At 46.1% G+C, this 144,179-nt stretch overlaps 4 protein-coding genes across 4 annotated transcripts in view; all 4 read right to left on the bottom strand.

The window, feature by feature from the left end:
• Positions 1-26,485: 26,485 nt before the first annotated feature.
• On the bottom strand, positions 26,486-112,335 carry LOC142585839 (uncharacterized). Its single transcript, XM_075696874.1, has 51 exons — positions 112,245-112,335; positions 111,559-111,693; positions 110,510-110,742; positions 109,273-109,382; positions 108,891-109,002; positions 108,236-108,373; positions 107,590-107,703; positions 106,256-106,376; positions 105,246-105,308; positions 105,142-105,174; positions 105,029-105,061; positions 103,681-103,872; positions 101,212-101,411; positions 101,035-101,144; positions 99,891-100,008; positions 95,618-95,758; positions 94,178-94,288; positions 93,801-93,936; positions 92,607-92,639; positions 92,510-92,545; positions 90,743-90,883; positions 90,092-90,449; positions 88,823-89,168; positions 88,328-88,456; positions 86,379-86,508; positions 79,138-79,170; positions 78,479-78,595; positions 77,621-77,758; positions 76,841-77,070; positions 76,208-76,308; positions 75,896-76,001; positions 59,582-59,743; positions 58,370-58,483; positions 56,755-56,893; positions 55,389-55,430; positions 54,291-54,344; positions 53,476-53,604; positions 51,723-51,955; positions 51,341-51,423; positions 51,147-51,255; positions 49,468-49,629; positions 44,269-44,379; positions 43,618-43,741; positions 40,549-40,596; positions 40,347-40,475; positions 39,157-39,383; positions 36,909-37,006; positions 36,471-36,579; positions 35,497-35,646; positions 27,584-27,697; positions 26,486-26,726 (listed from the first exon to the last, which is right to left on the bottom strand). The coding sequence occupies exons 4-51, from the start codon at positions 109,377-109,379 to the stop codon at positions 26,556-26,558; spliced, it is 6,135 nt and encodes a 2,044-aa protein (XP_075552989.1). The 5' UTR covers positions 109,380-109,382; positions 110,510-110,742; positions 111,559-111,693; positions 112,245-112,335; the 3' UTR covers positions 26,486-26,555.
• On the bottom strand, positions 109,932-120,182 carry LOC142586372 (uncharacterized). The gene is made up of 12 exons (XM_075697622.1): positions 119,924-120,182; positions 118,552-118,745; positions 117,924-118,036; positions 116,701-116,818; positions 115,083-115,241; positions 114,430-114,543; positions 113,707-113,833; positions 112,643-112,687; positions 112,245-112,286; positions 111,559-111,693; positions 110,510-110,742; positions 109,932-109,937 (listed from the first exon to the last, which is right to left on the bottom strand). The coding sequence occupies exons 1-12, from the start codon at positions 120,180-120,182 to the stop codon at positions 109,932-109,934; spliced, it is 1,545 nt and encodes a 514-aa protein (XP_075553737.1).
• Positions 120,183-120,986: 804 nt separating this feature from the next.
• Positions 120,987-136,062, bottom strand: LOC142584450 (uncharacterized). The gene is made up of 13 exons (XM_075694594.1): positions 135,857-136,062; positions 134,653-134,668; positions 134,299-134,420; positions 132,379-132,435; positions 130,971-131,108; positions 127,978-128,204; positions 126,204-126,316; positions 125,465-125,579; positions 124,372-124,524; positions 122,595-122,714; positions 122,078-122,195; positions 121,935-121,973; positions 120,987-121,105 (listed from the first exon to the last, which is right to left on the bottom strand). The coding sequence occupies exons 1-13, from the start codon at positions 135,891-135,893 to the stop codon at positions 121,026-121,028; spliced, it is 1,335 nt and encodes a 444-aa protein (XP_075550709.1). The 5' UTR covers positions 135,894-136,062; the 3' UTR covers positions 120,987-121,025.
• Positions 136,063-143,049: 6,987 nt separating this feature from the next.
• LOC142585838 (uncharacterized) overlaps positions 143,050-144,179 on the bottom strand; it is a 71,857-nt gene continuing 70,727 nt past the window's right edge. The window contains exons 57-59 of the mRNA XM_075696873.1: positions 143,878-143,991; positions 143,214-143,352; positions 143,050-143,155 (exon numbers count right to left, since the gene is read on the bottom strand). Coding sequence (XP_075552988.1) covers positions 143,136-143,155; positions 143,214-143,352; positions 143,878-143,991 — 273 coding nt within the window. The 3' untranslated portion in view covers positions 143,050-143,135. The remainder of the gene's footprint in view (positions 143,156-143,213; positions 143,353-143,877; positions 143,992-144,179) is intronic.

Here is a 144,179-nt window from a genome sequence, read left to right as displayed (position 1 = left end):
TGGTTCTTCACATAAATCACTCCCCACGCATGCGCGGATGCCGATTTACCCGATAAATAAACGAAAAGGCACAAATTAATTTTTCTCGAAAAAATGAAAAAACGGTAAGCCTATAGCCCAGGAAAATATCGTCTCAGCCACGTAAAATAATTTCCCTCGAAAGCGCTGGTTCTTCACATAAATCATTACCCACGCATGCGCTGATGCCGATTTAGCCGATAATTAAACGAAAAGGCACAGATTAATTTTCTCGAAAAAATGAAAAACGGTAAACCTATAGCCCAGGAAAATATCGTTTCACCCACGCAAAATAAGTTCCCTCGAAAGAGCTGGTTCTTCACATACATCACTCCCCACGCATGCGCTGATGCCGATTTACCGAATAAATAAACGAAAAGCCACAGATTAATTTTTCTCGAAAAAATGAAAAAACGGTAAGCCTATAGCCCAGGAAAATATCGTTTCAGCCACGCAAAATAAATTCCCTCGAAAGAGCTGGTTCTTCAAATAAATCACTCCCCACGCATGCGCTGATGCCAATTTACCCGATAAATAAACGAAAAGGCACAGATTACTTTTTCTCGAAAAAATGAAAAAACGGTAAGCCTATAGCCCATGAAAATAGCTTCTCAGCCACGTAAAATAATTTCCCTCGAAAGCGCTGGTTCGTCACATATATCACTCCGCACGCATGCGCTGATGCCGATTTACCCAAAAAATAAACGAAAAGCCACAGATTAATTTTTCTCAAAAAATGAAAAAACGGTAAGCCTATAGCCCAGGAAAATATCGTTTCAGCCACGCAAAATAAATTCCCTCGAAAGAGCTGGTTCTTCACATAAATCACTCCCCACGCACGCGCTGATGCCGATTTACCCGATAAATAAACGAAAAGGCACAAATTAATTTTTCTCGAAAAAATGAAAAAACGGTAAGCCTATAGCCCATGAAAATAGCTTCTCAGCCATGTAAAATAATTTCCCTCGAAAGAGCTGGTTCTTCACATACATCACTCCCCACGCATGCGCTGATGCCGATTTACCCAATAAATAAACGAAAAGCCACAGATCAATTTTCTGGAAAAAAATGAAAAAACGGTAAACCTATAGGCCAGGAAAATATCGTTTCAGCCACGCAAAATAAATTCCCTCGAAAGTGCTGGTTCTTCACATAAATCGCTCCCCACGCATGCGCTGATGCCGATTTACCCGATAAGTAAACGAAAAGGCACAGATTAATTTTTCTCGAAAAAATGAAAAAACGGTAAGCCTATAGCCCAGGAAAATATCGTTTCAGCCAAGCAAAATAAATTCCCTCGAAAGAGCTGGTTCTTCACATAAATCACTCCCCACGCATGCGCTGATGCCGATTTACCCGATAAATAAACGAAAAGGCACAAATTAATTTTTCTCGAAAAAATGAAAAAACGGTAAGCCTATAGCCCAGGAAAATATCGTCTCAGCCACGTAAAATAATTTCCCTCGAAAGCGCTGGTTCTTCACATAAATCGCTCCCCATGCATGCGTTGATGCCGATTTACCCAATAAATAAACGAAAAGCCACATATCAATTTTCTCGAAAAAATGAAAAAAACGGTAAGCCTATAGCCTAGGAAAATATCGCTTCAGCCCCGCAAAATAAATTCCCTCGAAAGAGCTGGTTCTTCACATAAATCGCTCCCCACGCATGCGCTGATGCCGATTTACCCGATAAATAAACAAAAAGGCACAAATTAATTTTTCTCTAAAAAATGAAAAAACGGTAAGCCTATAGCCAAGGAAAATATCGTTTGAGCCACGCAAAATAAATTCCCTCGAAAGAGCTGGTTCTTCACATACATCACTACCCACGCATGCGTTGATGCCGATTTACCCAATAAATAAACGAAAAGCCACAGATCAATTTTCTGGAAAAAAATGAAAAAACGGTAAGCCTATAGGCCAGGAAAATATCGTTTCAGCCACGCGAAATAAATTCCCTCGAAAGCGCTGGTTCTTCACATAAATCGCTCCCCACGCATGCGCTGATGCCGATTTACCCGATAAATAAACGAAAAGGCACAAATTTATTTTTCTCGAAAAAATGAAAAAACGGTAAGCCTATAGCCCAGGAAAATATCGTCTCAGCCACGTAAAATAATTTCCCTCGAAAGCGCTGGTTCTTCACATAAATCGCTCCCCACGCATGCGTTGATGCCGATTTACCCAATAAATAAACGAAAAGCCACATATCTATTTTCTCGAAAAAATGAAAAAACGGTAAGCCTATAGCCCAGGAAAATATCGTTTCAGCCCCGCAAAATAAATTCCCTCGAAAGAGCTGGTTCTTCACATAAATCGCTCCCCACGCATGCGCTGATGCCGATTTACCCGATAAATAAACAAAAAGGCACAAATTAATTTTTCTCTAAAAAAATGAAAAAACGGTAAGCCTATAGCCAAGGAAAATATCGTTTGAGCCACGCAAAATAAATTCCCTCGAAAGAGCTGGTTCTTCACATACATCACTACCCACGCATGCGTTGATGCCGATTTACCCAATAAATAAACGAAAAGCCACAGATCAATTTTCTCGGAAAAAATGAAAAAACGGTAAGCCTATAGCCCAGGAAAATATCGTTTCAGCCCCGCAAAATAAATTCCCTCGAAAGCGCTGGTTCTTCACATAAATCGCTCCCCACGCATGCGCTGATGCCGATTTACCCGATAAATAAACAAAAAGGCAAAATAATTTTTCTCGAAAAAATGAAAAAACGGTAAGCCTATAGCCCAGGAAAATTTCGTTTCAGCCACGCAAAATAAGTTCCCTCGAAAGAGCTGGTTCTTCACATACATCACTCCCCACGCATGCGCTGATGCCGATTTACCCAATAAATAAACGAAAAGCCACAGATCAATTTTCTGGAAAAAAATGAAAAAACGGTAAGCCTATAGGCCAGGAAAATATCGTTTCAGCCACGCGAAATAAATTCCCTCGAAAGCGCTGGTTCTTCACATAAATCGCTCCCCACGCATGCGCTGATGCCGATTTACCCGATAAATAAACGAAAAGGCACAAATTTATTTTTCTCGAAAAAATGAAAAAACGGTAAGCCTATATAGCCCATGAAAATATCGTCTCAGCCACGTAAAAAAAATTCCCTCGAAAGCGCTGGTTCTTCACATACATCACTCCCCACGCATGCGCTGATGCCGATTTACTCAATAAATAAACGAAAAGCCACAGATCAATTTTCTCGAAAAAATGAAAAAACGGTAAGCCTATAGCCCAGGAAAATATCGTTTCAGCCCCGCAAGATAAATTCCCTCGAAAGCGCTCGTTCTTCACATAAATCGCTCCCCACGCATGCGCTGATGCCGATTTACCCGATAAGTTAACGAAAAGGCACAAATTTATTTTTCTCGAGAAAATGAAAAAACGGTAAGCCTATAGCCCAGGAAAATATCGTTTCAGCCACGAAAAATAAATTCCCTCGAAAGAGCTGGTTCTTCACATAAACCACTCCCCACGCATGCGTTGATGCCGATTTACCCAATAAATAAACGAAAAGCCACAGATCAATTTTCTCGAAAAATGAAAAAACGGTAAGCCTATAGCCCAGGAAAATATCGTCTCAGCCACGTAAAATAATTTCCCTCGAAAGCGCTGGTTCTTCACATAAATCGCTCCCCACGCATGCGCTGATGCCGAATTACCCGATAAATGAACGAAAAGGCATAGATTAATTTTTCTCGAAAAAATGAAAAAACGGTAAGCCCATGAAAATACCTTCTCAGCCACGTAAAATAATTTCCCTCGAAAGCGCTGGTTCTTCACATAAATCGCTCCCCACGCATGCGCTGATGCCGATTTACCCGATAAATAAACGAAAAGGCACAGATTAATTTTTCTCGAAAAAATGAAAAAACGGTAAGCCTATAGCCCAGGAAAATATCGTTTCAGCCCCGCAAAATAAATTCCCTCGAAAGCGCTGGTTCTTCACATAAATCGCTCCCCACGCATGCGCTGATGCCGATTTACCCGATAAATAAACAAAAAGGCAAAAATTAATTTTTCTCGAAAAAATGAAAAAACGGTAAGCCTATAGCCCGGGAAAATATCGTTTCAGCCACGCAAAATAAGTTCCCTCGAAAGAGCTGGTTCTTCACATACATCACTCCCCACGCATGCGCTGATGCCGATTTACCCAATAAATAAACGAAAAGCCACAGATCAATTTTCTGGAAAAAAAATGAAAAAACGGTAAGCCTATAGCCCAGGAAAATATCGTTTCAGCCACGCAAAATAAATTCCCTCGAAAGCGCTGGTTCTTCACATAAATCGCTCCCCACGCATGCGCTGATGCCGATTTACCCGATAAGTAAACGAAAAGGCACAGATTAATTTTTCTCGAAAAAATGAAAAACGGTAAGCCTATAGCCCATGAAAATAGCTACTCAGACACGTAAAATAATTTCCCTCGAAAGTGCTGGTTCGTCACATATATCACTCCGCACGCATGCGCTGATGCCGATTTACCCGATAAATAAACGAAAAGACACAAATTAATTTTTCTCGAAAAAATGAAAAAACGGTAAGCCTATAGCCCAGGAAAATATCGTCTCAGCCTCGTAAAATAATTTGCCTCGAAAGCGCTGGTTCTTCAGATAAATCGCTCCCCACGCATGCGTTGATGCTGAATTACCCGATAAATAAACGAAAAGGCACAGATTAATTTTTCTCGAAAAAATGGAAAAAACGGTAAGCCTATAGCCCAGGAAAATATCGTTTCAACCCCGCAAAATAAATTTCCTCGAAAGCGCTCGTTCTTCACATAAATCGCTCCCCACGCATGCGCTGATGCCGATTTACCCGATAAATAAACGAAAAGGCACAAGTTTATTTTTCTCGAAAAAATGAAAAAACGGTAAGCCTATAGCCCAGGAAAATATCGTTTCAGCCAGGAAAAATAAATCCCCTCGAAAGAGCTGGTTCTTCACATAAATCACTCCCCACGCATGCGTTGATGCCGATTTACCCAATAAAGAAACGAAAAGCCACAGATCAATTTTCTCGAAAAATGAAAATACGGTAAGCCTATAGCCCAGGAAAATATCGTTTCAGCCGCGCAAAATAAATTCCCTCGAAAGAGCTGGTTCTTCATATAAATCACTCCCCACGCATGCGTTGATGCCGATTTACCCAATAAATAAACGAAAAGGCACAGATTAATTTTCTCGAAAAAATGAAAAACGGTAAGCCTATAGCCCAGAATACATCGTTTCAGCCACGCAAAATAAATTGCCTCAAAAGAGCTAGTTCTTCACATAAATCACTCCCCACGCATGCGCTGATGCCGATTTACCCGATAAATAAACGAAAAGACACAGATTAATTTTTCTCGAAAAATGAAAAAACGGTAAGCCTATAGCCCATGAAAATAGCTTCTCAGCCACATAAAATAATTTCCCTCGAAAGCGCTGGTTCGTCACATATATCACTCCGCACGCATGCGCTGATGCCGATTTACCCAATAAATAAACGAAAAGCCACAGATTAATTTTTCTCGAAAAAATGAAAAAACGGTAAGCCTATAGCCCAGGAAAATATCGTTTCAGCCACGCGAAATAAATTCCCTCGAAAGAGCTGGTTCTTCACATAAATCACTCCCTACGCATGCGCTGATGCCGATTTACCCGATAAATAAACGAAAAGACACAAATTAATTTTTCTCGAAAAAATGAAAAAACGGTAAGCCTATAGCCCATGAAAATAGCTTCTCAGCCACGTAAAATAATTTCCCTCCAAAGCGCTGGTTCGTCACATATATCACTCCGCACGCATGCGCTGATGCCGATTTACCCAATAAATAAACAAAAAGCCACAGATTAATTTTTCTCGAAAAAATGAAAAAACGGTAAGCCTATAGCCCAGGAAAATATCGTTTCAACCCCGCAAAATAAATTTCCTCGAAAGCGCTCGTTCTTCACATAAATCGCTCCCCACGCATGCGCTGATGCCGATTTACGCGATAAATAAACGAAAAGGCACAAATTTATTTTTCTCGAAAAAATGAAAAAACAGTAAGCCTGTAGCCCATGAAAATATTGTTTCAGCCCCGCAAAATAAATTCCCTCGAAAGCGCTGGTTCTTCACATAAATCGCTCCCCACGCATGCGCTGATGCCGATTTACCCGATAAATAAACAAAAAGGCAAAATAATTTTTCTCGGAAAAATGAAAAAACGGTAAGCCTATAGCCCAGGAAAATTTCGTTTCAGCCACGCAAAATAAGTTCCCTCGAAAGAGCTGGTTCTTCACATACATCACTCCCCACGCATGCGCTGATGCCGATTTACCCAATAAATAAACGAAAAGCCACAGATCAATTTTCTGGAAAAAAATGAAAAAACGGTAAGCCTATAGGCCAGGAAAATATCGTTTCAGCCACGCGAAATAAATTCCCTCGAAAGCGCTGGTTCTTCACATAAATCGCTCCCCACGCATGCGCTGATGCCGATTTACCCGATAAATAAACGAAAAGGCACAAATTTATTTTTCTCGAAAAAATGAAAAAACGGTAAGCCTATAGCCCATGAAAATATCGTCTCAGCCACGTAAAAAAAATTCCCTCGAAAGCGCTGGTTCTTCACATACATCACTCCCCACGCATGCGCTGATGCCGATTTACTCAATAAATAAACGAAAAGCCACAGATCAATTTTCTCGAAAGAATGAAAAAACGGTAAGCCTATAGCCCAGGAAAATATCGTTTCAGCCCCGCAAGATAAATTCCCTCGAAAGCGCTCGTTCTTCACATAAATCGCTCCCCACGCATGCGCTGATGCCGATTTACCCGATAAGTTAACGAAAAGGCACAAATTTATTTTTCTCGAGAAAATGAAAAAACGGTAAGCCTATAGCCCAGGAAAATATCGTTTCAGCCACGAAAAATAAATTCCCTCGAAAGAGCTGGTTCTTCACATAAACCACTCCCCACGCATGCGTTGATGCCGATTTACCCAATAAATAAACGAAAAGCCACAGATCAATTTTCTCGAAAAATGAAAAAACGATAAGCCTATAGCCCAGGAAAATATCGTCTCAGCCACGCAAAATAAATTCCCTCGAAATAGCTGGTTCTTCACATAAATCACTCCCCAAGCATGCGTTGATGCCGATTTACCCAATAAATAAACGAAAAGCCACATATCAATTTTCTCGAAAAAATGAAAAAACGGTAAGCCTATAGCCCAGGAAAATATCGTCTCAGCCACGTAAAATAATTTCCCTCGAAAGCGCTGGTTCTTCACATAAATAGCTCCCCACGCATGCGCTGATGCCGAATTACCCGATAAATGAACGAAAAGGCATAGATTAATTTTTCTCGAAAAAATGAAAAAACGGTAAGCCCATGAAAATACCTTCTCAGCCACGTAAAATAATTTCCCTCGAAAGCGCTGGTTCGTCACATATATCACTCCGCACGCATGCGCTGATGCCGATTTACCCAATAAATAAACGAAAAGCCACAGATTAATTTTTCTCGAAAAAATGAAAAAACGGTAAGCCTATAGCCCAGGAAAATATCGTTTCAGCCCCGCAAAATAAATTCCCTCGAAAGCGCTGGTTCTTCACATAAATCGCTCCCCACGCATGCGCTGATGCCGATTTACCCGATAAATAAACAAAAAGGCAAAAATTAATTTTTCTCGAAAAAATGAAAAAACGGTAAGCCTATAGCCCAGGAAAATATCGTTTCAGCCACGCAAAATAAGTTCCCTCGAAAGAGCTTGTTCTTCACATACATCACTCCCCACGCATGCGCTGATGCCGATTTACCCAATAAATAAACGAAAAGCGACAGATCAATTTTCTGGAAAAAAATGAAAAAACGGTAAGCCTATAGCCCAGGAAAATATCGTTTCAGCCCAGCAAAATAAATTCCCTCGAAAGCGCTGGTTCTTCACATAAATCGCTCCCCACGCATACGCTGATGCCGATTTACCCGATAAGTAAACGAAAAGGCACAGATTAATTTTTCTCGAAAAAATGAAAAAACGGTAAGCCTATAGCCCAGGAAAATATCGTTTCAGCCACGCAAAATAAATTCCCTCGAAAGAGCTGGTTCTTCACATAAATCACTCCCCACGCATGCGCTGATGCCGATTTACCCGATAAATAAACGAAAAGGCACAAATTTATTTTTCTCGAAAAAATGAAAAAACGGTAAGCCTATAGCCCAGAAAAATATCGTCTCAGTCACGTAAAATAATTTCCCTCGAAAGCGCTGGTTCTTCACATAAATCGCTCCCCACGCATGCGCTGATGCCGATTTACCCGATAAATAAACGAAAAGGCACAGATTAATTTTTCTCGAAAAAATTAAAAAACGGTAAGCCTATAGCCCATGAAAATAGCTTCTCAGCCACATAAAATAATTTCCCTCGAAAGCGCTGGTTCGTCACATATATCACTCCGCACGCATGCGCTGATGCCGATTTACCCAATAAATAAACGAAAAGCCACAGATTAATTTTTCTCGAAAAAATGAAAAAACGGTAAGCCTATATAGCCCAGGAAAATATCGTTTCAGCCACGCAAAATAAGTTCCCTCGAAAGAGCTGCTTCTTCACATAAATCACTCCCTACGCATGCGCTGATGCCGATTTACCCAATAAATAAACGAAAAGCCACAGATTAATTTTTCTCGAAAAAATGAAAAAACGGTAAGCCTATAGCCCAGGAAAATATCGTTTCAGCCCCGCAAAATAAATTCCCTCGAAAGCGCTGGTTCTTCACATAAATCGCTCCCCACGCATGCGCTGATGCCGATTTACCCGATAAATAAACAAAAAGGCAAAAATTAATTTTTCTCGAAAAAATGAAAAAACGGTAAGCCTATATCCCAGGAAAATATCGTTTCAGCCACGCAAAATAAGTTCCCTCGAAAGAGCTGGTTCTTCACATACATCACTCCCCACGCATGCGCTGATGCCGATTTACCCAATAAATAAACGAAAAGCCACAGATCAATTTTCAGGAAAAAAATGAAAAAACGGTAAGCCTATAGCCCAGGAAAATATCGTTTCAGCCACGCAAAATAAATTCCCTCGAAAGCGCTGGTTCTTCACATAAATCGCTCCCCACGAATGCGCTGATGCCGATTTACCCGATAAATAAACGAAAAGGCACAAATTAATTTTTCTCGAAAAAATGAAAAAAACGGTAAGCCTATAGCCCAGGAAGATATCGTCTCAGCCACGTAAAATAATTTCCCTCGAAAGCGCTGGTTCTTCACATCAATCGCTCCCCACGCATGCGCTGATGCCCAATTACCCGATAAATAAACTAAAAGGCACAGATTAATTTTTCTCGAAAAAATGAAAAAACGGTAAGCCTATAGCCCATGAAAATAGCTTCTCTGTCACGTAAAATAATTTCCCTCGAAAGCGCTGGTTCGTCACATATATCACTCCGCACGCATGCGCTGATGCCGATTTACCCAATAAATAAACGAAAAGCCACAGATTAATTTTTCTCGAATAAATGAAATAACGGTAAGCCTATAGCCCAGGAAAATATCGTTTCAGCCCCGCAAAATAAATTCCCTCGAAAGCGCTGGTTCTTCACATAAATCCCTCCCCACGCATGCGCTGATGCCGATTTACCCGATAAATAAACAAAAAGGCAAAAATTAATTTTTCTCGAAAAAATGAAAAAACGGTAAGCCTATAGCCCGGGAAAATATCGTTTCAGCCACGCAAAATAAGTTCCCTAGAAAGAGCTGGTTCTTCACATACATCACTCCCCACGCATGCGCTGATGCCGATTTACCCAATAAATAAACGAAAAGCCACAGATCAATTTTCTGGAAAAAAAATGAAAAAACGGTAAGCCTATAGCCCAGGAAAATATCGTTTCAGCCACGCAAAATAAATTCCCTCGAAAGCGCTGGTTCTTCACATAAATCGCTCCCCACGCATGCGCTGATGCCGATTTACCCGATAAGTAAACGAAAAGGCACAGATTAATTTTTCTCGAAAAAATGAAAAACGGTAAGCCTATAGCCCATGAAAATAGCTACTCAGACACGTAAAATAATTTCCCTCGAAAGTGCTGGTTCGTCACATATATCACTCCGCACGCATGCGCTGATGCCGATTTACCCAATAAATAAACGAAAAGCCACAGATTAATTTTTCTCGAAAAAATGAAAAAACGGTAAGCCTATAGCCCAGGAAAATATCGTTTCAGCCACGCGAAATAAATTCCCTCGAAAGAGCTGGTTCTTCACATAAATCACTCCCTACGCATGCGCTGATGCCGATTTACCCGATAAATAAACGAAAAGACACAAATTAATTTTTCTCGAAAAAATGAAAAAACGGTAAGCCTATAGCCCAGGAAAATATCGTCTCAGCCACGTAAAATAATTTCCCTCGAAAGCGCTGGTTCTTCAGATAAATCGCTCCCCACGCATGCGTTGATGCTGAATTACCCGATAAATAAACGAAAAGGCACAGATTAATTTTTCTCGAAAAAATGAAAAAACGTTAAGCCTATAGCCCAGGAAAATATCGTTTCAACCCCGCAAAATAAATTTCCTCGAAAGCGCTCGTTCTTCACATAAATCGCTCCCCACGCATGCGCTGATGCCGATTTACCCGATAAATAAACGAAAAGGCACAAATTTATTTTTATCGAAAAAATGAAAAAACGGTAAGCCTATAGCCCAGGAAAATATCGTTTCAGCCGCGCAAAATAAATTCCCTCGAAAGAGCTGGTTCTTCATATAAATCACTCCCCACGAATGCGTTGATGCCGATTTACCCAATAAATAAACGAAAAGCCACAGATCAATTTTCTCGAAAAAATGAAAAAACGGTAAGCCTATAGCCCAGGAAAATATCGTTTCAGCCCCGCAAAATAAATTCCCTCGAAAGCGCTGGTTCTTCACATAAATCGCTCCCCACGCATGCGCTGATGCCGATTTACCCAATAAATAAACGAAAAGCCACATATCAATTTTCTCGAAAAAATGAAAAAACGGTAAGCCTATAGCCCAGGAAAATATCGTCTCAGCCACGTAAAATAATTTCCCTCGAAAGCGCTGGTTCTTCACATAAATCGCTCCCCACGCATGCGCTGATGCCGAATTACCCGATAAATGAACGAAAAGGCATAGATTAATTTTTCTCGAAAAAATGAAAAAACGGTAAGCCCATGAAAATACCTTCTCAGCCACGTAAAATAATTTCCCTCGAAAGCGCTGGTTCGTCACATATATCACTCCGCACGCATGCGCTGATGCCGATTTACCCAATAAATAAACGAAAAGCCACAGATTAATTTTTCTCGAAAAAATGAAAAAACGGTAAGCCTATAGCCCAGGAAAATATCGTTTCAGCCCCGCAAAATAAATTCCCTCGAAAGCGCTGGTTCTTCACATAAATCGCTCCCCACGCATGCGCTGATGCCGATTTACCCGATAAATAAACAAAAAGGCAAAAATTAATTTTTCTCGAAAAAATGAAAAAACGGTAAGCCTATAGCCCAGGAAAATATCGTTTCAGCCACGCAAAATAAGTTCCCTCGAAAGAGCTTGTTCTTCACATACATCACTCCCCACGCATGCGCTGATGCCGATTTACCCAATAAATAAACGAAAAGCGACAGATCAATTTTCTGGAAAAAAATGAAAAAACGGTAAGCCTATAGCCCAGGAAAATATCGTTTCAGCCCAGCAAAATAAATTCCCTCGAAAGCGCTGGTTCTTCACATAAATCGCTCCCCACGCATACGCTGATGCCGATTTACCCGATAAGTAAACGAAAAGGCACAGATTAATTTTTCTCGAAAAAATGAAAAAACGGTAAGCCTATAGCCCAGGAAAATATCGTTTCAGCCACGCAAAATAAATTCCCTCGAAAGAGCTGGTTCTTCACATAAATCACTCCCCACGCATGCGCTGATGCCGATTTACCCGATAAATAAACGAAAAGGCACAAATTTATTTTTCTCGAAAAAATGAAAAAACGGTAAGCCTATAGCCCAGAAAAATATCGTCTCAGTCACGTAAAATAATTTCCCTCGAAAGCGCTGGTTCTTCACATAAATCGCTCCCCACGCATGCGCTGATGCCGATTTACCCGATAAATAAACGAAAAGGCACAGATTAATTTTTCTCGAAAAAATTAAAAAACGGTAAGCCTATAGCCCATGAAAATAGCTTCTCAGCCACATAAAATAATTTCCCTCGAAAGCGCTGGTTCGTCACATATATCACTCCGCACGCATGCGCTGATGCCGATTTACCCAATAAATAAACGAAAAGCCACAGATTAATTTTTCTCGAAAAAATGAAAAAACGGTAAGCCTATATAGCCCAGGAAAATATCGTTTCAGCCACGCAAAATAAGTTCCCTCGAAAGAGCTGCTTCTTCACATAAATCACTCCCTACGCATGCGCTGATGCCGATTTACCCAATAAATAAACGAAAAGCCACAGATTAATTTTTCTCGAAAAAATGAAAAAACGGTAAGCCTATAGCCCAGGAAAATATCGTTTCAGCCCCGCAAAATAAATTCCCTCGAAAGCGCTGGTTCTTCACATAAATCGCTCCCCACGCATGCGCTGATGCCGATTTACCCGATAAATAAACAAAAAGGCAAAAATTAATTTTTCTCGAAAAAATGAAAAAACGGTAAGCCTATATCCCAGGAAAATATCGTTTCAGCCACGCAAAATAAGTTCCCTCGAAAGAGCTGGTTCTTCACATACATCACTCCCCACGCATGCGCTGATGCCGATTTACCCAATAAATAAACGAAAAGCCACAGATCAATTTTCAGGAAAAAAATGAAAAAACGGTAAGCCTATAGCCCAGGAAAATATCGTTTCAGCCACGCAAAATAAATTCCCTCGAAAGCGCTGGTTCTTCACATAAATCGCTCCCCACGAATGCGCTGATGCCGATTTACCCGATAAATAAACGAAAAGGCACAAATTAATTTTTCTCGAAAAAATGAAAAAAACGGTAAGCCTATAGCCCAGGAAGATATCGTCTCAGCCACGTAAAATAATTTCCCTCGAAAGCGCTGGTTCTTCACATCAATCGCTCCCCACGCATGCGCTGATGCCCAATTACCCGATAAATAAACTAAAAGGCACAGATTAATTTTTCTCGAAAAAATGAAAAAACGGTAAGCCTATAGCCCATGAAAATAGCTTCTCTGTCACGTAAAATAATTTCCCTCGAAAGCGCTGGTTCGTCACATATATCACTCCGCACGCATGCGCTGATGCCGATTTACCCAATAAATAAACGAAAAGCCACAGATTAATTTTTCTCGAATAAATGAAATAACGGTAAGCCTATAGCACAGGAAAATATCGTTTCAGCCCCGCAAAATAAATTCCCTCGAAAGCGCTGGTTCTTCACATAAATCCCTCCCCACGCATGCGCTGATGCCGATTTACCCGATAAATAAACAAAAAGGCAAAAATTAATTTTTCTCGAAAAAATGAAAAAACGGTAAGCCTATAGCCCGGGAAAATATCGTTTCAGCCACGCAAAATAAGTTCCCTAGAAAGAGCTGGTTCTTCACATACATCACTCCCCACGCATGCGCTGATGCCGATTTACCCAATAAATAAACGAAAAGCCACAGATCAATTTTCTGGAAAAAAAATGAAAAAACGGTAAGCCTATAGCCCAGGAAAATATCGTTTCAGCCACGCAAAATAAATTCCCTCGAAAGCGCTGGTTCTTCACATAAATCGCTCCCCACGCATGCGCTGATGCCGATTTACCCGATAAGTAAACGAAAAGGCACAGATTAATTTTTCTCGAAAAAATGAAAAACGGTAAGCCTATAGCCCATGAAAATAGCTACTCAGACACGTAAAATAATTTCCCTCGAAAGTGCTGGTTCGTCACATATATCACTCCGCATGCATGCGCTGATGCCGATTTACCCAATAAATAAACGAAAAGCCACAGATTAATTTTTCTCGAAAAAATGAAAAAACGGTAAGCCTATAGCCCAGGAAAATATCGTTTCAGCCACGCGAAATAAATTCCCTCGAAAGAGCTGGTTCTTCACATAAATCACTCCCTACGCATGCGCTGATGCCGATTTACCCGATAAATAAACGAAAAGACACAAATTAATTTTTCTCGAAAAAATGAAAAAACGGTAAGCCTATAGCCCAGGAAAATATCGTCTCAGCCACGTAAAATAATTTCCCTCGAAAGCGCTGGTTCTTCAGATAAATCGCTCCCCACGCATGCGTTGATGCTGAATTACCCGATAAATAAACGAAAAGGCACAGATTAATTTTTCTCGAAAAAATGAAAAAACGTTAAGCCTATAGCCCAGGAAAATATCGTTTCAACCCCGCAAAATAAATTTCCTCGAAAGCGCTCGTTCTTCACATAAATCGCTCCCCACGCATGCGCTGATGCCGATTTACCCGATAAATAAACGAAAAGGCACAAATTTATTTTTATCGAAAAAATGAAAAAACGGTAAGCCTATAGCCCAGGAAAATATCGTTTCAGCCGCGCAAAATAAATTCCCTCGAAAGAGCTGGTTCTTCATATAAATCACTCCCCACGAATGCGTTGATGCCGATTTACCCAATAAATAAACGAAAAGCCACAGATCAATTTTCTCGAAAAAATGAAAAAACGGTAAGCCTATAGCCCAGGAAAATATCGTTTCAGCCCCGCAAAATAAATTCCCTCGAAAGCGCTGGTTCTTCACATAAATCGCTCCCCACGCATGCGCTGATGCCGATTTACCCAATAAATAAACGAAAAGGCACAGATTAATTTTCTCGAAAAAATGAAAAACGGTAAGCCTATAGCCCAGAATATATCGTTTCAGCCACGCAAAATAAATTCCCTCAAAAGAGCTAGTTCTTCACATAAATCACTCCCCACGCATGCGCTGATGCCGATTTACCCAATAAATAAACGAAAAGCCACAGATCAATTTTCTGGGAAAAAATGTAAATACGGAAAGCCTATAGCCCAGGAAAATATCGTTTCAGCCCCGCAAAATAAATTCCCTTGAAAGCGCTGGTTCTTCACATAAATCGCCCCCCACGGATGCGCTGATGCCGATTTGCCCGATAAGTAAACGAAAAGGCACAGATTAATTTTCTCGAAAAAATGAAAAAACTGTAAGCCTATAGCCCATGATAATATCATTTCAGCCACGCAAAATAAATTCCCTCGAAAGAGCTGGTTCTTCACATAAATCACTCCCCACGCATGCGTTGATGCTGATTTACCCAATAAATAAAGGAAAAGCCGCAGATCAATTTTCTCGAAAAAATGAAAAAACGGCAAGCCCAGGAGAATATCGTTTCAGCGCCGCAAAATAAATTCCCTCGAAAGCGCTGGTTCCTCACATATATCACTCCGCACGCATGCGCTGATGCCGATTTACCCAATAAATAAACGAAAAGCCACAGATTAATTTTTCTCGAAAAAATGAGAAAACGGTAAGCTTATAGCCCAGGAAAATATCGTTTCAGCCACGTAAAATAATTTCCCTCGAAAGCGCTGGTTCTTCACATAAATCGCTCCCCACGCATGCGTTGATGCCGATTTACCCGATAAATAAACGAAAAGGCACAGATTAATTTTCTCGAAAAAAATGAAAAAACGGTAAGCCTGTAGCCCATGAAAATATTGTTTCAGCCACGTAAAATAAATTCCCTCGAAAGAGCTGGTTCTTCACATAAATCACTCCCCACGCATCCGTTGATGCCGATTTACCCAATAAATAGACGAAAAGCCACAGATCAATTTTCTCGGAAAAAATGAAAAAACGGCAAGCCTATAGCCCATGAAAATATCGTCTCAGCCACGTAAAATAATTTCCCTCGAAAGCTCTGGTTCTTCACATATATCATTACCCACGCATGCGCTGATGCCGATTTAGCCGATAATTAAACGAAAAGGCACAGATTAATTTTCTCGAAAAAATGAAAAACGGTAAGCCTATAGCCCAGAAAATATCGTTTCAGCCACTCAAAACAAATTCCCTCTAAAGAGCTGGTTCTTCACATAAATCGCTCCCCACGCATGCGCTGATGCCGATTTACCCGATAAGTAAACGAAAAGGCACAGATTAATTTTTCCCGAAAAAATGAAAAAACGGTAAGCCTATAGCCCATGAAAATAGCTTCTCAGCCACGTGAAATAATTTCTCTCGAAAGCGCTGGTTCTTCACATAAATCGCTCCCCACGCATGCGCTGATGCCGATTTACCCGATAAATAAACGAAAAGGCACAAATTAATTTTTCTCGAAAAAATGAAAAAACGGTAAGCCTATAGCCCATGAAAATAGATTCTCAGCCACGTAAAATAATTTCCCTCGAAAGCGCTGGTTCGTCACATATATCACTCCGCACGCATGCGCTGATGCCGATTTACCCAATAAATAAACGAAAAGCCACAGATTAATTTTTCTCGAAAAAATGAAAAAACGGTATGCCTATAGCCCAGGAAAATATCGTTTCAGCCACGCAAAATAAATTCCCTCGAAAGGGCTGGTTCTTGACATAAATCACTCCCCACGCATGCGCTGATGCCGATTTACCCGATAAATAAACGAAAAGGCACAAATTAATTTTTCTCGAAAAAATGAAAAAACGGTAAGCCTATAGCCCATGAAAATAGCTTCTCAGCCACGTAAAATAATTTCCCTCGAAAGCGCTGGTTCTTCACATAAATCGCTCCCCACGCATGTGCTGATGCCGATTTACCCGATAAGTAAACGAAAAGGCACAGATTAATTTTTCTCGAAAAAATGAAAAAACGGTAAGCCTATAGCCCATGGAAATAGCTTCTCAGCCACGTAAAATAATTTCCCTCGAAAGCGCTGGTTCGTCACATATATCACTCCGCACGCATGTGCTGATGCCGATTTAGCCAATAAATAAACGAAAAGCCACAGATTAATTTTTCTCGAAAAAATGAAAAAACGGCAAGCCTTATAGCCCAGGAAAATATCGTTTCAGCCCCGCAAAATAAATTTCCTCGAAAGCGCTCGTTCTTCACATAAATCGCTCCCCACGCATGCGCTGATGCCGATTTACCCGATAAATAAACGAAAAGGCACAAATTTATTTTTCTCGAAAAAATGAAAAAACGGTAAGCCTATAGCCCAGGAAAATATCGTTTCAGCCACGTAAAATAAATTCCCTCGAAAGCGCTGGTTCTTCACATAAATCGCTCCCCACGCATGCGCTGATGCCGATTTACCCGATAAATAAACGAAAAGGCACAAATTAATTTTTCTCGAAAAAATGAAAAGACGGAAAGCCTATAGGCCAGGAAAATATCGTTTCAACCACGCAAAATAAGTTCCCTCGAAAGCGCTGGTTCTTCACATAAATCACTCCCCACGCATGCGTTGATGCTGATTTACCCAATAAATAAACGAAAAGCCACAGATCAATTTTCTCGAAAAAATGAGAAACGGTAAGCTTATAGCCCAGGAAAATATCGTTTCAGCCACGCAAAATAAATTCCCTCGAAAGCGTTGGCTCTTCACATACATCACTCCCCACGCATGCGTTGATGCCGATTTACCCGATACATAAACGATATGCCACAGATTAATTTTCCCGAAGAAATTGGCAAAGCAGGCATGACATGGCTGTTCCGACATTTTACTGGGTTATAGGCTTACCTTATTTTTGGAAACGACAATGTTCACAATCCATTCGTTCATCGCGCGAATATGCGGAAATGTTTCCAATAGGATGGAGATTGATGTGTCACAAACCCGCATTTTGCAAGGAAGTCAGTGGATACCTGCGGCTACCTGCAAGGTGTTTATTCTGGCACACACCCCGTGGCCTAGGTTTTCTGCTGGGTAAGGCAGCAATCAGCACAGACCTAGTGGCCCAATATAGTAGACGAATATGGTTACCAGATTAAAGAGGTTAGCCACTTACTGCGATGTGGGCGAAGTTAAAGAATGCTGCTCGCAATTAATAGGCACAGTTAGCGTTCGGGCTGAGTTCAGTTTGGTTATAACATGTGTTGGAATGTCGCTAAGTAAATAAATAATACCGAATTTTAGTAATCTATTTCGTTCGGTAGCGAATATATAAATGAGATAGTGATGTTTGCGGTCGCGAATAATAAGCTCTTCTGACGTAATAGTTTTGCAGAAACCAGCAAGGTGAAGAGAAGAAATTAGGTAAGAGAAAATCAGACATCCACCCAATCGTAGCCACTGCTACAAAGGAAACCCATACGGGTTCCTTGAAAGAAAAGCCTTGCAGTTGGAAAAAATTCATCCTGGTTTGGGCCTCGAACCCGGGACCACCGCCTTTCTCGGGTAGCCGCTCTACCATCTGAACTAACCAGGCGGCTAGCAGACGGCCTGGCGAAGTCTAATTTGTCAACAACTCGAAGCAAAGGCAAGAGTCTGACGTAATAGTTCTACGGAAACACGCAAGGTGGAGAGAAGTAATTAAGGGAAAATAAGACATCCACGCAATCATAGCGACAAAGGAAACCCATACTGGTTCCTCGAAAGCAAAGCCTCACAGTGGGAAAAAAATTCATCCTGGTCCGGGACTCGAATCCCGGACCACCGCCTTTCAGCGGCACACGCTCTGCCATCTGAGCTAACTAGGTGGCTAGCAAACGGCAGGGCGAAGTCGAATTTGTCAACAACTCGAAGCAAAGGCAAGAGTCTGGCTTAATAGTTCTACGGAAACACGCAAGGTGGAGAGAAGTAATTAAGAGAAAATAAGACATCCACGCAATCATAGCGACAAAGGAAACCCATACTGGTTCCTCGAAAGCAAAGCCTCACAGTTGGAAAAAAAATCGCCCTGGTGCGGGACTCGAACCCGGGACCACCGCCTTTCAGCGTCAGTTGCTCTGCCATCTGAGCTAATCAGGCGGCTGCAGACGGCAGGGCGAAGTCGAATTTTTCAACTCAAAGCAATAGCAAGAGCTGGACGTAATAGTTCTACGGAAACCCGCAAGGTGGAGAGAAGTAATTAAGGAAAAATCTGACATCCATACAATCGTAGCAATTGCTACAAAGGAAAGCCATAATGGTTCCTCGAAAGCAAAGCCTCACACTTGAAGAAAAATTCGTCCTGGTACGGGACTCGAACCTGGGAACACGGCCTGCAGTGAGGCTTTTCTTTCGAGGAACCCGTATGGGTTTCCTTTATAGCAGTTGCTACGATTGGGTGGATGCCTGATTTTCCGTTAATTAAAGTCTTCTATGGTACAACTGGTGTGTTGATATGCGCGGCCCTGTATGAACAATGGCCATGTTCTCGGCCTCTATCGTGTCCCTATTACATTGTGTACGCTTCTTGAAATATTTTAGAATAACTCGACGCAGCCACTTTTCCACACGTGCACGTTTTATTAATTATCGTTATTATTCTACCTTAGAATCGGCACGGGCACCGGCATCTCGTAAAGACTGGCTTACACACAACTAGCCGTTATCATTATGTACTCCCGTTTGTTCATTTTCGCCTTGAAATTTGGGTCCAGTCACTTTGGAGTTGCTGGGTTGCAGAACGCATTAGTTCGAGGGTATGCAGCTCGTTGAGATAACCGTTCTGCTAACCGTTACGTTGAGATAACCGTTACGGGGACTGTGAGGAAGAAGTTCACACGCTGCTCCTTGTCGAACGAACTTGCCATGGGAACGGTATATCCAGGACGTAGATGGTCCAACTGTAAGTTGAAATATGACCTTAGGTACCAGCGTTTTTCGGAACCGACGGATTTATTGATAGCCCACCAAGCGTGAAGTTTTGGCAACATGTTGTACATTTGTAGGCCTTAAAATTGCTGGCGAACACCAGTTTGAGTTCGATAAATAATACATAGTATGGCGTAGTGAGCTCTCTCAAACGCGACTTTCCCGCTTTGGGGGACAAACGTACTGCCTAGCTACGCCTCTTTGAACGCCGTGCGCGAGGCTAGATTTAGCTTCGATTGCATCATGCGCGGCGCAACAACAGCGCTATCTGCGCATGCGACACATGCACAATCGAACAGTGGCTTCTTTCCTTTATACACTACAGCAAAGCTTGTGTAGAACGGTTGCAAAGACAGAAGTGATAATGCTACAACACGTTTTCCTTACATCGGTTTCCGCAAGGGAGCCCTTTTGAGCCTTTCTAAAGCCGTTTCACGCAAAATTACAAGTAGTTCCATGCGATTCGTTACCTACAAGTCTGGCCGAGACCGAACTTTTTGCTATCAACGCTACTTTTCAGTCCGTTAACTGCGACAGACGTGGCGTTTTTCAATTTGAGTGTATAGCGTTCGAATGTGTACTTGGTACCCGAAGTAAAAAGAAAGAAAGAAAGAAAGAAAGAAAGAAAGAAAGAAAGAAAGAGAGAGAGAGAAAGAAAGAAAGAAAGAAAGCTGTTCCGGTTTGGCGAACTAGTTTACAGAGGCGGTATCGTTAAAAAATCTCGAAGACAATGTCCTCCTTAGTGCTTCTGTAGACTTAAGCCTGGCTTCTTGTGCAGAAGGCGACAGTGACAGTGGCAAGAACTTTATTAGAGTGTCCTGAGGAACTTGATTGGGGGAAACCGAAGGCGCCCCAATCAAGTTGGTGGCTCCGCCCATGACGGGACAGGGAGGTGGTGACTCTCCGCGACGTCGCAGGCCCTCTGGACGGCCTGTAGTTGGTTCGTGAAATCTTAGCTCGTCAGCAAGGCGTCCCACTTGGACTTGTATTGAAGGTCGGAGCCCGCGTTGTACGGGCACAGCCAGAGCATGTGGTCGAAGGAGCAGCATGCGTGATCGCATTTGGAGCACGACTGCGGGAAGCTCGGGTCTATCCATCTAAGCCCTCTGGGGGTGAGGTAGGACCTGGTCTGTAAGAGCCTGAAAGTAACGGCCTGAGCCCTGTTCAGTTTCGGGCTGGGGGGAGAGAATTTGCTCCTGCTGTGTCTGTAATGCGACGTAATTCTGTGAAAGGTGGTCAGATGATCTTTGATGGGGTAATCCTGTGGGAGAGCCGGACCATTAGCTCGGGCGCGGTTTGTGAATTCACGCGCCAGGCAGTCGGCCCGCTCGTTAGGATTGCAACCCGCTTGTTTAGTTGCATCGTTCATGTGGGCCGGGAACCACGCTATGGTATGACCTCCAGTTTCTTCTCTCGTAGTAATACGAAAGGTAATGTTGACGACGCCGGCTGCGTGTTTAGAAACTAGAGCGGACGCGAAAGCCCTGACCGCCGTGCGCGAGTCGGAGAAAATGGTTGTCGCGCCTTTTACTAGCTTGAAGAGCCAAGGCTATCGCGGTTTCCTCCGCCTCGTTCGTGTGTTTAGTGTAGATTGAGTGCAATGATACCTCGTACATCCCGCGTCCTATTGTCGAATATGGATCTTTTCGGAAGGAACATTGCGTCCTGTGTGGAGTCCCTTTCTAAAACCTATTAGATTATGCCTAAATAGTTCGTGTTTTTCTACGTGTTTGACGATTTGATTGTGTACTGCATGCCCGTCCACTTTGCAAATGCACAATGTTAGAGAGATGGGACGCAGGTTATTTATGTGCGGAGGTTTCCCCGGTTTGGGGATGTCCACCACCTTGGCGGTGCGCCATTCCGACGGGACCTGCCCCGAGCTCCACACCTCGTTTATCTCTGCCGTTAGGATTTCGATGGCCTTGTCGTCCAGGTTCCGGAGGAGCTTGTTGGTGACCCCGTCTGGCCCCGGGGCCGATCTTCCATTTAAGTTGAAGAGTGCGTGTGTGATTTCTGAAACTGTAAAAGGTTCGTCTAATTCTGGCCTGTCTAGTCCCGTGTAACCCGCTCTCGCGTTTATGCCTTGCGACTCTCCTTCCTTGACGGGTAGGTAAGTTCGCAACAGGTCGTTGACAATTACTTTGTGAGGCCCGAGGTGACCTGCTTATGTATGAGCCTATCGACGGCGAGATTTAACGCATTCCTGAACTGTTTGTCGTTGAGGAGGCTTTTAAGCAGCTTCCACTTACCATCTCTTCTCATGCGACCGTTCGTCTCATTGCACGTCTCGTCCCACTGTTGCAGGGCCAATTGTCTGGAATACCACTCTATTTTCTTGTTTAGTGACGTTAGTTTTGCTCGTAGTCGGCGATTTGATTTCTTTATTTTAAGCCGCATCCCCATTCCGTGTTCGGAGCGTTGCCCCGCAATTAAGAGGGGCGCGTTTCTGGCTGCTCTGATTGCGGAACGGAATAGTGCATTAAAGTCTCTGTTCCTATCTGCAGGCGAACTGTAGAAGTTAAGAATAAAGACATTCGCGCTGCTCGATCTACTGGGCACGAGCTCGATCAGTTGTGCTTCTAGTCCGCTCCGATATTTTGGAGCGGTGTGCTCCACAAAGGAGACGCTCTTTTTAACTAAGGCGGCGATGCCTCTCCCCGTTTCGCCTTTGTACGCTACTGCGCGATACCCCGACAGAGTGATCTCCTTCTACGCGAGCGTCTCCTGCAGTAAGATGACTGGTGGCTTGTCTGTCACCGATCTGACGAGCTGGCCTAACGGAGCCTTGCGCCTCTGGAAGCTAGCGCAGTTCCACTGCCAAATTTTAACGGTATTGTTATTTGTGATCGCCATCTTGTTTACTGTGAATTTTTTAGAAACCTTTGGCACCCCGTCGAGATTTGATCGGTTGGGAGCGGTTCAATATGTGTTGTTTGTCTACTTTTGGGCTGAGCCCTAGGTATTTCTATAGTAGCGTTACCCTCAACTCTATGGCGGAGAGCATTTCCATAATCCTACTCAGGGTCTTTTCCAATTTACCCTCGTTTTTGACGGGGGAAGCCGAGGCGGCGGACGGAGTCTCGTTGACCTCGGTTATGTTGCCCTCTTCTTCCTCCTCCGTGTTGCTAAAAGGTTCCGAGTTGAGCGCCTTGCGTTTCGACTGCCCGGCTAACGGACCTGGGTTACTGTTGCTAAGCTCGCGCCGGTTTACGAGTTTTCCTTTCATGCTGTTAAAGGATTCCTTAAGCTCTGCAAGCTCGCTTTTAAGTTCCCTATTTTCCGCTTCGAGCGCTTGGATACGGGGATCGATCCTATGTTCTGGCTGTGCCTCACCTTTCGTTTCTTTGCTTGATCTGGAGGAGCGTTCGCCTTGCCTCGGTTTCGGTTCTCTCCTTCTCGAGCGTGAGCGCCCTCTGGATTGAGAAAGGGTACTCAGTATGGACCCGCTCCGCGCAGCTGACGAGATGTCGCCAATTGCGCGCGTTACGTCAGACTCTTCATCCAGTTGTGCCTTCCTTGCTCTTGGTCGGCGCCTTCGGCGTCGGCGTCGTACGATGTATGGTATTTGATATCACTTTTTGCACGTTCGGTCCCCGGTGACGTGGGGCCCGCCGCACGCCTCGCACTTGGGGGTGCATTGATGTTCTTCTTCGTCATCCGATTTTGCCTTTCCGCAACCGCGGCATTTACTTCTCTCTTCCTCGCTGCTGATGCAAACGTCTGCACGGTGGCCTACGTGGCCGCAAGCATTGCAAACGTCGACTTGGCGTCGGTATAGAGAACATGGCAGCAAGGCCGTGCCGCAGATCACGTGGCTGGGCACACGCATGCCCCTGAATAAAATCGCGACTACGTGCGAGTCCTTGATTCGTCTGGCTTCTAGTGCCGTGGGATTTCTTTCGTTCACAGTCATGTTTCTAAGCGTCTCTTCGCCGTGACAGGGGTCGATGTGCCTTATTACGCCTTTGCACGTATCTTCGGGGGCGGCGATGTACGCCGAGACTCCGTAGGCGCCGTACTTAGTATGGATTTTATTTAGTCTCGCATAGGCCCTCGCATTAGAGGCGTGCGGAGTGGAGATGATTAAAATATTCTGTAACTTGTTTGGCCACACGGTGTCTTCCTTCACTTGATGCTCAGGCATGCAGCGCCGCCGCCATGGCCAGGGCTTGAGCGAGCAGTACTACGTCGGCTCTTGATACGTCGAGGCCTCCATTGGGGGCGCACAATAATCTTGATCTGTTCCTTCGGCAGCTTCGGAAGTCGCAAATTGTCGTTACTTGCGACAACAAACTTTTAGCCGGTCCCTTGGCAGTGCAGTAGCCAGCCGGCTTGTTCACGGTGCCACGTTGGCCATCTCGTGATGGCGGCCTCTTCGTCTCCTGCTTTTTACGGTTGCTGAGTGCGGTGATCCACCCAGCATCGTTGAGATCTTCCTGGGTTACGTCCATACCTTCCACAGTTACGACTTCGGGCATGGCTCCGCTTTAGATGAACGCACGTGTCGTCGCTTCAGTCGCGCACAGAAACGGGAAAATGCAAGCGTGGGGCTGCCTGTACAGGCAGCCCTGCCTGCACTGCCGCGCCGAGAGCAGGCTGTGTCCGTTAGAGCAAGCTCCCTCGTCGGCGTAATCGTAGAGCAAAAGCCTCAGAATATGACGAAAAGTCCACCCACCGATAAAACTCTGGTGTCGGCGGAATTCTTGAAACTTGGCGGTTCCGATAAGGCATATATATCCAGGGTTCTTCTTGGAAAGACGCACAAAAACATTTAAGAACGCGGGAGCAGACGTGGATACGATGATGATGATGATGATGCCCTTGATGACGTCCGCACTGCTCGGCACCTCTTTTTCACAAAAGGCGACGAAAAAAAAAAGTGCAAATGTACAGAAGGCCGTCTGTAAATTTGTACTGGTTTCTGTGCGGCCTTTTCATTTATACTTTTATTAGAACAAGACACAGACGCGCGCTCGTACCGTGCGGGCATCTGTGGCCTAATCTAACATGCGTGTCTTCCACTGTTCCTTCTAATTTCAGTTTGCTCAAATGATTGGTCTTTCGAAGGACATGTACGACCTAACGGAGTGTCGACTGGACTGGTACCGCCTCTTGACCAGTTGCATATATCGTTCATCATCATCATCATCATCATCATCATCATCATCATCATCATCATCATCATCATCATCATCATCATCATCATCATCATCATCATCAGCCTGGTTATGCCCAGTGTAGGGCAAAGGCCTCTCCCATACTTCTCCAACTACCCCGGTCATGTGCAAACTGTGGCCATCTTGTCCCTGCAAACTTCTTAATCTCATCCACCCACCTAACTTTCTGCCGCCCTCTTCTACGCTTCCCTTCCCTTGCAATCCATCCGGTAACTCTTAATGACCATCGGTTATCTTCCCTCCTCATTACGTGTCCTGCCCACGCCCCCAATTTCTTTTTCTTGATTTCAACTAAGATATCATTAACTCGCGTTTGTTCCCTCACCCAATCTGCTCTTTTCTTATCCCTTAACGTTACACCTATCATTCTTCTTTCCATAGCTCGTTGCGTCGTCCTCAATTTAACTAGAACCCTTTTCGTAAGCCTCCAGGTTTCTGCCCCGTACGTGAGTACTGGTAAGACACAGCTGTTATAAACTTTTCTCTTGAGGGATAATGGCAACCTGCTGTTCATGATCTGTGAATGCCTGCCAAACGCACCCCAGCCCATTCTTATTCTTCTGATTATTTCAGTCTCATGATCCGGATCCGCAGTCACTACCTGTCCTAAGTAGATGTATTCCCTTACCACTTCCAGTGTCTCACTACCTATTGTAAACTGCTGTTCCCTTGCGAGACTGTTAAACATTACTTTTGTTTACTGCAGATTAATTTTTAGACCCACCCTCCTGCGTTGCCTCTCCAGGTCAGTGAGCCTGCATTGCAGTTGGTCCCCTGAGTTACTAAGCAAGGCAATATCATCAGCGAATCGCAAGTTACTAAGGTATTCTCCATTAACTCTTATCCCAAATTCTTCCCAATCCACGTCTCTGAATACCTCCTGTAAACACGCTGTGAATAGCATCGGAGAGATCGTATCTCCCTGCCTGACGCCTTTGTTTATTGGGATTTTGTGCACATATCGTTGCCACTCCTTGAAGTGAACAGTGCTTGTAGTTTGTCTTGCAAGGTGTACGTGTGATGTGTTGGTTAGTGCTTGTACAGTTATCGCCTACAGTATTAGACGATACAATGAATATCACGTAGGAAAAAAAAATGTCTGTGGCCTAATGGTACAGCGCATCGGGCTATGGCGCTAAGGGTCATGGTTCTAATCCGCGGCCTTCTGACACTTCCGCTTAATGCGGAGTCTTTTGTTGTATACTTTCCGCTTACATTTTAATTAAAGCGAGTTTAATTTTCTTTACGCTTTGTCGGATTCGTTGTCTATTCGCTTCGCGTGGTCTAGTACTTCAGTTGACAATATTAATGCCGCGCAATATGCTGTCAAGATCGACCCTTACATGCATTTCATTAAACTACCTCTAGAGTCTGCCACTTTATTCTGCCTTTTCACGAAGAACAAAAGGCGTAACTATCCCATATTATATGAGACTGCTTTAAAATACAAACTCCAATGACTGCGCACTACAAATCGTGTTGCACGCAATGCAACTGGCATGACTTGTTGGCCAGCGCGGAAGAAACGGACACGCACACATTAATTGGTAACACTTCTGCAAGGCAGCGCCTTTATTATTATTTACATTTTCTTTTTGGTGCTGCGTTTTCTTTTTTCATCAGTTACGGCTGAAGCGAAGAGAGTTCGTGCATTGCTGTCCTTTCCAGGAGGGAGCGAAGCGTTTTGAGGCGCGCGAAGTTCCGAGTGTCGTTGCAGCTGCTCGCTGCAGTGTCCATGTCAGCGCCGAACACCGCCACGCAGCCGCGCTGATAGCGGCTCAAGAACGTGTCCGTCTGTGGTAAGTGAGAAAAAGGTGCATTTGTGTTGTACCGTTCACATTTCGGATATAAAAAAAAACTAAGCAAAAAGAAACCGTTACGCGCACGTTTGCACAGTCTTCACGCGCACAACCAGCATCGTCATTCTCACAGCGTTACTATATATTAGTTGACTGACTTTAGCGAGCGAGGGCAACGAAGGGGCCACGATATACGTCAAGTTGTTCCATCATGCAGAACGCTGCCGCTGGTAATCATCATAGTCGTTGAGTCACAGAGGCGAGGCCTTTCGTGGAGCGTACGTAAATGTTGACATATGGGACTTGTTGGAATTCCATGCACTTGCTCGTTGGTGATAAATGTGAATGCGGCTTAGCAGTTTCTGACGGGTGGGTGCACGTTGAGTATATTTAAATAGAAATCGATGAGGAACGAAGTAGTGACACCAATTCCAGTTTTAATCTTTAAAAGTGACAAGGAGGATCACGGATTGCATCCTCGACCTCTTGAAGGAGGAGCGATTATTTTTTTCTCCATGCAGAGCACATCGCCGCAGGAACACCTCCGTGTTCTACGCTGTCACTTTGGTAAATAATAAAAACAGCGAGGCCGTTGCTAGATCCTCACCTAAACATGGCCTACTGGTCCGTGTTTCTCAGCTGACTTAAGGCCCTTGAAGGCACAAAAATTATATGGCTCCTCAGTGAACCATGACAATGCACAGCTCTGCACAATCAATGTGCCTGATGATACGATCATGTTCCGGGATCATTACGGGAAACAAAGGCTGCAATAACTCCGGGCAAGCTTAGCTGATCTTAAAAACGTACTTTCTGTCCCTTTGTGTAAAATAGCCACAGCCAAAAGCTTGCCTTCATGCGGAGGCTCCGTTCATCTTCAAATGCGAGCATGTGGGACTTGTTGTATGTGTAGGAGGTCATGGAGGACACCTCGACCAAGCGAGCAGATTCTTCTGGAGGACAAGCCTGTAGAAGAAAAAGGTACAGATTATGACTGCAGTTATATTTTTGGTCGATGTTTTAAAGTACTAAATACTGTAACATTTCAGACAAGTATGAATAAACCCATGTGTTCACCTAGCCCATGGCTTTCGAGACCCGAGACATACCAATAGAGTCTGTAGTGTCGACAAGTGGATGTGGGATGCAGCGAGGAAGGCGTTTACACCACGTCAAAGTGAAGCCGTAGACATGGTAAAAGTGCAGTATACATAAATGTGCTTGAATGTAATATAAACGTTAGCTGACGTCTTAACGTGTGAAAGCTACAGTTGACGTGAGAAGGACGCCGTCCGCAGTGAATGGTTCTGTTGTGATGTAAAGTAACGATTACTTTGGGTCTTATTGCTTCCTTTTCCTCCAAAGCTCACGACCTGCCGATCTCGGCGATTAAGTTGGCGGAGCGCCGCTCCGACCCCTGACGAAACGAAAAAAGAAAGAACTTTACTGGCATCTAAATAGAAGCAGACTGACCTTCTCGCATTCTGCCCCCGATCAGAATGTGGCCGTTGACGTCAGATTTCTAACGTGTGTTGCGTTTCGCCTGCGACACGTGGTTTTGCCGGCGCGACTGCGGCGGGGCGGCAGACATTTTGGCCCGATCGTCGTCGCCGCAACACTCATCGCCAGGTGTTTCCAGGCGCGACTGCGGCGATGCGACCGCCTAGGGATCATCCTCGCATTCCAGTCATTGTGCCCGAAACAGGCGATGCCAAAGCAGGGATCTCATTCCAGTTATTGGGCCCGAAACAGGCGATGCCAAAGCAGGGATCTCGTTCCAGTCATTGTGCCCGAAACAGGCGATGCCAAAGCAGGGATCTCATTCCAGTTATTGGGCCCGAAACAGGCGATGCCAAAGCAGGGATCTCGTTCCAGTCATTGTGCCCGAAACAGGCGATGCCAAAGCAGGGACCATCCTCTCATTACAGTCATTGTGTCCGACCGGCAGCGCCACGACAGGGTGCTACGAGATCGTGCTCGACATGGTGCTACGGCATCGCTACGACAGTGTGCGTCACCATTAGCCCATTGTACATTCACGTGCTCGTCTTTTGAGGGGTTCCTTCTTGCCCTCAACTGCGAGAGTATAAAAACAGCTGCCCCCGGACGCCAAAAGGAGGGCTCCGATTTCTTCTGTTGAGTGATGTGCTCTCCCGTCTCTCTACTTCGGTCAAACCTGACCACCAACTCTTTGCGATGTTAAAATAAACAAGTTGTTTCGTTGTTACCAGTCGACTCATGCTTTGCCGGGACCTTCGGATGCTTCCAGTTGTACCCCAGGCCGCCAGGCCAACGCTACCCTTGGGGCTTGCGACCCAGGTACAACCACGGGCGTCAGCGCCGAGTTCCCAACAGATCGTACCAGCAGTCCGATCCAAACATCTGGTTGGCAGCGGTGAGATCGCCTCCGACTTCAAACAACTGTCTGCCAGCGGTGAGATCGCGACAACGGAGGCCAGCAGCGAAGAGATGCAGTTGACTGTATGCTGAGCAGCTCAACGACGATCCGGGAGCAGTGCAACGAGCCCTGTGTGACGACTGGTTGCCTGCAGCGGAACGACTGCGCGGAATTCCTGCCTGCGAGGTTTGGTGAGTGCGGGACTTTCTTCTTCTGAGCTTTGCCAGGCTTTTGTTAGTGTTAGAAACAGAGCTGGTAATTGTGGTTGTCGTTGCTGCCGGGTTAGTTTGCGGCAAGACAATAATAAGCAGTAGAGAAAGCAGCATTCAGAGCAGCCATGGATTTGAAGTCGTTGCGCAAACCGAAATTGTTGGAGCTTGCAAGAGAGTTGGGTCTGGATGTCTCAGACAAACTAAGAAAACCTGAACTGCTAAAGGCTATTCTTGAGTTAGAGGCTGAGGATGACGAGCTGTCGGAATGCCTTGAGACTATTGAGGAGAGGTCAAAAAGACAGGAGCGCGAACTTAAAGAGCAAAAAGAAAAAGAAGAGCGTGAACGTAAAGAACAGAAAGAAAAAGAAGAGCGTGAACGTAAAGAACAGAAAGAAAAAGAAGAGCGTGAACGTAAAGAACAGAAAGAGCGAGAGCAACAAGAGAAAAAAGAAGAGCGCGAACACGCTTTGGAAATGAAGCGTCTCGAGGTAGAGATGGAACGCGCTCGTAATGGAAGTCAGGCACACGGTGCAGGAGAACGCGTATTGTTCAATATGACGGACCTGATGCGGCCGTTTAAGCTTGGAGAGGACATTGGTTTGTTCCTGGTTAACTTTGAGCGAACGTGCGAGAAGCAGGGGTTCTCTCGGGAAACGTGGCCACAGCGCTTGCTCACTTTGTTACCCGGCGAGGCGGCCGACGTAGTCGCTCGCTTGGATAGAGAGGAGGCAGAGGATTTCGACACAGTGAAATCGAGTCTTCTAAAAAAGTACCGGCTGTCTGCGGAGGCGTTCCGTCGGAAGTTTCGGGAAAATGAGAAAGGCAGAAGTGAGTCATATACAGAGTTTGCGTATAGGCTTATGTCGAACATGCAGGAGTGGCTCAAAGAAGAGAAAGCGTTTGGTGACCACGATAAAGTTCTGCAGTGCTTCGGGCTAGAACAGTTTTATAGTCGGTTACCGGAGAACGTGCGATACTGGGTCTTGGATAGGCCAGACGTTTGTACGGTGGCTAAAGCCGCTGAGCTAGCCGAGGAGTTTGTGACGCGTCGGGCTCGCGGAGCTAAGGACGGTCAAAAGGGTGAATTTGGCTCGAAGTTTGAGAGGCCAAAGTTCACACCCATGAGATTAAAGGGGGACACGCGTAGTGCGGATGCGAGCGAAAGCAGTCCGACCAGACGTAAAGAGACGGCGGCAGCCAAACGCAGAAAGCGGTTCGAGATGAGGCGAGCGCGCTTGTGTTATACGTGCCAGAAGCCGGGTCACTTTTCGGCGCAGTGTCCAGAAACAACACCAAAAGTTGTGTTTTTTTCAATAGGCAGCACTGACGAGAACATGAAGCTTCTCGAGCCTTACATGCGAGACCTCCTCGTGAACGGGAAAGAGTACCGAGTGCTTCGCGATTCCGCAGCTACGATGGATGTAGTTCACCCATCTTACGTAGAACCCCATATGTTCACGGGCGAGTGCGCGTGGATTAAGCAAGCCGTGGAAGCTCATAGCGTGTGTCTGCCAGTAGCAAAAGTGCTTATTGAAGGACCTTTCGGAGCGCTTGAGACAGAGGCGGCAGTGTCATCTATGCTGCCACCCCAGTACCCGTACCTATTTTCAAACAGGTCCGATCACCTCCTGCGCGAGAAGGGGCTTTTGTTTGGTGAAGCTAGTGTTCAGGCCTTAACCAGATCGAAGGTTCGGGAGCTCGCTGCAAAGGCGGTAGTTGCGGGGCCGACGTTATCAAACAACGAAAAAGGGTCAGAGGCGCAGCAAGCTGATATTCCGAGCACGCCCGAACTGAATAAACTTGAGTCTGTAACGTTAAAGGTGCCAGATACTGGAGAGGAAATGCCCGACACGGGAAAGTTAGAAGAGCTATCTACTGATTTGCTCATCGCGCCTACGTCAGACGGACTTGATAGGTTGCTAAAAGTCAGCCGGACGGCTTTGATAGCCGAGCAAAAAAAGGATGGCAGCCTGGAAAACGTGCGCTGCAATGTCAAAGAAGGTATCGCCAGGAAAACTGCGCGTTTTGTGGAAAGAGGTGGAGTCCTGTACCGGAAGTATCTAGACCGAAGAGGAGTGGAGTTCGATCAGCTGGTCGTGCCTCAATGCTATCGTCAGGATTTGTTGCGCTTGTCACACGGGGGTTCGTGGTCCGGACACCTAGGAGTTAAGAAAACTAAGGACCGTCTCTTGCAAGAGTACTATTGGCCAGGGTGTTTTCGGGACGCAGACCATTTCGTGAGGACATGTGACACTTGTCAGCGGGTGGGCAAACCAGGGGACAAATCGAGGGCGCCGTTGAAATTGGTACCTATCATTACGGAGCCTTTTAGACGGCTCGTTATTGATACAGTGGGACCTCTGCCGGTAACAGCCACGGGGTACAGACACATTTTGACTGTGATCTGCCCAGCGACAAAGTTCCCTGAAGCAGTGCCGCATAAAGAACTCAGCTCAGTTGAGATAGTCAATGCACTACTGTCCATATTTGCGCGAGTTGGTTTTCCTGCAGAAATTCAATCAGATCAGGGCACAGTGTTTACTAGCGCTTTGACGACAACTTTTCTCGAAAGGTGTGGGGTAAAGCTGTTACACAGCTCAGTGTACCACCCACAGTCGAATTCCGTTGAGAAGCTCCACTCCGTCATGAAGCGCGTGTTGAGAGCCTTGTGTTTTGAACATCAAACTGACTGGGAGCTGTGTCTGCCTCGGGTGATGTTTGCGTTAAGAACCGCGCCGCATGCAGCTACGGGGTTTTCGCCAGCTGAACTGGTGTACGGTCGCTCGCTTCGATCTCCGCTTCGCATGCTTCGAGAATCGTGGGAAGGTAGGGGCGACGACCCAGTCGTGGTGGAGTACGTGCTTAAGCTCCTCGAACGCTTAAGAAGGGCACAGGAGTTGTCAGGTGAAGCAATGACAAAGGCCCAGCAGAGGGCCAAGGTTTATTATGATCGGACAGCCAGGGCCCGTCGTTTTGAGGTTGGCGATGAGGTCATGATATTGCGCACATCGCTAAACAACAAACTAGACGTGCAGTGGGAGGGCCCAGCACGAATTGTTCAGAAACTGTCGGACGTTAACTACGTGGTAAGTCTGCCAGGAAAGCGGAAAGCACAGCAAGTTTACCACTGTAATCTGCTCAAACCTTATAGACAAAGGGAAGCAGTGGTGTGCATGATGGTAAACGTTCCTGAAGAGCTTCCGGTCGAGCTTCCAGGACTAGGCTCAGTGACGAACAGGGAAGACACCGGTCAAGTCATTAGTGACCTTATCAGTAAAGCACCGCTGTCGCCCGAGCAGAAAACCGAACTACACCAGCTATTACAAGAGTTTCAAGGTCTGTTCTCTGAGAGGCCTGGTAGGACTTCTGTACTTACTCATGATATAGAACTTACCTCCACAGAGCCAGTACGATCCAAGGCGTATCGGGTGTCACCCCGCCAGAGCGATATTATGGAGGCTGAGGTAAAGAAAATGCTACAGCTCGGTGTTATTGAGGCAGGTGAGAGTGATTATACCTCCCCTTTGATTTTAGTTGAGGTACCGGGCAAGGAACCTCGTCCTTGCGTCGACTACCGCAGGCTTAATTCCATCACTAAGGATCAAATTTATCCGATCCCTAACATCGAGGAGCGCCTTGAGAAAGTTAGTAGCGCTCAGTTTATTTCCACCCTAGATCTTGTCAGGGGTTATTGGCAGGTTCCACTTACAGAAGAGGCTAGTAGGTATGCGGCGTTCATTTCACCAATGGGAACATTCCGTCCTAAAGTGTTGAGTTTTGGTTTGAAGAACGCGCCATACTGTTTTTCAAGCCTCATGGATAAAGTGTTGCGGGGACAGCAAGAATTCGCTTTACCGTATCTAGACGACGTAGCGATATTCTCCGCATCCTGGTCTGAGCATATGACACACTTGCGGGCAGTGCTAACCCGCCTGCGCGAAGCGGGCTTGACAGTAAAGGCTCCTAAGTGCCAGTTAGCACAGGCCGAGGTTGTCTACCTCGGTCACGTGATTGGTCAGGGTCGTCGCCGCCCCTCTGAAATAAAAGTGGCCGCTGTGCGAGACTTTCCGCAACCGCGCACCAAGACCGATATTCGGTCGTTCTTAGGTGTCGCCGGCTACTATCAGAGGTACATCCCTAGGTACTCTGATATCGCGGCTCCCCTGACGGATGCTCTAAGAAAAACAGAGCCTCAAACAGTCGTCTGGGACGAGACAAAGGAAAGAGCTTTTAGCGCCCTAAAGAGTGCCCTAACAAGCCAGCCTGTGCTACGATCGCCAGACTATACAAAAGGGTTCATTGTTCAGTGCGATGCTAGTGAGCGAGGCATGGGCGTTGTACTGTGCCAACGGGAAAATGGAGAAGTAGAACACCCCGTCCTGTATGCTAGTCGTAAGCTGACCAGTCGTGAGCAGGCGTATAGCGCCACCGAGAAAGAGTGTGCGTGTCTCGTGTGGGCCGTTCAGAAATTGTCATGCTATCTAGCCGGCTCGAGGTTTATCATTGAGACGGATCACTGCCCTCTCCAATGGCTGCAGACCATCTCTCCCAAAAATGGCCGCCTCCTGCGCTGGAGCCTCGCTTTACAACAATATTCCTTTGAGGTGCGTTACAAAAAGGGGAGTCTCAACGGTAACGCCGATGGCTTAAGTCGAAGCCCCTAACGTAGGAATCAGCCTCAAAATTGTTTGTTACTGATGTTTTTCTTCCTGAGGCAGGATTTTTTTTTAACATATTGCTTTTGTTTAGTGTTTCAAAGTGATGATATGCTTTCTAGTGCAATTTTTCAATTTGTGGACGCGTTCTGAGTGATGCTAGACTACTGTAAGGAACTAGGCAGTGGTATAAAAAGGGGAAAGAGCCTGGCAGGGCTTAGTGAGGGTTGTGCCGTGCTTGCTGACTGAGCGGTTGAGTTTCAGCGTAGTTCTAACGCTTGCCGGGAACGAGAACAAAAATGTGAACTCTCCCGAAGTCACTTTGCAGTGTCCCGTGCGAACCTGAACGAGAGAACGAGGCCTTCTCTGTGCGCTGCGCTCAAGAAACGTCAAGGGACGCCCGACTTCGGTTATGAGCATCATCGAGCGACATCCCTCCGGACAGCGGATGCAGTCCCCTGTCCATCGGGATCTCCTTCCCCCGGCGGGGCGGTCTGTTGCGTTTCGCCTGCGACACGTGGTTTTGCCGGCGCGACTGCGGCGGGGCGGCAGACATTTTGGCCCGATCGTCGTCGCCGCAACACTCATCGCCAGGTGTTTCCAGGCGCGACTGCGGCGATGCGACCGCCTAGGGATCATCCTCGCATTCCAGTCATTGTGCCCGAAACAGGCGATGCCAAAGCAGGGATCTCATTCCAGTTATTGGGCCCGAAACAGGCGATGCCAAAGCAGGGATCTCGTTCCAGTCATTGTGACCGAAACAGGCGATGCCAAAGCAGGGATCTCATTCCAGTTATTGGGCCCGAAACAGGCGATGCCAAAGCAGGGATCTCGTTCCAGTCATTGTGCCCGAAACAGGCGATGCCAAAGCAGGGACCATCCTCTCATTACAGTCATTGTGTCCGACCGGCAGCGCCACGACAGGGTGCTACGAGATCGTGCTCGACATGGTGCTACGGCATCGCTACGACAGTGTGCGTCACCATTAGCCCATTGTACATTCACGTGCTCGTCTTTTGAGGGGTTCCTTCTTGCCCTCAACTGCGAGAGTATAAAAACAGCTGCCCCCGGACGCCAAAAGGAGGGCTCCGATTTCTTCTGTTGAGTGATGTGCTCTCCCGTCTCTCTACTTCGGTCAAACCTGACCACCAACTCTTTGCGATGTTAAAATAAACAAGTTGTTTCGTTGTTACCAGTCGACTCATGCTTTGCCGGGACCTTCGGATGCTTCCAGTTGTACCCCAGGCCGCCAGGCCAACGCTACCCTTGGGGCTTGCGACCCAGGTACAACCACGGGCGTCAGCGCCGAGTTCCCAACAGATCGTACCAGCAGTCCGATCCAAACACGTGTGACTCTTCTCAGCAACCATAGCTGCTCAACCGCTCTAGCATATCACACAAATGGTTCGCGTGATTTGTGGTGCAGGCTTACTGTATCACGCAGGAAACCTTGAAGATTAAGGGGTGCAAGAGTATACGCGCAGCGGTGGACGCGCATACCTCGCCGAAGGTGGTCTCGGCCATGCGCCGGCAGCTCTCTCCGGCACCGTGCAGTCCCTGGTGCAGCCGGTACCGATACACAGCCAGCGTCGTCGAGAAGCACACGCCGTCCTTGGCACCCAGGGTGTCGGACAGCTCCAAGAGGCGGCTCTGGGAGACGCGTTTAAGGAATGGCGCATCAAGGCCTACATTTCGACAGCTCACCGTTTATCACAAGATTTCATTGGTTGAATTCCTCAGCCGTAATTCTGCTCTGAGCACTGACTATTTCTCTTTCTCTGAAATTCAACAACTCTCATTAAGAACAGCTCAGGGCCCGCCTAGTGAAAGTATATAGTTGTGAATTTCATAAATGAAAAGGTGAATCGGAGTTGGGTTCCAGCTAAAGCTCTTGCTTAACCACAAACTCAATTACCATTCTGTTCATCATGTATCTATAAAATGTCGTTCCTTGTTTCCAAGGCAATTTGTGTCACGGTTGTGTACATTGAAAACATAGCAGCTATGTTCGTGTGAACAAGCTGCTGTATTCTCATTAACAAAGCCTAAGGGAAACACACATCTAAATTGCGTAAACTGCGGCTCTTAAGACATTTGCGAATAAGTGGACTTCAATTTAACTCTTCCGCATTGTTCTACAAGTATGTCTTTTATTTTAGGGCACCGTATGAATATTAAAAGCTCATGCATAATAACGTATTTCTGCATATATAATGCAACATTCTTGCATGCTGTGGGGTGAAACCCCCACATCATGTAGTAACTTCCATAAGCTATCTGTAGTGTGGGTACACTGCATGTTTCGAGGCTAAGGTGTTCCAAATACGGAATCACTAATTTTTTAGTCGACAAACGCTGTTCACAGAATAAATTTACTACAGAGCTTGTCCTGAAAGTAGCCCAATTCGCCTTTTATTAAGACTCCGTAAACAAGCTCGAGCGTCACTGTGCCATGACTAAGTCTAGCCCCTCACCATCGAAAGCTTCAGCGCCACGTCCGTTGTCGCGGTCATTGTGCCATGAAGCTTGCAGTCTTTGGACTCACTCGGCACTTCATTCGTGAGGACCAGAAAGTCGGGGTATCTGACCACCAGAAACATTAAAAAAAGTGCAATAATTATATGTGCAGTGTGTCTATCACTGGAAGATTAATGAGGATTTCGCTGAACAGTTTAAGTGCAGAGTTAACGAACGTTGGCGAGAGATCCACATTTTGAGAGAAATCGTAATCTTCCTCACTGCGTAATCTAGGTTATACTATAAACCAGTTTAATCGACACGGACAATAATACATAGCGTCTTACTGCACCGGAAATGAAGTATTAATTAGTTGCCAATGATTTTCTTGTTTACTTAACTAGATGACTAACAGCGTGTATACAGCAACAGAAAATGAATAATGCCATGCTTACTTTCCAAGTTCCTTGAGCCGGCCCTCATGCTCAAATGCGGAGACGAGCAAAATGAGAATCGGTTTGGGATTTCGTTCGCTAAACTCATCGGAGAGCTCCTGCAAGACAAAGAAAGGTCACCTTGTTGAATAGTTAGCGCAACCTTTAGCTAAGCGTAATATACACGTAAACAAAACACCGTTAAATATCGCCTTGCAACCCCCCTCCACTGCACATGAGCTTCAGCGCAAGCGCATTAAGAAAAAAACGAATAAAAAAACAGATTGCAGACGTGCTTCCAACTGAGAAACGTTGCCTCGCAATAGTTGCGTTAAGCAAAAACGCTTCGATCTTGGCTGTTCCTCTTCAATGAAACCACACCGGAAGTTTATCTGTGTTAGCCAATTAAACCCAATAAAAATGTATGCCTATTAACCTGCTTCAATAAAGAAATGAACATAATCGCTAGATAATCATAAAGCTATAAAGTGTTAAGGAAATAGTTTCACATCAGCGATGTTCGCGTCAGGTAGCCAGACTGGCTGCGCATTTTACTGAAGATATTTTGACAGTATCAAAAAGTGTTTGATTGCAACTTCTCCCGGCTTTAAAGAAAGAGCCAAAGGCAAAATTAAACACCCCCTCACTGTGCCCGGCGGAGGAAGTACACCGAGATAGGAGGAGGAGGAAGTAAACTTTATTGCTCTAGAAAGAGCAATTCAGCGGTCAGGCCGGTTGTCTTCCTCTTCTATTGGTTGATGACGATCTCCGGCCTGCATGGTTGGCGCCCCTATTCCAGGGCACCACTGAGCGTGGCTGCTCGTCGGGCATGATCCACCAGCCTCCGTTGGAGGCTAGGGTCGCCGCTGGAGAGCACGCTCTCCCACTGCTCCGCACTCGGATTTTGTGTTTTGTGGAATGCCTTATTCGTATTTCACTCCCATGTGATGTGATGAGGTGTGGGTATTGCGCCACACCACGGGCATGTGTCCCTGTATTGACTTGGGAACATTTTGCATAGTATATGTAAATTTGGGAAAGTTCCTGTCTGCAGCTTTCGCCAGTGAACTGCCTGTTGTTGAGTTAGTGCATTGTGGGGCGGGGGATATCTGATCCTCGTCCCTCTATGGTAATTTAGTATGTCAGAGTAAGTTGGGATCACTGTCATGAAATCCTCAGGATCTCTGTTTAGGTCCGCTCGGTTTGTATGCTCGCGAGCGATCCTATCAACCCTTTGGTTGCTCTCAATCTCAGTGTGCTCTGGTACCTGAGAAGCGCGAAGAGAGAAGCGCCACACAACCAAACAACTGAGTGCTACAGGCGAAATTAAAGGAAATATAATGGGAAGAGACAATGGTAAAAGAATGAATAAAAGAAATGGCGAACACGTTCTACATATAGGAAACTCCGAACAAAAAAGTGGCAGAGTATGTCATCTGAATCTACAGCCGAGCGAAACGAATTATAAGCAAATAAATGTTCACAAAATTGCAAGGAAGTTGGGCTTACACTTATTCTTTATTATCGCGAGGAAGACTTGCGAATAAGAGTATGTAGCAAATGGTATGGACATGTATGTAAATGGTATGGACATGTTTGTAAATCTAGGGAATTTAGGATTTGCTTTTTTATTGTTTACATTATTTCTTCATTATTATTTATTCTTTATTTTTAGTGGCGGAGTCTGTAGGGTCGTAGACAGTTTCTGTCACAAGTTACCAAACATCAGTGCCACCAATTAACTTACACTGGTGCGTCGCTACAAGGCTTGATTTCCAATCACATCCTGTGCAAGAAAAGTTCGGCACATATTTCATGCCGAAAGATCACCTGACCTTGCGTCACAGAGAACACGCTCCGGAGAAGGGAGAAGAAATTCGCCGCCTCAGTTGTGGGAGGGGGAGGGGGGGAGATTGCTGCGATGCATCGCTACTTTACGCAGAGAATCCTTCTTTCTTTCTCTCTCTCTCTCTCTTTCTTTCTTTTCGCATACGGACGACCCTCGGAAATCAGCAGTGGCTTACACAGGGACACGTACGGATTTTCCGGGTGGCCTGTGATGAAATTCACGAAAATTGGCAACACTGTACAGCTCCGAGTACGCGTGCAGCACCTCAGTACATGATCGGGGCCACAACTCAAATACAATACGGCGCCGCTGAGCCCACTTCACACGACTGTACCGAGGGAGAGGATGAAGTAACTGCTAAGAGCTGATTCCTGAGCTTCCACGTGAAAGCGCACTAATCACCGACGTCAGTAAACCTACTTGGAGAAATTTGACGAGACCATTCACGGGCTGCGTCCTCGCCGTTTCTTTCACCGCCAGTCCACAAAGGCCTTCGCTGGAGAGCCAGTTTGTGATGAACGAAATTATTTTCGCCCTCGCCGCTGGGCTGTCCACGAGATTGTCCAGTACTTTGCTAGCATCGATGGATACTACAAAGCACGTCCAGTTGAGCTTCGCATCCAGCAGCCGACCTTGTAGGTTCGCTTCTGAAATATATACATAAAAAATAAACACTCAGTAAAAGGACCCTTGTTATCACACTGTTGTAAGAGACGTGCAAGCTACTTCGCGCGTAAACGAAGTAGGCGGACGAGCGCCGTGAAAGCTCGCCCACTCTCCGGGAATATAACTAGTCAGCGTAGATAAAATGCCCCTCCTCATTCCCCCTCTATAACTTCAGTATTTATCTTTCCTTGCGTGAAGGAATTGACCGATATCAAGTGTAACGCCGATATACGAGTCCGCAGGTTTACATCCCAAACTTGGGCTGCTACGAATACTTGAGTGCTAATAAAATGCTTTACCTAACAGTGTATACCACTCTATGCATAGTAAACTTTCGGTCGCAGAATATGCTGCTTTTCACTTCGTTATTATTTTTACTTTTCACTCAATACCTGCCGATTTCACTATATTGATATTGTTGAGGTTTTTCCCATTAAAAAATACGTATCTATCGACTGTTGGAAGCATAATTTAGGCATCTGAAATCAAATTTTTAAGAACGTGTGGAGCATCAAGTTTAGTTAGTAACTAACTCTGCTGCTCAATACTGCGGCTTCCCTTTGATTGTCTTTCTTGCCCACCAAACTTAGCGGACCGTCTCAGTGCACAAAACAGGAATCCATCCAAAGCCCTGTTCGTGAACGAAGAAAGGGCCCACTCGTCGTGGTGGCTTAGTGGCCATGTTGTTGAGCTGCTAAACACGAGGTCATGGGTTCGAATTCCGGCCGCGGCGGCCGCATTTCGAGGGGGGCGAAATAAAAAACGTTCAAGTACTGTGAATTGGGTGCACGTTAAAGAACCCCATGTGGCCAAATTAATCCGGAGTGCCCCAATACGGTGTGCCTCATAATCAGGTCGTGGTTTCGGCGCGTAATACCCCAGATTGTATAAAAGAGGAGGGGACCCGCACAGTTGTACGCCCTCTATGAAAGTGGGCCTCTCACTGTAGCTACTGGTCTTGATGATGTTGTTGTAGAGATACTCCACTTCGCCGTCCACGAAGATGTCACACTGTGAGAACGGAAAGTCGACACTGGCGCGGTGAGTCGACGAAGGGACGCAAATGAGTCTGCCTGCATCGACCGAATAGGAAAGCGGTCTCAGGGTTGCGCCGCCGCTGTGCGAGGCACGGGAGTGGCACGTTACCTCGGTGCGACGTTCCAGGCTCCGCTGCTCGCGAACGGTTCCTTTTTCCTGGAGAATCAAATCCGAGTCGTTCACGCAAATGACAGATGAGAAACGGTAGGAGTAGAGTTGAAATAAACTAGAAAAACTATTTACCTGTACTACCCATCGCCCGCCTCCTCCCCTCTCTGTTCGAATACATACGAAACTCGGGAGTACTGTCAGTAGGCAACAGCTCAACGTATTTGAAGAAAACTATTTCTAAATAAACTTGATATTCCAGTAACTCTGACAACATTTATCTATGCTTCAAAGCTTCAAAAATATTCAAAAAATCAAAATTCCAGAAGTTGAATTGCAATATTTGGGACATAATAAATAAATAAATAAATAAATAAATAAATAAATAAATAAATAATTGAATAAATAAATAAATAGAAGCTCTGCAAAGTGTTTTATAGAGCGCATTGAGCAGTTAAGATTAACGTCTTACATCGAAGCCCACGGGCACATGAGCTGTGAAAACGTACATTCGTAAAATACCTATCGATGGAAGAGTTCGCATCTATATCTGGGAGTACTCCACAAATCTACAGGCAATGACAACCAACGAGTTTCATTGCGATAACGAATACAGGGACTTCTGAGATGCGATCGCGCCATCGGCGCTGCCCACATCGCGCTGTCCTGATATCGACGGCGCATGCGTGGCTCGCGCTTGGAGGGTTACATGGCCTCCAGAGACGCACAGTGCGTTCGGCTGCAAAACAACGACGCAGCCGAGTGGACGACACACAGCGGCCACACTGCGCTCAATCGGCTTTGCCGGAGGAGCCACGGCAGCGTTCGAGTTTCCGCTAGTGGCACGAGCGTTGTGCGCACCGCGTGCTGCATACGGGGCGGAACGGAGAGTAAGCACCTGGGGCCGCTATTTTGTAGCGATGCCTTTTGCCTTATTCTAAGCTATTCTGATCATCCACCACACACGGCCGCCTGATCCCGTTGATAATGTGGGCAGACCGTCGCTCTGACCACTGGCCAAACGCGAAAAGCCTGAAAAGGCATAGAATCGGAAAAGGCACCGCTACAAAATACCGGCCCTGGATAAACACTTTCATTGGGCGCAGAAAAATTTGGAGGACGTTTTTAAGCTTCATCTTTAGGTGTGGAACGCGACAGCATTCAAAGATCCCCGATTGCTTCTCACGCTTCCGGGCAACATCAGCTTATACGTAACCGTAACGTTTACCGGGAAACGCTGGCGTCGAAATCTTTGCACGAAGGCGAGCTTTCTGGTAGAAACGCGGCCACTTGCGTAGGGCGATCTTCTGTTATCTTTTCGCACTATTTATATTTCCGTCTGAGAATATTTAACATAAAAGGTATGCGCTGTCGCTGTTCTGTTTCACGGCATTTGTTGATGGGCTGCCATTCTCAAAATTCCGAGGAATAACTTTGTAAAGAACGTAAGACAAGGTATCAGGAACTTTAGTGATAGAAGAACAACTTTAGTGCCGTATAGAATACGCGTGGTTCGGGAAGATTCTCTCGGCAGCGGACGCAGGCGCCGACACCGGATTTTCTGCGACATGGGGCCCTTAACGCTCTCGCATTGAAAACGCCGGCGATTTTTCGTCGGTCTCAACTCGCGCACCATCGAGGTGCGACGCCCGTACGCCACTAGAGGCGTTCATTATGGCGCCAGCGTTGCGAGAGAGCTGCGGTGTAAAATATTTTACACCCGTGAAAGTGAATAAGGTTGCAAACGTGTCTGTAAACTCACACCTTTACGCCCTTTTTGGCTTTAATGCTGTATTGTTAGAACACTGCACGAGCAGCTGGAGAGCAAAGCTGGACCTTGCTGTAGCTTTCCATTGTTCGCCTTCGGGCGAAACTGCCATATCTTATTTTTCGGAAAGACAGCTTTTCTTCTTCAACTGCGCAATCTTCTTTCTGAGTTACCCGCATGGGTTTCCTTTGCAACTTCGCGCTACTTCCATGTGAAGGCCAACTTTCCCTTTGATAAGTATTTCACTGCCTTGCGCGGTTCCTCCGAACTCATTTCATAACTAAACCAACAACACACCGAGTCTCAACATGGTGGACACCTTAGAATACGCGGTCATGCGTTATTAGAATGAATATGAAAAAGGTAGTCTTGTGGGACTGTTAGCATATGAGTATACATACGGAATGGTCGCGACTCATGGTGCCACTCTAGTATATCAAATAATGTTGCAACGAAGCGTATTCAGATTTAGTGCAACGAGAACGCATATGCTGAGCAAAATATGAATGTCAACGATCGCGGCTTAAACATGAACGTCTGGCTTCCTAAGCAACGTAGTCGGCTCAATTAAACAGCTTCTTGTGTTAATTGTTCATTATGGTCGGAGAGATGAAAGATCACATTTTTGGTCCAGTTTTATGATTAATGAAGCATAGGTAAAAAGTTAGCTATCCGAAAACTATTCGAATTATCGAATAGTGACCATTTGATTCGTTACTCGAAAGTTTCAAATAATCATACAAGCCAAAAAGTAAAGCATCAGTTTTAAAGCTATAAAACTCCGCAACAATAGCAGCTACCGCAATTCTGTAAACTTCGCATATTGCGGCGCCCAATGCATACAAAAACGATTATTGCACACCGCTAATTTGCGACTCAATGACTCAACAGGGCATCCATTTTACATAAACGGATACATTAGACTTGTCCGCTTTGGGCGCTCTAATTGATATAATTTGCGGAAATTTGGTACGTTTTTAATGCGGAGTTATGTGTAAACTTGGTGTTTCAATTTGCTCTCAGTCACAGACTTTCGATAACCTCTGACAAAACTTAGAGGTTCTGAACTGGAAGCCTGCTTACAACAGTGAGTAAAATCGTGTATGTTAACATTTACACGTAATACATCCTGTTAAAACCGGCTGAGAAAGTGCATAGTGAAAGCACGTTTATACGTTTTGAAATCAAAATCGAAAAAAAATGGAGTTGGTCCCGAGATAAAGCTTCCGAAGAAGCTATTGCGGACTGCGCGCTTATTCGGGATTTCAACGCAAATGCACAGCCGCGCACAATCCTTTTACCGAGCACGTTGTCAAGCGCTCCCAAGCGCGAGAAGGGCTGTCGGCATGTTCCTCGCGGGTCCTCGTAATCAGCGTTGAAGGCTGCTACGCAGCCTAGCGGTGTGTAAGACATGTAGGACCGGGCCTGCAACATGCGCAAGACATAATATAACGGGTGTTTCAGCAACTTATTAAAGGGTCACGCTAGACAGTTGAAGGAAAACCCGCCCTGGTTTGGGGATTAAATCCGGGACCAAAGCCTTTCCGGAGCGGTCGTTCTGCCAACATGAGCATACCAGTAGGCCAGCAAACTACAGTATTGTCGATTAATTTGGCCTCGCTCTGCGATCTGCTGGCCTCCTGGTTAGCTCAGATGGCAGAGCGATTCTCCCAGAACGGCATTAAGGCGTTAGTCCCGGGTTCGTTTCCCGAACTAGGGCGAATTTTTCTACAACTGCGAAGCAATCTTTATGAGAACCCCGCATGCGTTTCCTTCGTGGCTTTGATCTACGGTCGGGTGAATGACAAATTTCCCTTTCAAGCTACAAATTATTTGCTAGTATTCTTAAACACATTTTAATTAATTAGGCAGGAAAGAGGTATATATTAATAGATGAATTTAGGGCCTAAATGTCGCAAAACGCCTCGCTGCACAGCGCTGGCAATGCTCACCTTTGTCTCGAGGCTGTACTCATTCTCGTAGGTCAGCACGTCGCTGTGTTTCCTCGAAAGCACGGCGGACGACACAGTATCGTACTCGACGTTTCCCTCCCAACTGCACACCTGAAAGTGGGACACTTCCGTGGCAAGATCATATTGTCACGCGCACGTTGTTTTACACATTTGGCCGGTGATTGATCTCACCGAACTGTCACTGCTGTCATGTTTATCACACCCAGGCAAGGTGAGCGTGTCGTACCGGAACACTCTTGAGCGTTGTCATTTTGATAGCTATAGCACCGCCGGCGATAGTATTGCAGGGCGCAGTAGATTGCTTAAGTACGATGACGATGGATGTACAAATAGCGGGCAGAATCGAGCAGTGCGATTCGATTCTGTACAATCGCAGACCGTGCTCGCCATTACCGTCATCCCACGTGGGTTACCCTGAATCCGGGGTACAAGCCCGCCTCTGTCCTTTCCATTCATTTTTTCGGCTACAGCTTTCGTCTGAGCACCGTCACTATGGCCACCGTGCGCTGGTATGGGGGCGTTACTATGGATGGATGGATGGATGCTATGAGCGTCCCCTTTCGAACGGGGTGGTGGGTTGCGCCACCAAGCTCTTGCTATTAGATTGCCTAATGTCCTACATATGCTAAAGAAGAAAAAGAAAGAAAAGGAACAAAAAGCCCACGATGAATTACCATAACCAAACTTTCTGAAGCCTTATCGTGAACTTTGTTTTTTTACGCCTCCATTGTTTGTCGTTTCGCTACTTTACTTCCACCAATCTTCCAATCGCCTCTTACCGATTTCTACTGCGGATGTGTTTACTTTCCCCTGCTCTCGCTGAACTGAAGGTCTTCAAGGAGACCAGAGGTGCCTAAATCGACCGCTGGGCAGATGTCTCCACATTCTAATAAAACAAGCTCCGTCGTTTCCCTAGCTTTGCCGCAGCAAGCACATGTTCTTTCTTGTTGTATCTCGATTTATAAGTGCGTGTTCTAAGGCATCCTGATCTCGCTTCGAAAAGTAAGGAGCTTCTCTTTTAGTTATCATAAATTGTTTCTTTCCTGATTTCGTTTCTTCGTCTTAAGTAGTTACTCATAGCAGGTTTCTTTTACATTGCCGCCACCCATGAGGTTATCTCAGCCTCTCTGATTTACCACTTGACGTTCTTTGTCGCGATGTCGCTTACCATACAGGTCGTATACTTGCTGGTAAGCTTCCTCGTTCTTTTCCTCCACTGTGAATCAATGTTTTTCCTGTACAGATACCTGAACACTCTCCCAGCCCATTTACTTTCTTCCATATTCCTCAGCCGTTCTTCATACTCAATTTTAATCTGAGCTTCCCTCACTCCAAAACTTGTCCAGCCCATATCACCCTGCAAAGCTTCATTTGTAGTCTCCCCGTGAGCGCCCAATGCGAGGAGACCCACTGACCTTTGGTTCCCATCGAGTCCTGATTGTACTCCTGATTTCAAGCAAACAACCGCATTTCGAAAAGTAAGTCCTGGAACCATTGCACCTTTCCACATACTCCGGAGCCTCTCGTACCTATTGTATCCCCATAGCACTCTGTGTTTCATGATAGCCGCATTTCTCTTCCTCTTTACTGTTATTCTTTTTTCCTGTGTTTCCATATATCTGTTGCGTTCATTTATCGTATACCAAGGCATTTATATACTTTCACGCGAAGTATTTCCTGGCCCTGTATTGACACTGTCTGTCCCCTGCTTTCATTGAATACCATATTATTTTTCAACGCTAAATTTCAGACCTCATTCCCGCTTTCCTGTCTACAGATATCAGCCAGACGTTGCAAATAACTTTGCTTGTTAGCTAGCAACACAATGTCGTCCGCATAAAATAAACCTGGAAGCTGCTGCTCTACTACTGTACCCGCCTGTTTGTACGATAGATCAAACCCAGCATTAATTCCCTCTAGCGCCCTTTCCATCCTCAACATGTACATCATAAACAGCAGTGGGGATAAAGGGCATCCCTGCCTCAGTTCTTTGTTGATATGAACGTTGTCCTTGCTCCTCATCCCTTCCCATTTAAAGCAAACGGTATTTTCTAGGTAAATCTCTTTCAAAAGCTATATACAATCGTCACCTAAGCCTTTTCCTTCTAGGATATCCCACAAAATGTTGCGGTCTACGTTGTCATGCGCTCCTGTAATGTCTAAAAAGGACACATATAATGGTTTCCTTTCTACTCTGCATATTTCAATACACTGAGTAAGGACAAATAAGTTATCATCCAGACGCCTACCTATTCTGAAGCCATTCTGAAGTTCTCCCAAAATGTTATTATTCTCGGTCTATGCTTGAAGCTTTAATTTGATTGCCTGCATTGCTAGCCTGTATGTTCCCGATGTAATGGTGAACGGTCTACACGAGTGAATTCTATCTTTCTCCCCCTTTATAAATTAAATTCATTCTACTTTGACGCCAACTGTCTGGTATTCGCCTATCTTATGAGGTTTTTTCCACTGTTTTCACCATAGATTCCTTACTTCTTGGTCCCAGTTCATTAATCAGCCTAACGGGAACCTCGTATAGCCCCGTGGCTGTGCGCTTAGGAAGTTTCTCTTCGGCTTTCTTCCAGTTGAAATTTTTCAGCTCCAGCTCCTTTTCCATCTGGTTCTCTACTAGTCCTTGTCGCCGCGCGCCACCTACCAGGCGAGTTGTGCACATTGTGTATGCCGTGCGCGCCGCGCGTATACGTGTCGGAGGCGCGAGAGCGACAGCTGCTGCCGGCACTTCGCAGTTTTAGGGAATAGAAAACGTCGCTAGCATTTTTCAGCATAGCGTAATCGTATTACTGTCGCCGTGCCAACTTTATGCGCACTACCCGATTTGCGCAGCGCATGATAAAATTGCGCTGCGTGGATTAGTTAGCCAATGACATGGTTCTACCACATCATGACTGTCCTGCTATACGCTTAAATAGCCTAGTAAGTGCTTCACACAGAGCATGCTTGTGCGAGTTCACGACCTGTACGCGGATGACCGTGTTCGCAACTACTGAAAGCCAGTAGACACTGCATTTCATCTTTCCCACACATGTTTCGAAATTGCACGAGGCACATCAGTAGCAAGGCTGGGCAATTAGTCGATAAACATTTAGCGTAATCTATTTGCGCTCCATTTGGAATTGCTATATTTTAAAGCGTTGGTTGAGTCACTATAGAAAAGTGAGGCAAGCTTATCTATGAACTTATTTTGCGTGAAATTGTGTGTACGATTTATAACCGACAGAAATTATATGCTCGCGGGAATGTACCCGCAAATACATGGCATCGACGTGCGCTGACAGGAATAGGACATGTACCACGCTTTCACATAGCACTGAACGCAGGCACACTCGCTCTCCGATTTATTTGCGACCATGGTTTGCAAGCACACAAATAGTCGCATTAGCGCGATAATGTTTCATGCCACCGCATGAAACAGTTAGTTTACGCAATTACTGACAGCTTGGTGATTTTAAAAAGACAGCTCGTGTGGTTTGACGTCGAAATTTACAGCACAACGTCAAAAATATGCGTTGGAGCTGAAGCTGACAGCTGTGCCCGACATCTATATAATCCATCTGCGCAGTCAATAATCGTTGCTTTAAAAATGATTTTTGGCGTTTTCCTACGCTTGTCGCAATAGTATGCGTCGAGGGCTCAAGAACAATGATCAATGAATGGTTTTTTTCTTCACAAAAGCAGCGATGACAGCAGGAAAACTTCAGCCAGGAATTCAAGAGAGAAGTGAAAGAAAACCGCTATCGCTCGGCCATTTCTGCATGCGAAGTAGCACGTTCGTCACGTGACGGCAATTTTGTCTAAGGAAGCCTATGCCACAAGTAGTAGTCGAAAGGCTTCGAGTACTCCAATAAGTGAGGAAAGTCGGCACCATATAAACTAAGCGCAAACGAAAAAGAAAAGGTAATCGGGAATAGAACGAGAAAATGCGTGCCAAGTTGCCCAGTTCTCTAATCTAACAAGAATACTTTACTATTCTGCAGTGAGTGCCAAAAGTATCAAACGACCATTGAGCGTTATTCGTGTTATCTCGCGCGCTTCGTATGCACAAATTTACAAAGTTGGGACGTAAACTCGCGCTTTCCACTATATATACAGCAGAAGCCAAGCGGAATTCGCAAATGCGCGGTTAACGTGCTGAGGTTAGATATTTAGCTGTACAATGTACTTCCGAGCTTTATTTTGTCCGTTATCAACCAGCTGCTGTGAGAATCGTATGAGCAGAGGGTGCGAGTGGCAAAAAAAAAAAAGTAGAAAGAAAGAAGTCTGATGCCACCTGTAATAAAAGAAAAAAGAACACACTTGAATAGGAAGCGCCCGGCAGCTTCAAAATTCAAATTCACGTGCCCACCCTCGCTCCGATTATAAATCAGACCGTAGCGGGTGAGTATGGGTTACGTTTGACCACCTGAAGTTCTTCAGCGTGCACACCCGAACGAAATGCGGCCGCCGAGGCTGGGATCCAACCCGCGACCTCAGCAGCCACAGGACTACCGCGGCGGGTATACTCGGCATCTTCCAAAATGGCGTTGCGTAGAAACTACGCGAGGGTAGAAAAGCCCAGCGCGCATGGGCGGACGAGGTCTGGCGATCACAGCGGACAGCACGGCGCAGTGTATATGTATGAAACACAGAGAACAGTGTGTCTGGAACGCAAAAGACTCGACGAAGCAAGTAAAATCAGCAGACAGAGCCATAAAACACACACACACACACACACACACACACACACACACACACACACACACACACACACACACACACACACACACACACACAGCAAGAGTGGGAACGCGATGAAGCGGCAGCAGGTATGACTCCTGAGCAGTAAAGGGCGCAACGGATTGTGGAATACGCGCAAGACAGAACAGCTGGTCATTCCCAACATAACTGATGTTCACGTTAACAGCTAAAGGTTTTCACAGACCCGAGGAATTTCCTTTAAGACGTAGCGTTGTGCTCTCCAGCCATGACTGTGCTATGCCTGTAGTTTTCCGTAGTTGCTATATACCTCACCTTAAAAAAAAAAAAAAGAACGCCAGTCGATACGTAACCCCTGTGTCGTCAGCTTTCCGTTGTCAAATCTTCTACGCGGCTCGTACAGCGCTGCACTCCTAGCCATTGCGCGCCGTCATTGCACGCAGCTCCGGTAATTTAGTCGCGTACCTGCGCGTAGTTGACTCGCTCCTCGTCGATGCAGCTGTCGTCCAGGTCCGACTGCCTTGGAGGGAGAGAGAACTTGAGCACCGCCAGATTAGCTGCCACGCACACGCCGGCTAGGTGGCGGTGAATGCGCACCAACTGGTTGGTCAGCTCCGCTATCTGCCTCTGCACGGTGGGCCCGAAAAGAATCAAAATGTGCGGAGCAGCACTGTAACTTCATTCGGATAGCGTTTAGAACAGCGTTTATTATCCAGTTATTTGAGTTTTTGGCTGCATGAAGGTGTAAAGAACCGCACTTGATAAAGCAACTGTCTATCAACTTAGGAGGTTCTTTCTTTTTTGAATTTGAAAGCTCACGGCCTTCTCTAAGAAAGGCACACATGATGCATATAATGATCATCCTGTGTAATGGAAACTTAATCAGCATCTTCATTTGAACGTGAGAAGCAAAGAAATAAAGACAGAACGCATTTGTAATTGACTAGGTTAGCTACAAGTCTGCCACATTGTTATGGGAAGTTAACCCGAATTGCAGAGACTTATATGTGCACATTCCTTCCGTTTGTTAGTTTTTGAAAACGGACATACGCGAGGCTCTTGGTGAAAGCTGGGAGGAAGTACCCTCTATGGCAAACTTGACCGCGATAAGTCTGTATCACGCATGTCCAGGCGCATGCAGAATTTTCCAGAATATTTTGGTCACAGTCAAGCCACGTTCCCCACAGTTTGAAGCCGAAAAATGAACAATTTTATTGCTTGTATGTAAGGTTTATGCAGCGTTGATATCAGGTAGAGCTGCTTGGCGTGAATACGAAGATTCTTTCTTTGCACCTACGGTGACATTTCTGTTTCTCTTCTTCAGAACTCGCGCACACAACACACGCGACCAAGCCCGACCATATCGTAACATCGTCACCTTCTCGAGTCGCTCCCGAAGCCGGAACTCAAGAAGAACATAGCCGCACAGAGCACGCATCTTACACGCTGCGTTTTCCAGCTGCTCATCACAGCAAAACACCCGCGTTATTTCAACTTACTTCGCACAAATGTGCGCCCGTTAACACATGCATCCTTCTCGTCCAACTCCACCAAGAAGCTAAGCGAGAATGCAGCTGACCGTGCGTTAGAAAGCCTCATCTGTCAATGGGTTATAGCCAAACAAAAGTATACCCTTCCGTTGCCATGCAAGCTTGTTCCGCCGATACATCTGAGAAATTCTGAATTATATGTCATGATTAAGCGCCAATTAAGCCCGAACGTTTGTCAACTCAGCACACGGTGACAGCGCTATAAGCTAAAACACATTTCTATATGAAATGTTTCCAAATCCTGGGCAATATATTTTTCTTCGAGAACTCTTTTGTAACCGCAGGTTCAGCAGACGAAAAATAATGCGCACCGCCATGTAAAGGCATGTACTATCATATGAACTACTATCAAGTCATGTGATCGCGAGCGCTCAGGACGCTCGTATGACGTCACGTCATGCCTTCGTTTTCCCTCTGAACGAATGAAAACTAAGTGGCTGTTTGGCTGCACAAGGCGTAGGAATTGTCTGTAACGCGCTATTAAATATAATATTTCTCGCGAATAAACTAGCAGATATAATTCTCTCTCTATTGCCATGAATCCACAAGATGTCGATTAGACGACCATAAATGTAAAAAAGAAAATTAGCTTGCCAAGAAGATGGAGCTGTCGATCATCCTCATGCGGCTTGACGGAAAGGTGACTCGGCACGGCTTGGAAGGACCGATGTGGTGGGTAATAAACACGATTACGTCCACGTGTCTGCAGATAAGATAAACATTGCAAGCTAACTTTTGTTTCCGTTACCCGGCGCCCTAAACACGTAATAAAAAAATCGAACACTTACGGCGCAAACCGATTTAGGATAGGTTGATCGTCGGTGCGGGGCATTCCCAAGACGACCAGCGGTCTTACAGTGCTCATATTATTCTGAAATTAGCAAGGTTTACATCTACGTGTTAATGCAAAGTACACAGCCCTAACAATATCGTACTTTTGCTGGAGAAAAAGAAATAAGCGAATAACACTTAAATAAGGGTGGAATCGTGCGACATTGCAGAATCACGATGTAAATTACTGTGAATCACAGTTCAAGATAGTCTTCGAGCCGCAAGTCTTGCGCAGGTTTTGTTCGTATACAGTAACGGTATCCACGCGCGAGCCTAACTCTAATGAGATTCCCCGCTTCCTTCGAAGCAGGAAATGATAATCGAAAGTGGCTGGCGCACCAGTGCCCGGATGGACGCCTCGGCGCGTTGAAGGGCGCTGAAGTTGAGTGGCAGGAAAGCGACGCCGTGCAGCGCATAGTCGCGACACCACGAAGCCACCGAACGGGCGAAGCGGCCCGGGTAGAGGTGGTCTTTCGCCCACGGAACCGTGAAGCCCACGTCGTCGAACGCGCCCGCCAGACGAGAACTCACGTCGCGCTTGCTCAGCTCCACGAAGTCGCGAAACGAGGCGCCTGCAGCACGGCGACCGTTTAACACCAGCGAGTACTCGCCGGAACACGAGGGAAAGAAGAAAGAAAGGGGGGTCAAGGAGAAGACAACAAGTTTTACTTTTAATAAAAAGAAAGAAAGAAAGCCCCCTGTTCACGGAAAATGGAAGGAAAGCGTTGATGTCAAGTTGGGATTGTGGAGTTGACAGAAACGGATGAGGCTTTGACGGGAGACCCCTAGAGATAAGGTTCGGTCTTTTCACTAACACGATGACTTCGACACCCGCCAGTCGAATGTGAATTAGCAAGGACTTCTCGCAAGGCCACAGTATACGGGTTTGATAAATTTCCATTTTTTTTTTGTATTTCGGCGTAACCACCAAAATGTTTGAAGTCGCAAAGTAATCAGTTGAGTGATTTTATAAGAGAAATCCTAATATTTACAGGTCGAGGAGGACAATCGAGTGAACTGGTTCGACATTCATTTAGCTTGCACCACTAAAGGAACGTATGTGCACACTAGAGAGAAGTGCACGGACGGGCGCTGGACCTGCGTGCCTCTCTCTCTATCTCGTGTACTTAAACTAACAGTGAAAGTTTCGTTCAAAGCATTCATTCATACCTGCCGCGTAATCCTGACTTGTCTGCTAAACCCAAGCTTTATTGTATAAGTTGTGAAAAGGAGATATCATTGTCAATAGATGTCAATGTTTAGACACGCGTGCCTTTCTCATGGCCCATACAAAAAGAATGAAAGTATTTATTTTTGCCGAGGCGGAAGAAAAAGCGCAGTAATGTGAATGGGTGGCGACCCGCCTTTTTTCTTTTTTATATCCTGTTGTTCACTGTTTTCCGGCCTAAGTATGAGCAGCTCTCCCGACATCGAGCTTCAGTACGAGCCCGTCTGTTCACACTATGCTGCGGCGGTTTTTTCATTGCCACCCCCGCAGAGACAACCCTTCAGCAGGGCGGTCCGACAGGCTGGCGCAGCGCATTCAGCAGGATCCATTCATTTTTGGCCAATAGTGATAGCACGCGAAAGTTGACGCTCCTCTTCGTGCTTACCAGGCCCGTCTGTTTGTACTATCCTTTTGCTGACATCTGCGCAGCTGGCTCCCTTGCATTAACATCACGAAAAGCTTAGTTTAGTTTATTTTTAGAAATTATTTGTGCTTGCAAGCGAACAATAACAAAAAAGTGTTGCAGGATAACTTTTCACTGTTGTACTTGCGGTGGATCCGCTTTCTGATGCCATGTTTCTTCATAGAATTTCAAGCAGAAATTGCAGAAGTACAGCGTTCGAGACTGCAAACCGTTGATGGATCTCGGAGACCAGTGAATGCGTCGGTGGAGTCGACGCTTGACGGCCACTGCATCGAAATTCATCCGCTTCCGTTGCTTCAGCCAATCAAGCCACACTCCTTAGGGATTGCCTCCGCGGGAATGGTGAACAGATAGGGCTTCTGCAGTCCCTTGTATGACTCACGAGTGCCCACTTTCTATTTTTCCAAGATTATTAACTCTGGTAATGCACTTTCACGTACCATCCCTGGGCATGACGTGGTCTGTGGTCCTGTCGTAAAAGACATGCTGGTATACCGTGAGGCTGCAAGCTCGTTGCGGAAGCTGAATAGGGCTCGGAGGCTTCTCAGACAAGATGCAGATCAAAAATCCTGAGCAATGTAGAGATCACATGAGAAATTTCACAATAAAATACGCACAGTTTATTAATCACATACAAAGTGGACAATAAACAACAAAAGTAACGATATCTTAACATATTACCTATTGAGAACACTCGCACGTAATACTCAATAACGTATTATGCTTTGTTAGTTTCATCGGAAAACTGTCACACTTCTTGTGCAATATTGAGCAAAATTTGGTATTGGGGAATGCTCTTTAACGTTTAACTTGCCGGACATGTCTCGCTCTATTAGTGGCGAAAGATATTGTGCGGAATTATCCGCAAGTCCGCTGCTATAAATGAAGTATGGGTAAATTAAAGCATCCCCTGCTGTACTTGGCGAATGGCTTGGTACCGTTAAATCAATAGGAATGTTTGAAGCATATGAATTGGACGTCATTTTTGTGTGTGTGCGTGCGTGTGAGCGTGGGCACACACACACACGCACACACACACACAGTGCAGATATTCGTTCACCCAGCTTAGCAGCACGCAAAGAATCGCTGCTCTACCCATCAGTCGCCCCTTCCTCCAAGCACCACAAATATGTGCCGTTTCAGGCCGCAACCACGCGCACACAAGCAACGTACACACGTTTTCATAAGTTCTGCAAGAGGTGCAATATTTACTGCTCGTGCTTCCTGAGCAACCGTCGAATTGCCTATATCTCACCGCCATGCAGAGGAGCCTGTCCCATGCGTCCTTCGCGGTGCGGATGTGTCGAACCTGGGCGAGAGATGTACCGTGACACAATGTAGCTGGGTTTAAGGAATGCGTGACAGCCGAAGCGGCTACTTGGCTTCATCTAACATATTTCCTGCAGTATTAATGGGAAACCAAGCTCTAGGACAAATACGTCAGTTCTTAAAAGCGCCATGCACGCTCAGAAGTTCTTAGCAATTCTTAGCAGTTCGGCCACCTGTTAAAAGCGGTTATCGGTGCTTTAGGTGCGCTGAAGATTGACGCAGTGAGTACGGTCAGCGTCGGTTCCCGGCCTGATTTTACGGCCAGAGGCTTAAAAAGGCCAAACAGTGTGAGCCAGCAGAAAATGACAACTTTGACAAAACAAATAATTTATGGGGGAAGGCAATGCGTGAAGTAGGCTTTAAACGTAGCTATACATTTTTAGTCTATCATTTTCTTCAAGCAGCGTGGCGCCTAAGGGAAATTTTCTTCAAGAGACGCAATTCTCAAAGCATGGTCACAAAAACTAGCGGACGTGCAGGTACGCCAAGAACCAATCGCGCGATAGCCGAGTGGTTTGGTGCTCGCAGGTATGGTTTTGTGACACTGGGCATGAGCTCGCTGGTTTCGGTTACAGCGTAAGTCTTAGGTCTTTCACGCGTACGTAAATGATTAGTTTACCGACAGTCCCGCATTTAATTACGTCACTGTATGTGCCCCCCGGAAATTTTGAAGGGAAAAACTATAATTGAATTCTGGGGTTGTACATGTCACACCCACGATCTGATTATGATGCCCGCCGTAGTGGGGTGACTCCGGAATAATTTTGACCATCTGGGATTCCTTAACTTGCACCCAATGCACGGTACACGGGCGTTTTTGCACTTCGCGCCCATCTGAATCCTGGCCACGGGATCCAGTCCCGTGGCCGGGATTCGATCAGGCGACCTCGCACTTTGCAGCGCAATCACGCCGGGTCGAATGCCACCACGGCTTGTCGAATGGCAAAACTAAACGAAATGTTCAGAATTTTCGCATATGACTTATCTTGCCGACAATATGGCAACGGGACAAATGTATGTATACCTTCCGGTGACAGCTTTGCAGTAGTGACCTTGTGTTCTTTATCTGAAACAAAGCAATACTAAATCAATATCAGGTTTAATGGCGAGTTATATGAATTGGCATGTTTTTTGCCGCAAGTTAAAACACACACAAAAGTAAAACACATACAAGACAACACGGGCGGCACTTCTAACTGATTTATTTTGGGCGACGACTCAGGAATATATATACACATACGTGCATGCGCAGGCTGTTCACGAACCTACGTTATCCAGCGGTCAGACAATTTCGTTTCCGATTTGTAGAGCAAAATAGATGTATCGGTAATGTAACTTGAACCTTTCTTTTTTAAATAATAAGCTTCCATTAGCTCACGTGCTGTTTGATTTCTGCTTGTGCCAAGAATTTTAATCTCAGAAAAACGTGGTTGGCACATGCAGACCTTGCAGTGCGCTGGCAAATGTGCCACGCCATCTTTCATTAGATTTTGTTCGCGTTCCCTGGCTTGTTCATTTATGCAGCGTCCAGACTGTCCTATGTAGGACTTGCCGTGCTCAAAGGCAGTTTCGTACACCGCCCCCGTGGCGCATTTCCCGTAGGACGCGCCATGTTTCTTGCCACAGCCTAGCAAACCGGTCTCCTCGCGGGTGGTTCTCGAATAGAGTCGAAACAGTTTGACGGGGGCAGAAACGGCAATGGGTACGCCGTACCAGCCTGCCACCTTTGAGGTTATGGGAGACCTTATGAACATAAGGAATCACTGCAGGTCTTACATGGGGCGTCCCACGGCAAATGCGCCACGGGGGTGGTGTACGAAATTTCCCTTGAGTGCGGCAACTTCTACACAGGACCGTTTGGGCGCTGCATAAATGAACGAGCCATGGAACACGAACTAAATCTAATGAAAGATGGCGCGGCACATTTGCCAGCGCACTGCAAGGCCTGCATGTGCAAAGCACGTTTTTCTGAGATTAAAATTCATGGCAGAAGCAGAAATCAAACAGCACGTCAGCTAATGGAAGCCTATTATATACCCCGGTTGTCTTCTATGTGTCTCCCTTTTGTGTGTGTTTTAACTTGCGGCAAAAACATGTCTTTTAGCAAGCACCAACTAGGCCAACAAGCAGTTCTGTTGCAACATATCTATATGAATAGCAAGCAGCAGTCGAGCGGCTGGAATTACAGGTACAAGAAGGTCGTCATATGGCTAATACATGTGATTGTCTGTACAGAATAAAGAATGGCCATAGGAATCTGGGTTAAAATATACAATATTCAAATAGTATTGCACGACGCAATTTAGAGTAAATGGGCGACTGCTGCATTAAACGGTCCTATAACTATTTTGTGCGCGTGACGTACGAACAACGGCACTGTATGGGCTGACCGTGTAACGCCGAAGCCAACTCGACCAGTCGGGAGCTGGAATGCTTCAAGGAAACACACGCGTTGCGACCTGCATCGTACTCCACGTGGAACGCAGCCACGCAGGCTTTGGCTCCGAGTAGGTCCACGATATGCCGGGCCTGCGCGGGAGCAGGTAAAATACGATTAATTTTCACACCTGTTTGCCGCACTGTCAAGGACGAGATTGAGCTGGAAGCGACGTCGTAACATATATGAGTGAGATGTCGCTTAACAACGAGCAAAAATTATGGGGTTTTACGTGTCGAAACCATTTTCTGATTATGAGGCATGCCGTAGTGGAGGACTCCGGAAATTTCGACCACCTGGGGTTCTTTAACGTGCACCTAAATGTAAGTACACGAGTGTTTTCGCATTTCGCCCCCATCGAAATGCGGCCGCCGTGGCCGGGATGCGATCCCACGACCTCGTGCTCAGCAGACAAACAACATTGCTACTGAACAACCACGGCGGGTCACTTAACAACAGCGCCTCTCTAAAGTATGCTACATTGCTATCACATACAGCGCGACGATGAGTAACCGACGCCTCCGTCGAAAATTATTGTGAAGCCAGGAGATTTTTGTGAAGCCAGGAGTCAGGAGACATGGATTTTCTGGGTCCGCGCGTGAACACCACAGGTACAGTCATCGCCAGCCTGCTTTTTAAGTGGCAGGACAAAAGCATCTTCTAGCCCATTCCATCCAATACCTGTGAATTTCCTTATCTAATCGGTTTGTCTAATACTCCGCCGTAATGGATTATGCTTCCTCTCTCTTAGCGCTCATTCTATTACTCAGTTTGACCACTGGTTATCTGTTCGACGCATTATATGACTTAAAGAGCTCCCCTGACCTCAACTATATAGAGTCCCAGGTACCTGCGTTTTCGCTATTATCCATACTTCCGTTTAGATCATCATCATCATCATCATCATCATCATCATCCTGGTTACGCCCACTGCAGGGCAAAGGCCTCTCCCAAACTTCTCCAACAACCCCGGTCATGTACTAATTGTGGCCATGCCGTCCCTGCAAACTTCTTAATCTCATCCGCCCACCTAACTTTCTGCCGCCCCCTGCTACGCTTCCCTTCCCTTGGAATCCAGTCCGTAACCCTTAATGACCATCGGTTATCTTTCCTCCTCATTACATGTCCTGCCCATGCCCATTTCTTTTTCTTGATTTCAACTAAGATGTCATTAACTCGTGTTTGTTCCCTCACCCAATCTGCTCTTTTCTTATCCCTTAACGTTACACCTATCATTCTTCTTTCCATAGCTCGATGCGTCGTCCTCAATTTGAGTCGAACCCTTTTCGTAAGCCTCCAGGTTTCTGCCCCGTAGGTGAGTACTGGTAAGACACAGCTATTATATACTTTTCTCTTGAGGGATAATGGCAACCTGCTGTTCATGATCCGAGAATGCCTGCCAAACGAACCCCAGCCCATTCTTATTCTTCTGATTATTTCTGTCTCATGATCCGGATTCGCCGTCACTACCTGCCCTGAGTAGATGTATTCCCTTACGACTTCCAGTGCCTCGCTGCCTATTGTAAGATACATGCCGTTTAGATACAAGGTAACAAATAGTTTCGCACCTTAAGGTGGAGGGATTCTTCGCTTTCAAATGTATAAGCGTAGCCGTCGTCTTGCTTTAGAACGGCCATAGTGTCTGCGTTGTACGTCGCTGTCGCTTCCCCTTCAAGACAGGTCTGCAAGAAAACCGGCGGATACGAATAGTAGAATACATCCATTACTCTTTAAAAAACCGAGAAGCTTCACATGAGAACGAATTGTTTCGATGTTCCAAGCCATGTTCCACGTGTTCGTTGCGCTGTTTGTTGCTCTCGTCGCGGCTTTTAGTGGTTATCAGTATTGCAACTATCTCACATCTGCGCGAGCGTTCATTTTAGGCCTTGATGTGATTTTTCCATCATTGTCAGATGTACACGAGGCATGCAGCACGTTCTGGAGTTGTCGTGATGATCGACAAATGATCCGGAACCTATGACGACGCCCTGTACGCGAGAGGGCGATTGCCGACAGCACTATTCATCCCGACGACCCATCACACCTGCTGATCAGTATCTCTACTGCGCTGCGACTTCATTTGCGGGCAAAACTACACCTTTTGCCGCTAAGGTTCTTCGTTCCTGACTGTGCTTGTGCGCGCCTGTATTAACCCTTCGGACACACAGAACGAGCCGACTGCATCACGTAACGCATCTTATGACGTCGTAGCCGTCACACCAGAAACTTGACCACTTGCGACGTAACAACCACCTGGTAGTGCGCGAGAGCGTCTCGTGCAGAAGTGAAACGACAACAACACTAATAACGTGCAAAAGCCAATGAGAGCGAGAAAAAAAACATCACTGAGAACACATGGCAATACCTACTTTATCCCTAATTTATATTTACCGTGCCAAAACCACAATCTGATTATGAGGCATGCCGTAGCATGCCTCGTAATTTTGACTGCCTGGGGTCGTTTAACGTGCGCTCAATGCATGGAACACGGTATTTCTGCATTTCTTCCCCATTGAAATGCTGCTACCGGGATTTGATCCCGCAACCTCGTGCTTAGCAATGTAACACCAAAGTCACTAAGCAACCAAGACGGGTGGTTAGAAGAGCCTAACGTCCTTAAACGGGCATTCGGCATTGACGAAAGACGTCGCCTCGTGCAGAAGCGATGTGAGTAGATTAATGCGTGCCTCGACTGGCGCAGGTGCCACCTGTGAGAACAGCTGTAGTGAGCTCGCTTCACAGAGGCTCTGTCAACACAGGCTTCACAAAGGTTTGCGAACCTGGTCGTAGGAGACCCAGCTCTCGCCAATGCACGTGCTGTTAGCCACGCTGGAGATGGGTTCACTGAGAAGAAAGCGAAGCACGGCCATGCTGACGGAGACGCAGAAGCGCTTCGTTCTGACGGCGCCCGTGACACCAGAGGGCAGCAGGTCAGCCCGTTCCTGCAATTATAGCCCGCTTTTAGAAGACAAAATCTTTGCTAGGTTCAGATCAATTTGGAGTACATGAGACATAGGTATCTGGCCATTTTCATCTCGTAAGTTAGACAATTTGTGGCCTTCTAGTGCACCTAAGGCAAAGAAAAAGGCGTCAAAACGAAGATTGGAAAGAAAAAGACTAACGAGCTTAGCGAATAGCTATGTACAAAGCAGTAGCGATGCGTAATTAGCAAGAAAAGTCCGTAATGAAACCCAGACGTGCTCGTTCAAGTTATGCGTGCACCCCGAAAAGGAACTGTAGCTTTACTCAACGAAAAATGTAGCCCGATTCCGAAGATAATGCATTCCAAAAAGACAGAAAGTAATGTAGGTGAAGATAAGGTAAACGGCAAAAAAAATAAAGCAGTTTAGCCCATGCAAGATCGCACTAAAGCAGGGTAAGGTGGCGTGGATGAAGTTAAAGTGACTCAACAGCAGTTTGACATCGAAGAAAGGAAGTTTTCTGGGGAAGTCTCTTATCCTTCCCGAATAAAAAATAAACATGGGAACAACAAGCTACATGCTACAATAATGCGCCTCGGAAAGCCTCGTCTTCAATGTCAACCGCTGTTTATCTGCCTTTTTTACAGCATACATGCGGATGGAAGCTCTGAGAAATGTTTCGATGCAAGGCGATCGCGCGAAGGTGCTGATTAGCAATGACATTATTCGCCTAAAATATTAAATGAACACAACAAGAAAATTCAGATCGATTCATTCACTCACTGCTTCATTGACAGAAGCTAATGTTCTAAAGCAGAACCTCGGTTATAACACGCAGTAGTCTGAGGAGGACAAATAATTTTGACCTCCTAGGATTCTTTATGTGTGCCTAAATTTAAGTGCACAAATGGTCTCGCAAATGGTTCAGCTATTAAGTGAATGTAGAAAGAAGCTTCAAATTTCTAGGCAATAAATTTATGACATCGCTAGTGCGCAGGCGCATGATTACAATAAAAAAGAGAAAAATATTTTTGTGACTTTTCGTTAAGACCCCGCAATTCGTGGTCGCAGTAATCTGCGGCTGAGCTTTCTCTCTGTACGACGATAAAAGGCCCAGAACCAATAGAGTCACGCGCACCTGCAAGAACCAGCAGGTTCGCGGTAGCCAACGGTAGACAGCGATATGTATGACGTCACAGCCTGGAGTAAATCTAATAAACAGACCCCTGCGAGCTCGTGCAGAACTGTATCATAACGACATGTAGTGCAGCAGCGCTTGTGGTCACCTGACGACAGCACCCGCGCAGAGCCCTTGCTAGTTCTAAATTACTCACGGGCTCGACCACTAACATTCTCCGATGATTTTCGCTATCGATTTAATTTCTGGGCCAGCCGCCGCAGCATACCAAGTAAGGCTCAGCCGTGGCCGAGTTACATCGGTGCGGTTTTGTCGGCGTTGCCGATATACAGGGTGTCCCAGATAAATTTAGCCAGAGTTTAAAAATATGCGAATGTCACGTAGTGTTTGGATCGGACTGCTGGTACGATCTGTTGGGAACTCGGCGCTGACGCCCGTGGTTGTACCTGGGTCGCAAGCCCCAAGGGTAGCGTTGGCCTGGCGGCCTGGGGTACAACTGGAAGCATCCGAAGGTCCCGGCAAAGCAAGAGTCGACTGGTAACAACGAAACAACTTGTTTATTTTAACATCGCAAAGAGTTGGCGGTCAGGTTTGACCGAAGTAGAGAGACGGGAGAGCACTTCACTCAACAGAAGAAATCGGAGCCCTCTCTTTTGCGTCCGGGGGCTGCTGTTTTTATACTCTCGCAGTTGAGGGCAAGAAGGAACCCCTCAAAAGACGAGCACGTGAATGTACAATGGGCTAATGGTGACGCACACTGTCGTAGCGATGCCGTAGCACCATGACGAGCACGATCTCGTAGCACCCTGTCGAGCACGATCTCGTAGCACCCTGTTGTAGCGCTGCCGGTCGGGCACAATGACTGTAATGAGAGGATGGTCCCTGCTTTGGCATCGCCTGTTTCGGGCACAATGACTGGAATGAGAGGATGGTCCCTGCTTTGGCATCGCCTGTTTCGGGCACAATGACTGGAATGAGAGGATGGTCCCTGCTTTGGCATCGCCTGTTTCGGGCACAATGACTGGAATGCGAGGATGATCCCTATGCGGTCGCATCGCCGCAGTCGCGCTTGGAAACACCTGGCGATGAGCGTTGCGGCGACGACGATCGGGCCAAAAATGTCTGCCGCCCCGCCGCAGTCGCGCCGGCAAAACCACGTGTCGCAGGCGAATCGCAACAGACCGCCCCGCCGGGGGAAGGAGATCCCGATGGACAGGGGACTGCATCCGCTGTCCGGAGGGATGTCGCTCGATGATGCACATAACCGAAGTCGGGCGTCCCTCGACGTTTCTTGAGCGCAGCGCACAGAGAAGGCCTCGTTCTCTCGTTCAGGTTCGCACGGGACACTGCAAAGTGACTTCGGGAGAGTTCACATTTTTGTTCTCGTTCCCGGCAAGCGTTAGAACTACGCTGAAACTCAACCGCTCAGTCAGCAAGCACGGCACAACCCTCACTAAGCCCTGCCAGGCTCTTTCCCCTTTTTATACCACTGCCTAGTTCCTTACAGTAGTCTAGCATCACTCAGAACGCGTCCACAAATTGAAAAATTGCACCAGAAAGCATATCATCACTTTGAAACACTAAACAAAAGCAATATGTTAAAAAAAATCCTGCCTCAGGAAGAAAAACATCAGTAACCAACAATTTTGAGGCTGATTCCTACGTTAGGGGCTTCGACTTAAGCCATCGGCGTTACCGTTGAGACTCCCCTTTTTGTAACGCACCTCAAAGGAATATTGTTGTAAAGCGAGGCTCCAGCGCAGGAGGCGGCCATTTTTGGGAGAGATGGTCTGCAGCCATTGGAGAGGGCAGTGATCCGTCTCAATGATAAACCTCGAGCCGGCTAGATAGCATGACAATTTCTGAACGGCCCACACGAGACACGCACACTCTTTCTCGGTGGCGCTATACGCCTGCTCACGACTGGTCAGCTTACGACTAGCATACAGGACGGGGTGTTCTACTTCTCCATTTTCCCGTTGGCACAGTACAACGCCCATGCCTCGCTCACTAGCATCGCACTGAACAATGAACCCTTTTGTATAGTCTGGCGATCGTAGCACAGGCTGGCTTGTTAGGGCACTCTTTAGGGCGCTAAAAGCTCTTTCCTTTGTCTCGTCCCAGACGACTGTTTGAGGCTCTGTCTTTCTTAGAGCATCCGTCAGGGGAGCCGCGATATCAGAGTACCTAGGGATGTACCTCTGATAGTAGCCGGCGACACCCAAGAACGACCGAATATCGGTCTTGGTGCGCGGTTGCGGAAAGTCTCGCAAAGCGGCCACTTTTATTTCAGAGGGGCGGCGACGACCCTGACCAATCACGTGACCGAGGTAGACAACCTCGGCCTGTGCTAACTGGCACTTAGGAGCCTTGACTGTCAAGCCCGCTTCGCGCAGGCGGGTTAGCACTGCCCGCAAGTGTGTCATATGCTCAGACCAGGATGCGGAGAATATCGCTACGTCGTCTAGATACGGTAAAGCGAATTCTTGCTGTCCCCGCAACACTTTATCCATGAGGCTTGAAAAACAGTATGGCGCGTTCTTCAAACCAAAACTCAACACTTTAGGACGGAATGTTCCCATTGGTGAAATGAACGCCGCATACCTACTAGCCTCTTCTGTAAGTGGAACCTGCCAATAACCCCTGACAAGATCTAGGGTGGAAATAAACTGAGCGCTACTAACTTTCTCAAGGCGCTCCTCGATGTTAGGGATCGGATAAATTTGATCCTTAGTGATGGAATTAAGCCTGCGGTAGTCGACGCAAGGACGAGGTTCCTTGCCCGGTACCTCAACTAAAATCAAAGGGGAGGTATAATCACTCTCACCTGCCTCAATAACACCGAGCTGTAGCATTTTCTTTACCTCAGCCTCCATAATATCGCTCTGGCGGGGTGACACCCGATACGCCTTGGATCGTACTGGCTCTGTGGAGGTAAGTTCTATATCATGAGTAAGTACAGAAGTCCTACCAGGCCTCTCAGAGAACAGACCTTGAAACTCTTGTAATAGCTGGTGTAGTTCGGTTTTCTGCTCGGGCGACAGCGGTGCTTTACTGATAAGGTCACTAATGACTTGACCGGTGTCTTCCCTGTTCGTCACTGAGCCTAGTCCCGGAAGCTCGACCGGAAGCTCTTCAGGAACGTTTACCATCATGCACACCACTGCTTCCCTTTGTCTATAAGGTTTGAGCAGATTACAGTGGTAAACTTGCTGTGCTTTCCGCTTTCCTGGCAGACTTACCACGTAGTTAACGTCCGACAGTTTCTGAACAATTCGTGCTGGGCCCTCCCACTGCACGTCTAGTTTGTTGTTTAGCGATGTGCGCAATATCATGACCTCATCGCCAACCTCAAAACGACGGGCCCTGGCTGTCCGATCATAATAAACCTTGGCCCTCTGCTGGGCCTTTGTCATTGCTTCACCTGACAACTCCTGTGCCCTTCTTAAGCGTTCGAGGAGCTTAAGCACGTACTCCACCACGACTGGGTCGTCGCCCCTACCTTCCCACGATTCTCGAAGCATGCGAAGCGGAGATCGAAGCGAGCGACCGTACACCAGTTCAGCTGGCGAAAACCCCGTAGCCGCATGCGGCGCGGTTCTTAACGCAAACATCACCCCAGGCAAACACAGCTCCCAGTCAGTTCGATGTTCAAAACACAACGCTCTCAACACGCGCTTCATGACGGAGTGGAGCTTCTCAACGGAATTCGACTGTGGGTGGTACACTGAGCTGTGTAGCAGCTTTACCCCACACCTTTCGAGAAAAGTTGTCGTCAAAGCGCTAGTAAACACTGTGCCCTGATCTGATTGAATTTCTGCAGGAAAACCAACTCGCGCAAATATGGACAGTAGTGCATTAACTATCTCAACTGAGCTGAGTTCTTTAAGCGGCACTGCTTCAGGGAACTTTGTCGCTGGGCAGATCACAGTCAAAATGTGTCTGTACCCCGTGGCTGTTACCGGCAGAGGTCCCACAGTATCAATAACGAGCCGTCTAAAAGGCTCCGTAATGATAGGTACCAATTTCAACGGCGCCCTCGATTTGTCCCCTGGTTTGCCCACCCGCTGACAAGTGTCACATGTCCTCACGAAATGGTCTGCGTCCCGAAAACACCCTGGCCAATAGTACTCTTGCAAGAGACGGTCCTTAGTTTTCTTAACTCCTAGGTGTCCGGACCACGAACCCCCGTGTGACAAGCGCAACAGATCCTGACGATAGCATTGAGGCACGACCAGCTGATCGAACTCCACTCCTCTGCGGTCTAGATACTTCCGGTACAGGACTCCCCCTCTTTCCACAAAACGCGCAGTTTTCCTGGCGATACCTTCTTTGACATTGCAGCGCACGTTTTCCAGGCTGCCATCCTTTTTTTGCTCGGCTATCAAAGCCGACCGGCTGACTTTTAGCAACCTATCAAGTCCGTCTGACGTAGGCGCGATGAGCAAATCTGTAGATAGCTCTTCTAACTTTCCCGTGTCGGGCGGTTCCTCTCCAGTATCTGGCGCCTTCAACGCTACAGACTCAATTTTATTCAGTTCGGGCGTGCTCTGAATATCAGCTTGCTGCGCCTCTGACCCTTTTTCGTTGTTTGATAACGTGGGCCCCGCAACTACCGCCTTTGCAGCGAGCTCCCGAACCTTCGATCTGGTTAAGGCCTGAACACTAGCTTCACCAAACAAAAGCCCCTTCTCGCGCAGGAGGTGATCGGACCTGTTTGAAAATAGGTACGGGTACTGGGGTGGCAGCATAGATGACACTGCCGCCTCTGTCTCAAGCGCTCCGAAAGGTCCTTCAATAAGCACCTTTGCTACTGGCAGACACACGCTATGAGCTTCCACGGCTTGCTTGATCCACGCGCACTCGCCCGTGAACATATGGGGTTCTACGTAAGATGGGTGAACTACATCCATCGTAGCTGCGGAATCGCGAAGCACTCGGCACTCTTTCCCGTTCACGAGGAGGTCTCGCATGTAAGGCTCGAGAAGCTTCATGTTCTCGTCAGTGCTGCCTATTGAAAAAAACACAACTTTTGGTGTTGTTTCCGGACACTGCGCCGAAAAGTGACCCGGCTTCTGGCACGTATAACAAACGCCCGCTCGCCTCATCTCGAACCGCTTTCTGCGTTCGGCTTCGGCTGCCGCCGTCTCCTTAGGTTCGGTCGCACTGCTTCCACTCGCATCCGCACTACGCGTGTTCCCCTTTGCTCTCATGGGTGTGAACTTCGGCCTCTCGAACTTCGAGCCAAATTCACCCTTTTGACCATCCTTAGCTCCGCGAGCCCGACGCGTCACAAACTCCTCGGTGTTGCGTTTCGCCTGCGACACGTGGTTTTGCCGGCGCGACTGCGGCGGGGCGGCAAACATTTTGGCCCGATCGTCGTCGCCGCAACACTCATCGCCAGGTGTTTCCAGGCGCGACTGCGGCGATGCGACCGCCTAGGGATCATCCTCGCATTCCAGTCATTGTGCCCGAAACAGGCGATGCCAAAGCAGGGATCTCATTCCAGTCATTGTGCCCGAAACAGGCGATGCCAAAGCAGGGACCATCCTCTCATTACAGTCATTGTGTCCGACCGGCAGCGCCACGACAGGGTGCTACGAGATCGTGCTCGACATGGTGCTACGGCATCGCTACGACAGTGTGCGTCACCATTAGCCCATTGTACATTCACGTGCTCGTCTTTTGAGGGGTTCCTTCTTGCCCTCAACTGCGAGAGTATAAAAACAGCTGCCCCCGGACGCCAAAAGGAGGGGCTCCGATTTCTTCTGTTGAGTGAAGTGCTCTCCCGTCTCTCTACTTCGGTCAAACCTGACCACCTACTCTTTGCGATGTTAAAATAAACAAGTTGTTTCGTTGTTACCAGTCGACTCATGCTTTGCCGGGACCTTCGGATGCTTCCAGTTGTACCCCAGGCCGCCAGGCCAACGCTACCTTTGGGGCTTGCGACCCAGGTACAACCACGGGCGTCAGCGCCGAGTTCCCAACAGATCGTACCAGCAGTCCGATCCAAACATCTGGTTGGCAGCGGTGAGATCGCCTACGACTTCAAACAACTGTCTGCCAGCGGTGAGATCGCGACAACGGAGGCCAGCAGCGAAGAGATGCAGTTGACTGTATGCTGAGCAGCTCAACGACGATCCGGGAGCAGTGCAACGAGCCCTGTGTGACGACTGGTTGCCTGCAGCGGAACGACTGCGCGGAATTCCTGCCTGCGAGGTTTGGTGAGTGCGGGACTTTCTTCTTCTGAGCTTTGCCAGGCTTTTTGTTAGTGTCAGAAACAGAGCTGGTAATTGTGGTTGTCGTTGCTGCCGGGTTAGTTGCGGCAAGACAATAGTAAGCAGTAGAGAAAGCAGCATTCAGAGCAGCCATGGATTTGAAGTCGTTGCGCAAACCGAAATTGTTGGAGCTTGCAAGAGAGTTGGGTCTGGAAGTCTCGGACAAACTCAGAAAACCTGAACTGCTAAAGGCTATTCTTGAGTTAGAGGCTGAGGATGACGAGCTGTCGGAATGCCTTGAGACTATTGAGGAGAGGTCAAAAAGACATGAGCGCGAACTTAAAGAGCAAAAAGAGAAACATGAGCGCGAACTTAAAGAGCAAAAAGAGAAACAGGAGCGCGAACTTAAAGAGCAGAAAGAAAAAGAAGAGCGCGAACACGCTTTGGAAATGAAGCGTCTCGAGGTAGAGATGGAACGCGCTCGTAATGGAAGTCAGGCACACGGTGCAGGAGAACGAGTATTGTTCAAAATGACTGACCTGATGCGGCCGTTTAAGCTTGGAGAGGACATTGGTTTGTTCCTGGTTAACTTTGAGCGAACGTGCGAGAAGCAGGGGTTCTCTCGGGAAACGTGGCCACAGCGCTTGCTCACTTTGTTACCCGGCGAGGCGGCCGACGTAGTCGCTCGCTTGGATAGAGAGGAGGCTGAGGATTTCGACACAGTGAAATCGAGTCTTCTAAAAAAGTACCGGCTGTCTGCGGAGGCGTTCCGTCGGAAGTTTCGGGAAAATGAGAAAGGCAGAAGTGAGTCATATACAGAGTTTGCGTATAGGCTTATGTCGAACATGCAGGAGTGGCTCAAAGAAGAGAAAGCGTTTGGTGACCACGATAAAGTTCTGCAGTGTTTCGGGCTAGAACAGTTTTATAGTCGGTTACCGGAGAACGTGCGATACTGGGTCTTGGATAGGCCAGACGTTTGTACGGTGGCTAAAGCCGCTGAGCTAGCCGAGGAGTTTGTGACGCGTCGGGCTCGCGGAGCTAAGGACGGTCAAAAGGGTGAATTTGGCTCGAAGTTTGAGAGGCCGAAGTTCACACCCATGAGAGCAAAGGGGAACACGCGTAGTGCGGATGCGAGTGGAAGCAGTGCGACCGAACCTAAGGAGACGGCGGCAGCCGAAGCCGAACGCAGAAAGCGGTTCGAGATGAGGCAAGCGCGCGTTTGTTATACGTGCCAGAAGCCGGGTCACTTTTCGGCGCAGTGTCCGGAAACAACACCAAAAGTTGTGTTTTTTTCAATAGGCAGCACGGACGAGAACATGAAGCTTCTCGAGCCTTACATGCGAGACCTCCTCGTGAACGGGAAAGAGTGCCGAGTGCTTCGCGATTCCGCAGCTACGATGGATGTAGTTCACCCGTCTTACGTAGAACCCCATATGTTCACGGGCGAGTGCGCGTGGATCAAGCAAGCCGTGGAAGCTCATAGCGTGTGTCTGCCAGTAGCAAAGGTGCTTATTGAAGGACCTTTCGGAGCGCTTGAGACAGAGGCGGCAGTGTCATCTATGCTGCCACCCCAGTACCCGTACCTATTTTCAAACAGGTCCGATCACCTCCTGCGCGAGAAGGGGCTTTTGTTTGGTGAAGCTAGTGTTCAGGCCTTAACCAGATCGAAGGTTCGGGAGCTCGCTGCAAAGGCGGTAGTTGCGGGGCCGACGTTATCAAACAACGAAAAAGGGTCAGAGGCGCAGCAAGCTGATATTCCGAGCACGCCCGAACTGAATAAACTTGAGTCTGTAACGTTAAAGGCGCCAGATACTGGAGAGGAAATGCCCGACACGGGAAAGTTAGAAGAGCTATCTACTGATTTGCTCATCGCGCCTACGTCAGACGGACTTGATAGGTTGCTAAAAGTCAGCCGGTCGGCTTTGATAGCCGAGCAAAAAAAGGATGGCAGCCTGGAAAACGTGCGCTGCAATGTCAAAGAAGGTATCGCCAGGAAAACTGCGCGTTTTGTGGAAAGAGGTGGAGTCCTGTACCGGAAGTATCTAGACCGAAGAGGAGTGGAGTTCGATCAGCTGGTCGTGCCTCAATGCTATCGTCAGGATCTGTTGCGCTTGTCACACGGGGGTTCGTGGTCCGGACACCTAGGAGTTAAGAAAACTAAGGACCGTCTCTTGCAAGAGTACTATTGGCCAGGGTGTTTTCGGGACGCAGACCATTTCGTGAGGACATGTGACACTTGTCAGCGGGTGGGCAAACCAGGGGACAAATCGAGGGCGCCGTTGAAATTGGTACCTATCATTACGGAGCCTTTTAGACGGCTCGTTATTGATACTGTGGGACCTCTGCCGGTAACAGCCACGGGGTACAGACACATTTTGACTGTGATCTGCCCAGCGACAAAGTTCCCTGAAGCAGTGCCGCTTAAAGAACTCAGCTCAGTTGAGATAGTTAATGCACTACTGTCCATATTTGCGCGAGTTGGTTTTCCTGCAGAAATTCAATCAGATCAGGGCACAGTGTTTACTAGCGCTTTGACGACAACTTTTCTCGAAAGGTGTGGGGTAAAGCTGCTACACAGCTCAGTGTACCACCCACAGTCGAATTCCGTTGAGAAGCTCCACTCCTTCATGAAGCGCGTGTTGAGAGCGTTGTGTTTTGAACATCGAACTGACTGGGAGCTGTGTCTGCCTGGGGTGATGTTTGCTTTAAGAACCGCGCCGCATGCAGCTACGGGGTTTTCGCCAGCTGAACTGGTGTACGGTCGCTCGCTTCGATCTCCGCTTCGCATGCTTCGAGAATCGTGGGAAGGTAGGGGCGACGACCCAGTCGTGGTGGAGTACGTGCTTAAGCTCCTCGAACGCTTAAGAAGGGCACAGGAGTTGTCAGGTGAAGCAATGACAAAGGCCCAGCAGAGGGCCAAGGTTTATTATGATCGGACAGCCAGGGCCCGTCGTTTTGAGGTTGGCGATGAGGTCATGATATTACGCACATCGCTAAACAACAAACTAGACGTGCAGTGGGAGGGCCCAGCACGAATTGTTCAGAAACTGTCGGACGTTAACTACGTGGTAAGTCTGCCAGGAAAGCGGAAAGCACAGCAAGTTTACCACTGTAATCTGCTCAAACCTTATAGACAAAGGGAAGCAGTGGTGTGCATGATGGTAAACGTTCCTGAAGAGCTTCCAGTCGAGCTTCCGGGACTAGGCTCAGTGACGAACAGGGAAGACACCGGTCAAGTCATTAGTGACCTTATCAGTAAAGCACCGCTGTCGCCCGAGCAGAAAACCGAACTACACCAGCTATTACAAGAGTTTCAAGGTCTGTTCTCTGAGAGGCCTGGTAGGACTTCGGTACTTACTCATGATATAGAACTTACCTCCCCAGAGCCAGTACGATCCAAGGCGTATCGGGTGTCACCCCGCCAGAGCGATATTATGGAGGCTGAGGTAAAGAAAATGCTACAGCTCGGTGTTATTGAGGCAGGTGAGAGTGATTATACCTCCCCTTTGATTTTAGTTGAGGTACCGGGCAAGGAACCTCGTCCTTGCGTCGACTACCGCAGGCTTAATTCCATCACTAAGGATCAAATTTATCCGATCCCTAACATCGAGGAGCGCCTTGAGAAAGTTAGTAGCGCTCAGTTTATTTCCACCCTAGATCTTGTCAGGGGTTATTGGCAGGTTCCACTTACAGAAGAGGCTAGTAGGTATGCGGCGTTCATTTCACCAATGGGAACATTCCGTCCTAAAGTGTTGAGTTTTGGTTTCAAGAACGCGCCATACTGTTTTTCAAGTCTCATGGATAAAGTGTTGCGGGGACAGCAAGAATTCGCTTTACCGTATCTAGACGACGTAGCGATATTCTCCGCATCCTGGTCTGAGCATATGACACACTTGCGGGCAGTGCTAACCCGCCTGCGCGAAGCAGGCTTGACAGTAAAGGCTCCTAAGTGCCAGTTAGCACAGGCCGAGGTTGTCTACCTCGGTCACGTGATTGGTCAGGGTCGTCGCCGCCCCTCTGAAATAAAAGTGGCCGCTGTGCGAGACTTTCCGCAACCGCGCACAAAGACCGATATTCGGTCGTTCTTAGGTGTCGCCGGCTACTATCAGAGGTACATCCCTAGGTACTCTGATATCGCGGCTCCCCTGACGGATGCTCTAAGAAAGACAGAGCCTCAAACAGTCGTCTGGGACGAGACAAAGGAAAGAGCTTTTAGCGCCCTAAAGAGTGCCCTAACAAGCCAGCCTGTGCTACGATCGCCAGACTATACAAAAGGGTTCATTGTTCAGTGCGATGCTAGTGAGCGAGGCATGGGCGTTGTACTGTGCCAACGGGAAAATGGAGAAGTAGAACACCCCGTCCTGTATGCTAGTCGTAAGCTGACCAGTCGTGAGCAGGCGTATAGCGCCACCGAGAAAGAGTGTGCGTGTCTCGTGTGGGCCGTTCAGAAATTGTCATGCTATCTAGCCGGCTCGAGGTTTATCATTGAGACGGATCACTGCCCTCTCCAATGGCTGCAGACCATCTCTCCCAAAAATGGCCGCCTCCTGCGCTGGAGCCTCGCTTTACAACAATATTCCTTTGAGGTGCGTTACAAAAAGGGGAGTCTCAACGGTAACGCCGATGGCTTAAGTCGAAGCCCCTAACGTAGGAATCAGCCTCAAAATTGTTTGTTACTGATGTTTTTTTTTCCTGAGGCAGGATTTTTTTTAACATATTGCTTTTGTTTAGTGTTTCAAAGTGATGATATGCTTTCTAGTGCAAGTTTTCAATTTGTGGACGCGTTCTGAGTGATGCTAGACTACTGTAAGGAACTAGGCAGTGGTATAAAAAGGGGAAAGAGCCTGGCGGGGCTTAGTGAGGGTTGTGCCGTGCTTGCTGACTGAGCGGTTGAGTTTCAGCGTAGTTCTAACGCTTGCCGGGAACGAGAACAAAAATGTGAACTCTCCCGAAGTCACTTTGCAGTGTCCCGTGCGAACCTGAACAAGAGAACGAGGCCTTCTCTGTGCGCTGCGCTCAAGAAACGTCGAGGGACGCCCGACTTCGGTTATGAGCATCATCGAGCGACATCCCTCCGGACAGCGGATGCAGTCCCCTGTCCATCGGGATCTCCTTCCCCCGGCGGGGCGGTCTGTTGCGTTTCGCCTGCGACACGTGGTTTTGCCGGCGCGACTGCGGCGGGGCGGCAAACATTTTGGCCCGATCGTCGTCGCCGCAACACTCATCGCCAGGTGTTTCCAGGCGCGACTGCGGCGATGCGACCGCCTAGGGATCATCCTCGCATTCCAGTCATTGTGCCCGAAACAGGCGATGCCAAAGCAGGGATCTCATTCCAGTCATTGTGCCCGAAACAGGCGATGCCAAAGCAGGGACCATCCTCTCATTACAGTCATTGTGTCCGACCGGCAGCGCCACGACAGGGTGCTACGAGATCGTGCTCGACATGGTGCTACGGCATCGCTACGACAGTGTGCGTCACCATTAGCCCATTGTACATTCACGTGCTCGTCTTTTGAGGGGTTCCTTCTTGCCCTCAACTGCGAGAGTATAAAAACAGCTGCCCCCGGACGCCAAAAGGAGGGGCTCCGATTTCTTCTGTTGAGTGAAGTGCTCTCCCGTCTCTCTACTTCGGTCAAACCTGACCACCTACTCTTTGCGATGTTAAAATAAACAAGTTGTTTCGTTGTTACCAGTCGACTCATGCTTTGCCGGGACCTTCGGATGCTTCCAGTTGTACCCCAGGCCGCCAGGCCAACGCTACCCTTGGGGCTTGCGACCCAGGTACAACCACGGGCGTCAGCGCCGAGTTCCCAACAGATCGTACCAGCAGTCCGATTCCAAACATCGGCTAGCTCAGCGGCTTTAGCCACCGTACAAACGTCTGGCCTATCCAAGACCCAGTATCGCACGTTCTCCGGTAACCGACTATAAAACTGTTCTAGCCCGAAGCACTGCAGAACTTTATCGTGGTCACCAAACGCTTTCTCTTCTTTGAGCCACTCCTGCATGTTCGACATAAGCCTATACGCAAACTCTGTATATGACTCACTTTTGCCTTTCTCATTTTCCCGAAACTTCCGACGGAACGCCTCCGCAGACAGCCGGTACTTTTTTAGCAGACTCGATTTTACTTTGTCGAAATCCTCTGCCTCCTCTCTATCCAAGCGAGCGACTACGTCGGCCGCCTCGCCGGGTAACAAAGTGAGCAAGCGCTGTGGCCACGTTTCCCGAGAGAACCCCTGCTTCTCGCACGTTCGCTCAAAGTTAACCAGGAACAAACCAATGTCCTCTCCAAGCTTAAACGGCCGCATCAGGTCAGTCATTTTGAACAATACTCGTTCTCCTGCACCGTGTGCCTGACTTCCATTACGAGCGCGTTCCATCTCTACCTCGAGACGCTTCATTTCCAAAGCGTGTTCGCGCTCTTCTTTTTCTTTCTGTTCTTTAAGTTCACGCTCTTCTTTTTCTTTCTGTTCTTTAAGTTCGCGCTCCTGTCTTTTTGACCTCTCCTCAATAGTCTCAAGGCATTCCGACAGCTCGTCATCCTCAGCCTCTAACTCAAGAATAGCCTTTAGCAGTTCAGGTTTTCTTAGTTTGTCTGAGACATCCAGACCCAACTCTCTTGCAAGCTCCAACAATTTCGGTTTGCGCAACGACTTCAAATCCATGGCTGCTCTGAATGCTGCTTTCTCTACTGCTTACTATTGTCTTGCCGCAAACTAACCCGTCAGCAACGACAACCACAATTACCAGCTCTGTTTCTGACACTAACAAAAGCCTGGCAAAGCTCAGAAGAAGAAAGTCCCGCACTCACCAAACCTCGCAGCCAAGAGTCCAGCGCAGTCGTTCCGCTGCAGGCAACCAGTCATCACACAGGGCTCGTTGCACTGCTCCCGGATCGTCGTTGAGCTGCTCAGCATACAGTCAACTGCATCTCTTCGCTGCTGGCCTCCGTTGTCGCGATCTCACCGCTGGCAGACAGTTGTTTGAAGTCGGAGGCGATCTCACCGCTGCCAACCAGATGTTTGGATCGGACTGCTGGTACGATCTGTTGGGAACTCGGCGCTGACGCCCGTGGTTGTACCTGGGTCGCAAGCCCCAAGGGTAGCGTTGGCCTGGCGGCCTGGGGTACAACTGGAAGCATCCGAAGGTCCCGGCAAAGCAAGAGTCGACTGGTAACAACGAAACAACTTGTTTATTTTAACATCGCAAAGAGTTGGCGGTCAGGTTTGACCGAAGTAGAGAGACGGGAGAGCACTTCACTCAACAGAAGAAATCGGAGCCCTCTCTTTTGCGTCCGGGGGCAGCTGTTTTTATACTCTCGCAGTTGAGGGCAAGAAGGAACCCCTCAAAAGACGAGCACGTGAATGTACAATGGGCTAATGGTGACGCACACTGTCGTAGCGATGCCGTAGCACCATGACGAGCACGATCTCGTAGCACCCTGTCGAGCACGATCTCGTAGCACCCTGTTGTAGCGCTGCCGGTCGGGCACAATGACTGTAATGAGAGGATGGTCCCTGCTTTGGCATCGCCTGTTTCGGCCACAATGACTGGAATGAGAGGATGGTCCCTGCTTTGGCATCGCCTGTTTCGGGCACAATGACTGGAATGAGAGGATGGTCCCTGCTTTGGCATCGCCTGTTTCGGGCACAATGACTGGAATGCGAGGATGATCCCTATGCGGTCGCATCGCCGCAGTCGCGCTTGGAAACACCTGGCGATGAGCGTTGCGGCGACGACGATCGGGCCAAAAATGTCTGCCGCCCCGCCGCAGTCGCGCCGGCAAAACCACGTGTCGCAGGCGAATCGCAACAGTAGCTGGACAGACCCAAGGTAATGGTGTTCGCCGTCGCTTGGAGATACTTTTATTATTATTATTATTATTATTATTATTATTATTATTATTATTATTATTATTATTATTATTATTATTATTATTATTATTATTATTATTATTTCATTCCGCCGAATTAGATATTTAGTCTTAATTAATTAAACGACTTTCTCAAATATTATAACTCGATAAAAAGTGTCAATGAGAAAATTGTAGCCCGACATGAAAAACTCCCGATACAGCTTTCTGTTGCTCAAGACGTGCTACATATAAGTGTTTTTCCGAGCGTGAAACAAGCCCGCGAACACACGCAAATTGCCTGGAGCGGCCAGTCGCGCGGTAATTTTGCGTGCATTCGCGGGCTTCTTTCACGCTCGACAAAACACTTTGAAGCAGCACGTATTGAGCAACAGATGATGGAGTTCGGCACGTGCTCGCAGTGGTCCGTTCATTTTGCCGACGACAGTGAACTGCGAGTGGAGCTGGTCTACCGAGTGGTCGAGCGGCATATTTGATCATCGTCGCTCGCGAGGAAACGCACAGGTTGAGGTCATGCATGGCGCTGCCGCGTGCGCGCTCCATGTGCATGCGCACTTCGCGAGCCCAGCAGCTACTGACAGGCGACGCTGGCGCAATTCTGCAGCCGGCTCCAACCACTCTAGACAAGTGTGATTCCCACGGTATACGACTTGGGAACTGGTTAGCTCCGTAATTATGCTATGTAGCCAGTCTATAATTACACGTGTAATTGGCGTGTTTTGATAATGGCATTGCTTAGCGATTGTTACACAATCCCTGACGTATGGTGCAGCCATACGTCGGGATTCGATGCGGTCAGGAAACATGTTTTGCCGGCAATGCACTTTTTCTTTCCCAACGTCTGTAGAAGTATTTATTAGGATTTCCTGAAACACTGCTCGAAAATGACAGGTACCGATGTAACTGATAATGCCGTTCGTATACAGGAATTATCAGCTTACCATATCGGAGAAGCTGTAATTAGCTCCGAAGGTAGATGGGAAAACGACCACACAATTCTCGCTTGGAACTGAATGGTGTGCGATGTAGATGATGGTATCGGCGTATCTGCATGACCCAAAACGTCAGTCTGAATTTTCGGTGCTGTGCGTACATAGGCGGCCATTTAGTACCGCGCAATTTCTTTCTATTCAAACAAATCTAGAAAATGATCGTGATAGTAGCAAGCGTGGACTTTTCCAAATGAGAAAAAAGTAAACTTTAAAAAGCCTAGACCTAAATTGTTGAAGTCTAAATTTGTGCAAAGTACTCACTGTAGCAGCTCTGTGACTGGAACGTTCCTTTGTAGCGGCACGGCTACGATGATCTCTTTAATCTGATCTGTCAACACCGTTCGCAGACTTGTGCGGATCATCTGAAAGGTAAATTATCGCTCGATAGTACGCTGATTTTGTTCGCTGCTAACGATATAAAACATCGGTGCATTCCTTATCTTGAATGATGTCGATTATTTTCCTTAGACACGGTTTTTAACTACAGTTCCTGTACACCCCGCACCAGATTAATAAGCTGATAATTACTTCAACCAAAGTGGTTAACTGAGCATTTAGATTAGACGAATTCGCCAGCACCAGCAGCAATAAATAATAAAGATGTGACTGAATAAACGCGATTTAGCATCACAAAAACAGCAAAGCATCGGTTGTCGACTTCGCTTACCTTGACATCTGAGACATTTTCAGCGCTTAAGAGGAAAAATAAACACTGCAGAAGAAAAGAAAGAAAAACGACAGGACAGGAAAGACGCCGGAAGTTATTCCTCTCCTTCCTGTCCTGACGTCTTTCCTCCGCTTTTCTACGGCGTTATTTTCTCCTTTGAAGTGTTGGAAATGTCTCAGATGCTAAAGTTTCAACTAACGCAGCTTTCTGATTTAAGTATCGCTTACCTTGATCAGCGATATGAGTCGTTTCAGATGCGCCTCAGTATAGTCCAAGTTTCTAACGAACAGCGCCAGCCTCTCCAGGCCGTGCTTGTGCATCCAGAAGAGCGTCGCCACTGGAAGTTGCTCTGTCTCGGCATTCACCTGGGATTCCAGGAGTTCCGCAGTGTCCAACTCCACGGCAAGCTTCACCTTCGACTCGTTCCTCAGTGCGAGAAAAGCCTTGAGGCTCTCTTCTGGAAAGCAGCGAACCATCGCCAACGGCCACTGTTTCAAATTGAGCATGACTTTGATAGCGTCTCTGGACTGTTGACTGGACCTGAGTTGACGTTTTTGTTGCCAACTACGCGCCGTTGTATAGCGGCGCAGATAGTAAATTTTCACAAACTATTTCAGCGATGCACGCTTACGCCTATCTCGGACATCTTTACTGAAAGATTCGCCTAACATTATTTGTACTGGAAGGACACTGGAAATTCTGCGATAATCGCTAACTTTTGCGAACTTGTGGAGAAAGGCGCTGGCGTTCCAACAAAATTGCTCTACTTCCTTTGGCACTGCAGGATAAAGCTACGTGGAAAACCAACAGATTTGACAACGGGCCATAAGGGCTGATTTCTGTATATGCTGAAAGCAGCTTCAAATTTCCTTCTTAGCGGCGGTTCGCAAATTGATCTCCGTGGGGCGTTAGGTAAGACCTAAACTTTCCTGTTGAACCTAGTCGCAGACGCGGAATGAGCAGTAATATTGATGTGTCTGCCGGAAGGTGGCACATATAGGACTCGCCATCTTTAGAAAACAGGCCGGACGAGTTGCGGTCGTAGCTGAGGCTAATAAACACAAGGTGACTGCAGGCTTTCCAGACGTCGGACTGCAGAAACTCGTCCGTCACGTTGGCCACCGTGCAGATCAGCCTCTTCTCGCCTGTCGAGGTGAAAAATTCCGCTTTGCTGTAATCACGGTAACATGTCACACTCACCGAGATGAGCAAGCAGAGATGCAGCAGTCGGTCAGCATTTGCGACGCTTTTGTCAGGCCTTAAACACGCGTTCGTGTTTCTCTTTTCCACAAGAATTGCTTCAAACATCCAGTACTAAATCAAAAGTCTCTTGCAAGTCATTCACTTCATTCGTATCTGATCACCTAAACGAAGCCGCTGCTTTGTCGTACAAATGTGTCGCACAGACGTATACACGACTGTCCTGCAATCCACACGTGTATCGAACACCGTTTACCACGCCACATCTTCATCTCACATAAGAGCTTTATACACTTCGTGACATTTTGCCACATCTCTCTGTAGTAACATACGGACCTCTGAAGTATATAATGCTAAGAAATAAGACGCTGTAGGATAAAGATATGGGGAACACATAACGTTTGCGACAGACTTTTGGGACTGACATCGCGATGTTGAAGGTAGTTTCTAGTTTCCGCCTGACGCTTTCTCTGTTCGCTCGCTGTTTAACATTAAAAGCCTCTATTTTCCTTTTTTTTTTTTTAGGTATTGCACCCGCAGACCGTGACACAAGGTTTTTTGTTAGGGTATACATTATGGTAGGTTTCGTTGCAATATATTAATGCTAACTTAGTTGTAATCTGCAACAAATAAAATTAGGCAACAGAAACATATGAGGTCCTTACCCTCATTTGCAGATTTCAGCGCCGCGGGGCTGGCTGTCGTCCCTTCTCCGGTCGTATTTGCCGCTTGGGTAGCTACTGTCGTCTTCACAGGCGCAACTGACAGCGTTGTCGAGTCACCTAACGCATCAGCCAGGTTGCCCAATATTAGTAATTGCTGTTATCTTCAATTAGGTTACGCAAAAATAAAGCCATGTTCGTTTCGAGCAGCTATGTGGCTTTTAGTAAGAGTCCCTCAGACAAGTCATGCATCCCTTGGAAAGCGCACTGATCGACAACAACAACAAAAAAAAAGCACCAATCGGGAAACCTTACTTCACACTCGCCTGGATCTTCAGGAGAAAGAGTGAAGGGCAACGACCGAATTAAGCTACCTGGCACTCAGTAAAACAGTAAAGTGACGCTACAGCAAGTCAGAGAAAATAGCACAGTCTGGCAGACCAACACATGGGAACTTTGTGTCATCAATAAAAATTGAAGCATGCACGTACAGATTCATATGACCCTGAAGAAGAATTTAGGCAACAATAATTGTGCTTCGCAAAGGAGAACTAATCACCGGCAAAGTGTTTAGGAAAGACCTGCTTCACGTGTCGCAAACAATCATGCGACACGTGCCGAGAGTGAAAAGCAGCGAAATACGTCTGTTAGAATAAACTTACCAAACTCCTCCTCTTCGGCTGCGGACGCGACGGCTGTAAAATTGTGACGACAGTGAATGCCACACAACCAGTAAAGGAAGCCCTGCTACCAACGCTATACGAAGTTATGCACACGGTGTAGAGATACTCATGTAGTGACATTATTTTTTACAGCGAAGAGCTCTTGAAGCCACGTTTTAAGTCAACTCTTTCCATGACGTGGACCGTCCGCAAAATAAAGAACCTCGCCAGAAGCCTGTGACCAGTGCAATGTCGCGCGCAGAAGAGTGCTGACGTCGTCGTTATGTTGAGAACGCGCCGCGAAATGGCGTCATCTCTAGCACCGCGGAAGGCACATATGTCACATGAGGTGACATGTAGCGTTTCTGAGTTTCGTATTGCCTTTCGGAAGACGGAAAATTTTCTGCCCGATTTTGAAAATACAATGGCCCTTTCTCAAAGCATACACTCCGAAAGCTGTCAGTACTAACGTCCGGCCACTTAGCAGTGTCACTTCGGAGAATCTCGCAGCGTACCTCTTGCTGCGGGAGTGTCTATACTTCTCTGTTGCCGCAACGAGAAGCCGTCTCATTCGTCCTCTCGAGGCCCATTTTGTGGGTGGGAACATGATTATCTGAAGCCAAACTAACAAGAAACAAGTGAGTCGGTTCTTGGAGTATTGTTTCCTGGCACTCGTCAGTAGAAGGAGGCTCATAGGGGAGGTTTGGTGCCTGTTGATCAGCAGTAGTTGGAATCGGGTGCGGCGGAGCGGACACCTGGAGCTCTGTGGCAGGGGCCCGGCCGAGTAGCATAGACGTTGCTGACTCAGGAACAGGACAGGGCTCGGTTAGCGTCGGTTGCTCAGAAATACGGACGACCGAGGTTTGCACCGTTTTGACAGGATACAGACAACCAAAATGAGTCAATCCTTGCTTCTTGCCAGGAAACTGTGGTGTGTAGTTGGCAAGTCCTCCACAGAAGCACAGTCAGTACTTTTGGGAGTTTGACACGGACTCTGGGTAGAGCGCTCATACTGCTCCGCGGAAGCTGCATTCAGTAGGTACTTTGTCATCTTTGGTAGCTTCTTCTCACGCTCTTCTCTTTCTAACTTCCCCTTTTGTTTAGACCCACCACTTTGATACTTCCGACCGAGCATTTTCGCATGAATGGATGCTAATTGCTCACCGGGCACTTCTTCAGTCCGACGCTACCGCATGTGTCCAACGGAGGCCTTCCCGATGACTGGCGCACGCTGCCTGGATGGTCCGTGGCTGGGCGAGAGTGATGCGTCCCCCGGGAGCTCCTCAGCGGGCGGGCTTGTGCAAGCTTAACCGGCAGCTCGGGACTGAATCGCAGCCCCCGATCAACTTCCTTTTATAGACGCGTGCCACGTCTGTCTGTTACTAGCGCCAAAGCAGGCGCTCACATACGCATAGAGTTTCTTGTACAAATTCCCTCCTTCTCCGTACAAACTCACTCCTTCTCCCGTTCCCGTCTCGTCTTCCTATTGGCTAGCAGCAACCGTCTGTTCTGGGAGGTTATCGATTTTTCTTTCGCCCCGTCGACGCCGAGTGCGAGAACGAAAAGGAGAAGGTGACTCCTAGCGCGGGCGAAGTTACGCGCCCTCCGTCGCCTCTGAGTCATCTTTTTCTACTTCTTTCTTGGACGTTCGGCGGCCAGTCTGACTTACTTTTTCCCTCTAGCGCGCGTGAGAGTGCGCAGCCACTAGGCATGAATGGGCCCTGGAGACAGGCCTTTGTGTCCAGCTCTCCAATAGGGGCAGTGGCACGACGACGAGTGTATGTCAACTATGGAATGATGGAGTAATAAGGGCAGCAACACGACGACGAGTGTAGGTCGACTGTGAAATGACGGAGCAATAAGGGCAGTGGCACGACAACGAGTGTATGCAGAGTATGGAATGATGGAGGAATAAGGGCAGCGGCACGACGACGAGTGTACGTCGACTATGGAATGATGGAGCAATATGGGCAGTGGCACGACAACGAGTGTATGCCGAGTATAGAATGATGGAGCAATAAGGTGTTAAGAACGGCCCAGCTGAGGTGCAAGTGTTGCCAGCCAGTTGCGACGACGGCGGCGTTAACTTTCAAGGAACGCCACCGTTACGCTCTAGCCTCGTCGCCGTTGTGACTGAATGAGTTCGACGAAGCAGGCTTTGTGCCGTAACACGACACCGCCAACCGGGTCGGCCGCAGTGGGGAAGTTGCCGCGGGAACGTCATCGGGGACCCCTTGCCACGCGCCGACCAAGACGCAGGACAATGGCTACCCGGCCGCGCCGCGCGGGTCAGCTCCGAGTTCTACGAAATTCGTGTTATGTCGGTTCCGGACCGGACCGTGAACCTGTGTGTGTGTGTGGGTGCGTGTGTGTGTAAGCCGTCCCGGAGAGAGACGGCGTGTTTACAATGACTGGACGAACGTTTCCGTCCCCTTGGAATTAAGGGGGCCCGAGTGTTTATAAACCGCTGTTGTGCGGATGCTCGACACACTTTCTTAAGCAGTCATGTTAGACTGATACACTCTCTCAAGCAGTCATGTTAGACTGACGTACTTTCTCTCGAAGTCATGCTAGACTGATGAACTGCATGTAAATACTGTAAATAAACCCTTATTCCTCGTTCCCGATGAGAAGCAGTCCTTCCCTTTATCAACGTCCTCAGCGTGGATACGTCGGACGACGGCATGGGCAAGCGACCTTCTAATTCATGCCCGACTCCAGTTTTGACAACGGATCACGAGCGATGGGATTGAGCCCCCAATCCTGACAAAGGGCAGTTCACGACGACGAGTGTATGCCGAGTATGGAATGATGGAGCAATAAGGGCAGTAGCACGACGACGAGTGTATTCCGAGTATGGGATGATGGAGGAAAAAGGCCGACGGCACGACGGTGAGCGCATGTAGACTGTGGAATGATGAAGGAATAAGGGCAGCGGCACGACGACGAGTGTATGTGGACTTTGGAATGACAAAAAAACAAGGGCAGTGGCATGACAACGAGTGTATGCCGAGTATGGAATGACACAGAAATAAGGGCAGTGGCACGACAACGAGTGTATGCCGAGTATGGAATGATGCAGGAATAAGGGCAGCAGCACGACGAGTGTAGGTCGACTATGGAATGACGGAACAATAAGGGCAGTGACACGACAACGAGTGCATGCCGAGTATGGAACGATAAAGGAATAAGGGCAGTGGCATGACGACTAGCGTATGTCGACCATGAAATGATGGAGCAATAGGGCAGTGGGACTATGGAATGATGAAGCAATAAGGGCAGTGGCACGACAACGAGTGTATGCCGACTATGGAGTTATGGAGGAATAAGGGCAGCCGCATGACGACGAGTGTATGTCGACGATAGAATGATGGAGTAATAAGGGCAGCAGCACGACGACGCATGCTGTCGACTATGGAAGGATCGAGGAATAGGGGCAGCGGCACGACAACGAGTGTATGTCGACTATGGAATGATGGAGTAATAAAGGCAGCAGCACGACGACGAGTGTATGTCGACTATGGAATGATGGAGCAATAAGGGCAGTGGCACGACAAGTGTATGCCGAGTATGGAATGATGTAGGAATAAGTGCAGCGGCACGACGACGAGCGTATGTCGACTATGGAATGATGGAGGAATAGGGGCAGCGGCACGACGACTGTATGCCAACGATAGCATGAAAAGGAGGAATGCGGACAGTGGCTGGACGACTGTTGCCAACGATGGAATGACTAAAGATCAGTGGACAGTGACACGACGACTGTACAACAACGATGACATGATGAAGGGATGAAAACAGCGGCATGACGACTGTCTGTCGACGATGAAATGGCACAAGAGGAATGAGGACAGCAGCAAGACGACGACTTTATAGCTGATGGAATGACTAAGGAGGAATCAGTAATGGCACGATGACTTATGTCGTCGACGGAATGATAAAAGAGTAATGACAGTGGTGGAAGTCTCCGTCATGCCGTCATTGGCATAGAGTCGTCGTCGCGCCGCTGTCCTCATTAATTCTTTGTCATTCCATCGTCGGCATGCCCTCGTCGTTGTGCCACTGTCATCATTCCTTTTCCGTCCTACAGTCCTCAGACAGTAGCAGTGGCAACGGTACGAATCAGCATGACCGCACTCACTACAGTACAGCTATGGCTTCCGACTGCTGCGACGCCGCCTCTGATTGCTGCGACCCGGTGTCACATATACTGGTATATACTTATTAAGGCACGAAAAAATGGAGACGGAGAGAGACAAAGGAACAGGACGAGCATCGTCCTGTGTTTCTCTTCGTCTCCGTTTTCACGCGTTTTAATAATTATACAAGTGTTTCTAATATTTGTCATAAAGTATTAGGTAAGCGCACCACTGCGTCTGTATTGTACGATAGACGGAAGGATTCCTGTCCACATCGATTTAGGGGAAACCTTCGCGCGGGAGAAAGGCAGCTAATTCTGCTCGTACCTGCGCATATGTGTAGCGCCGTGATTTCTATATATCAGGGCGAAGCTACAAAAAGTACATCACCGCAGAAAAGCGCCCAAGCTGCTACTTGTAGCAATCAATCAACGCGATTTTCGTGATGGGTTTAGGAAGAAGTGAATCAAAACCAGTCAACGCACAAAGGGAGAAATGCGAGAAGAGGCTACTCATTAAAATGCTCACGTTTCTAAAAGCTACCATAGATGGAACAATTCTAGAATGACATTCAAAGCTCCAAGCAGATACATTGTTCGGCATAGATATTCATTTGACTCGACTTCGGAAAGCTGAATGCGATATGCTTGTGGGATGCGTTCTGTTTGCACGATGTATACGTGCTCGAGTCTCAACTACATCTGTTTTAAATGGCAACTTCATGTCCAGTTCGTGGAGCACGTTTTAGCTTAAGTGTGCGGAGCAGAAATACAGCATCATACGTATAAATCTTAACGATGGGAAAAACTCGTTTCAATTCATCGTGTTCGTACTTACCTTAGTTCTTTCTCACTCACTGCGTTCAGTTTCTAAGTGTATGTACGCGTGTTGGTCGGCTGTGGGTACGCATCAAGTTGGCGTTCTATAGAATGAGAGCCGTAGATCGCACGGACGTTTTATCGCAATCCGAAAGCAACAACAATAACAACAAGAAAAAACGTCTGTATAGATCAGCCAAAACAATTTCTAACATCACTCGGTGGAGAACTTATCACGTTGTTTCGGAGCAATACGCAAGCGCGCTTAAAAACGCCAAGGACAACTTTCATTATAATACTCTGCCATCAATACTAAATATAGTTTCTAAGAAATTCTGATGCATTATAAAACCCAGCGGCAAGAATGACGTAAGCTTAGGCGATTACGCAGATAACGCCGTTCCATTAAGCAAATGCGCATCTGTCCTGAACAATGCTTTTTAAAAAAAATGTTTCTTACATTTCTAACGTCTGTCTACCTGCCGCACAATTTTACAAACATCCAGTAATGTTTCCAACAATTGACCCAGCTGGTGTAGAGAGCATATTAAACGGAATTAAGCTTTCATCATCCCCGGGCAGTGATTCCATAAGCCCAAAGTTTTTGAAAAGTACTGCTGCCTACTCCTCAATAATACTAACAAATATTTTTGAACAGTCGCTTGACACAGGTTCTCTACCGGCTGAGTGGAAAGTCGTCAAGGTGATTCCGCTTCATAAATCAGGTAATGAGCACTCTGTAATGAGCATTCCCTGTAATATTCTAGAACACATCTCGTTTTCTGGTCTCGCTAACTTTCTTTGATCAAACTATTTTTTCACTCGCGCGCAACACGGCTTCAGAAAGACATACCTTAGTGAAACGCAACTAGTATCATTTACGCATAAACTGAGTATCATTCTTGATCGATCCTTTTTCGCAGGTAACAAAAGCATTTTCAAAAGCATTTGACAAGGTATACCACAAACTACTACTACATAAGCTTCGTCTTCTAGACATATATAGCAAGTTACTTACGTGGCTTGAGTGTTCTTTAACTAACCGCTCCCAGTACGTTTCGGTCAACAAAAGTGACTCGGAGCTTAGCGGCGTGTGGTGTGCCGCAAGGCTCGGTACTCGGCCCACTTCTCTTTCTTATTTACATTAACGATTTGCCATCCTGCGTTTCCTCTCATATTCATTTGTTTGCTGACGACTGTGTAATCTTTCGGGAAATAACAACTGTGAACAATGTAATTATTCTACAAAATGATCTTAATGCTTTTTCAAGTTGCAATGGTGCAAGACATGGTGTATGGAACTGAACATTAACAAATGTAAATACATGCGTGTATCATGAAGCAATCAAGCCCCACACACTTACTTAACAACGTTCCCCTAGACCCCCTGTCTAGCTACAAATACCTTGGTGTACATATTAACAGCAGCATTGTCTGGACTACTCACTGTGCTTACGTCGTAAGCAACGCTAACAGAACTTTGGGCTTCCTTGTAACTTTTCGCTTTACCCACCTGCCTTAAAACTCATGCCTTATAGAAAACTAATACGTTCAAAGTTGGAATACGCCGTATCTGCGTGGAATCAACGTCATGAAAACCTTATGCATTGTCTTGAAATGGTCCAGAATAACGCAGTCCGTTTTACACTGTCTAATTATAACAGAACTATAAGTATAACTGCCATGAAATCAAGTTTGAGCTTACCTTATCTCGCGTCACGTAGCAAACAACTTCGTCTTTGTCTTTTTCATAAACTCTTTCATCACCCATAATTACAAAAAGCACTGCTTCAGTCACCGCAATACATATCCCGAAGATTAGACCATCCTAACAAGGTCGGCATACTTTTTTTCAGAACTAATTCCTTTTCACTTTCATTTATCCCATGCGTATGTGACTAGTGGAATCATCTTCCCGAAAATGTTGCTGCAATACTAAATCATGAACTCCTTAAAAACTACACAGCTACTATTGTATAAATAGAGCCCATTTTGTACCTGCTTTGTTTATGTTAACAATGTTTAATTTTGCTTTATTTTGTTATCTTTGATTCTTTATTTGGTTATACCTAACTTATATGATAAATCCAAATTATTTTACCTGCTATTTTTATAGTAACCATGTTAATCATGCGTTGATTTCTTATGTTTCACATGCTGCTTTTATTCTATCTATTCTTTCTTTGTATTTCTTGTTGCCCACTAATGTTTCGGGCCTGAGGGTACATCAAATGAGTAAATAAGTAACTGGTGTGAAAAAGAAAAAAAGAAAACAAAGTTATACCAATGCTGTTGATCACGGCTTGTAGGCGGGGAAATGGCTTGATCCCAGCCGAAGCTGAACACACGGACTCCAACTCGTCAAAGTTGACGGCGTATACGGCTCCGCAAGTGAGTCCATGCACGGTGGATAGCTGCGCGGAAGCGAAACTTATGCGTGTTTACCATAGGCGATTATTAGCTAAGGAATCAATCCAAGTTCATTTCCAGGGAAAAAAATTGTATAGAACACACCGGAAAGAAATAAGGTTCATAAGAGTAATCAAAAGCTTAACGAGACCCACGAGCCCTTACACTGCAGTTAATTACTATCCCCGAACGTGAGCAATGTTTTAGTAATGCCACTTTACTAATTTTTGCAGAAGACACCATGTGAGGCGCTTAAACTTGATCGCAACACATTTTCCGTACCGAGCAAGTGGGCAGATGCTGCCATGTTTATGTACACGCCCGCTTCTCCATTTGGGTGCACGGATGTGGGGGCTTAGCCCACACTGCAAGTGCATCTAGAACGTGCGCCGTGGAGCTCTGATCCAATGAGCGCGAGGATATCACCTCAAGGGTGCCTCTGCTGGGTTTTAGGGTCGTTTTCACCGGGCTGCGCGGGCGCAGGAGATCCTTGCGCGAAGGTGAAACTGCATAGGCCCTGTTCAAGCGTGCCAAACTCAGCATAGCTATATATCTGCCGTAGTGTGTAAACGTGTGCTGGGCGCGAATAAATGCTTCATAAGAAGGCAGCTCAAGCTGGGTTGCAGAGGAGAGCTTCAGTTAGGGAAGATGCCTAGAAGACAAATGAATGCGGCAGCAAATTGCGAAAAAATAGCGAGGTCCCTTGGCAAAGCATCTGTGTCGAAAGCAGCAGCTCAAAACCGGCAGAAAAGTTTCTGACGCCCAGTGAGAACGGGAGCGGCAAGCACGACAGAAAAAATCCGGACGCCGGTCCTCTGAACAACCTGGCACTCAAAAATCGTACTTCATACGCAGAAAGAAAAAGCCGCTAAAGTCCTTTTTTTTTTCTTTTTTTTCGAAACTAGATAGGCTTTTTAAACCACTGACATCAGTCGAAAATTTGAACTTGTAGCGCGAAAAGCCTAAACACCGAAGCCATGCTGGTACTCCCGTCGATTCTCAAGCAAGACGCCCCGGTTCGCCTTGTGTGCCTATTCATAAGACAACTGCATCCACGCAGATGTTCCAAACTGCTCCCGCCTCTCCGCATCTTTTCCGAATCTCTTTGTGTTACGGACCGCCGATTCAATACCAAACAAGAAATAACGAGGCTCGAAGTGAACAACAACGAGCAAACAAAAGAAGCATTCTGCATATTTACCTGTATTGTATACTCTTATTTTACCACTGATTAAGATTGAAATTGATTGAACGATTGAACACTTCAACAAGGCATGCACTTGTCCGGACCCTGACGAAAAGAAATACTCCTTTACCGAAACTTTGGCTCCGACCTGAAGCTAGCCTTCCTTCTTGGCCGCCATTCATCAGCGACCCTTGTACCAGTCATCATCTCGTCTCGTCCGCTAAAATCTGGCAAGCAGCCGCCAGAGAACGAATACAATGCATTTAAAACAATCATCATCGTTCCTGCAGTCCCGACCTAGTAACTTCACCTAATCGTCCGCCGCCCTCTCCGGCCTCGATTCCCTTTCCTTTTCGCCCATTCTGCTAATACAGTTTAGCTGTTGTGCGTGTTACACGATATGCTCAACTGTACTTCTTTATCTTGATTTCAGCTACCCGTATTTTCTAAGAGGACACTGGTCTCAATGACAATGGTCAGACCAGATGCTAGACGGAAAAGCGGTTACACTGGGCTTAGGAAAAAGACATTGTTCATTAGGGAAACTTGTCGACAACCATTTCACCGGGAACTTCCGAACGTAATAAAATTGTGCTCCTAATATGGCAGGTAACTCGCAAGGCTGCAACGGAACCAACCAGTTTGTGTTCGATGTCGTTGACCGAGTCAAAGGTGATAACTGCGCCTGGAGCCACACGATAAGACGAGCGCGCAGTCTGAGAGACAATTTCTTCGGACCAGTTCTTATTCTTGGGAGACATACAGGTCTGAAGAAAGAAAGAAAAAAAGAAAGTGAAAAGACAAGTCATCTCGTCGGTTGATGATCATTAAATAATTACGAGTCGACCATTTCATAGTTATGAGAGAGCAATGACTGACAAAAGTTCGTCTCGATGCTGCGTGCGCACTGTCTTGTATACGGCCCTAAAACAACAATTTTGCTGACTTGAGCTTATTGAGATCTTGAGCTGATAAATATCTATAGATTGATAACTTCTAACGTGTTGCTTGATCACTCGTACTAATTATTATGGCATAGACTGCTAGAGTATTGTAAGCGTGGTATTGTCACGGTATCAAGCGTCTGAAGCGACGAGACTTGCTAAAAGTCAGCAGCCAGCGCCTTGGCGCACCTCACGGAATGGCAACATGTCGACGCCAGAGCAGGAATGACCAGGCAGGCCCTTAGTGTCGTTGTCCATGCGAAACCGGAAGGCGGCCAGGCTGAGCGAGAAACAAAGAAGCGCCTCGCTTTCTCCGTGCTCCCCTTCATCCTTAGCGGAAGAATAACGCTCGAGTCGGCGCAGAATGCGACCAGCCTCGTCCAGCGACATGCCGGGCCCGCCACCCAGTGTGGATTCGTGCGCTGAACTGGGAAAGCGGACGGTGCAGCTGCCGTTTTTGACACCGCTCGCTTGAGGGGCGGCGGATGCCGCTCCTGCGACCAGGTGACTCTCGAGAACCAGTACATCGGCCAACCTACGAGTAGAGTGATGAATCAAGCTGGAGACCTGACGAACACGAAATATTCGCGGTTAAACAGTCGCAGTAATGGCCTGCGAAACTTTGCAGGAATTTCCAGCATTGCGATCAATAAAAGCTTGAAGTGCTGCGGAATCTGATGCTGTCATCATTGAATTAGCAGCGGAATTCAAACACCTATTTAGTTGTCTCAAGGTTTCAAGTTTGTTTAAAAAAGTCGTGCGGTGACAAATTAGGGTAACTAACAATGTAATTGCCAAAGGGGCAATCCCACTGGCACGCAAGGTTTTGAATACGGCAAGTCAAGGCGGACATCAGTTATATAGCGTTTGCGGCGCCCCGTGGTTCTCACGGGAGAAAATACAGAAGGACAAGTTTGTACGTGCAATATAGGAGCTACAGCTTCGCAAGAATGGTTCTGATAGGTGATTTTCGAGACGTCTTGCCTATGGGGAAGATTGTCCTGAAACATACACGACCTATTCTGATTAGTATGGCCGAATCCCATCGGTTTCAGACGATGGCCGCCACCACTTTTTCTTTCTTTTGACGGTCGGCACTATGTTACCACGCTAGTGGGACGCCAGTTGCATACGCATGACAAAAGGCTCAAGCGTTAGGTGGGCACTTCGATACCAGCATCCGAAGCGGTTAGTTGGCGTTCGTGGTTTCCACAAAGCTCAGAAATGTTACAGCACATGAGTGCATTGATAACAGCTGCGAGCCGTGTACGCTGCTTCTGTTTACTAAAACCGTTGACTCTCGATCAAGGCGGAAAATATTCACCATATCAGGAAAGCGAAGTTAATCAGACAGCACGCGGCCGGAGTTCGGAACTAGTAACAACGCAATAATAATTTGATGTTAACAGTTCCAATGCTCCGTATAGCAGTAGTACTGTAGCTCCAGCCTCAGCCAACCTGGACAGTGCGGCGATACGTGGCAGCGCGGCAGGGATGCTGGCGTTTCCAGAATCCCGCAGGGTCACGCCCAGCAAACACAAGTAGCCGAAGTGGGCCGTGTAGCGGCGCACGGCCGCCAGCGACGGTGTCACTCGATCCAGCTCGGCCAAGGTGAGAGGCAGCTCGACCACGGCCACGCCGTCCATCGAGTGCTCCTCCAGGAAAAGCACCAGCTGACCCACGAAGCGCGCGAACCAGTCGTCTCCTTGAACGCCGCTCGCGTAGCGCTGCATGAACTCCCCGGCGTCCAGGGCAACCAGGTACTTTGCTTCCTCGTTCCGCGACTTCGCAGACGCGAAGCGCTTGAAGAACTCCGCTGCGCATTCATTCATTCATTCAGGTGGACTTTCAGAGATTTGTTCATACATCACTTCTAACTCTTCCTGAGAAATAAAGAAAAAAATGCGTAAAATAACGCCAACGTTGTCACCCGAGCGACAGCACTCGTCCCTATCTGATGTGCTGTGTTTCTTACTACGCGCTATTATGCACCCTTGAAAGATAACGGAATACCAATTACACCAATCTGCCACCATACCTATTAGAACATAAATGTTCGACTCCATACGAACAATAGATAGTGACGACTGTGAACTCTGGCGCACTTACTCTTCTTGGAGCGAGGCACGAATGTATCGTCCTTGTAGACGACGCTCTGGTAGACGAAGTAGTCGCATCCTTCTTCTGGTAGGTGCGGTGCGTCATGGGTATTGTCATCGGATACGACGCAGACCAGCGTCGGAGGTTCGTCTGCATGAACACAGGCAGGGTAGGATAATAACAACAATCGAGTCAAGAAAGAAAAAGGAGTCCCGTACAGTTAATTAGCCAGAAATGTAATGTATAAACGAGAGAATACCGAAAATCTAGCTTATTACACTGAGCCACTGCATGCCGCAAACGCTTTTTAATCAATCTTGGACATATTTTTTCCTTCTTAGAGGGCACAGTCCTTCGCTAGGACAATTTTTAAGCCTTTTTGTCTGTGTTCCTGGGGTTGCATCACAAACTTTGACTTTGACTCCATTCTTGACGTACGGGCAGTCAGTATGCAAAAGTAAAAAAGTTTTCTTCACTGCGACAACTAAGACATTCATTTTCGTGCACCATACTCATCCTCAATACTTGTTAATTCTCGTCATAAGGTCTACAGGCGCAACCAATACCGCGCGTCTGTCCAAAAGGTCCCTACTATATTCAATGGCTAAAAAAATTAAATTATGTTGTTTTACGTACTAAAAGTACAATAGCGTTATAATACACACCGCATCGTGGGAAACTCCTGGTTAATTTTGACCATCCGGGAATCTTTAAAATGTACCTAAATCTAAGTACACCAGCGTTATTGCATTTTGCCCTCATCGACCATGTGATTTTCCTAACGTGTTCAGCGCTTCATTCGCTGTTCTCTACAGGTTAGGACGTTGTTCTCATATAGAATGCAGTCGCAGTGCGAGAACAGAACCAGGTAAGGGTGTCCGTGATTACGCCTGCGTGTTCCCGTGGTTTGTGGAAAATGCGGCAGGCCGTTGCCCTCTTACGAATGTACACAGTATTACGTGACAGTCACGTTGTCCCAGGAAGAAAGTTACTGGTAGCATAATTGTTCCGCTTGCATCTGCTAGCAAGAGGCATTTAAAAGGTGCACAGGAGAGTCGCCCCGTAGCGTACTGCACTGTTCTCGGCAAAATTCAATTTTTGAAATTGCAAAAAAAAAGAGCCATGAAAGCAAGACTACTCGGCTCGTAACCCGATTTAGGCCAACTTACACGCACTGTTTCAGTTACAAAGCTATTCACAAAACTATACACAGACGCAAATAAATTTCACATATGCAGTATTTTAAATATAAAGTTCAGCCACGTAGCTTACGCCTCCACAAAAAAGGACGACGGAGAACGTTCTTGAGCCGTGTATGTCGGCGTGATAGTTTGTGTCAAGAAGTGGCTATTTCTCACCGCGTTTGAATAAATTTACTGTTTGTATGCTTACCAATGGTTTACTATCGGTTTCCGGTACACGTTTACTACTGTTCTGCATTAGGTTCCATTATTTCGTGATGCTTCTGAGGATCGATTCGGACAATTTTTATCGAAGCTAACATGCGGTACATGGAGCCGGGTTCGCGCTCGCTGGCGAATAATTAATTTTCCACTTTTTCCCCTTTCATTAGCTCGGACGCCTCGGTGCCGCTGTTGACACCGGAATGGACCACTGGGCACAACAGATGACAAGGAACGAAGAACAGAAAATGAAATTATTCGCCACATAATACCCTCTCTCTGAGGTGCGCCTTCTTCTGGTCTTGCAAGTACTGAAGAAGCATAAAAGACTATGGGGTGAGTGATATGGCTACATGCCTACTGCTCTACTTACTGCCATAGTCCACGTCGATGTACTTGCTATCGGGTGCTGCAAAAGCCAGTCACGTAAGGCTCTTTCTCAACATTAGTCAGCCATCCAAATCACTCACCTCTCTTCTCGTCGCCTTTACTTTTCTTGTAACCTGCGCAGCCAACACAGACAACCAGCACACCGCTGCTGAAATTTCGCTCCGGGATTGGCAAAGCGAGAACTGTTCGTATAGGACCAATGAGCGGTCCGTCGCGAAATCAATAAAGATTACAGCCAACACACCGCTTAATGGCAAGTAATTCTCCCTGACGAGTATATTTGGGAGTACTGCGCACTATAACGAAGAAACAAAAACCCTTTTTTGATGTGGAACATTTTTAAGTTCGGTCAGAAAAGCGGTCGCTTGTAATGAAACCGTGTAATACTATAATCGCTTATATGTATATTTGCAACCGCGCTATCCACACACCTTACCTTGATATCGTTGTGTAGAGGGAAAAAGCCATTACTCAATTATGAATGTGTCGCGTGCTCAGGTGGCACCTTGTCGCACGACGCATGACGCAATGGGAGCTAAATTTAGCCTTTATAGCTCGGCATTTAGGGAGGCATAGCTCGGTAGTACGTTTGTCTGTCCGAGAAGGAATGGTCGCGTTTGAGACGGGCCACACTGTCATAGTAGGCACAATCAACCAAACTCAAACATGTGCTCATCAGGAGTTGTAAGACTTACAAGTGTGCCATTTGTAGCAAACATTTGACGGTTGTTCGGCTATGGCGCCTCCGCCTTTGACATCTAGGGTCCAGAAATGGCGTCTAGAGACTCGGGCAGCAAGACCGAGTTACAATGGACTAGAAACAGAGGTGTGCCCATTCGCGCCCACTGCTAATAGGGAGCGAGCACGATTGGAACATAAGAACGTAGAACTCCCACTAGCTGTATCATAAGTTAAGCATGTTAGCTTTCTAATGCACGCATTTCTAATGCGTGAATAAATGACACTTGTGTATTTGGGTGCGTCCCATTTCTGTACCCGAGTGCTCATACACGTTAAGCAGCACGCACAAGACGTTTCACGTACCCCCAGGCGGCTACGTCCCCTATACAGCTTACCTAATGATTCTTTTTTTCTTGTTGATATATGTGGTATACAGCACCAGTAAACCATATCACGCTTACGATATTAGTTTTGTAAGTACTGAAATGACTTCCCGGGCTTTTGCAACAAAAGAAAAGCACTCTAGTACTCGCGGATTTGTTTTCATGAATTGTAGAGAAATTAGATGAACTGAAAAGTCTTCTGTCGCGCACCTGCTCCCTCAGCGATGGCGTCCAGGTGAACAAAGGGCATCGCCCGCTTCCTTGAACATTGCGCTCCAGGCGCGTCGTAGTCAACATTGAACACGGCTACGCAGAATGATGGGTGCAGCCTCCTGGCTGCCCGCATCTGAAACAAAACAGCACACATATGGCGTATTTCATCGGCGTTGTATTAAACTGCTTCTTATTCCTGTAGTGGCCTCAGTGCTATCGGTCGTCGCCCATGGAAATGGTGCCAGCATCGAGATTTCTGCTAAGTGGATTTGATTTGCGGATATTAAGAAGCATCTAGTCAACAACACAAAATGCAAACTTTAACAATGGCAAAGCCCGGAACCCTATAAAGCCTGCTGCACAGATGGACGTACCTTCGCGGCCAACAGATGTTCCGTTTCATACGAAAGCCACTCTTCATCGACGTAGCGGTACGCCGCGCCAAGGCGATCATCCTGAGTCTCCGAACCCTCTTTGCCGCACACCTGAAGATCACAGCGAATTCAGTTTGTTTTAGGCAGCCCGATTACTCTGCAATGAGTTTTATGCTCAAAAACATCATTCACGGCTAACTGCAATCTCAATGAACCGTATTTAATAAAACCGTCACCCTCAGAAAGTAGGTAGAAAAGAATACCATGAAGAAACGTGAGCAGCATGCTACTCGGAGATAATTTTCGACTTTAGTTCGCCCAGAGCAAAGAGAGAGAGAGTGGTCAGTAGCGGGGATTTACAATTCAAGTTCACGTCATTGTCTACACTATCACGGAGTCTGGTCGAGCGTGCTAGCGTGTTACATCACGCAAAGGAAAGAACGGTGAAGAAGGCACCAAGCCCAGAGGAATCTACAGGCTGTAACTGGTGGCTGCAGGCTTTATGTGTTATGAAGACCTCCCGTTGTCTCCATTCATCCGCCATATATATCGCCAGCATAGCAGGGACAAAACAAGATCCGACACTGGGCATTGTGACTTTAGGGATTCTTAAAAGGACGCCGAGGATATTAATTTGGGCTATATTGCGAAAGCGTTTGATCCGCTGTCCAGGTCGAACTTTTCTTTAAATGCGAAGCTCTCCGAGGAACCCTTTTGAATTTCCTTTGTAGCTTTGTGGTGAATGACAATTTCTCCCTTTCATGCAACTTCCTCCACGTTGGGAATTCCTTTATAGAGTCCTTTTAGAATAAGGAGTACGTCGGCAGTCACCGCAGCGCTGCCTAGCAGGAGGCAACGGAATTAGTTTCACCCAGCTGCGGTTATGTGAAAGAGTCAGAAAGTACTAACTGCCAACGTCACCTATGTGTTGCTCTATTAGGGTATAATCAACCAGATATTATGGTTGCATCGCCTCATTATAAGATTTGGCTTTACTTTCTAAATTGCCACCCGGCCATGACTTGACTCGTTTTCGTTGTTCGACATGCCGCGGCACAAGCGACGAATAAGGCAAGGCGGACGCGGTAGGCAACGGAAAGGGGCCATACGTCGGCGACACCTCAACGGGAGTTTGCAAGACTGACATACTTGCCGCTAAAAAGGCACTGTGCTGATAAAAAAGCCGAACTACGTCTTTATTTTAGTGTGTGTCTATTTAGCGGTAGATATGCCGCTCGGCAAATACCATGAAAACCAAGAAGTCATTCTTATGAAGAAGCTTGCAAGCTGATAGTAATCTATAAACGCTGCTAACGATAAAGGTAAAACATCGCATTAACGCACCAAGTGAAAGCGCAGATTGTGTGTCATGCGTGCGTACGTCGCGTTTTGCTAAGACGCTCGATTACAATATATTCGGAAAATGAAAGTTTGTTTTACCGGAAGATGCTCCGTTGACGTGAGACACGAGGATCCAACGGGCCTTGGACTGGTAACTCGGAAGCCATGGGTTGCCATCGTGACCGAAATGCACACTGGGACCACCTCTGTCGCAGCAAGAGCCCAGCCTAGCGCGGTTTTCTGCGAACACATGTCAAATCTTATGAAAATTTCGGTCAGCTTTGGCGCTACGCCCCCATGCGATGCACTGCCGTCTGCAACACCGCTAAGCTAAAATCCTAAATCAGGAACTCCGGCTATGACACAAATAGTGACGTAAATGACTACGTTCGACCAACCGCCGTATTCAGTAACCATCAAACTCCCCGTCAACGTTACCGCAAACTCACATCACCGAACGCAAGACAAATCGGCCACCGCGAAGGCGAGCGTTTTCAGCAAGATTTTGCGAGTAACCTTCGAAAAAAGCAACTTTGGCATAACTTGTACAAGTTTAGGAACGCGCTGTTCGAACGCAATCAAAATAGATTCCACAAAATGCATTCAGCCACTTCTTGATTCCAATTCATGCGTATTTTTTTTTGGACTTTACTTTCCTGCACGAAATTTGACGATCTTCATAGGCTGGCGTCGTTGTAACTTCTCAAGTGCTTGGTTAAATGATTCGGCAGCAAGAGATTGTACTGCTGCATGTGTGATGCTCAGCTAGTCAAGTAGAACATATTTGATTACATTCCAGTTTTCTGCCTCTGCAATTTGACATTTGCTTAATGGAAACTTTCGCTTTAGTTCGGGTCAATCAGCTGAGGAATTTAGCAGTTTTTTCAGCTCGATATTTACCGACGAACTACTATACGTTTAATTGTTAACATGGATGACGTAAACATGACCCCTCAGGGCATACCAGCAGGTACAGATAGATTGTCAATGAACTCTTCACCAGGTCCTGACGTCATATGCCCAAAACTTCTAAAGCTAACTCAGCCTTCCATATGCCACATTTTAGCAGCTTTGTTCCAGCAGTCTATTGAGCATGTGTCAGATGAATGGAATATCGCTCACGTTATTCCCGTACTAAAATCAGGTGACCTAAATATCTTCAAATTACATGCGTATTTCGCTAACCAACATTGCTTGCAAACATCGCGCCGGCTTATCGCGTTTTTCTTCGACTATACCATTCGTTTAAGATGCAGCCTATATATATGCGCGAACTAACCACTTCTTTTACTCGCCACTTCTTGTTGCTATCAGACAGTGGAATAATCTCTAAGAAGTTGTTGCATGTCTTACCAATGATGATAGATTTGTTAGCCACTTAGAGCACATTATTATGAACATTTTATTTCCTACTTCTATCATTTCCACATTCAGTTTACTTGTGCCATGTTACTGATTTATTTTTCTTTCCTGTACTCCTCGGTTCAGTGTACTTAGTGCCTGGTACCTGGAAACTGCAGACCATGTTATAGGTTATTTGGACATCGTAATTTTCGCTCCGTTGTTTTACATTAACTATGATGTGTATAAAAATTTATATTGCGACGTTTGCATCATTGTGTATTTGCTGACAGTTTTATGTTAACTATAGTGCGTACTAGATTCATTGTCTTGTATCACGCTTTCTCTTATTGTTCTTTTTTTTGCTGTTACGTAGTTATTTTCAATTAGTTACAACGTATGTTCGTTTTGTTATCATTTCCCTCCTATATAATGCCCCCACCGGGCTTTAGGGTAACTGAATAAATAAATCTCCGATGCCGCCTATTCAAACAAAGGTAAAAAGCTGAAATGCTTTCCTGCAATAACCCCAATACCAACTTCAATGAAACTTGTTTAATTTAAGAGAGAAAGTTGAATTATAGTTGTTGTAGAAGCAAAGCTTTGATTTATTGCCTGACTTTTTTTTTTGGTTGCCGAAAATCGGTAAGCTTAAGAAATGCAGAAGCACGAAGTTTGCATATCCCTCACTCTGCAACAATAAAAGATATTGCAGTTCTGTAACTGCATCCGTTACAAGAGCAAAGGCGGACAAATTTGACATATTAATTTATATCGTACATGAATTTGTTACGATGTTGACAACGGTTTTGCAGATGTCCAACTCACACATCATTAGTTTATCTAAGTGCCGCGTATAATACATCAATATTGTCCGCTTTAGATATACGGTTTGATGTAATTTGCTACATTCTTATATAATTTTTCATGGATGTGTTACAGAGTCGCAAGCTTGATAGTATCATTTCCTGAAGTTTGGCGATAATCAGCAATTTTTATATCTAGAATCGAATTTTAGCAGTAACTATATTTCAACTTTTTCTTTTAAGTGCTACAAACCTCATCCAATTCGGTGCAGTGGTTGCTGAGAAAAACTATTTATAATTTCTCATGTATTTAGGTAGGAACCTCCGAGCTAAAGCAGGCTCTTTAAATTGCGCTTCAGCGCATGCTGAAAACTCGCCGTCTCTACAGATACCTGCTGTGAGTGCGCCGAACTTCGTCATTTGACAGAGCACAGTTAACAGACCGGCACGCTGATTTTCTCAAGCTGTCGTGACGTAATTACGCGGAAGAAAGAAAGAGAAAACATCTACGTTTAAACGATCGATTGTTATTCGAGCCCGCACATATATTGCATCTTGCACGTAAGAACTGTTGGTAAGTATAAACACTTGGCAGTTGTGATAACGGACAAAATCGTAGTGAAGACGTCTGCCAAATACAAAAAAAAACAGTATTAGGGATGAAATGTGTTTTTTAATTGTAGTCTTTGTTCTATCTTTTCATTTTTTATGCTCGTTTGTGGTTAACGGGCTCTAACTATTGTCCCAAAATTCTTTCGATGCAAGTACGTTTACTATTGCATGTATTTCACTCACACATTAGAATGGAACACCGTTGTCTTAGAAACATATATAATTTTAATTTTACAAGCTGACAAGACTTCTTTTGCTAATAGTAACGTACGAACACTAATAGCAACGTACTTATAAATCAGGAGTGAATACACGTGGATACAATTTACACATGAGTCATATAACATTATTCTGATTGTGTTATGTCCTTACAATTACCAATGCTGAAATTCTCAAATAAAATGGCAAGTGCCTCTTCCACGTCAGCAACTTTTGATGAACCTCCGGCGTTATTTCGCTGCCTCAAACACAAATTCGCAATATTTCGCACCAATTTTCGCATGAACTGGGATGGTTATAAGAAGCACAAAAGGAGCACAGGCAGAGGCGCAGAACGCAAGCAGCACTTCACTAAGCTGTCCTATGGACCGGAGCCATCACGCCTGTATAATGTGTAGCGTGCTCACCGCGCGCACAGTGAGTCATTAGTTCCATTTGCAGCGGCAAATTTCACTGACAGCTTTTATTGCAACTTGAAGTGTAAGCTGTTGACATCTAGTAGGTATAGTCGCCTGCAATGCTGACAGGCCTTGATATTGCTTAGAAAAGTTGTTTTGCTAGATATAAGTAACACAAACCTAGACAGATCGTTTAAAGGGACAGGATGTGGTCTCGCGCGTGGCTGAATGCGACAAGCACCCGCAACGGGCAGGGTAAAGAGAGTACAGGAGGACAAGAGGGGCGCTCTTGATCCCATTGAAACGGTCTGTATACCGTACTCCGCCACGCTTAGAACCAACGAGCAAGAAAGCCAACTTTACAGGGACAAATTTTGACGAGTTATAGTTTGGAAGAATCATACGGGGGGGGGGAGTGCCACTATGAAAACGGGCCATGACCACCGCAGCCAGGTCGAAAAAGACATTTTAATTAAACGTGATTGCACGTTCCTGCGATATTTTCATCTATGTCGATGCACACTGTTGTGGTGCATCCTCGAACGAATAATTTGCAGGCCCAGGTTAATTTTTGAACGGCAAAGCCAAAAAAAGTTGAGAGTTCTAAATTTTAAAAAAGGACAGTTCCCGACAATAAATACTTAGCATCTACATGCTTGCCTTTCGCAGGTTAGAATGTTTACACCGTGTCTTCTATTTATTTGCCTAATACGTCTGGTGCAATTATGTTTATGCGCCAAACGGAGAAAGAAAAGGGGGGGGGGCGGAGGGATGAGGGAGAAAATTCTCCGCGTCACGTCCATAAGTAAACACTGCATTTAAGATGGCAGATGAAATCGTCAATCACTAGCAGAATCCTTGAGGGGACGAGAAGCGCGATCGTAGGCTCTACTTCCGTTAATTAATATTACAAGTACAGACAAATTAGGCTGTCCGCATATGTGAGGACTAACAAGCGCTGTTCAAAGTTAAAAAAGCAGAAAGGTCGTTGCTCACCATGGGAACGCTCTGACTACAACCATCGCCCGTATCGGTGTACATTGAAGGGTACGCTGTCTTGCAAAACGACCACGACCGCGTGAAGTGGGTCTGAAGAATGACGACTTCAGAAAGCCTGGGAAATCAAAGCAAACGTATACATAGCGTGAACTGAGTCCATCATCTCCGGAACTACTTCATGTGTCACGGCAGATGCAGAAGGAAGATAACACTAAAACAAACGGCGTCATTCGGCAATCAGAAACCTACAAATTAACAATACATGCTGGTAGAAAGCTTTTTATGCTTTCTGCGCAACGGCGATCTGCATCTACTATCCGCGTCAAATGAAAGTTGAACAGCGGAGCGCGTGGCCCAAGCATAAGTGAAGATATAGTGCGCGCCGTGCAGCCATCACCATTGACAGGCGCGCACATCCGGTTTGGCCGCACTGCGCGATCCCCCTCTAGTGAGACAATTTAGCTGCTGTTCTGGTTCTTACATTTGAAAGGGAGAAAATTAAATAAAAATGAAGCTAGAATGTTGCAGTTTACGGCGAGTCTTGTCGCACAGATCGCCGAAACCCCAAGTGCTGTTGGTGATAACAGCGGTGCGCATGATGCAGTTTGCACCGTCATAGCAAGGTAGATTCGCCCGCGCGGCGCGGGCGATGACGGTGCAGTTGCACGATGACGGTGCAACTGCACCATACGCATGCGCCGTATGCATGCGCCATGCGTCAACTCGCGAAATTTTGGTTACCGAGTCACTCTTAATGGGTGGTTACTAAAGCTACTTCCTATTTTACGTCCACAGCATCTTGTAAAAAACATCGACCGTACTCATCGATCGTCAAGAAATAGCGTTCGCAGAATGCGACCGGCAAATGGTACTTTACAGTTTGGGTCAGAGGTTCGGTGATTTTGATATTATTATTATTATTATTATTATTATTATTATTATTATTATTATTATTATTATTATTATTATTATTATTATTATTATTATTATTATTATTATTATTATTCAAAAGACCATTACTTGGCAAATAATGCGACATGTGCTTCTAGGCAGGAGACATACGTTTTGAAGGAAAAATCCGTCGCTGAGTTTGTTCACAGGCTATATAAGCATCCGTCAGACATGAATACTTTATTCTTACGTGAAAAGCAAGGTGAAGCGCTTTAGGACAAGAGTTGGATCTTCGTCGTAATCCTGAACCTCTACTCCGAGAATAATTGAGTGCTGAGCAAGGAGTCTTCTTTTTAGAAGCTGGAAGTCAAAATAAGTTTAAGAGCTTGATTCTGAACGAGCTTTTAAACAGTTACGGTGCACTCACCTTGACAAATATCGTAAGGGTAGACAACTCCGTCGAGAAAAACTTTTGTTCAACAATTGCCACACCGTCAAAGCCATTAACGGTGAGGCGTTTCACAATCCCTCTAAAAGCGCCTTCGTCTTCGTCGAACGAAGGATGTAGGCGAATTAGAAACTTACTTCTGGAGCCCACGTATTCTTTCACGTCTGACACATTTAGTGCTGGAAAGCGAAAGAAAAAGGTGGAGATGCGTGAAATTGGCAACAAACAAACTAGAAAAGCAAACCACTGCTCAACTCAGTGTACCACGCAATAACGACAACTAAATTGAGCATATGTAATGACATTTCCCTTAGTTAGATCCGGTGCGAAGGTTAATAGAGTCCTTCAACACTTCTCACCGAAACAGCCACACCCCATCTGCGGCATTCTATCACCTATCGTTATTGCGATCGGGTTAAATCAACGGTGTTCTACTTTTGCTCTCTTTCTTGATGCCTTTGTCTAGTCACCTACTGATGCTGCATCATCTTGTTATAATCTGTGCAACTACAAGTAGCCAATGCTGTTTTATTTATTTATTTATTTGTTTGTTTGTTTGTTTGTTTGTTTGTTTGTTTGTTTGTTTGTTTGTTTGTTTGTTTGTTTGTTTGTTTGTTTGTTTGTTTGTTTGTTTGTTTGTTTGTTTGTTTGTTTGTTTGTTTGTTTGTTTGTTAGGTGGCTCGTTTGTTGATTTGCGTTATGGGGAGTGGGCCTACTTCTGGTGTTTTAACGCCTTGAGACTTTTTCTCCCCCGCTTTACCAAGGCAAGCTGCCCGTATAGCACCAAGGCATTAGCGCTTGCACTTACGACGTCACTTTGCTGAGTGACGTCACGACATTCCTTCCTCAGTCTGTATGTATTTATGCAACTTTGCCTAATTTCATAAAGCACCATGATAACTACAGAGCTGGCTCTAGTTAATCAGTAGTCAAAATAATCGACTGTTCCTTCGCAAAAGAGAGAGAGAGAGAAGAAAACGGTTTTGGGTATCGCTACCGCCAAGTGCGCGGACGAATTTTTATCTAATCAGCTGCAACCAACTCAAGTTTTCCCGATGTCGCCAGGTTTCACCCAGTCGAGGCCAGCATAATCCGACAATTTTTTGTATCAATCCAATAAATTGCGTCCAGCCACTACTGACCGGTCCCGGCGATTACGCGAGGCGTCGCTCCAACCTAGTGACCAACGGAACCAGCTTGCAGTAGCATTGACGAAGTATCGCTACATTGATCTATTCCGTTAGCCTCTCTAATGTGGCTGTTTCAACTAGCGTAGCGTTGCCGGTACTCGGCTCGTCTTCACACAGCTATTGCGCCCCTAGAGTCCACGCTCATGACGCGTCGGCGGTGCGTACTTGGCGGTCTTTCTTACAACTGCAGATCGAGACCAAGGCCGCTTGCTGTCAAACGATATGCACGCGATATGCAAGTACTCTGTTTTGGTCTAGCTGACTCATTCCGAACCAGTAATGTATTGCAGGACAAGAAGCGATTACAGCCGCCTTTTTTTTTTTTTATCTAGGTTCTTTCCGCCCAGTTGTTTTCGTTGGTTTTTGTCGTCTTGCTGTTTTTTATCCTTTTTTTGTCGTTTCATGCGTGTACCCTTGAATTCCGGTGATCGGATAAAGGGTAATCAGTTTTTCGCGTGTCTTGCAGATGTTACGTATAATAATTATACCTTTACACTGGCTTCCCGTCGTTTGATACAATACGTACTGGTAGTCTGCCCGTAGACCTTCCGTCGTTCTCGGAAATTTTCGAGCAGTACATTACCTGTGCAGCATGCAACGTGGTATGAGTAACCCCATGACATTCATCAGGCCTAGAACACATTTTTTCTTCAAGTAGAGACGCGAATGGTCAATAATAAGAATTTTGGAAAAAACATTTCCTTCTATTTTTTTCGTGAGCATCTAAAAAGTTTGTCAAAATATCTAGCCACCAATAATAAGAACGTGAGTTATAAACTAACTTTTACTCGGAAAGAGGACCGAAAAGGGACCACTGCTTTCGCCTGAGGACTTCATGAGGCACATGAAGCCCCCAAGTGAAAGCAGTGATACCTACACGGAAGACGTAGTGCGCTACCGCTTTACTGTAGATGAATGTGTCTTGAAACATTTACACTATATTTCTAAAACGTTTATGTTCTGATGAAACGATGGCTGCGACAGATCGGCCTAATCATGTACTTCTAGTCAAGCGGATAAAATATATCGACTGCCTGTTCATATTCTTTACCTGTATAGAGTACAGAATCGGCATGCTACAGATATTTAAAGTGGGCAGTGTTAAAGCTAGTGTATTTTCAAATTTTCCTTTAAAAGAAGCCGCAAAGCCATTTTTCTTCAGGCCATTCAAAGTTTCTGGAAATTTTGAATCTACTCCGCAGGTAGTTCATTAGAAAGAAACCCAAGGCAGAGCGTAAAGACGCGAAGCGTGCTTCACCTGAAGTTGCGCCGGTGTGGTCCCAGTCTTCAGGGTCGAACACGTAGTGGGTGCAATGTCGACGAGGCAGCGCGTGTAGCTGCGACCAAGAGGAGCTCACCAGACAGACGAACGGCCGGTGCGTGGACCTCGGGTGAGACTCGTTGCTTCCGTGCGAAATAGGCTTGGGTGGCGCAAAGTTTTGCTTCACGCCTGCGTCAAAAAAAAAAAAAAAAAATCGGAATGCACTGTGCACTTAACAGCAGGTTTATTTTGTTGCCATACTCCTTTGACATAAAAGCCTTTCTTCTTTCACACATTTCGCACTTTCCGCGTATTTACGACAGTACTGTTACAAAGTACAAGATCACAGTAAAGAAAAAAAAAGCGTGTAAGCAATATCTGGCCTCTTCAAATCGTTTTTTTATCAGAGCCCTTACATAGCAGCCAAATTGTAAGAAGCAGTTGACGAAAAAACGCAACAATCATTACAATTATTTATTTTTCTTACAGCAGCAGTGCAAAAGTATAAACTACAAAATGAGAGCTAATTTTAATCGGCAACGCGATAAAAAGAACAATTTCAGTCCATAAAGAATGACTCGAGTTTATCTTGTGGTAAGTACACTCGTCTACAGATCTCAACTCTTGGAAGCAGTAATCTTGAACTCACTCGCTCTGTCCTTTTCTACTCCTTCCTATTATAAGTCTTCGTTCCCTCGCTTCGCTCGTATGTGCGCCCCCTATCTTGAACGGATGATATGAAATGCGTGCTGCGCAATGACTGTTAGAGCCAAGCCCTTGCATGCACCTCCGTGCGAACACACAGAGAAGATCGCGAAGGCAGGATTCGCTCAATTCGAGAATTTTTTTTTTCAGATTATGACATCTTTTGTTTCAGATTGACGTGCACCTAATTAAGCAATGGTGAGCAGCGGGATCGAAAAGTGAGCAGGTTTATACGTATTCATCCCATCATTTGTGCGGTGCTGACAAAGAAAGAAAGAAAGAAAGAAAGAAAGAAAGAAAGAAAGAAAGAAAGAAAGAAAGAAAGAAAAAGAAAGAAAGCGGGGACAACAGAAAAGAACAACAGCGCTTGTCCTGTGCACTTCCTTTTCTACTGTCCCCATTTTACGTTAGCGCTGCACTAATGACATGATGGTTACAATCGATGCACTTGAGATGCGCATTTGGTTTCGTTATATATCGCGAATCATTCTTGTCTGCAATACGTTCACTTTGATAGTCTCGGCAATCCTTCCCCCAAATGTTCAACAATTTCTATTTAGCTGGGCATTGATGTCGGTATAGCCACGGAACACGAAAATAAAATAAAATAGAATAGAAGAGCTAAATGGAAATACGTTACCCATAGGCCACCGCCTTCTCGAGTTCAGGTAGCCTGAGAAAAAGCGTAGAAATCTCCTTTAAAAACGGCGGAGGGCCTATGCTTGAGGTTATGAGCCGTCAGTTATACTGTACCTGTCATGCGGAATATGTCCTTTATGGCGTTTTCTATATTGGGCAACGGAATAAGACAAGAAGTCACCCAACTTGCATAACCTTATTCGTGTGACCTCACTAACCATTATAGGGACTGTTCTGAAGAACACGCACGTCACTCACGTTCCCGTCTGCCTGGTTATAAGCTGCAAGTGGCAAAAGTCAAGCATTCAGACAGCGAGTAATATGGTCTCCCTCAGTTTTGAGTGTTCTATTAAAGTTGGGCAATGATCAATTTGCATAAGAATAACTACCAGATTAGCTCAATTTTAACTCACTTTTCTGGCTCTTTTGTTTTTATTTTTCCATTTGCGGATCATTTAACCAGGGTAAGAAGTAGCGTTTACGTTCATTACGTTATTTTACGTTAAATACAATCGTCAACTGTGGCACGGTGTTTTGGCGGTCGTGTCTCCTAATTCGAAGCTAATAATGAAGGTTATCATAAGAAGAAGGGGGAGTCTTGGAAAACTTCCAGTGTTGTCGAGCGTGTCGAGTGACGAAAATTCGGGTTGTGTCTATAGCAGCAAAATTCCGCGTCACAAGAAACCCTGTGCCTTCATTGAAACTTAAGACAGGGTCCTGTGCCAGTGAACATGCCACTATTAAATCCGCATAATCGTGCTGATTCAACCTACCTCTAAACAGACGTTCGCTCCCCAATAATATCATAATAATGAGCGTACAATGAAGCCCATAGTCACCAAATTAAAAGATTGACGTAGGCGCAACTGTCATTGCGCCGTGGTTTTTTTTTCTCCTATTGACGGTGACGCATGCTTCTGTGTACCAGCAGTATGGCGATAGACTCAATGGATACAAAGCACAACGCAGCGCCAGGTAGAGTTATAAACACGACATATTAGAATCAATAAAAGGAAAAAAAGTAACAATTACATGAAGACTTTCTGAAGCGCGCAAACTCTCCTCAATCGGCATTATGCGCGATTTCTATGTAACTACGTAACGCACTTGGTTAAACCAGCAAGAAGTCCACCACCATAATTTTGGCCCGTTGGCACACAAGATTCGATGTAGACAATATACATAAAAACAATTTTCTCTGTCGACGCTACATGCACAGTGCCATTACCTTCTTCTATTGCAGCCAGTCGGGGAAAGCTTGTGCTTCCGCAGGCCGGTTTGTAGTCTTCGTAGTCGATGTTGAACGCCACCACACATGCCGTGGGCTGACGAGCTATCACTTTGGAAACCTGGTGGCGTCAAACGGAAACATATTTTACGAGCAATCACGGCTCAAGTAAACAGTACAGAACACAAAGCAAGGGTCTAACCGACACGACAAGAGATCGGCAGCGACATTGCCCACGATGACACGATTGACGACATATGTGCGCATATGTACCCAGCATGACTGTTAAAGGCTAAATTCATTTGCTGACTTGCATACGTGGGCCGGAACAATACACGCACAAGAAAAAAAGCGTTTAGCCATGAAAGGTGGACGGCATTAGAAGAACCATAACGTTGGACAACGCGAACTTGGACAAAGGACGGCGAAAGAGACGACAAACTGAGACAAGCGCTGTTCTTTCAGCTGCAGACTTAGGCCCAAAAGCGGGGTTGCTTTTCACGAAGTCGGGTAGGTCGACATTGCTGTCGGTGTGGACAACACCGTTGTGTCCCTTACTTGATATCGGCGCGTTGCGACGGAGACGAAGCAAGGCCTGTAGCCATATTTGTTCCACCGTGTGGTCGACGAGTGCAATGAACTCCCATCACCTTTTCTTCTTGGCTCCGAGGCTCGTTTTTTTCGCGATGTATCTAGACGTACAGGGACTCGCGGCACAGGCGTCCTTGTCTCAGACACTCAGAAAGCGGGATTTTGAAGACCCTCAACCCGAGACCAATGAATGGTCTGAAGCCACCGTACATGATGTGTACCTCTAGGGTAAGCTGCTTGGTACAGGTGCAAAATGAAAGCACGCGAACGCGACACATAACGATACAGGCGCGACACATTACAAGTGGGTCAACAGCGCTTGCCTCCGTTTGTCGTCTCTTTCGCCGTCCTTTGTACAAGTTCACCCTGTGAAACGTGATGGATCAACACCAACTAGCCCGGTCGCATACCTTACTACAGCATTAGAAAAGACAGATTTGAAGACTTGCTGTTAGGCTTAACGCAGTGGGTGCCTCTGTATACGCACAAGTAGTAGGCATGCAGCATCACTTAGAAAGCACGTGCACTCTCCGCCAGTATGGTATATGTGTTCAAATAGCGATTCTTGCAAGTGAGAGCATCAATACGTTTTGTTATTTTGTTGTTCTATTAAATAATGCCGCTCATGGAACTTTTTCTCATTACAATTAAGTGCGTAGCGGAATAATTACTGGCTTTGTACACAAATCCAGTGTTTCCTCCCATATTGGTGGATAGTGTAGCGCTCAATAAAAATAACGTACTTTGTGCTTTAGGAGCTTAGGTTCTTCGTAGAACTGCCAGATAGTCTCCTTGCGGCGTGACATGGAGCTGGAGGAGTTGGAAGCCATAATTTTCCAATCTCTGCTGTCGCAGATCTGGAAAGAACGGTAGATGTAGGCAAGTGATACGTTTCTTAAGGTACAAGAAAATAAGACATTAATACTTGAAACTTCACTCAATATACGCTAATTTGCCAGCTGCAGTATAAACGCTCATAAGAGCATACCTTTCGTTACAGTTGTATTCTTTAGACCCAGGACGCCTCCGCGATTCCCATAAATTCGTGGGAGAGAGCACTTAACAAAACTATTGCCGCCCTTTTGCTGCTGCGTACGTCCGTAAGCTATTCACGGTTCAACAAGAAGAATCACTCGGGCCAGCGGGTAAAGCCAAAGTTAACTGCTGTCGTGGTGTTGTCACTTCACGAAATAAACGACCAGATAGTTTGGAAAGCGGCACCGCACCCACAAATACGCCAAAGCACAAACGTCATGATTGCCTAAAGGTAACAAGAAAGTGCGTTCTTTAACGATGAAGTATGTGCCAAGTCTCTTTTCGCTGGACAGAAAGCGAACAACGCCCGAGCGCTACGGCAGTCTTGCCACGACTTCTCTACAGGAATCCTACCTCACTGTAGCCAACGTCGCTCCTGCGTTCGCACGATGGTCGATCGTTAGTTGACGTGAATTGCAAAACAGCCATGTTCACTGAAAGACAAATACTATGGCTCTGGTTTAGGGCTTCCATCCATGACATGGCCGTACTCTGCAGAAACGAGATGAAAAATTAGATACATGGTGTAAGCTACTGCGCAAGAGAGGCCAATGCTGTTTTATAAACAGCACTAGCGACGATAACTTTTAACAAACTTTGCTTATCGTTACCTAAAATTAATGTCCTGATCACAATGCTCGTCGTTCGCAACACAGGCTGTGCCGGCAGCTGACACACTCTTGTCCGTTTACCGCGACGAATGATCCGTGCATGTCCTCACAGACCACTCTTACGCATGTGAATAATTTTGTCATTGCCGGCGGTGCCTTGTTCTTGCTGCTCGATACTTGCGCTATTCTCTAACGACAATCTCATACACTTTTACCAGTTACAGTTATGCTCTATATAAGCGCCAAATGAAAAAAAAATGTTACGAGTTTTGGCCTTGCCTGTGCTAATTGTCAGCAACAATTAGTATAAGTGCCCACACCATGAAAAATTAACCACATCGGGTCTTAAGCAACACTAGAACATCCTGTTTCAACTCGTTGGTAAAATAGGCACTCACCATGGAAACGGTGAACGCTTTTTTCGGCGCTTCAAAACTCGACGGCGGCTCCATCTGGCAGTAACCGCGGCTGTGGTAGAAGTGGGTCTCGAAAACGAATATATCGACTTCCCTGCCAGAAATGGATAAGAAACGACAAGTGTCTTCACATGCAAGATAGAGTTAAACAAAAGAAACGGCGCAACGACGGGAACGTGTCAGCGACAAGTTAAGATCTTTCTTCGAGCTTCTTTTTCAAACCAAACACAATGTATTCATATTTTTTACCTTGATGTAGAATACATATTCAGCGCTTTTGACAAACCGTGCTATGTGCAAGAATTATTTTTCGTGCAGAACATCTTGGTTCAATATTTTAGGACCGAGGACGTAACTTGCTTACTTTACGAGGTCCTTCAGCCGTTTCGTAAGCACCTTTGAAGGTACGTGTATGTCCAAAATTTCGACGCTGAGCATTATTTGTAGATCTGCCTGGAACACGGACCGCATTGCCTGAAAGATAAGAAGTGCTCATTAGTGCAACGAATCATAACATTAGCTAGACAACTTGCAAAGTTGAACTACAGGCGTGAATTCAGTGATACGTGTTATAACTTGCGGGGAGCTTTACAATACTCTCGACTACCAGCACGAAGGGCGTACACACACAGTTGTTGATCAAACTGGGTAACTTGTGCAGAGTACAGGTAACATTCTTGACGCGGAAATATCGAATTGTTTAAATTATTATCGCACTGTAAAACATTTTGCAAAATACAACATACCTCCCCATGCGTTTACGTAAACGAGGTCAAAGCGGAAACGCAAACGCCTGACGCAGAACAGAAGTGATAAGCTCCACTAAATGTTTGTGGGAAATTTCCACGCAAAGTAATGTTGGTACACACACACACACGCAAAAGCAACGAATTACTAGCATCTTTGTCAATTATTTGGGACTGCACTTCGCATTACACTTTCACTGAGAATACAGTGAACTGAAGTTATTGCTTTGTTCAGCACATACTTAGCGCGACATGAAAATTAATTGTTGGGAGCGGCTCAGCACTGAACAACGGCATAGTGTATGGCGACAGGTGTGACACAAAACCAATAAATTTAACACACAGACGTTACACTAACAGCTAAGGCTTATTGGAAGAAATCAAACACTTACGTGCGCAAAGAATACCGGGGGATTCAAAAAAAAAAGATGGAGGCGCTTTATAAAAATAATTTTGAATAACAAAATTTAATAATTTTGAATAACATAATTTCATTTATTAAGCACAAGTAATTTCCCCTATGTTGTCCATGGTGTCAGTGTTTGTTGGCTTCTTATGATATGACTAATAAAAATCGGGCCCCTCGGTTAACCCCCTTTCTTCTCGTATAATTAAGTTTGGGCACCTGAGGTTCTTTAACGTGAGACTAAGAATAATCACACGAGTGTCTCTTGCAGGCGGGAGTCGAACTCGCAACGTCGTCGTGCTACAAAGGCATAGCCACAGCTGGGCCACCACGGGGGCTGGGCCCCTTCTTTGTGTGCGTCTCGTGATCACTATAGTATAGCCGTTTCTTTGTAAATGAACTTTTTTTCACAATAGTAATAAAGAGCACGAAATCCACGTCGGTCTCACGTGAAAGATTTGGGCGAACTTGACGAGCGCGATCGTGGTTCGTGCCAAATGCAGCAGAGCGAGACCTTGTAGCGCGTGCCTACGCAGGAAGCCGGCCGCCTGCAGCGCAACATACGCCGCCGCACGTGGACCCGACCGCTCCAAGTGAGCCACGAGGGTTGACGAGCCATCGCCGACCAGGGCCGCCAGATGGCGAGCGTGCTTGAGGGACCAGGCCAGCCTAAGGGCACGATCTGCACTCGGCCGTAGGAATAAGAGGGTGAGGGTGGCTCAGTTGACAGAGGTTTCCAGTCGTCCAGAAATTGACTTGAGAGTAGTGTATGTTAACACTTTCAGTCTGCTGTTATCTGTCATCCCCCACAATAGTGAGCACCGAACAATTCCTTAAGAAAAATCTATGAAGCAACAAAGGCGTCCTTGAAATGCAGCAACTTCACTGCCCGCTTTGCGGCAATGATGCTATTACAGGTATACATATAAACCCTCATGTACGCGCGCAGATCAATTAGAAGCGAGGAGCTCGCCTTGTAGTGGCGTCGGGATGGCACGGCGATGGTGCCGCTCTTAGCAAAATCAGCCAAACCCGCCTTATCTGGACGAGTTGGCGCGGCGCGAGAGTCACGTGGTTGGCGCCGAAGCCCGATTCGGTAAAAAGTAATAGTATGAGAGAAAGAGCAACAAGGAAAGGTAGGTTAAAGGAGAGAATGCCTTACCGAGTTAGTGGTGGGACTATATAGGACGACTTGAAGACGGCCTACGTTATAGTGTGCTGTCGTCCCTACATTTATTCAAGACAGCGAAGGCGAAGCGACAAGCGTAGTGGCAGCTGTGGCGGTCGAGCATGGTCGATCACTAAAACGCGTTCTATTCGTTGCTCGCGACTCCCTAAGCCGCGCGAGGTGCGCGACGCTGACTATGGCACATGACGGGGACGCGCGGCGGTGAAGATGACGCTATAGGATGAATAAACTTCCCATAATAGAAGTTCCCAACCCTGAAGTGCACCGAACAGGCTGGAGAGTTAACCCAGCCAAACGCGCAGGACTCACCAGAAAGGAACACTGTCCGCTCACTCAGGTCGATGGAGAGCCCAGGGTGGACAATGTGCGTGCACAGCCGGTCCGGCACTTGACTGTTGTCGTACAGTTCACCGGACACCACGCACACCAGCGGCCTCCCAATAGCTGCGAAGAGTTAGCCGATAGGTTCGATCAGTATTATTGCATTGTTGTTTGTAATTCACTGCGTTCAACTTCACAAATGTCCGAAGGTATTGCAGCTAATCGCATTTAGCTTTGCATCGGATCGGTTCAGTTACGAAAGTAACCTGAAATCGCCCGTGCCGCGTCGGTAATTGTGGTTTAATGTTCCACGTTTTAATTCTGCAGCAATGTAAAGCGAAAGAACTGAAAACAAGCACTTGTGAAAACAAGAAAAAATATAAGAAATCGAAAGTTGACGTTTCGAAGACGCTGCGGTCCTCTTGTCAACAATCGCAACGAAGACGGACGGTTGTCACTCGTACACGGCAAAGATGACGAAATAAGCGTGGATACACGTATCTGGTAGATTGAACGCGTACTGTTAACCACGTGTACTCTTGACCGGATGCAAAATTATTCTAGCAGTAAGCGCGCGGATAAGAAACATTTTCTGGAGATGATAACCACAGCATCAAGTCGAAGCGGCACGACAGAACGAACGGAAGTAACGACGCTGGTTATCGAGGGCTCACCTGTCTCGTCGTCCTCAAGGATCAAATCGCGGCTTCTGTTTCCTGCACGTAAAGTTGCTTGATATTAAACAGACGTCTGACAAAGACGGCATAAGAGGACCTACATCAACATAACCAAACAGTGAAGGTTTAGGAGAAGTAAAACGAACGGGACATATCGACTTTTTACGTGTTACTAAGATAATTGTTGTCGTGCAACATTGTGTCATAAAATAACGTTCTAAAGGAAAATATTGATATAAAGATTGTCATTAAATTGCAATTTTAGCACGTAATCTAACACCCTGCTGCAGCAGCTGCACCGACAGAATAAAGGCCTTCATTGGAGTCGCATTGTGAAGCTATGACGTTAACAGTAGAACAAGATCCTTTAGACATGCACTTATAGAAGCACTTACCGCTTCCTTGTTCAACAGTGACTGGTAGATCAATTTCGGCGCTGTCTGAAAAAGACAGAGAGAAGAGAACAATGTATATCGGACACAGTAGTTGGTGACACAGTCAGAACGTTCTTCAAAGCAGGGCACATATACTGAAGGACATAATATGCTACGGTAAGAATTCACTGTATAACGAGCCAGCTTTTATTGCTTTTAGTACTCGGTGAAGATCTGGCACAATATACGATGTTTATAAGGCAAACGCTAACGAAATGACTGCCAACTTCTAAGCATCTAAGCAATCATTCGTTTCAACGGCACTTTTTTAAACATTTATTAGTGGCACGAACATTAAGTTGCACTCTTGTTTCTTGCGCAGCACTTCCGGTTCACCTCCTGAGACGACCGGTGAGGAAATTTAAAGTAAGTCAGAAAAAATAGAAAAGATAGTAGAGTACAAAATTTATAGGTTTTATTACATATATTATATCAGAGCATCACCTTAGTTACAAGTTGAGTTACTGAAGTGTCTGGAATAATTAGGATTAATTAGAAATCACTGATTACCACACACCAAACCACAGAATCGTAGACTTTAGAAACCCGCCACGTGAGCACGACCTTGGCCAAATTCCTGGAAATCCGAAAGTAGAAAGCGGAAATAATGACGTCCCTAAAAAATGTGGCATGATATTTAACTGGCTAATTAATGAGAAACAGTGACTTCCGAGTTCGACTGGTGCATTGCGTTCGCCTAAGGTTAATCTGAAGAGCACCAGTACCGAAGTGCGAGTGCCACTACGAGACACCTAAGTCAAAGATTAGTGTCGCCTACCATTTATTTTGGTTTATAGGTTGTAGCGCAAGCTCAACATTTTAGGCGACAGTGGTCAGACCGCCTTGAGCAGTTTTTTTAGAGCAGTGACATCTCTCACCGGTGAGTGTTTACTCTAGGACACCCTACAACCCTCTAAAATCCCTCTCTGTTGTTCTCCTTCAAGTTTTTGCAGAACATTGATGTGGTGTAATAAACGAGGCACCATAAATGTCGGAAGGAGCCGTGTACATGTCTCACCGCTTACCCAGTGCCTGCTGCAGCGCTGTCAGACGCGGATACGGCTTTCCGTGGCAGCTTCCCCGCCAGTCCTCGAAGTCCGCGTTGAAGACGGCCACGGAGCCGCTTCGTGAGGCCCTCCGAACAGTCAGTGCCTGAGACAAGAATCGACGAGTTCAGCACCGCGTTGAAGTAGTGCGCTTAAGTATAATTTAGAATACGGCCGCCAGAAACATTGGCATTTGTAGCCATGACTAGCGTGTGCATTAGTGACGTCACGAATATTTCGCTCTAGTTTAAAGCAAAACTCTCCATGTCAGAGGCTAGTCAACAGTGAGAATTACGTTGCCGCTTACCACTCGTCTTGCTCATTAAACTGTGCTAATCAATAAATGGATTCCTGTGGGCGCTGCGGGACGCTTGTCGGATGCAGAGTACTGGCCTTAGCTCCTACTTATTGGTGGTTCACTGAAAAGCTAAATAAAATGGCAGTGTCACCCAAAAGTCGAAGCACTGATAGTGATAGGCATGAAACAGACAACCTCACAAAGTAAGGTTCATAGTTTCTTGTAGGCTGTATAAAATGCATTAAACATTCGCATACTAACTAGACAAGCATGGTGTCACGCTTTTAGAGACAAACATGAATAGATTCCACTCGATTACCGCGTGCACTCGCTGTCACAACACTGGCGTGATGGGAGCGCCGGCAGCGGGGAGAGAACGCTTCATGTCACAGTGCGGCTCTTACCGCAGTCTTCATCGACTCCGGCGACTCAAAAGACAGAACTTCGCTGCCCTTGGCACTGACGGTGGTCGCAGTCGCGGGGACCTCTAACTGTCTCCAGCCGGTCGTGTTACAGACCTGCGAGTCCAGCACGTACACGCTGCGTGTGACGAGACTTGCCGCATGTAAACCATTAGCGCGCTGCGAATCTTGTAACTTAATAGCGTTGCGACGGGCGATCTTAGGTTCTCAGCTGAACCCATTATTTTGGCCAAGCATAGACAACATAAATAAGGGGGCTTCTGTTTACGCGGTCGTCTGATTTAGAAACAAATATGAGGGGTACATAAAAACTATTACTGTTCACTGTCGGACACTGAGGTGGCTAATTAATGAAAGAAAATAAATAAAACAAATAAACGCTGGTGTTGGAAGCCTGCCCTACAGATTTGTCTCTTTTCTTTAGACACCTGAAACTGCAAGCCCTGTCAAAGAAAGGCTACATTGTAGAAGGGACACCTCCCAAGCGGATTTCTTTTCTTCATATTCAACTGGGTAAACTAAGCGTTGAAGAATACTTTCTGCATCGTTGCTTGTGCGAGCTTTATTTTACTTACCTTTTTTTTTGCACGAGCGGTTAGGCTTATAGGTTTGCAGCAGTGCTACGCTACATTTACCTGCGAGTATTCGACGTGCTCCTCTAGGTTGCAGGACGCCTCCAAAGCAGGGCGTTGGTACACGCGGTACCGAAAGGCTCTCATGTCTACGGACACGAACAACAACGGCCCCTGTGGGTTTTGCTCTTCGACTTGCCTCAGCCATTCAGCAGCCGTGTCCTGAGCGCACGCAAAAGCAAGAAAGGTGTACGGAATACGTTGTCATTGTTGGCTTTTACTTACAAAGACAACATCGGACGATATGACCAGCGCCGTGACATTGCAGATATCATATTTTTCGGATACAGACTATTTAAAATTCTGAGAGGTCTTCCGTGTCAAAACCACGATCTGATTATGAGGCCCGCTGACACCCGACAGCGTCACAAAGCAGCAGAGGCAGCCAGCGATGTTCCTCGCTTATATATATATATATATATATATATATATATATATATATATATATATATATATATATATATATATATATATATATATATATATATTCTCTCCATCGTATCCAAGTCTACATGATTAGGTCGCTTAAGACAACATTATTTGGGCGCGATAGCTGGAACTTATTTCACAAACGTGTTACAACGAATATATTCACTTGTTCACAATGCCCGTACAACACACTTTTCTCCTAAAAACGCCAGAAAAAAGAAGCAATGGATTCTTCCGTGGGAGTTTTTGCGTGTTCTTGAAGAGAAGCCAGCAAATTACACTCACTTAGGAGTAACGTTTCCAGACAGCTGCATCCGTTAAGGCTGAAAAGTAAGCTACTTGATGACGTGAACTTAGGATGCATATCGAGCGATACACAATAAGACGAAAGAGAAATAATTGCCGGGACAAACGTTTAGTATCTTCCTTCCTACCTCGCGCTCCATCCATTTCTTCTTGACTTCATCATTTTGTCGTCTTGGCTTACAGCGCTGTTAAATATGCATCTTGACGGCGCCAGTGGTTTTTAAAGGCGTTCTGCTTCTCCGATAATGCTAAATCGTTTTGCAATAAATCAAATATTCGAAAGAATTGCACAGGTGGTTTCATCGGTAACTGGACGTCCTACGAGCTGTAGGTACTCTTGACTCTAAAAACATCGTCGGTCTGATAACCTTGCGAACTCGCCGCGGTAGCTTAGCGGCTATGGTGTTGCGCTGCTAAGCACGAAGTCGCGGAATCAAATCCAGGACGCGGCGTCCGCATTTCGATGGGGGCGAAATGCAAAAACGCGCGTGTCCATCGGGGTCACGTTAAATATCTCCTGGTGGTCAAAATTATTCCGGAGTCGCCCACTACGGCATGCCTCATAATCAGATCGTGATTTTGGCACGTAAACCCTCAGAATTCAATCCTGATAAGCTTGTGACACTTCTCTCTTCAAACATTTTAATATACGTAAAACAAGGTCACCATGCTGATCCCGTATTTCTGAGCTGCTTGGATATGAGCTAGCATGTTCGGTTTGAACCAATTTGACAGCAAAAAAATTATTGCAAACGAGCACGAGAGAGAAAGCAACCGTGCTGCCTTCTTTCTTGTTGAGTACAAGCGTTCAGGCTCTCCGGATTACTGAAGTTTCTGGTAGCACACGAGAAACTGAACTTAAATCTGTCCGCGCACGCAGATTTACCATGGGCAAGGTTGGTATGCATGTCCTCCTTTCCTCGTGAAGTGTCGACGCGGGCATGACCCGGCAGGGACCGACGAATCCCGGGTAGTGGGAGTTGAGCACGATCATGTCGGTGAATCTGGAAGAGCAAAATTACACTATTTGGCAAGGTGTTTTCAAAGCCTGACTACACTGCACTGAACTGCTACACGGAAAGAAACTTCCAGAAAGAGAGATGGAAAACCTGACTTATGTTCTTTCTTTCTCTATCTCTCTCTTATATATATATATATATATATATATATATATATATATATATATATATATATATATATATATATATATATATATATATATATATATATATATATATATATATATATATAAATATATATATATACAACGCTTTTTCGCGCTGCTGCTCAATGAGATTGCCTATATATAGTACATTAGCTGTCAGATAACATCTTCCTGTTTGCCAACTCCAATCACTCGGTTACTCAGTCAAATTTTCTCTGCTGCGAGCATCCTCCTTGATCAGAGAACGAATTCCGCAAAACGGCCTGTTAGGTGTATTCTGTTGAACTCCAGAAGCCTTCTTTAGAAGCCGCATACTTACAACAATCGTGCGCTAAACTACGCAAATGTCTATTCGCACAAAAACAAAACAAAGCAAAATGAAGTGTCACCTTCCACTAGAAAGAGAAACAGAGAACCAAGCTCATTTTTGATAGGCTGGTGGACTCCAAATGAAGCTTTCTTCAGAAAATCTTCATTTTCGAGCTAGGTGTACTTTGTAAGGCTAGGGTGCAATGGAGAACCAGCACTGGCCAGGTGGCGCTGCGGTAGTTTGAATATGTGACCAGAATATGCTGCCACCGTCCGGTATAGCCACGAAGATGGCAGGAGATATTTAACCATAACAAACGCGCACCAGTATGCGCGCTTCCTTTAGACTGATGCACCCAGCGAAGTCCTGTAAACGGTAACGCAAATTGCGAGAACCCATGCATTGCTACGTTCTAGTACCTCGGTGCTCAGACAGGTCAGAAGCTGGACACATGTGCGTCAAAATGACGCAAGATCGTAGCATGTGCTACTGTAAACTGTGTCCAATGGCCGCTAGGCTGTCTGTTTTTGCGCTGCCGTTGGCATGCGAAATTTCAGTGCTGGTTGCCCAAAGTGGAATACCTGGCGATTCTTTGAAATCTCAGCGAATTCAAATTACTCTTGGGCCGCCCTACCTAGCGATTTGTCTGATGCTTGGAACAATGACTGCGGTGTCATCAGCATCGGTCAGCACTTGAACGCTGAACAGAAGACACAGGTTGTCCTCCTTGTAAGTAGTGTGAAGCATCTGCAAGAAGGAAGAAAATTTGGTGTCTTAGTTTTGTCGAAAGAGTATTACATTTGATCTCCCGGAGTCAAGGACGATTGTGCGTTACAAGTCAGTTCAGCATGCTGGCTTCACGAAAACATTTAAGTGCCACAGGAGACAAGAAAAAAGTGACAACGACAAGCGCTGTCCTTACGTATTGTATTTTGTTGCGCTTTAAAGTACGAACGTGCAGACACATAAGTGCGTGGGTGCGTGCGCGCTATAAGAACAATAAGAATAAAATAACGGAAGTATGTGCACGTGCATGCACGCGATAAGAACAGAAATACCCTAATCACATAAAAGAGAAAGAAGAGTTCATAAAGTACATTTCCGCGGTATTAAAGTAGGATGCTGATACGTCTGAGCAAATAACGACAAAAGCAGAAAGAAAAGCTCAAAAGCAGCAGTGCAAAAAAAAAAAAGAAATCGACAATACTGCGCGCGAGAGGGTGCCCCAACCGCCACACCATCGTATCGAATGCAAATCGCACCACGAGCGCCGGCAGCAGCGCTGCGTCGACGACGGGCATCGCCACGTACAGCAGCGCCAGCCCGAGCAGCCCGTAGCGGCGGAACAGCGCCGACGTCTGCTGCGCCAGCTCGTGGCTGGGAACGCGCTCCAGCGCGCGCTCGTCCAGCGCCACCAGCAACGGAACGTCCGCGTCCGAGAAGTCCTCAATCACGGCTGCGCGAAACCGCGTCCATCGTGGGCAGGCGGAAAACGGCTCACGTTGGGACGAAATAGAGACAAAAAATTGAAGAGTGGATGGGTCAAAGTGCTAATTGCGACAAGAAACAAGAACAAGTGGGTCGATCCCGAAGGCTGTCCAGTTTTACATAGCATCTCGAATCGCCAGCTTGGTAAAAACTGGCATGCTCTAGCTTTATTTACAAGCGATTATAATGTGTAGAGCAACGAGCTCTTGTGATGTGGCACCTTGGTTAAATACTAATATCGACCACGTAATCTTTTACTAATGAGATCCGAAACGAGACGCGACAGAAATCTGTTCACCTACCACAAAGTCCATGGTACGGCGCGAAGTAGAGAAAAAATTAAAAGAAACGGCTCTACTAGAAGAAATGCATCAAAGGCGCTGCATTTAAAGAAATTGAAGGAAATAAAAGTACCACTAGTGCGAGGCGAACTCAGCCTTCGCTTGACGCGTGCGGAGTTCAACCTTGAGCTATGGCGAAGGCTGTCACTCAGTCCGCGTTCTTAGGTACTTATATGTATGTATTTACAAGATAGAACTGTTAGCGTTAGCCTACGCCAATCGCGGTCATACCAGTGCATATCGAACACCCCTTAAACCAAACAGTGAACTTAAGAGCAGGCAGCTGGCCAATAATTCCTCGTATGCTGTACCCACAACAGTCGAGGCCCTCGCTATGCAAGCAATGAACGAGAAGAGTGAGAGTAACAGAGGGGGCTTGACCTTAAGTAGCAGCCATATGAAGGGAACAGCCACGTGGATGTTACTAGAACTCGAACCCCCAGTTCCCCCTCACCTTTCTCGCACATTACTAAGCTTCAAGCACGACTCTCTCCGGACGATCACTTAAACCATCGTCAACAGTCTTTCAGTCCTGTTAGTGACGGCTCGAGACATTAACTTAGACCTCCGAGTGGGGAGTTAGCTTTCCACTAGAACTATCCTGCGATGTAAAATGCGCCACGAAAGCTTAGAAAGAAAAAAAAATAGTTTCTGCTAGTCTGGACAGAAGTAGTAAGAGCTCACTTCAATGTATGCAAAATGATAAGCGCCATCAGGCACACCGGTTGCATGCGAGTTAGCTTATATAGGGCGAGCTATGATCGAAATGGACCAGATTTCCGGGTTCATCTGCCGTATACCGCACCTGAGGAGAGGGATCGCAGGGCGGCGGCGTACTCCATGTGTCGCAGCGAGTAGACGAGATGTGTGCAGTGCTCTCGGGACACGGTCCGCCGATGGTCGGTCCGCTCCGACAGGATGCACAGCAGCGGCCGTCTGCCTCCTTCGCCGTCGATCGAAAGTGGCACAGTTAGGCTGAGAGAACACCGCGCGCACGAAGAAAGAAACGGCAGGGCCTGGACATCAAGCTTTATCACTGCCGAAGGTGTCAGTGTAGCGTACATTTTCTTCTTTTTTTTTTTTTGCACGCCTGTTCTACACCAGTCTACACCACAACCTAGAATATTGGTAATCGAGGCATTTAGCACTGAGAAAGGTGGCAATTACATTAGATTCCCTTCTGTTGCCCCTCCCTCCATCGCAAGGAAATAAATAGAATATCTTAGTTTGAGAATAAGTGGCACGCATGCGCGGTAATAATGCTGCATTTTACATTTCTTGCCTTGTGTAGCCCTGCGTCAATTCCACTTGTAGACCAGCGTTTGACGGTGCCTATCTCCTCTTCGTGTGCCGCTTAATTTTGCACTGGTATCATGAACCAAGAAGCGACCCGCTTATTTTGCTTTTGCTTTTGTTTCTACTATAGGCATTCAAATGGTGAAATTCTTCAGTTCCAACGAAACCCTTTAATATACACCGGCTATCGAATCGATTATCCAATATGTTTTTTTTCTACTACGAGTAAAGAAAGAAACATGACGAGAGGTAACGTGGCGAAAATATCTGAGTTGATGTCTTCAATAAGCCCAGCGCTATTGTGAAATCTGCTAAACTGGGTACTTTGCAAATGAGCAAAAAGAAAAGGCTGCCACGCTTCTGGGTTGGCCTAAATGGGCGTTTCAAAAAGTATATGGGCCCCAAGCACGTGCTCTTTTCATGGCAGGCAAAGTCAAATCATCGTATAACCTCGCATACTGGAGCATAATTAAATATTCGGAGCTATCGAGCAAGACATTCCTTAATTGAACACTCCATTTGAAACATAATTCCATTCCTGATCTAAATTTCACCTATTTGCGTTTCTAATGTTTTCGCCTGAGATGCGCCAAAATGCTGGAAAAACCAGTTCAGCACGACTTACCCTTTCGCGGACCGCACTTCTTTGGCTGGGGCCCAAGTTCCGGCTTCGGAACATGTGCGCTGGTGGCTGCAAAAGACACTCATTCAACCATTAATTGAATGACTTTATCATGGTGAGTCAGCAATCTGAACGTTCTTAGTTTGCGACAACACGAGGCACGTTGGAGGAGTTCTCACTTTAGCACTCCTTGATATTGCGAAACGGGCCGCGTGGTATATAAGTGGCAACCTAGGCGGGGTCTAGTAAGAGTAGTTTCTTTCACTTCATCAAGACAAGTGGCGCTTCTAGGACAGTACGTGAAAAAATGGGGCGTAACCAAAGCGAAAGATTCAGGGAGCTTTAAAAAGAAAAAGCAAGCGGGGACGAGACATAGAGCAGAGGAAGTCGCTACCACTCGCGTGAGCAGTTCAGCGCATGAAAGCATGAAAGAAGACAAAAAAATTGTGAAGTCAGACAACACAGGGATACATGCGAGTAGTACGTTCGAAGGACATAAAACAGAAAGAACATACAATGCAATGAGCTCACGACGTGCAGTGCGGAAGGTACCTCCCCACTAGAATCACACCTCGAAAATACGGTTGTGTCCCGCGTAGTTGTAGAACATAATAGCAGACAATGATAAATTTCATTATACGAAATGTTAAGAGCTTTAACTGCATTTGCAGAACGCTTGACAGGTTTTCCTGGTTTCCTCAAATGATAGTAAAAGAAACGATGAATGAGCAACCGTACATTAGCTTTGTCTTAACCAGCTACTAGCTCACTTCTGAAACTAGTTGTACTGCCACACGCTATCCCATTGTTCGCTACTCAGTCATACGCAAGCGATTAGTACATATGTTCCCGATTGACCCTCTTAGATATACACAATCGAGATAAACTGGACACTTACTGCGATTAAGCTCTTCTCTTGTCTCGTCGAGCGATATCGCTGAGGTTTGAAACAAATATACATTCTAAGTTATCCAGTGACGTGATCGCACCGCCTCTAAGCTAAGAAGAACGCTTTTTGAGAAACGCTGAGCTCTTGCTCACCTCTGTGCAGAGAATGGAGCCTCGCAAAAGGAGCGCCGCAGACGCCTTCGTAGTCATCCATGTCAACGTCGAAAACAGCTATGCAGGCTGACGCCGTCTTCTGGATCGCCGTGTTTACCTGTACATGAATGTGAAGTTTCGAATATGCGACAGAGAAAAATGCTCCTCGCCGGTTCAAACTTATGGAGTAAATTATACACGTTGTCTGTCTCACGAAAACCTTGCGACAGTCCAAAAGGATTCCTTGGGCAATCCTGCTGGAGTCGGATAAAAATTATCTCTTGGTGCGAAAATAGACATACGCAAAAATGACATCCGCCCGCCCGCCTGTTCTTCTTTACGTAACACACACAACACACAACGCTCAGATTAATTGTGGTTCACCCGAGTGCGTGGCCGTTTTATCAACGCAACGCTTCTACAATGCCTTTTTCCAGGCACGCCTATAGGACAATGTCCCCATGCATTCACTTCACATGCTCCACCAGCGAGGACTCCTTGTTCATCGGTGGCTGACCTTTTTAGCAACGATGGTGGCCTCTTCGTAAGCAGCTAGCTCGTCGTTTTTCCTGCTGATAGAGGCACCACCATGCGGGCTGAATGGCAGAATCCTCTCCCACCGCTTGTCGTCGCACACCTGGATCACAGAATATTAGATTTGTTCACACACACACACACACACACACACACACACACACACACACACACACACACACACACACACACACACACACACACACACACACACACACACACACACACACACACACACACACACACACACACACACACACGCACGCACACACACACACACACACGCACGCACGCACATTAAAAACAATGTCGACAAGTAACCTGCTATGTTACACTTCGTTAGCGCTGCCGACAAGTTACAAAATGCACTTACTTCGCGAAGACACAGTGGAACATGCGAGAAAAGGCAAGATGGCCGATTAAGAAATGCAAGCAGCAAATCGGGCGAATGCACAGCGTGAGACGTCTACGGAGCGATGTCACCAGGACGAAGACAAATTATGATAATTGTCAAGGGAAGAATGGTTACCAGGTCTATGCACAGAGAATTACCATTAAAACTTTTAGCGGTCTTAGGACTCAGTCGACTGCAAACATGACCCTGTGTTGGCGGTACAGGTAGGATTTGGGCACACATGCTGCAAAAATTACAAATCTATTCGGTATTTCGTGCCTTAAAGCCTTTCTTACTGCTACTTCAGCAGTGTGAGACGCCTTCGATTGCCTTGCAGGACAACAGCTGTGTCGGTGACCTTCACTGACCCACCGGGGGACACAGATGACAATTATGATCGCACTACTTCCAAGACCAAAGCGCTTGCTGCCGGACAAGGCAAATATGTCGGTCGGTGATGCGGTTTCGAACACTGGGCTTATCGCATAATACAATGAGCCTAGACTTCTGTACGTTTCTGTGCCCGGAAAGTGCGTCAGAGTCAACTACAATAGCCTGCCACTTCCCTTCCACACGCACACAAACACATGGTCCGGCCACGGTTGTTCTGGTTCGGGAACTCTTGCGGCAATCTCTCACGACTTGCGCACCGTTATTAGCCGTTGTTAACTATCCACATGTCGGAATGTTGATGGAGAACAGCTTTGTTCTGCGGTGCTTGTGTGGACGGTGCTGGTGGAGCAACTCGCAGCAACATCAGCACCAGCGACACAGTGTCGACTCGAGCATTGCGCCGACAATGTACCCTCTTTTGTTATACCGAACGGTAGTAAGAAAGGACCCATTTGCATTGAACCGAAAAGCAACTTCTGAGTGCCGCATGCCTCGGTATCTGCGACCATGCATGTCCTCATTGTGTCTTCACGTTTCTCGCAAAACAAGCTGTGTAATTCTTAAAGATCAAAATGAATACAACGCACAAGTTTCAGACCTCTAGCAACCTCAGGGACCACCGTTGAATCCTCGTCGTATACATGGTTATGTCTTGTATTGAGGCACGTTTTCAGCCTTCGGGGGGCACAAACTGAACCCGAATGTTAACAATGCATAGGTTTATAAGGACGGCGGTTTCGACTGCTCCAAGGTAAACTGACGAAGCTAAGTAGCCTTCCTCGAGCATGGTTATTCGTGTGCTTCACATGCTCATGCTTATGTTTCTCGCTCTCAGAGCCTCATCCCCCGAAGCTGAATGTCACATGCAGTGAAGCCAAGTTTGCCACTTGGCGAGTGGTGAAGAAGCTATTAGGAGCACGAACGCATGCGTAATCGGTAATCGGCCCGATCAAGATGCCTTATCTGAACGCACCGTGTCGTAGCCTCTTTGGCGGACGCCTCGGCACTCCGACGGTATCGTCGATGCTCCCGTGAAGACAAGCACTCCTAGGCTCAGGGAGAAGCAGACGCTGGCACGCACTTTGAAATCTTCTTTCAGCGTGTTTATCCAGCCGAGGGCGCTCGTCTAAATACATAAAAGATGGTTAGTTACATATGGCACTGATTTCGCATTAAGCTCACGCTTTTCCAGTGCAATATTTACGTTCACAGAACGAAAGAACCCCAAATGTGTTGAAACCGGCTGGACATTAGAACGTTTAAATAGGCGACGTCTTCCAAGAGCCCGCGGTCCGTAAATTTTTTGGGTCGAGTGTACGTCTGCAGTCCTGTTGTGCTTTTTCTTGTGTGCGCGCATTGTTCATTATCCGCCCCTTTTCTACTTTCTGTTCTTACCTCGGTGTAGGGTAGCGAACCGGGCGTTTGATCGATTGATCTAACCTTCCTGTTTTTGCTTTCTGCTTTCGTCCGGTCAACGTAAACATGCCAGCAAATGGCTTTCACAAACGCGCCCACGCCCCTCAATTCTGTTTACTACGTTGCTGCGTGAACACTTTAACGTAACACATTTTAAAGTAACATCCCAGTACACATAATTATTCAATCTAAGGTCGCTTTCAAAACTGTTCACAACACTTAGCTTTCAGAACGTAACCTACTCAGGTTGCGATTTCTACATCATTTATAATATGCACATATTATTACATTTATTTATAAATGTAATAATGTATTTATTATTATTATTATTATTATTATTATTATTATTATTATTATTATTATTATTATTATTATTATTATTATTATTATTATTATTATTATTATTATTATTATTATTATTATTATTAAGAGCATTTATTTATTTATTTATTTATTTACACTTATTTAGTACATTTATTGATAATGCACACACGCACAATTAGAAAAAGAAAACGACTCCATCATGGTCCCGCTGGTGAGATGCATTTTGTTTGATAAACATCGCTGACACCAAAGAATGATACCGGAAGCTAACTTTTTCCACATCGTAGCATGAGTATTCTTGCCGTTTCATATTCAAAGAGGCTTACGATAGGCACTGTCACGGGTTCTTCTCGGCTCGCGGAATAAACGGTAGGGAAGCCAGTCTTGCATTTCGACTCCTCCGTGAAGTAGTGCGTTTGAAGAACGAGCAGATTTACGTGCCTGCGTACATGAAAGCACATAAAAGAATCTCGTAGTACTACATCTATAGTCAGAATGTCTCCTTCAATTCTAAGTAAGGGATGTATTTCTTCGCATAGCTCGTTTTTATTAACATGGTGGCGATGCAGAAAAGGAATCTCACAACTCTTAAGACACCTTAGTGAATAACAGGATGAGATTCTTATTGTGGCGAGAAATGAAAGCTGCACGGTATCAATTCCGCGGGTCACCCTCGTATACGATGAGAGCAATGAACACGGACCTTGACTTGAACTAGAATCCGACCTCGTTTAGGCTAACCTTGTAGTACGCATCATGAAGCACTTAAAAGCGGTGCAATATATGTCACATACAACACCAAATTTAACGCTTTGAAAGTCGTGCAAGCCGCTTATAAACACGAAATGAAGGTGTATATGATGAGCGTTCTTATTTTCTTTTTTTCGAAATTTTCGCAGTGCTTATTAGGTATACGCCAAACCCAGTTTCAATAACCTGAAGCGCAATGTACGTTTCTTTTTCTTTCCTTTTTTTTTCGCTGAACGCAGTAAATGAGTAAACCACAAGTTCAGACAAACACTTACACGAGTGCCGTACGTTTCACTGTGACAGGTATTTACTTACTGCGCTATTGAGTAAAGCCTCGTCGAGATCATGGCACTCGGCGACAGCCAGTCCCTCAGTGAAAGAGAGAGGGCGATTTCCAGCTTGGATGAACTCAGCATGCTTTGTAGCTCCTGCACGATGGATTATCACTGAACGTGTTTGATCGCATACACAACGCTCGGGCATGTATTTAATGGCCTCTGGGGAATATACTTTAAAAATAACTTCGGCTTGTGGACTATAAAACTGAAGCCGCACTTCTATTTATGGAAAGGCAGCTTTACGGATGTAGCCACGTCACATTAATTCAAAATTAGGCGCTCCGTTTATAGAGCACAAAACCGAAGTACCCGTTTCCCCAATCCTTATCGTATCGAGGTACTGCGATACTGTTTTCACCAAACTACGTGTTTTCCAGGAGATGGCAGAAATGCCCGAAATCTCGGGGTGCCTAAATCCGATATAATGTGTTAATGGACAGGGGTATGCGAATATTCGAAAATTTCGAATATTATCGAACATTATATTTTTAATACTCGCATCTTGATTCGAAAACTAGGTATTCGAAATTTTTCGCATATTCGATTGGAAACAAACATTCGATACAAATCTAATGTATTTCTTGTTGTGCGGGAGCAAACATGGTTCTTAGCGTTTATTTTTATCAAATCTGAGAAAGTGTGTCTGAGTTTGTGCTGAATTATGGCGAAATTTTGCCTGTAAAACACGCTTAGCCATTGGATGTATAAACTTCGCAAGGAAGTCGATCTCTCAGTAGCAAGGGACACTGGTTTGTGAACAGCAAAAGTGCACTCTTTTGCAGGTTCCACCCGCAATCCTGAGCTTGTAGCTTGGCAGCAATTGCGATGAGTGACGAGTGGTACAGGGTCAAATGGCTCTGAGTTTACGGGAAATTGATGCGGTATAATGAGGCACAGGTTGCCGAGAACAGACAACTAGCAGAAATTACTCAATTTTCCAATGGTAACATGAGTCAAATACACAATCCTTTAGTATAACGGCTTACTAGTTCAGTTTTTTTACTAATGGCAATGTAATTACAGTGTTCAAACACGTTAAAATAAACCAACTTACTAATAAATGCATTTGTATATCATTATTCTATATTCGATTCGATATTCGATGCTAGTATTCGTATTGGATTCATATTTGAAAATTTTGATGTTCCCACACCGCAAGTAATAGGTCAACGATGTCAGCGTTCATTCGCTTCCGTTAAAAATCTTCAACGGCAGCTTCCCCTCAGCCTAGCAATCAAACCCAACTTTGAAAAATTTGGGAGACCCCTAAGCTTCGCCTTTAAGAGTGGAACGCGATAGCGTTCAGAGACTCCTTACTGCTTTTCATGCAGCTGCAGCTTATGTAACCGCAACGTTTACCGGGAAACGCTGGCGGCGAATACGCTATGCACGAAGGCAAGCTTTCTGGTAGAAATGCGGCCTCTTGCGTGGGTCGATCTCCTGTTATTGTTTCGCACTTTTAATCTTTCATTCTGAGAGAAGCTAATTATTAATAAACGATATGCGCTGTCGGTGTTTTTTTTTTCATTAAATTTGCTTGTGGGCTTCCGTACTCAAAATTCTGAGGAATAACTTTGTAAAGAATGAAAGACGAGGTACGAGCGACTTTGGTGGTAGAAAAGCGGTTGAGTACGCGGGGTTCAGACTTTCGTTCGAAATTATTTTTGCCGAAACGACGTGCAACGCCGACGAAGGATTTTCTGCGACATGGGCTCCTTAACGCTGGGGCGTTAAAATGTCCTCGTCTTTACCTCCAATGGCCCGGCCAGTTCTTCGAGCTTGTCTGTGGTGGTGCGGTGGTTGACGAACGCCAGACCGTGGAATCCCCTGGCGACCAGCCAGCGGGTGGCAGCCTCGCCGACGCGGCGAACCAGCGAAGCCGACTGGGCGAGCTCTGGCAGCGAGGGGCTCCCCACGGCCGCCAGTACGCGCGCACCCGTGCTGCTCGATGCATTCTCGAACGCCGACAGAGTTGCCTCTGCGCACGGGGGCGCGCCGCGGATCGTGCTCGATTACATGAATACTTTGTTTAGCGCAAAACAACACACAAGAGAGACGACAGGAGCGCCTTGTCCTGTCGTCTTTCTTGTGTCTGTTGTTTTGCGCTAAACAATGTATTCATGGATTCGCACCAACTAGCCCGCCAACGCATTGTGTTCGATTACTCGTTAAACGTGGAACGCGTCGTTAAGCGAGCTCCTACATCATTATTCTATCATATACACAGGTAAATAGAATAAATCCTGCCAGGACAGGGGCGATATAACGTAAAACTACTTCAAGTGTTATTAGCCCATTGCTACAGCCAGCCCTCCACGATTCGTCAAAAATATTTCCGGCCATGCGCACTTGGAGCTGCCGGGGAGAATGGATTTCTCTGCGTATAATTTCATTTTTTTTTATTTGCGGCAGGATAACTTTGTCGAGCCCTTTCGACACGTATAAGACATCGCTCTGCCAGCTCTTCTACGCTCAGGATTCGTTTTAGGCGGCATTTTGATCCTTCCGTTGCATCCCGCCGCGATTTTCGACAAGGCACCGCGAGATAATAAAGGGAAGCGGGCCAATATCAGGTGCCGGCACTACCCTCTTTATCTGGTTATCTACTGCGCTAGCTCGGCCCCAGCGAAACCCTCTCCCCTTCTTCGTGTTCATCGCCTCTTGACAGTCAATTAGATAGGAAGAACATGTTGAGGTAGGCAACGCCATTTGCTTTGAAAGCACCTCTAAACGAGTAGAGCGATTGATAGCGCGGTTCAAACAACGCTGAGAGTCACCGCCCGATGCTTTCGTCGGTGGTTACGAATGTTAGGAGATTGGAATAAAAACAGATTGGAATAGTTTTACGTTATAGCGCCTCAGTATGTTAAGCACTTTGTCGGCGCAAGAATTTTTCAGCCCAGAACTGTTCTTTCTTTTCTTTTTTTGCTTTTATATTTCTTGTGTCATGAGTTTTCTATTAAGCAAAAGGGGGGAGGGGGGAAGACAACGTTATATACAATATGTGCAAACGGAGCATATGTATATTGATGTGCGCCTTTCCTGGTGAACCTCGATGGTTCGCATTACTGAATAATACTTATTTTAACTATACCTCGCCATATATACGACCACAGAACCGATAAACCCCAGAGAACGGCTGTCCGTGGAAACAGTGTTCCATTTAGCGCGTGGCAACACCGGAGAAAAAGAAAGTAAAAGAAAAACGCGGATCGCGGTTTGCAATACTTTTTTGGTAGATAGAACGATGCTATGATCAATGAAGTAACCCACTGGCCTGGAGCTTCAGAGGTCTGAAAATAGTAGCTTAATTAGGTGCCCTATAGCAACGCGCTTTCGGTTTAAATTGGTTAATAGACTTCACGCCGGATTATCGTTATATTCCATCTGCGGAAAAATGATAGACTCGAATGGCGCCATTACCCTGCTTTGTCACTGTGACAACGCCTCTCCTCTTATATCAGATCTCTGCAACTGTTTAGTCATTCTCCCTTCGCGAGCAGATCGCGAATAGCGCTTTTAGAACACTTCTGTCGGCCCCGGTGAAAAGCCCCATCGGAGTCCGCCCTGTATATACTTGTGCTCTGTTCGTTGCAGTCGTCGTCGTCGTCGTCGTCGTCATCGTCGTCGTCATCATCATCATCATCATCAATCAACATTAAATTAAGTCAACTGCAGGCGAAGCAAACAACAGTCGATTTCCTTTAACTATGAACTGTGGTAACCATGCGCCCCCTCATCAGAGTTTTTGAAGTCCGTACACACTGTTGTTCCGATATGTTACAGATATTATTCCCCATATTTGACGGCACATCATATGTCTTTAGTAGAAAAAAGCGCTAAAGACACGGACTAGAATAAAGGAGACAGGACGAGCGCTGTGTCCTGTCTTCTTAATTCGCTATTCCCATTAACCTTCCTCGAAACATCAAAACTAGGTTTCGTTCTCTGATGCAAGCCGGCCTCTTTTAAATCAACGTTGCGTCCAAAATTTTTCTTTCCGTTGATCGGCCCATAGGCATTCGTCACAATCGATGCTGAGTAGATTTGCCGCCATGAATTCAGCGGGCATTGCTGATGGCATTTGCGTAGACATAGTACTTCTCGAAGTCAGTTCCTACTGTCAACTTGCCTCTTACAAACCTGAAGAATTAGTGTCTTAATCAAATGGAACGGACACATACACATCAGTACTTTCATCTATGGGAATAAATAGTCCATTTCTCCATTTCGTTCAGAAGAAAGGGCCGTTTATTTGACTCCTCATATGGATGCAGACTTAACATCACATGGTGGTTCCTCCCCATAACATTTTACACTGGTTTGCGGCGTCATGTAGTAGTACTACACATTATATTTTAACCCTCGGTGACGATGCATGCAATTGATACGTTGCGCACAAAGTACCGTTATTTTCGAAAGCTGGTGGCAACAAAATTATTAAACCCGTGAAATGCAGTGCCGCCTGCATCTAGCTTTTAATGTGGTAGCATTGGAGTTTTGCAGTGACAAAAAATTTTATGTATGAAGTTGTATATATATATATATATATATATATATATATATATATATATATATATATATATATATATATATATATATATATATATATATATATATATATCGATAAGCGAAAGCGATATATATATTGAGAACTGACGACCACAGTCGTATATTGGAGCGATAATAAAATTTCTCTCTCTCTCTCTCTCTCTCTCTCTCTCTCTCTCTCTCTCTCTCTCACCGTTCACAGGGCTAAAAGAGTCCGCCCGCGGATTGAAGTAGACGTCGGTGTAGACCAGGTAAGTGCAAAAGTTGCTGGGGATCTGGGCCGCATACGATGTCCTCAGAGATGCCACGCACAGGAATGTCCTCGCGTTTGCTAAGGTGGGAAGAGAGAGACAGAGAAAACGGAACGTTTAACTGTGCTTGCCGTAAACATATGCAACATGATAGGCGTGGATAAATCTATTCCTTTTGCTTTGCAGTCACTAGTTACAGGACCAAAAAAAGTGTTTCAGCAATATGCTTTGAAAATGTGTTTTGAGACATTTCGCTCAAGAAAGCTCTGATGCCTCTCATCGTAGCGATTAACCTATCGGCCTACTAGAACTTGGCATGCGCCCTGCCATCTTGAAGATGCAGGACTTTAATACAAACACTTTTCTAAATGTTGCACGGGGTAATGTAATGCTTGCACGCATATATGCAACGCCAGGCACGTTTATATTACTATCTTACTACTTCTAATTTGCCTTTAACTATGGACACCCGTGAGCAAAAGTATACGGACCACAAGGTCACAAAAAAGAAAATACAAAATTTTTTCGTAATTAGCAGGCATAAACGCAAACTGACGAGTGCACTAGAGAATCCGCAATGCCAAGTTTGGACGGCAGTCTTTGATTTCAAGTTACACTCACAGGCAAAGGAGAAAATCTGTTTTATCGCGCAATCCCTGGTCCGTATACTTTTGCTCACGGGTGTACCTTGGCTGTGTACTCGTGCCTATTTCCCATGAACTTTGCAAGCAATGCGGTCATTTGTGACAATTTTTCGGCTGTTATGCACCGTGTGAAATGGCCACGACGTCGGAGCGTCTATTTGCACCGTCTTCTTAAGAACAGGATATTATAAATTTTTACGAAAAACTAATTTGCTTTCTAAATTAATTTACTAATCTGCCAACGTATTATATCCTTATTCACGCACGGCGCAAGACAGACACAGCGTAACCGTGCTGTAAAAAATACATCACATATGTTCCACATGATTGTTCCAACAGTGAAACAAGCAAGCCCATCTACACGGACGACTCTTTCCATGTTCGCAAATTAACCGTAAGCGCAATTCCGTGTCGTGTCCAAACATGTCATGTGCAGTCTATGAAATACGTTCCTTTATTAGGAATCAATTAAGGCAATTATTTTATATGCTGAACAGTTTGGGAACATTTGCTTGGTTTCTCAAAGATCCAGCGCCCTTCGTTAACCTGGACGTCTATAGTACAAGCAAACTTTCCGAGGTCCTTTCGTGCTTGTCATGAAGGAAGACCGCTGTAACAATGGCTATTGCACGAGAAAGAAATACAGCGCATTGAGCTTTGCTTTTCATTCAAATCTCTCGATCTATTAAAAAAACATATATCTTACAGTCCAATTGCGCTTGGCTTGTGAAGCCACGTTGCGCCGCCGCCGATGTCGCCGAATCTGAAAGAAACAACACAAATAATAATAATAATAATAATAATAATAATAATAATAATAATAATAATAATAATAATAATAATAATAATAATAATAATAATAATAACCCTGACTAAGTGCTGAAAAATATGACGTCGAAGTTGAAAACATAATTTGGACCATTGTATTGTTGCACAGGCAAGGCAGAAAGTTTCTGAGAATGAGGACAATGCACGCAAATCTCCATCGTGCATTAATGAAGCTCAGTGAATGCTTAGATCGATGGGTGGCGCTGCTTTTCTTTCCAAAGTCAACGCGGCGAGCCAAGTGAAGGAATGTACCAGTGTAGCATAGTTTTTCGTTCCCTCAGGTGGCCTCAAGCGCTTGTGGGCAGCAGTAGCTCATCTGAATGCATGGTGGCCCTCATATTACCCTCGCCCACTAAGCGAGGTGCCGGTCTTGGATTCCATGTTTCAACAGCTCGAATATCGGGACGTTAAGTGGCACGGATACTCCATCGTGTTACTTTATCAGTGTGTTTTGTTCCACTGTGTTGAGATATCAGCTTATCAGCAAACTTTATTTAGTGCGTTGACAATTAATTAATTGTCAACGCACTAAATAAATTGTCTTTTATGATAGCCTTCAAGAATGTTAAATCAACTCTAAGAGCATCGATTTCAAATGCCTTATTCACACGCATTCTCAGACCTTTCGCATGAAGGAGGACATGCATCTCTTATACTTGTTTATACGTATCTCACAGCAAGCCTCTGAGCAACAGAGTACGCGCTAAAAAAGCGGGAACGCCTTTGGCCCTCTCCGCACTTGCCGCACTTGCCGCAGTGCTCCATCCACGCGCCACCGCCTGGCAGGTGAAAACGTATATGGAGGGGTGTGTATACATACATACATACATACATACATACATACATACATACATACATACATACATACATACATACATACATACATACATACATACATACATACATACATACATACATACATACATACATACATACATACATACATACATACATATATGCAAAAACAATCTGAAGTTCTCTGGTGTCATCGGTAATTGGCACAAAAATATGGTTCTCGACTTTATTTTTTTTAAATCTTATTACTACATTTGGTTAATTAGTTGTGTTAGCCGCATCCAAGTATTAGCGCAATTTCTTGGGCATTTATGGATGGGAAAACGGCGCCGCGGTAGCTCAACTGGTAGAGCATCGCACGCGTAATGCGAAGACGTGGGATCGTTCCCACGTCTTCGCAATATATATATATATATATATATATATATATATATATATATATATATATATATATATATATATATATATATATATATATATATATATATATGTACACCCAATATGTGGCATCAAAATCAGCGGACGTTCTATTTTACATTTATGCATACGGAAGACAGGGCCAGAGGGAGTGTCTACCTTCCTGAAGCAATGGGGCTCAAAGCTAATAAGAGCGTTAACTGCTCAGCAATCGAGATAAGCAAGATACATTTAGAGTGTTGGTGGGAGAAAAAATGCAAGGAAGAAATGGAGCCAGAGTCTTTACAAGTATAGGTCATTTTACTATATATAGAGATGGGCAAGGTGCTAGACTACAATAGATGCAAAACTGATTAGCTCAAGCAGACTATAGGTGACTATGTGTGCCCGCCACGTTTCAAAAAGGATGCAGTTAAAAATAATAATCAACTATCATATCATCGTCCACAGCTGTGGTCATTCAGAGTGCTAGATTTTGCAGGACGGGGCGAACGGGTAGATTCTACACAGCCATAATTAAGGAGTTCCGCCTGCTATCGATTGCAAGCCCCGCCATAGGCACAAGCGAAGGCACACCCCCACTCACCGGTAAAGTTGCTCCACTTTCCGTGCTTTAGTGTTCGGAAGCCTGATATTGATGACACCACGGCTGCGACGCCTAGCACGGCTTTCAATACGTGGCCTTTGACGTGCGAACAGTTAGAGCGCCTGCGACGGTGTTGGAAGAGGGGCAACGTTAAACAGGCAGGAGGCCTTCCACATTATGCGACGAACACCAGTTCAGCCATGTGAAAATGGCAGTTGCAAACCCTGCATTATTGTTATTTATCATTGCACGTAATACGAAGGACTTCTACAAGAAGCGACCCCCCATTTCGATGAAATACTGTGCGTATACCTACCTACGATGCAGAGAAATAAAAAATGTTCTTTTGCTTACCTCCGTCCTTCATTTTCTGAAGGAGACAACAGAGAACAGCGGTCAACAAGTACTTGTGTTCTTATCATACAATCTGCAGAATGACAGATGTTATTTCTCGAAGAATGCGCGTACGCAATCCTACCCTTTGAGAGATGATTGTTGACACGCAAAAAAAGCATTCGTTATTCAAGAAGACCATCTTTTCACTAATATTATGTGCGCTTGTACTTTCTTTCAGCGCCTTCTTTTCAGTAACGTCAGTAGTCGTACCAGGGTTATTTAATTGGAGTGGGGGGGGGGGGGAAGGGGAATATCATGATTTTTCATTTTTGTTGGAAGTGAACGAGGACACTCCACCACTTGGCACTTCAAGGTGCTGGGACGTGGACTATAAAAGAAGGGGGGGGGGGGTTGCAACAGAAAATATTCGGGAATCGGCGATCCCCCCCCCCCCCCCCCCTTGAATTGAATTTTGTGGTTTTACGTGCCAAAACCACGCCTTAGTAGGGGACTCAAGGCTATTTCTGACCACCTGCGGATCTTTAACGTGCTCTGAATGCACGAGACACGGGCGTTTTTGCATTTGGCCCCCATCGATATGCGGTCTCCACGGCCGGGATTTGATCCCGCGACCTCGCGCTTAGCAGGGCCAACATCATAGCCGCTAAGTCACAGTGGCGGGTCCCCGCCCCCTTTATAGCTGCTGTTGAGGTACGCTCACACTGATCTATAATATAAAGGTATTACGTGCAATAACTTTGGAGGGTATAGCTTTTATTGTATTTTTTTAACCTGTAGCGATTACGTAACAGCCTGATCAAAAGAACACAGCGAACAGTTTCGGATCTATTATTCGATGCTCTGGTGAGCAAGGGACTCAATAGCCCTGAAGGACAAAGTCAAATTTAGCTTTCTTTTTCCCGCACAGAGCTGGGTGCAGTATAATTAGCCCCAGATCTGCCCACCCATGCCTCTGGCCATACCAAGTAATTCACGAACGCTTTTGATGAAGGCAGTACGTTACAAAGGATTTAAAGTCACGAACGAAAGTGAACGTGTTCGTTTGTGTAAGGTTTTGAATTCATAATCAGGCATACAACTTCACGTTGTGATTGCCTTCTATGCAGGTAGTTGCCGCGCGTGTGTTATAATGCGGACAGTGTTTCGAGTACTGCGTGCGCGGACGACTGCTAATCTGTATTGCCGAAACGCGCAGACGCACCTGGGCAGTCGGCGCGGGCCTCTGCGGTCGTGTCCATGACTTTGGGCGGCGAGGCGCGCGTCTACGTTCGCTGCCCCGCCTGTGACTTCTTCTTCTGCTTCTTCTCGCGCTGCCGAGACGTTCCTCACGAGCGGGCAATTCTGAAAAGCGCCCCTCAACGAAAAAAAATTAGAAATGAAAGAAGACGCTGCAAAAGAGTGCTAACATGGCTGGTTGGTGCATGTTGATAAATAGACTAACAGCGCATATGCCAGGACAAACTGAAAGAATGGACGAAGCACTGACTGCCAACCAGGGGTACCGGGAGAGGCAGGGGGGGGGGGGTTAAGTGGAGGCGAGCTCCACGTTTCATTGCAAAGGGGCACAACTGCCTCTCCAGTATAGTACATTAGGTATTGTATCCACAATAGCAAAAACAAAATTGGGATAAATGAGTCCCGGCTTCTGCGTCCACACTTAGAGTACCGATCCGGAGACCCAGGAACTCGAGACCGTTCTCAAGCCAAAATGTGTCCACCTAACTATCATAAACACATTTTCAAGAGCTAAGGCTTTCGACTGCAGGTTTTACTTATCTGTGCTGAAAGACCGTGAGACCTTCGACTGATATGGATACAGTGCACTAGAATACGTAGTCTGGAGTCAGTCGAAAGTGTCAGACATACAAGTGCGAAATGGAGTAGTGTTTTGTAAATAAAAGTTAGAGGCCGTGCTAGCGTGCAGACTTAATATTGCGATAGCAATTATATGGACACTCCAGGCGCGTTTTTTGCCGTCGTCGTGATGGTCCGTAGGAAGCCCAAGGGCGACAACACCGTCGCCGTGCGCCGTATGCTGTATGTGCGAGTAAAAGCGTGCGAGGGGAGCCGATGATCGCGGCTCAATCTCGCGAGCGCAAGGGAGGGAAGCGGGGACGAAGCGCGCAGTCTTCCGTCGCGCGCGAGCCACCGGGCGAGGAGGGGGGGGGGGGGGGCGTTGGACTCTGGCAGCAAATGCGTATTTCGCGGCCGCGCGCAGTCGCGCGGGCCGTATCTTGAAAGCGATCTGCGTTGGGAGCCGAGTTTACGCGCACCGATGGCTCATACCTTTGTGCGTGCTGTGTTCTCGCCGCTCAGTTTGGGTTGAAGCGACAGACAGCACATGGGTCACATCGCTCGCTGCTGCTGCCCCGCTTCATCAAGCCTGCGTTTTGACAGCTAGTGTCTGCGGTCATTGAGTGTGATGTGTTGATGTTTGCCTGTGCGCGCTGACGCCATGATTCTTAATTTAGTTAATAAGCGAATGTTTACAAGTTTGCACTGACGATAAAACTACTACCTTTACTTTGTATATCTGTCTACTAATTTACTGGCGCAATGCTTCGCCTTTCACATGAAACGTACTGCAACTTTTTGTTATTTCCTCGACGCTAAACAATCTGCATAATCCGTGTCACGAACTTTGTCTACCTCTGCGAGGTTTGCTATTTCATACCCTCAAGCTTCCATGGTGTCCCTGCCTGTGGCAAGGCATACTCGCTGTCACAGTGGCAAGAGCACTCGTTGTCACAACGCTGGCGTGGCGAAGAACGCACAGGGGGGGGGGGGGAGTGAATGCTTCTGCTGCCGCTCACCTAAACGCATCTCCAAACGTGACCTCTAGCATTAAGTGCCTGGGAAGACAGCGCACATGCAGCCACACCAGGCATCGCGGCTCGCACATACCTTTTGTTAAGAACGGCCAGCTGCAGTGCAAGATTTGCCAACCAGTTGCGACTGTGGAGGCAAAATTCCGGGAGCGTCGCCGCCAACCTCAAGCCACGGCGTGACTAAGTCGACTTTATGTCGGTAACAATACGCGCATCCTCCACTCTGCGTCGCTTCAGCTAGGATGAGTTGTGACTGAAGAAGTTCGACGAAGGTTCGCGTTGTCGTGTTGCGCACACTCCTACGGGCGGGGGAGTTGCCGCGGGAACGCCGACGGAGGCTCCTTCCCACGCACCGACTGTTAGGGTTGGCGTCTGACACCACGTGGCGACAGGTCATTCACCCTACCCTCCCGGAACCAGAGCCCACGTGCACCGGAGAGGTCATTCATCCGACCTTCTCTGAACCGGAGCCCACGTGCACCGGAGGGGTCATTCACCCGACCGGATTCGTCGCTGAGAGGATCGACCTCTCCTTCCCGTGTTTGGTATTGCAGGAGGAGGGGCCCTCTCTCCGTGCCTGTCACGTGTCATCGATGGAAGCAAGATCCCGCCCACACTTGTAGAGAGCTATTTAAGGGGCTCCGAAATGTACTCTGATATACTTCTTACTTGAGACTTCATACTTCATGCTTTCCTTATTTTCTTTCAACTACCTTTGAATAAACCGTACAAGTTTCGCACTAGCAAATCGTCTCGCCCCTGCTTGGTCGCCATGATCTACCGGATGCCTGCAGCCCGCCGACAACGCCACGCTACCCAATAAGTAATGTCGGTCGAGCTTCGTTAGGCAGGCGCCGCTACTTCTCGGCAGCAGTACGGTATGCTACCCTGGAGTACGCAACACGACCTAGACGCAAGACAACGCGCTACCCGGAACGGCTCCGAGTTCTACGAAATTCGTGTGGTGTCGGTTTCGGACCGTGAACACGTGTGTGTGTGCATGTGTGTGTGTAAACCGTCCTGCGGTGAGGCGGCTAGTTTGCGATGACTAAACGAACGTTCGCGTCATCTTGTATCGCGAGAGGACCGAGTGTTTAAAAACTGCTGTTGTGCGGATGCTCGACACACTTTTCTTAAGCAGTCATGTTGGACTGAGACACTTCTCTCAAGCAGTCATGTTAGACTGATGTACTTTCTCAAGCAGTCATGTTAGACTGATATAAATACTGTAAATAAACCCATATTCCTCGTTCTCGATGAGAAGCAGTACTTCCCTTCAGCAACGTCCTCAGCGTGGATAAGTTGGACCACGGCATGGGCCAGCTACCTTCTACTTTATGCCGGACTCCAATCTTGACAACGGATCACGAGCGATGGGATTGAGCCCCCAATCCTGACACTTTGCGCTCACAGGAGATTACTTAGAATATCAGAAGCGGGCGGTGTAAGCGTTCAGTCATGTGCACAGCCATGTGTAGCCACGACCGGGTTAGCGTACGAAACACGCTCACCTGCCCCCTTAGCTCACGCGCTTGTTCACTGTACCACGCGCTTACCCTGCTCCGCGCCTTAAGCGCGCTTTGTCACATGACCTATTACTGCACGATTACTTCTGTAGCACGAGGGCTGCAACAAGGGCATCATACGCGTTCTTTAGAAGCAGTAAATAGCACAATATAGAACAGAATAACAAAATAAAAATTGTCTAGCAATACATATACTGTAACAATGCTAAGTGCGTATCGTTGGTTAAAGGGAGACTAAAGCGAAACAATAAATCAATTTAGACTAATAAAGCATTGTTTGAGCACCCCGCAAGCAGTCATTTCAAAACAATAGATTCATTATTAGATGAGAAAATGAAGGTCGAAGTATCAGTATTTGAATTTCGGGCCGTAACCCCTACGCTAGTTCGTCAGTGTGACGTCAGGGATTCCAAAGTATGTTTTCGCATTTGGGCCGCATTGGCTGAGTAAAGGTTCCCGAAATTTGCTACGTTTAATATTTGGTTGCTTTAGAACACAATGTAGTCAACCTGCACCGCTGTATACGTAAGTAAGCCATAGAAGATGCCATCAAAATCCATGACGTGCGGAAACTTCAAGGAGGCGTCGCCGTCTTTCGTTCTTGCGCTTCTTCTGGCTTACCAAGCGTCTTATTGTGGTAAGAGTAGTGTTTTTAGTGTCGTAGAAAGGTAATTTTCTGATGCAGAAGAAATCATTTTTCTCGTTAGTGTCCCTTTAAGGAGCATGTCTCCCATTAGGCTACGCCGCCAGTACAAATTACGAATGTGGAGCACGCCGACAACGCACAATGGGCCGAACGTACGCAACTAGTTACCAACACAAGTTACCAATAGATCATACCACAAACATACACACTAGCGCACTAGATTGAATTGGATTACCACAGTGAGGTCATTTAGCTTAGGCAGGAGACGCAACGGCACTCTTTGCACAGGGTGGTGCCGACCGCTCCTTAGCATTGACCACAACTCCTCTTTGCAGTGGCCTCGGAGATTGCGCGGATCGTCTTGGAACAGCTTTGGGACACTTTCACCCACTTACAGGATGCATGTATGCATAGTAGCTTTAACGGAATTAGGGAGCCACCCTAACGGAATGTAGCAGATCGGAGCAATTGTAGCAACATTCCCACCACGTGATTACCATCACATCTGCCTAGATACGCTGAGTACCTCACCAGAAATAATTGTACACATCGCTGTTAGTGCATAGCAAGTAATTTTACTAGAACTTCAGTAGCAGCATAATGTGCACTACGTCAGGCTAGCCTTTCCATTGCATTTCCAGTTATTCGTTTACTTTCCTGAATCAAACAAAAAATGAAGTTGCTATAGAGATGAGACCAGCAGCGTATTGTCCCCATTTGATTTGATCAACTTTTAGCATACCAACAAATAAGTGGTTTCTTCTTCATCTTCAGAGTAGTATTACAACGCTGGGTTAGGCAACAAGTGCAACTGCACAATACATCGAAAACCACGGAAACTGACAATAGTGGCACTTAAAGGGTAATGTATGGGTTTCCATGCAGATCGAAGTGAAGCTTTCCTTGCCTTATCCTAAACAATAGTATGCATTGCTGTTTTGCATATAATTTATTTCACTGAATTGTTAAAACTTTGCTTCGTATAGATTCCACATGGATCAATACAATGGGTGTCCCAACTATCATGCACCAAGATTTCAAGATATGCAAATGCGACGTAGGTGGACATAACCAAAGTAATGTTGTTTACTGTCGCTTGGAGATACTCAGATTATTTTTATTTCTTGCGTTTCGCCTAATTAAATAATTGGTGTTAATTAATCATCTTCTCAAATAATTAGATCAGAAGTTTCAATGAGAAAATTGTAGAGCAACATGAAACATTTCCGACACAATTTTCTGTTGATCCGTACGTGCTACATAAGTGTTTCTACCGAGCGTGAAAGAAGCCCGCGAATACAGGCAGTTGCCGCGCGACTGGCCGCTCGAGGCACCAAAGCTGCACGAGAAATGTATGTCTGGCAATTTTGAACTGACAAGCGCCGTGCATGCAATGCACGCTAACGATCGCGTCTGTTAAGTATTACATCGCTACATGCTACGGAAAGAGCTGAAATTTCAAACCGAACGCCGTTTGTCGCGGGCGCCACGCTCGCAGCCGGAGAGTGGACGCATATCGCACAAGTGCGCCTACACTCTACACTCTAAGAACAGTTTACACCTTTTGGCGTGCCCCTTCTGCCACACAATGATAATTGTCATCTGCCTTGAGGCGTTTCCTTTCTTTATCGCTGCGAGCCCAGAACTTTCCAGTAACGAATGGCACGCGCGTTATCAGCATAGAACAGTTTACACCCTTTGGAGTGCCCCTTCTGAGAACGCGCGTGCCGTTCGTTACTGGAAAGTTCCGGGCTCGCAGCGCTAAAGAAAGGAAACGCATCAAGGCAGATGACGATTATTTTTGTGTGGCAGAAGGGGCAAGCCATAGGGTGTAAACTGTTCTTAGAGTGTACGTACATAGCAGTGCTGCGACATCGCTCATAGTGGCACGTGATTTCGAATTATTCGAGGCAACATCTGTTATTCGTGTAATCTTGCTTCAATAGACGAAGTTGAGTGAAATAATAAAACACACACACCGAAGTGCCTCGCGCAGCAAAAAAAGCGAGGAAAAGAAAAATGAAGGCGGGGCCCGTGACGTACGCGTCACGCGATCCTCTAGCTCCGATATGGGAGAACGCAGGGAAGGAATTTCGCTTGCAGGTTAAACGGGGCAAGTGGAGAGAGTGTCTCTCTTGGCAGTGGCGCTCGCCTCCCAAAATCGTGAGCTCGCGGCACTGAAATATTTATATTTCGGCTATTAGTGGAACCAATTTCAAAAAATCGTGCGACCCCAATAAAAAAAAAAAAAGACATTGAGTCCAGTTGTATTTTTCAGTGGGACCAAACTGGTTACAATTGGACGCCATCGGAGGCCCAAGTTCCAAATGGGCATCATGACAAGTTCAGTTGGTTCCTGTTGGACATCATTGGAGCTTGGTATGCCAATTGGTCCCAAATAAACCCAATTGGAAGCCGATGAGTAATCTCGCCAAACAACAGAATAGTTGATAATAATAACAAAATTATAATGTTAGCTTTAAAGTAAAATCTTTATTTTCATGTGATCAATGGAGAGAAGCATTTAGCATTCTATCAAGTTAAATATTTATCTTAAAATTTTACCAATTTCTCATGTACCACTGGCACTACATTGGACAACCAAATTTTGCTCGCAAATATAGCACCTGACATCTCTCATAGTGAAGTGGCCAGTGTTGGATATGTCAATGAAGAGAAAGTTCATGTATGAGTGTGCTTCTCAAAAGGAGTTTCAAGTATATCTGTCACATCAAGTTTAGGGCCCATCTAGGCTTTCTAAAATTTTTTCCTGTCCTTCAGTTGTCATGTTGGTCCCAAGTCTAGTTCAAAGACCAATTAGGCCCAATTGTGTAAAAAAAAAAACAATAGGTCCAAGTGGACCTGTCGGATTTTTCCAATGGGTATCCCAAAACACAGTTGGAAATTTCCAACTGGTTCGAGCAATTTTTTTTACTGGGACGCAACGCTCTCTAGAGGGCACGTAACAACTTTCAGCATATAACCGAAATTTGCTTTTTGGCCTGGTGAGGGGCACTTTAAAGGCAGAAACAGCCTTTTATTTAGCGTAGACATTCGCTGAAACTATGAACTGCCTTGTGGCTCAGTTGCTCAGCTTACTGGCAACATGTCAACTGCCCGTCCAGGTTTCTACAGAGGTGCAGTGGTTACGTAGAAGCTCGCTGCAAGACACGACTATGACTCTTTTGCCTTCCATGAGACTGGCTTGCATACATGCTGTGCTCTTTCTCATCCAACACTATGCCCCCCCCCCCCTCCAACAATCTCCATACTCATGCTCATGCAACAGTTGTAGTTGCATTTCCGTATAGTAGCACGAGGCTATAGCCACTCCAGCAACCTGTTGTCAGTGATGCACATACATACACATAAAACCAAGGCCACTATGGTGACCTACGGTGAAATGCCATCTGTTACAATGTACACTTTTATTCAGCAACAAAATCATTTATTAACTGTGGGAAAACCATTGGCCACATCTCAGTCGTTATGCCTTGAACCTGAAAGAGAAGGGTAAATGATTAGCATAAAAATAAACAGAAAGTGACTACAAATTACCAGAAGCATGCCTTAGGTTGGCCAGTGTACTAAGGCGGGGAAATGGCTGCTTTTCAGGGCATGTGCCATGTGGATCGTCATAATCTACGTTGAACACCGCTAAGCACCCCTTGGGATTCAGATGCAAGAACTGGTTGGCCTACAGAGGAACACATGAAAAGACATGTCTATTAAGGGGTAATACACGGAAAATTTAATTTCTAACTTGAAATATCAACAACTAAGAACACCATTGAACAAGAACAGATGGGTGCAATGGTTACTAAATGTGGCACACACGTCAAGAGCCCATGGCAATACTTGTAACATGAATGACCCTTACTTGCAAATTAACTGCATACACGAACTCTTTGTAATCTACAACTGCACATATGACTGTGCATATGACTACCGCAGACAGCACCCGCAAATACTGTATGGTTATTAACCCTCCAATGTGTAGCACATCAGTTTTTATTGCATTGACTGACAAGATGCTGTGCAAGACAGGGCTTTCCAGTAAATGCGTGAAATTTACTGATAGTGCCAGTGTTCATTACTAGGTGGTGCAGCTAGCAGAGAAGGATAAGTTAGAACTTAGGAGTTGCCACTTTCACCCAGCTTTTCTTTTATTTAACAAGGCTTTAATCCTATCCTACAGCACAGTACATTGTTTTACACTCACTTTCATTGCAAGCGTCCTCGGTACTTCAAATGTGCGTGTGACAGTGATATTAGAAGAGATGGCCGACAACCATTCCCAGTTTACCGTCGCTTTAGAACTTATCTTCGCACAGGCCTGAAATAAAATATTTCATTTAAATATTAGACATTTAGGTCATGACATTTATGACATTAAATGACATGCAACGGAGTAGCAGAGAATGGTCCATTATGAAAATCTGAAAGAAAACTGTCAGTCGTAGATGCAAACATTTCAGAGGATCGAGTTCTGCTATTGTGTATGGGTCAGCCATTCTGACAGTG

This window comes from Dermacentor variabilis, chromosome 6 (assembly GCF_050947875.1).
Source record: "Dermacentor variabilis isolate Ectoservices chromosome 6, ASM5094787v1, whole genome shotgun sequence".
NCBI classification, from domain to species: Eukaryota; Metazoa; Arthropoda; class Arachnida; order Ixodida; family Ixodidae; genus Dermacentor; species Dermacentor variabilis.
This window is presented reverse-complemented; position numbering and strand designations above follow the sequence as displayed.

Bases quoted from the DNA above. Each gene is read 5' to 3' on its own strand.
- LOC142585839 (XM_075696874.1), bottom strand. From the start codon at position 109,379: ATGCGGTCCGTGTTCCAGGCAGATCTACAAATAATGCTCAGCGTCGAA. The intron at 106,377-107,589 runs GTACGTTATTTT...TGACGCCACCAG, and splicing joins CTAAGCTCCTAAAGCACAAA to GTTTCCAAAGTGATAGCTCG. The intron at 77,071-77,620 runs GCGAGTCCTATA...GCTGCTTTCCAG, and splicing joins CGGCCTGTTTTCTAAAGATG to AAGAGAGCCTCAAGGCTTTT.
- LOC142586372 (XM_075697622.1), bottom strand. From the start codon at position 120,182: ATGTACGCTACACTGACACCTTCGGCAGTGATAAAGCTTGATGTCCAG. The intron at 112,688-113,706 runs GTAAGCGGTGAG...TGTCTTTTTCAG, and splicing joins AGCGCTGCAGCAGGCACTGG to ACAGCGCCGAAATTGATCTA. The intron at 111,694-112,244 runs GTGAGCCCTCGA...AACTCTTCGCAG, and splicing joins CCTTGAGGACGACGAGACAG to CTATTGGGAGGCCGCTGGTG.
- LOC142584450 (XM_075694594.1), bottom strand. From the start codon at position 135,893: ATGGACACGACCGCAGAGGCCCGCGCCGACTGCCCAG. The intron at 132,436-134,298 runs GTGAGTGGGGGT...TGTTTCTTTCAG, and splicing joins AAAGTGGAGCAACTTTACCG to ATTCGGCGACATCGGCGGCG. The intron at 128,205-130,970 runs GTGAGAGAGAGA...CCCCGTGCGCAG, and splicing joins CTCTTTTAGCCCTGTGAACG to AGGCAACTCTGTCGGCGTTC.